The 142017-nt window shown below is 36.3% G+C and overlaps 16 protein-coding genes and 3 long non-coding RNA genes across 24 annotated transcripts; 12 read left to right on the top strand and 7 right to left on the bottom strand.

Annotated features, from left to right (window-relative positions):
* The first annotated feature begins 2415 nt into the window (after positions 1-2415).
* On the top strand, positions 2416-4772 carry LOC118432988. Its single transcript, XM_035844487.1, has 4 exons — positions 2416-2573; positions 2730-3713; positions 4047-4203; positions 4289-4772. The coding sequence occupies exons 1-4, from the start codon at positions 2440-2442 to the stop codon at positions 4577-4579; spliced, it is 1566 nt and encodes a 521-aa protein (XP_035700380.1). The 5' UTR covers positions 2416-2439; the 3' UTR covers positions 4580-4772.
* A 210-nt stretch (positions 4773-4982) lies between these two features.
* Positions 4983-6856, bottom strand: LOC110861148. Its single transcript, XM_022110256.2, has 5 exons — positions 6713-6856; positions 6411-6623; positions 5671-5964; positions 5227-5321; positions 4983-5130 (listed from the first exon to the last, which is right to left on the bottom strand). Exons 1-4 carry the CDS (start codon positions 6764-6766, stop codon positions 5295-5297), a joined length of 588 nt encoding a protein of 195 aa, XP_021965948.2. The 5' UTR covers positions 6767-6856; the 3' UTR covers positions 4983-5130; positions 5227-5294.
* Positions 6857-13861: 7005 nt separating this feature from the next.
* LOC118432995 lies at positions 13862-15515 on the bottom strand. 3 transcript variants are annotated; one of them, XR_004833129.1, is made up of 6 exons: positions 15373-15515; positions 15068-15280; positions 14945-14983; positions 14707-14864; positions 14210-14312; positions 13862-14118 (listed from the first exon to the last, which is right to left on the bottom strand). XR_004833129.1 is itself a non-coding variant. In XM_035844492.1 (4 exons), exons 1-4 carry the CDS (start codon positions 15424-15426, stop codon positions 14066-14068), a joined length of 423 nt encoding a protein of 140 aa, XP_035700385.1. In that variant the 5' UTR covers positions 15427-15515; the 3' UTR covers positions 13862-14065. The 3 variants fall into 3 exon arrangements, 1 of the variants encoding a protein (XP_035700385.1); XR_004833130.1 differs by having other exon boundaries at positions 14945-14980; XM_035844492.1 differs by lacking the exons at positions 14707-14864; positions 14945-14983.
* Positions 15516-32839: 17324 nt separating this feature from the next.
* On the top strand, positions 32840-33736 carry LOC118439540. Its single transcript, XM_035860934.1, has 2 exons — positions 32840-32976; positions 33166-33736. The coding sequence occupies exons 1-2, from the start codon at positions 32855-32857 to the stop codon at positions 33734-33736; spliced, it is 693 nt and encodes a 230-aa protein (XP_035716827.1). The 5' UTR covers positions 32840-32854.
* Positions 33737-34958: 1222 nt separating this feature from the next.
* LOC110861183 (SEC14-like protein 2) lies at positions 34959-36957 on the bottom strand. Its single transcript, XM_022110293.2, has 6 exons — positions 36687-36957; positions 36516-36594; positions 36254-36297; positions 35851-35965; positions 35421-35711; positions 34959-35245 (listed from the first exon to the last, which is right to left on the bottom strand). The coding sequence occupies exons 1-6, from the start codon at positions 36813-36815 to the stop codon at positions 35070-35072; spliced, it is 834 nt and encodes a 277-aa protein (XP_021965985.1). The 5' UTR covers positions 36816-36957; the 3' UTR covers positions 34959-35069.
* A 1297-nt stretch (positions 36958-38254) lies between these two features.
* Positions 38255-39485, bottom strand: LOC118433017. Its single transcript, XR_004833138.1, has 2 exons — positions 39159-39485; positions 38255-38843 (listed from the first exon to the last, which is right to left on the bottom strand). It is a non-coding gene; the product is annotated as an uncharacterized LOC118433017 (long non-coding RNA).
* Positions 39486-39897: 412 nt separating this feature from the next.
* LOC110861147 (squalene synthase LSS) lies at positions 39898-44623 on the bottom strand. The gene is made up of 4 exons (XM_035860922.1): positions 44275-44623; positions 43766-43864; positions 43413-43653; positions 39898-41628 (listed from the first exon to the last, which is right to left on the bottom strand). Exons 1-4 carry the CDS (start codon positions 44621-44623, stop codon positions 41028-41030), a joined length of 1290 nt encoding a protein of 429 aa, XP_035716815.1. The 3' UTR covers positions 39898-41027.
* Positions 44624-47794: 3171 nt separating this feature from the next.
* On the bottom strand, positions 47795-51215 carry LOC118439539. Its single transcript, XM_035860933.1, has 5 exons — positions 51140-51215; positions 50711-51058; positions 50405-50616; positions 50174-50333; positions 47795-50106 (listed from the first exon to the last, which is right to left on the bottom strand). Exons 1-5 carry the CDS (start codon positions 51213-51215, stop codon positions 50006-50008), a joined length of 897 nt encoding a protein of 298 aa, XP_035716826.1. The 3' UTR covers positions 47795-50005.
* A 4084-nt stretch (positions 51216-55299) lies between these two features.
* On the top strand, positions 55300-56376 carry LOC110861194 (spore cortex-lytic enzyme). The gene is made up of 2 exons (XM_022110306.2): positions 55300-55415; positions 55857-56376. Exon 2 carries the CDS (start codon positions 55863-55865, stop codon positions 56253-56255), a length of 393 nt encoding a protein of 130 aa, XP_021965998.1. The 5' UTR covers positions 55300-55415; positions 55857-55862; the 3' UTR covers positions 56256-56376.
* Positions 56377-71078: 14702 nt separating this feature from the next.
* LOC110861175 (flavastacin) lies at positions 71079-75123 on the top strand. 2 transcript variants are annotated; one of them, XM_035844538.1, is made up of 8 exons: positions 71079-71367; positions 71443-71601; positions 71679-71975; positions 72050-72303; positions 72372-72468; positions 72547-72662; positions 74288-74397; positions 74461-75123. In XM_035844538.1, the coding sequence occupies exons 1-8, from the start codon at positions 71181-71183 to the stop codon at positions 74954-74956; spliced, it is 1716 nt and encodes a 571-aa protein (XP_035700431.1). In that variant the 5' UTR covers positions 71079-71180; the 3' UTR covers positions 74957-75123. The 2 variants fall into 2 exon arrangements, with proteins under 2 accessions (XP_035700431.1, XP_021965978.1); XM_022110286.2 differs by having other exon boundaries at positions 71088-71367; positions 74470-75123.
* An 838-nt stretch (positions 75124-75961) lies between these two features.
* LOC118432994 lies at positions 75962-77253 on the top strand. The gene is made up of 2 exons (XR_004833128.1): positions 75962-76302; positions 76725-77253. It is a non-coding gene; the product is annotated as an uncharacterized LOC118432994 (long non-coding RNA).
* Positions 77254-84668: 7415 nt separating this feature from the next.
* On the top strand, positions 84669-85052 carry LOC110861146 (spore cortex-lytic enzyme). Its single transcript, XM_022110253.1, has one exon. It carries the CDS (start codon positions 84669-84671, stop codon positions 85050-85052), a length of 384 nt encoding a protein of 127 aa, XP_021965945.1.
* A 490-nt stretch (positions 85053-85542) lies between these two features.
* Positions 85543-87252, top strand: LOC110861219. Its single transcript, XM_035844539.1, has 2 exons — positions 85543-86308; positions 86796-87252. The coding sequence occupies exons 1-2, from the start codon at positions 85627-85629 to the stop codon at positions 87092-87094; spliced, it is 981 nt and encodes a 326-aa protein (XP_035700432.1). The 5' UTR covers positions 85543-85626; the 3' UTR covers positions 87095-87252.
* A 6590-nt stretch (positions 87253-93842) lies between these two features.
* LOC118432992 lies at positions 93843-95899 on the top strand. Its single transcript, XM_035844489.1, has 2 exons — positions 93843-94175; positions 94516-95899. The coding sequence occupies exons 1-2, from the start codon at positions 93863-93865 to the stop codon at positions 94644-94646; spliced, it is 444 nt and encodes a 147-aa protein (XP_035700382.1). The 5' UTR covers positions 93843-93862; the 3' UTR covers positions 94647-95899.
* A 998-nt stretch (positions 95900-96897) lies between these two features.
* LOC118432985 lies at positions 96898-100457 on the top strand. Its single transcript, XR_004833126.1, has 4 exons — positions 96898-97096; positions 98555-98615; positions 99702-99819; positions 100302-100457. It is a non-coding gene; the product is annotated as an uncharacterized LOC118432985 (long non-coding RNA).
* A 4738-nt stretch (positions 100458-105195) lies between these two features.
* LOC110861145 (laccase-4) lies at positions 105196-108445 on the top strand. The gene is made up of 3 exons (XM_022110252.2): positions 105196-106207; positions 106908-107367; positions 107890-108445. The coding sequence occupies exons 1-3, from the start codon at positions 105339-105341 to the stop codon at positions 108253-108255; spliced, it is 1695 nt and encodes a 564-aa protein (XP_021965944.1). The 5' UTR covers positions 105196-105338; the 3' UTR covers positions 108256-108445.
* Positions 108446-120903: 12458 nt separating this feature from the next.
* Positions 120904-122410, top strand: LOC110861169 (protein PELPK1). Its single transcript, XM_022110281.2, has 4 exons — positions 120904-121056; positions 121124-121303; positions 121376-121543; positions 121825-122410. Exons 1-4 carry the CDS (start codon positions 121048-121050, stop codon positions 122206-122208), a joined length of 741 nt encoding a protein of 246 aa, XP_021965973.1. The 5' UTR covers positions 120904-121047; the 3' UTR covers positions 122209-122410.
* An 85-nt stretch (positions 122411-122495) lies between these two features.
* LOC110861213 lies at positions 122496-126790 on the bottom strand. 2 transcript variants are annotated; one of them, XM_035860942.1, is made up of 6 exons: positions 125380-126790; positions 123961-124018; positions 123798-123887; positions 123591-123698; positions 123483-123503; positions 122496-123358 (listed from the first exon to the last, which is right to left on the bottom strand). In XM_035860942.1, the coding sequence occupies exons 1-6, from the start codon at positions 125470-125472 to the stop codon at positions 123186-123188; spliced, it is 543 nt and encodes a 180-aa protein (XP_035716835.1). In that variant the 5' UTR covers positions 125473-126790; the 3' UTR covers positions 122496-123185. The 2 variants fall into 2 exon arrangements, with proteins under 2 accessions (XP_035716835.1, XP_021966016.1); XM_022110324.2 differs by having other exon boundaries at positions 125392-126787.
* A 373-nt stretch (positions 126791-127163) lies between these two features.
* On the top strand, positions 127164-128980 carry LOC110861203. 2 transcript variants are annotated; one of them, XM_035860920.1, is made up of 3 exons: positions 127164-127886; positions 128103-128255; positions 128639-128980. In XM_035860920.1, the coding sequence occupies exons 1-3, from the start codon at positions 127343-127345 to the stop codon at positions 128935-128937; spliced, it is 996 nt and encodes a 331-aa protein (XP_035716813.1). In that variant the 5' UTR covers positions 127164-127342; the 3' UTR covers positions 128938-128980. The 2 variants fall into 2 exon arrangements, with proteins under 2 accessions (XP_035716813.1, XP_021966009.1); XM_022110317.2 differs by lacking the exon at positions 128103-128255 and having other exon boundaries at positions 127178-127886.
* The last annotated feature ends 13037 nt before the right edge of the window (positions 128981-142017 follow it).

The raw sequence follows: 142017 nt of genomic DNA, 5'->3' as shown, positions 1-142017 counted from the left end.
AATTTATTTATGTAACTGTTGGGTAATTAGATAATCTAAATATTTGATTCAAAACGTCAATTTTGAGATACATAGACTGCACAATATGCATTATGAAAATTTAAATACTAAATACATACATATTGATTATGTATGTAGTAAGAAATTTGTTATTATAATGGTTGATCTTCAGTCTTTGGAGTATGTATGTATGTACATAGATTAGATTAAAGTAAAAAGTGAGTATATAAAATATTTATTTGATAGTTTAGTTCATATTTAATTCATCAAATTCAAAATTTACTTTACTTTGGGAATAATTTACTTATTTATGACATAATGCTATGTGTACAAATATAAATATGTAAGAAACCGCCACACAGTTATTCATTACACTCAATACTTACAATTAGTCGATTCCAATGAAACGCATATTTTTAAGTATCTACTTGGAAAACTTAGCATGTAACCTAAAATTAATTTTCCTTGCCACTGTGGTCCATCTCATTTTCAGGGACGATTACTGGAAAGTATGTAGAGGATAATGTAAACTTTAAAATTTGTAATCAGTTACATACATAGCTTGAAATAAAAAAAATATCTGCGTAAACTTACTGCTGTGAATGGCGAGGTCACCTTTATCCCAACCGGCACTTATTGCAGGAAGGATCACTTTCAAAGTGCGGGTACAAGTGCAACATTGCAGAGATCTGGAACATACATATGTGGATAATTAAAACAACTACACTCTTATAAATCTGGTATAGTCAGGAAAGTATTGATTTCTCGGTATTAAAGTTCATACCGCTAGGTATTAAAATTATACCGGTCCGTAAGAATTTTCTACACTCAAAACAAAACGGTGTCAATATATGACTTAACCGCCTTGGTTACAATTGTGATTCCGAGTAGTAACGAAATTTTTCCGTCCGGTCATAACATTATAACTACCGGTATCAAAATCATCACAACTCGGATTCAACATTTTAACCAAGGCGGTTAAGTCCTATACTGACACCGGCGGTGTTGATTCGACAAATTTTTATTTTGAGTGTAGAGGTATTGTAAAACTTTAATACTGTGCTGTCACTACACGGTATGAGTTATCACTATCAATGCTAGAATTATTTATTTCATTTCTTGTTAATCTGTCACCGTCACGGGTGGAATCTTATCTCCCACATCTTTGTCTCATTGAAATATTTAAAAATAAATATAGCCATGAATTGTTCAAAAAGTCATTCCAATGAATATGTCGTCTATTACTAAGCACGTCGTGATACCGGATTGCAGACAGGATTCGAAATACTGCCGAATGACGTAAACTTTTTCCTCGTTTTTCCACTTAAACTTCCTTGTAATCCAATTAAATATCTATTTATTACATAAATGAAAAATAAATAAATAATAAAATCCAATTAAATATCTATTTATTACATAAATGATAATATGCATGTAGCTATAAACAGGCTCTAAAATAATTTCATGGGCATATAGATTACACGTCATTCCAAGTAAGTTCTTCAGGTACATATGCATGTAGTAATTAATTTTATGAGGAAATTTATTATTTGATATTTTATTTTATATTCTAATTTTATGAGCACATGAAGGCGTTAACGTTGACCAGACCCCCTGTCACGCGCACAATTTTTTTTAGTAACTTCTGGTTCACAATTTGAAGCTCCAAGTGTATCTGACCTCGAAATTTATAATAAATAAAGCTACAGCGTATTTCTAAGAACGATGTCAATTTGGTTATTTGTTGATCTTGTGATCTGAAATGTGGTCAAAATTTAAAAATTTGAAATTATATTGTTGTCTAGAGTCCAAAGTTTCGAAAACTCTTTTAATTTTTAAGATCGACCAAGAATTGGAAAAAAGCTCAGATTAATAACAATTTTCAGCATGTGTAACCCTTCATAAAAAAATTCTACCGCTAACCATATTTAGACCTGCTGTTTCAATCCATTTAGTTACAGCCAGGTTGGGCACACTATGTACATAGGTACATACTTATTCAACATGACAAACATGACAATAATGCTTCAAAAATTTATGTAACCATTAATTTTTTAAACAATTTTATCGTCGGTTTCTACGCACGTCTTGATAACGAATTGTAGACAGGATTCGAGATACCTATGTATGAATGTATAAAGTAAACTTTTTCCTCATTTTTCCCCTTAAACTTCCGTGTCATGCAATTAATAAATATGTCAATGTACCTGTTGACACTTGTATTTAAACGACCAAAAAGCAATTTCATGTATGCAGAGTACCCTACGTACGTCATTCTAAGTATATTACTCACAAAGATTCCCATACAACTTTGAGACTCAAAGTTTGAGTAAAAGGTTGCTGTGTACGACAGTCGATGACATATAAAATGTCCGAATTCAGTGCAAATAATATTAGTGTCTCAAGATTAGTCAACAAGCAATTCTCAAAGTGGGAAAGATGAAGCCAATCAAAGTTTTGGCAATTTTTTGCATCGTGTCATTTATATGCGGAGTGCTCCTGGTGACAATCCCACTTTTCAAGTCGTCATGCAGTCAAATACCGTTCCAGCCAGGGTGCACTCATAATTTGAGGTAAGTAATAAGTTTTTCAACGTAAAAAAATTGCGAAAAAATATTCAAATTTGACGAAATTTTCAAAATTTACCTTTAATTTTAGAATATTTTGGATATAAAATGTTGGAAATGGATACAACTATTGTGAAATTAATTGGGTAGTTATTTTTGTAGCCTCGTTACCCCCACGTTACCCGCATGTCCCCTACCCTTCGAAGAGTGGGCCATAGCTTCCCGCGCCGCCCCGGGAAACTCGCCTCGTCCTGACGGCGTCATCCCGTCCTGGTTCAACCGGCCTCTCGCTCTTCGAGGTCAACAGGTCACCTCGGAATACCGCTTTCCTTACTACTTCGTCATGTTTTTCGGCACCTTCATCCAACTCAACATGCCCGACATCCGGAACCCCCTCATGTTCAACAGAAAACACACGACCGCCCTGGGCAACGAAAAGAGGGACATGGCCACCCTTATGCAAAATTTGATCTGGACGAAGGACTACTTTTACGACATGCCCATCGAAGGCAACTCGTCCTACATCGAATCCATCGAGAACGTGCACGCCATCCATGACGAGGTCCAAATGCGCGCGAGCGCCAAACAAGAAACGGAAGGGTGCATCGTATCGCCTCACCGGTTTGATAATCAAACGACGAATGACGTTTTATGGGATGCTTTCGAAAGTGATATGAAGAACTCCAAAATTCCGCATTCTCAGCGTGCCCCATCTCCCACCACGTGGCCGACTTGCCCACCTGAAACGGAGTGCGATTCGTGCAAAAAGTGCAAAGTGTGCGAACCCTTTTACTCCTGCCAAGGAAAAGGCGGGTGCACCTTTAAGATGAAGTGCACCCATTGTTCGGGGTGCGAAGCGTCCAGTTGTACTGAGAATGCCGCCCCGACCTGTAAATATGTGCAGGTGGAAACGTACAAGTGCGGGAAATGTATTTGCGATGATAAAAAGCAGAATTGTGGGGAATGTGAGACCTGTACTAATACCAAGAAATGTTTGAATTTTACGCCGCCATTGTTCAATCAACAGGCCATGGTTTTCGTGATTTACACTGTGATCGCGTACCCCATCCTTTTTCCGGAGGGTATGGCAATCAATGCGTGCGATGCGGATTTCTGGGCGTACAATCACTTGTTTGCCGTACTTGCGTAAGTTATGGTGGAGAAAGTTTAATCATAATTTTCCTACACTCTTAGAAAACTGATATTGATTGTTTGGTATTAAAATTGTAATTAGTATGTAACAATGTGGTACAAATATGGTAAAAGTGGTAGTTGCCTAGTTGGTGGCAAAGTGCAGTGGTATAACTGCTACTACTGCACTTTGGTAGGAATAGGAACATCGCTTGGCAGTATTTTGAGACCAGAGTAGAGTGTACATAAATATGGAAATTTGCTACCAAATTATAAGTAGCTAAGGTTTAATTGGCTTTAGAAGTCTGTTCTGTAGATAATTAATTTACATATATGTAATTTACATAGATACGGCATAGGGATCGATGATAAGTACAACGTCTTTCTTCAACCGGATCTGGAATCAGCGAGGATTTACTATCGAAAAATGCATGAACAGATTATCATCCCGAGCTTATTCACTTTCGATAAGCAGACGAGGCTCATGATGGATAATGTTTTTAAGGTGGGGAATTACTTTTAAGTTCTGGAGGGAATAATTTTTAAGTCTCAAAATGCCCCAGATTAATTTAATTCCTTCTTAATTTCAGGGTCTGTCCACTGTCACGGGTGGAATCTTGTCCCCCACGCTTTTGGTGCATAGATTCGTCCACAACTTTCTGAACCAGCCCGCGCCTCGTCTTCAAGCCTTGATGAAACCCAGAGAGATCGCCCTTAACGGTGCGTTAGATTTTGCATATATTCCGCAATTTATGGAAAGCCCGGTGTATCGAAGTTTGGCAAATACGGCGTTGAGCGCTTTCATCTCCGGCGCATCGACCGCATTGTTCGGAGGAAATTGTAAAGATTATCAGACAGTTGCACGGAAATGTTTTGTTTAGTATGAGTTGGTTTTAGTAATATTTTGTTTAGCATTTGTTTAATATTTATTATAGATTACAGGAGAAAAATAAAATGCTTACTAACTGTATATACAAAATATTTAAGTGCATATGCAATTTTGAAATATTTCGCAATAAAGGTGTAAATTTTAATCGGAACAAATTTTCTAACGGAAAGGTGTAAATAAATAAATGGTAGGCCTGCGTTTTTAGTTAAAACCGCATATTTAAATCGTTAAATTTATGTAACTGGCCTGTCTTTGCATGTCAATTTTGAGGTAAGCAAGCTTCATAATTACACATAAATGTACATATGCATTTAAGTTTATGGCAAATTTCATTAATGATTTTAAATTTTTGGAGTATGTGTAAAACATAATTGATAATATAAACGTTTGTTTATAGATAAGTTCATATTTAATCGCAAAGTGTTAAAGCGGATCTTACATTTGGAATTAATTTATGGTATAGTGTTTATGGTATATAGCCACCCAGTTTGTGAAGTCAATTGTCCTTGCCGCTGTGGTCCATCTCATTTTCCGGAAAGATTACTGGAAAATAAAGGATAAGGAAAATTTGAAAACTTGTATATTTTGATCGGTTTGTTATAATAAATAAGTGACAAATACGTATCTGTACAAACTTACTATTGTGGATGGTGAGGTCACCTTTGTCCCAACGGGCTCTCATTGCCGGAAGGCTAATGTCTTCATTTTCAAAGTGCGGGTACACTATTAGAAATCTGGAAGGTATTGAATTCTCGGTATTAAAGTTGCTACTGTTTGGTATTAAAATTATCGTGGTTCGTAAAAATATGCTATCGATAACCTTGATACCGAGCTATTACTAGACGGTATTAATTATCAATCCCGTTTGGTAGAGTCATACGAGTACATATTTATATCTCTTGGTATTGTTTTAATACTGGATTTCGAAAAGTGTAGTTTTACTTTCCATTAATTTATGCAGGAAATCTGGATGAATTAATTAGGTAATTAAAGGGGTATTAACTACTAATTAACTTTAATTAGTACCGTCGTAGCTAGTTCTAACTAATGAATTTACAGAAATATGTAATACAAAACACTCACGATATGGTCAAGATCTGGAAAGTCCAATCTTCTTAACTCGAGGGATTTCCTCCACTTTCCATACAAAAGTCGGCCCTTGAAGATTCTGTCTTGTCTTAAAATTCGCGCAATGTCGTCCTTATAGTTTTCACTTTTGGATGACCCATGCAAAGCTCGGAAGATTTCCATTTCCAATCTGGCCAGCTCGTCCGTGGTTGGCTTGAACCGGATGAGTAAAATTTTGAAGAATGACACCACGGCTTCAGTAACCCTTCGCTCGACTGGCACGTCGTTTACGAGTTGAATCACGGCTTTCTGTAAGAAATGGTAAATATTCAGGTTTAAATATTACATATTAACGTGGAACTTGATGACTCATAGCCAAAATCAGAACATTTTTAATCATTTCTCGGCTCGGGAAATTTGCTTCTAAAGAATGGATGACAAATGTAAAAGTAGGCCGTTATCAATTTGCCAAAATCATACACTCCTAAATTTGGAAATTTTTGAAGGAAGAGATTTCAAGATTAAGAAGCTTTCAGAAAAATGGGAACCTATCGAAACTGGCTGACTATAATTTTAAAAAATAGCCGCCATTCCATTAAAAACTTATTGACTACAAATTAATCGTTCAGTATTGCTAAATGAATTCCAAGAGCGGAGAAATGATTAGAAATGTGTTGATCTTGAAGATTTTGGTGATGAGTCATCGGGTCTACGTTAAACCAGTGACAGCCACATTGTAATAAAAACTTACATACGGTAGCTTCCCAGGGATACATGATGTGTGGAGTTGCTGAGGGCGCAGTGGTCATCGGGGAGGCCTCAAAATTGCGAATGACCCTTATGCAGGATCGATATTCTGCCACAGTGGCATTGATCCCTTGCACAAAGGTCGATATCCAGTTGACAATTCTCATCCTCCTTCCATTTTCGTCGAGGGGACCATTCTCACAAAAGTGGATGATGGTGGTCTGCAAAGTGAAATATTTTAATAATTTTTTTTAATTAATTGCACCAAATCACAAATCACATGGTAACATCATTAAATCACGCGAATTACCATGTGCTGCAACATCTTTGGATACTCTGGAGTGGTAGTTAAGCTCGAAGCCATTTTTAAAGAAATGTAATTTTAGAATTTTTAATCAAAACAATTAATTGAGGATTTATGTATAATGCAGAGAAAGTCGAAAACTCAACCGATTCAGTCACCAATCAGCATGCCAATGTATTTGACAGTGGCGCTGTATCACGTGGCCTCATACATTGTCTCACCTTGCCCCATAATGCTGGACTTTTTCATGCCACTGTGGCGTTGGGTACCTGAAATAAAGTTTTGCGCCGCTACCTACATAAATCCTTCAATTAGTCGGTGAGTTTAAGTCACCAACTATTTTTACCAACGGTCCGCGAAATTTCTTCTCCTCTAAAGTTGATTTAGCTACTATACTGCACATATTTAAGGTTGAACTTTTACAGAAATTGAGAATTCTGAGAAACTACGCAACTGCAAGTCTCAATTTGCCTCAAATCATTCGGACGGGAGACTTTAGTTTCTCAGAATTCTCAGTTTCTGTAAAAGTTCAACTGTGCGCGAATGGAGAGTACGTGGTGCAGGGGGGAGAAAGAAGAACCCACATGTGTATGTATCTGTAAATGGCATGTACTTTCAATCTGGACCCCATAATTATCCCAACCATCCCAAACAAGGTGTAAATTGTTATCTAAATTATTAGTTACCTGTTTAGATGTGTACAAGTCTCTACAAACATTTCCAAGAAATCGATGCAAGTTTCCTTATCGACAATGAAAATAGGTCTGGACTTATTACATTTGTCTTGGCTTTACAAAAAAACAATGAGGCCGAGTGGTGAACCTGTTGGTGCAGACAAGCCCCTTATATAATATGGGAGACAATTTTTTTGTGCATACATAATGCAAAACAGGCAGAGGTGAGAAATATACATGAAAATGTATGTCAAATGTAATTATGTAGATAGCCAATATACTAAAATATTATTCTAAATATGCTATACTGTACCAATTTAAAATAAATGAAAAAATTGAAATTCAAAGTCCCCCAAAAAGTGAAGATTCCTTCACTTTTTGGGGAACTTTGATAAGTGGGAGGACACCACGACCCGACATTGCACCCACCACCACAAACTGTTTAAAAAAGTTCTCCTCACTGAAAAGTACAAAATTTCGTGAATTTTTTTTCGGCATTTGTCGTGTAGTAAGCTCTTCGAACCCAATTAGTAACTTGTAGGGAAAATAGTGCTTCGTCGATTGTCACCAATAACTCACTCCTATTCCTCCGCAGAAAATTCAAATAAAATTTTTTGCAAAGACGTTAAAGATTTTTTCTGGAACAAGTTGAAATGACTGTTTCAACTTCTGGGGGCCGTGGGGGAGGCAATTTTGACAGTAGAGGGTTGGTTTTTTGCACAAAATTTGTTGAGGACAACATGCTCGTCTGTTCAAAATTTTGACCCTCTACAACAAACCGTTCACGGGTTATCTAAGGTCAAATTCGTATCCAGCGGGGCGAGCTCCCCATCTGTATATTCAATATGTAATTCCAAACTTGGAGAAACAAGGAGAAAGTTTAATTTAATGTTTGCTCTTCAAAATTTTTCGTTGAACATTAAAATGGTTATGAAAATGCGAAAGTCGCAAACGTAAAATTGAATTGAACTTTTACTTTATTCTTAAACAGACCAAAATGATTTGTCGTTTAAAAATTACACACAATTTAGATTCTAAGATGCCCTGAAGTCTGCTTGCGAATTATGTTCCAAGTTTGAAAGCATATGTATACAATATACTTTTTTAAACACCTTTTTAAGCACAATATACCAAAAGTATATTATATACGGTTGGTAATATATGTGTAGATTCAATATATGTACACGTACATATATTGCCCACCTCTGAAAATAGGTGTCTATGCAATTAAACGACTACGTATTTACATGTCTTAACCAACATAAATAAAATTATGTTGAGTACGTAGCTCTTAAATAGTGCAAACCCGGCTTCATTGGAACTGGAAAAAGTATAAAAGCTTAAATGTTACCAGCCACATAGCCACATATCATATCGAGTTAACGGTGTCCACCAAACAGAGGCAGGTAAATATTCAGACTTTTGGTCAACAAATTATGGTCCGTATTAGATCAAATTCTTCATAAACAATTAATAGAAAATTGGGTATATTCCCATTCTTGAAAAAAATCCTTAAAATTATTGCCGGTCAAATTCCTACATACCGTAAAAACTCAAATAGTAGCCGCTGCTCTAATAGTAGCCGTGTTCAAATAGTAGCCCTGTCTATTTTCAAAATTTTGTAAATAGTGACCGTGCTCAAATAGTAGCCCTGCCCAAATAGTTGCCCTGCTCAAATAGTAGCCTTATTCGAATAGACGCGTCTCTCTTTCCATACAACCACACTTCTGGCCAGTTAATTAAGATAATTAAATTATAATTCAATATAATCGCAGTTACACACCATCGAAGCTATGTATGAGTCGATGGCAAAACACCACTTTATCTCATCGAAGGAATCATTGAAGAGCAGGTCGAGCAGAATAATATTCTAATAGACTACGACTCTAAAGGCAAAATTGGTCTTGTCCTTAAAATTTAATTTGAGCTTGATTCAGGAAATAAAAATCATAGTAGTATGCAAATAGTAGCCGTGTCTATCTTCATAATTTTAGAAATAGTGACCTTGCCCAAATAGTAGCCTTGCTCAAATTGTAGCCGGGTCTCAGCCACTGATTTTATAAATAGTAGCCCCCGGCTATTGAGTTTTTACGGTAATTATTTTTGGCTTAATTTTTTCCAAATACTAGTCGACGAAAAATTATCAAAATTCCAAACTATTAACAAAATTTTTTGTTGGTTACAAAATTCAGAATTGACAGATTTTATCTAACGAAGCCGTTCTGAATATATTACTTATTTATGTAGTGAGCCCATAAGTTCTAACTTATGTAAAATGCTGACCAAATTTCCACATTTTGATGGTGGAAAAAGTAAAACAGAAAATATGAGATTATTTTACAAAATTGAACAGATTGCAAAAATTTGAGTCAGAAATTAAGGGAGCGGCCAAATTATCTTGCAAAATAATTTTATGGAATTGTTTTATCAATCTGTGCAGTAGGCATGTAAATGGGTTGAGTTGAGCTGAGGAGAGTGATACGAGGGGGGTAGATAAGTAATTGGCCTCGCCTTGAAGGGGAGTTATTTTGCTTTACATTTTTTGTGGGTGCGAGCGATAAATTCATATGTATCTCAGATCTCACAGCTTAAAAATTCACGGTCACGGCCGAGTCTAGGGGATCATCTGATGTGATCAAAAACCACGAAACAGGCAAAACTGATAAAATTTAGCCCAGGTTTGTTACGTAGATTTAGACCGTCAAAACGGAAACATGTACTTCCTTTTGCATTTAATCACTAACAATGGAGGCGCAAACCATGTTCAGCCCATATAATTTTTTGACCCTATTAGTTTGAAAGAGCAAGTCTTTACAAACAACATTTGGTTCGGCACTTGGGCAGATGCGCAAATTTCAGCACTTTATGGGCGCCGCAAGTTGGCAAAAACGCACGAAGTTGAGCTCGAGCTGGGCATTGCCCGAAAAATCGTGCGTTTTAGCGAACTTGCGCGCCCATAAAGTGCTGAAATTTGCGCATCTGCCCAAGTGCCGAACCAAATGTTGTTTGTAAAGACTTGCTCTTTCAAACTAATAGGGTCAAAAAATTATCTGGGCTGAACATGGTTTGCGCCTCCATTGTAAGCAATGAACCTAGGTTCATTATTATGACCTTGAAATTAAACAAAACAACAAGCAGTGGAAGCACCCACCCACAAAGGAGCAAACCGGGAACAGAAGTTGCTATGATGGCTTTGGCCACCTATTTTGGGACTCAGAAGTACTCCTGTACTGGATGTTGTGGCTCCGGAGACGGCCATACCTGTTGCGCATTACACCGCAGTTTTGAATGTTTAACCCAAGTCGATGTGGAGAAAAGACGAGAACAAAAATCACGTCGCTCACGAAAATGCTGACGGCGAATTTTCAGTAAAAAATCAAAAATTTCGGAGGGTGCCTTTTTACGCCAAAAAATGCCAAAATTATTTCATCCCCTTTACAGTCCACACATGGCCTCTAGTGACTACTTTATATTTCGATATTTTGAAAAAAAACCTCAGGGGGAAGAGATTTCGACGATTAATGAGGTGAAAACAGCGTTTTTGACCTTTTTTCGAAAACCATTTATAAAAGCGGGATAGAGTGTTTGAAATTTAGCGGACCAAGTGTGTTAACCTCTCTGTGGACGACATTTAAAAGTAGTAGGGCAAGTATTCCAAATTTGTTGCCGGATCATGGCGAGGCCGATTACTTATCTACCCCCCCCCCTCGTAACTACTTAAATCAACTCAATAAAAAAAATCCTCCACTCATTCATCTTAACTCAAACTCGATCCAACTCAAATGTCAACGACTCGAACTCAACTCATATCGTACATGTCGACTAACCTTTTTGGCGTAACGCATGTATCTATTTATTTCAATAAATACGTTCAAAAAAGGTTCAAAAGAAGTTAATTTTATCACAAACCACTGACTTGGGATTTAGCAGTTTACTTTGATAAAGTTGAAAATCTCAAAATCTCCAGACCAGCAATAAAAAAAATCTTTAATGAGGCAACTCAAACTCATTTTCCGTAACTAAACTCAAACTCATTATTTCTCAACTCATTTCAAAATGAGTCGAGTTATACTCCCGACTCAAACTCAACTTGAACTCAGGAATTCATATGGCAAATGAGTTGACTCGACTCATTGGCAGTTCTAACTTGTTAACTCCGCCTTGATGGTACATATAAAGTTCGGTAGTTGCTATTAGTTTATCCATGAATAAACATAAATAATATGGATATTACTTATGAAAGATAATTTCAGTAATATTCAAACCGACGGCAAAGATGAATGGAGTCACACTTCTTACCATTAGCCTTGCCGCGTTTACTTTCGGAGTTCAAATGGCCATCGCGTTCCTCAACCCACCCTGCAGCCAGATCCCGTTCCAACCGGGGTGCACTCATGATCCAAGGTATTTACTTAAAGTGGAAAAAAATTGAGAGAATAAAATGTTTCAAATTTGGTTTTGTTTTGTTAAAATTTCAAGTTTTGTTTTATTTAAAAACAATATTTAAAAAATTGGAGGGAGGAAGTAAGGAGGATCTAATTTCAGAACTAATAATTTTCATTTCGCCCTAATTCTTCGCAGTCTCGTAACCCCCACATTGCGCGCATGTCCCCTCCCCTACGAAGAATGGATCATAGCTGCCCGCGCCGCCTCGGGAAACTTACCCCGCCCAGACGGCGTCGTCCCACCCTGGTTCAACCGTCCTCTAGCCCTTCGAGGTCAGCAGGTCAACTCCGAATACCACTTCCCTTGGTATGCCGTCATGGTTTTCGCCATCCTCATCAAGCTCAACATTCCCGACATCCGGAACCCCCTCATGTTCAATAAGAAGAACATGAACGGCCCGGTCAACGCGAAACGAGACACGGCCACCCTCATGCAGGGCCTGGTTTTGGCGAAGGACTACTTTTACGACATGCCCATCGAAGGCAACTCGTCCTATATCGACTCCGTCCGCAACGTAGCCGCCATCCATGCCAATGTCGAGATGCGCGCCAATGCTAAACAAGCCTCGGAAGGGTGCATCGTTTCGCGGCATGACTACACCAACCAAACCACGAACGACGTTTCGTATGACGCATTCGAAAGTGATATGAAGAACTCTAAAATCCCGCAATCTCAACGTACCCCATCCCCCACTACGTGGCCGACTGGTCCGCCCGAAACGGAGTGCAAATCATGCAAAAAGTATGAGCCAGTAAATCTTTGTGAAGGACCGCAGTGCACCCGCCTTACTACCAAATGCATCGATTGTTCCGGGTGCAAGGCGACCAGCTGTAAGCATAATGCCGTTCCTGCCTGTAAATACGCCCAGGTAAAAACGTTCCAATGCGGGACGTGTGTTTGTGATGGGAAAAATGCGAATTGTGGGCAATGTGAGACTTGCACTAGTACCAAGAAGTATTTTAATTTCGTCCCGCCATTGTTCAACCAGCAAGCCATGGTTCTCGTGCTGTATCCTGTCGTCGCTTATCCCATCCTCTTTCCGAAGGATTTAGCCATGGATGCTTGCGACGAGGATTTTTGGGCGTTTAACCACTTCTTCGCAGCGGTTGGGTATTACAAATATGTTGATAATTAGCAAATTAAATTATTTGGTATAATTTGCATATAATTAATTTGTCTGTAATTTAGATACGGCTTAGGGATTGATGATAAGTACAACGTTTTTCTTCAACCGGATCTGGAATCGGCGAGGATTTACTATAAAAAAATTCACGAACAGATTATCATCCCGAGTTTGTTCACCTTCGATAAGCAGACGAGACTCATGATGGATAATTTTTTTAATGTATGTACTTATTGAATTTAAATTTTAGAGGGAATAATTTTTAAATGTTAATATGCCCCGGTTTTAATTTTAGGGTCTGTCCACCGTCTCAGGGGGAATCTTATCTCCCACGTTCTTGCTGCATCGCTTGCTCCACAACTTGTTGAACCAGCCCGCGCCTCGTCTTCGTGCTTTGATGCGACCGAGGGAGCTCGCTTTGGATCGCGCCTTAGATTTTGCCTACAAGCCGCAATTCATGAGCAACCCGACCTACCGAAATTTGGCGAATAGAGCGTTAAATGGTCTTATCTCCCGCGCATCGGCGGCAATGTTCCAAGAAAATTGCAAAGACTTCAAGACAACTTCACAGAAATGTTTTGTTTAGGGTTGATAAGTTTGTTACAGTAAAACCTAAATATTTACTAATTCTGTAAAATATAAAAACACAATTTTGAAGTGTTTTAAATGAATGTGCAAATGTTAAACAGAACGAATTCTCTAATGTATCTATGGAAAGGTGCAACAGATGATTTCATTGTTTTCTATGGTACATATATAATATGTAAATTCGTAGCTAAAACTGTAATTGAAAATGTCAAGTTTCTCATATACGTACGTAAACTTCACAATGTATGCAAATTTATAATGAAAGATCTTTGGTTTTTAGAGTATTAAGCAAAAATTGAGTATTTATTTTAATCTCATGTTTAATTCATACTTAAAGTAAGTTCCTAATGTGAAGTTCACATTAGGAACTTCTACATATGGTATTATATAATGTAATATTTATAAATATAAAAAAAACGCACCGGAAAGATATTCATTTTGTACACTAAACACAAAGTCGAAACGCTTATTATTAAGTACTTGCTTTGAAAGGGTTGATAGGGCTTGAAAGGAATTAAACAAAAAAAATTAATTTTCCTTGCCACTGTGGTCCATGTCATTTTCATTTTCAGGGTGGATTACTAAAAAGTAAAGGATAATCAAAATTTTAAGATTTGTATAGTTGAATCGGTTTGCTCTAATTAAATAACACACATATCTGCGTAAACTTACTGTTGTGGATGGTGAGGTCACCTGTGTCCCAACGGGCTCGCATTGCAGGAAGGCTAATGTCTTCATTTTCAAAGTGCGGGTACAAGTGCAACATAGCGGCGATCTAGAACAATTAAAAACAAGTACATCCTTAGAAATCTGGTATAGTCCGGAACGTATTGAATTCTCGGTGTTAAAGTTGCTACTGTTTGGTATTAAAATTATCCAGGTTCGTAAAAACCTTCTGCAGACATGCCATAACTTTGATACCGAGCTATTATTACACGGTATTAATTATCAATACCACTTTTGTACAGTCGAATATCTGCATCGTCTGGTATTGGTTTAATACTGGATTTCGAAAAATGTTGTATCACTTTCCATTAATTTATGCACGCTCAATAAAGTAGCTAATTTAATTAAATATTTGAACTATTATCTATTACTAGTTAACTTTAATTAGTACCATCCCGGCAAATTCTAACCAATGTATTTATAGAGACATACAAAACACTCACGATATGGTTCAGATCCGGAAAATCCAATCTCAATTCCAGAGATTTTCTCCACTTTCCATACAAAAGTCGGCCCTTGAAAGTTCTGTCCTGTCTTAAAATTCGTGCAATATCGCCCTTATACTTTTCACTTTTGGATGATTAGCCCAAGTTTTATTAGCCTTCAGAAAAATTGGATCTTATTAAAACTGACGTATTTGAATTAAAAAAAAATTAACTGCCAATCTACTAATTAACTTACTGAGTACTAATGGATCGTCCAGAACTTTAAAATAAACTTCTAGAGCGGAGAAATGACTTTAAATGTGCTGATTTTGGCGACGTTACACCGGTGACAACCACATTAGAATTAATATGTACTTACGGTAGCTTCCCAGGGATACATGATGTGTGAAGTCGATGAGGTAGCTGGGGTCATTGGGGAGGCCTCAAAATTGCGGATGACCCTTATGCAGGATCGAGATTCTGCCACAGTGACATTGATTCCCCGCATAAAGGTCAATATCCAGCTAACAATTCTCATTCTCCTCCCATTTTCGTCGATGGGGCCATGCTCACAAAAGTGGATAATGGTCGTCTGCAAAGCAGAATATTATCATTAATTTTTTTGAATTAATGTCACATTAAGTCACAAATCAGACGGATACTTAATTAAATCATGCCAATTACCATGTGCTGCAACACCTTTGCATATTCAGAACTTGAGATGATACTCAAAGCCATTTTATAATTACTTGTAGTCGAAACAATCAATTGTGAAATTATATAATGTACGGAAAAGCGAAAACTTGACCGATTAAGTCAGTAACCAACGTGTTTATGTATTTGGCAGTTGCGCGTGTCACAAAGCCCCAAAATTTGTCTCACGCTTTCCCCTTAACACTTAACTTTTTAATGCCACTGTGGCGTTTCCTTTACTTTTAATGCCACTGTGGCGTTGCCTTTACTTTTTAATGCCACTGTGACGTTGCCTTTACTTTTTAATGCCACTGTGGCGTTGCCTTTACTTTTTAATGCCACTGTGACGTTGCCTTTACTTTTTAATGCCACTGTGGCGTTGTTTACCTAAATTAATGTTGCACAACTACTTATTTAAAAAATCTTTGACCTTATTTTATCGTATTTCACGAGTCGTGAATCACGACCAACATCTTAACAACAAATTGCAGAGAGGATTTGAATTATGGACAAATAAAGAAAGCTTTTTCCTTGATTTTCCTCATACACTTCAGTGCCATCACATTAATGTGTAAATGTCAGTATGTACATAACTACATACATACACATATATAAACTCATAAGCAATTTCATTTGGATTAAATGCACGTCATTCTAAATACGCTAGGCAGGGTAAGGAAAACCCCGGGGTTTTGCTATTGAAAACCCATACCCCGGGGTTTTACCTGGGTTTTGCGGGTAGTCGGGGTAGTCGGGGTAGTCGGGGTTTTGGGGGTAAACTGAGTCAGTGTCTCATGTATTAAGTTTAGAAATTAATAAAAAAATCAGTTTTTCAATAATTTCGCAACAAAACTGCTTATTAATTATATTTTAATAAGTAAATAATTTGTTGAATTGCTAGTAATGCCCTGTTATCATATTTTGTAAAATTTGAAAACCCCGACTACCCCGACTACCCGTGGGTATTTCTCAAATTTGCTACCCCAAAACCCACCAAAACCCGCAATACCCCAATACCCCAAAAACCCGGGGTAGCATACCCTGACGCTAGGTAATAAGTTTGCTGTAAAGCTTTACAGATGAGTAACAGGTTGTTTTCATATGCAAATGAAGTTGTTCCTGATAAAAAATTTCCAGACTTATGTAATGGAATGATCCATTTCCAAATAATAAGCTCGTTGGTTTCGCACAATGTTACCTCAATTTTTCCCTGTTACATAACTTTTCTGTTAATTAGATACATTTCATTAAACATGCTGTTAAACTAGGCATAAATATGTGCATATGCATGCAGGCCCCGATTTAGGGGCGGGCAACCCGGGCAGTTGCCCGGGGCGCCAGATTCTGGAGGGGTGCCGCAAGGCGCCCCGACTTACACTAGATATAATTGAATTTTCCTGTATTGTGATTGGAAAATTTGTTTCTTGGTTTTCTATTTTTATAAAGTTGGGACAACTCATCGCAAGTACTCCGATGTGCGGAAGACCACTGCAATTTTTTAAAATTTCTGTTTTATTGATTTTTGCGCCCCCACTCTAAAGAAATACTAAAAGTGCATATGTCAGACATTTTTCATACTGATGTTCTTCAATGTAGCACAAAAATATCAAGCAACCAAACACTAACAACAATTTGTGTGACAGTTGAGCATCTCTGCAAAATTCGCGAATTGGTGAAGGTTTTAAGCTGGCTAAAACGAGCATTTTCACCATGCTAAACTATATGGACTTCACCTCTCCCCTTGCCGATTATCTTATGCGCTTCACTTCACCAGGTCATCGGTTTTCACATTTCGCTCAAAATTGACTTTAATAATTTCTCGTCCGATTTTTCATCTGTGGCCCTTGACAATTTTTAATATTTTAAATGCATTCAATTAAATTCTTAAGTGGAAATTATTATTTTTTAATTGGTTCAGAATAGTTCACTCGGTTTTAGAATTTCTTTCACAATGCGTATTTTTATTTGTAAACCCATTTGAACATAAAAAATATACCAAGCTTCCTATGTATGCTAAGGGCCAAAACAACAAATTCATACGATTTTTGTCATCGAAATCATTTAAAAAACGCCACGTGAAAGAAATAACAAAATCGAATCCACTATTCTGAACCATCTTTTAAAATTCTCATTGGTAAGAAGGTAATCCAATCTAACAATGCGATGAAGCCAGCGGTCTCGCCGCGATTTTTACGAAACGACGATAATTATGTAGCCTTAGATAAATAATTAGACACTTGTTTCAGGTTTTTTCATAATGCTCAGTTCAAACGAAATTATGAAGAAATCCGTGAGCTAGAATTCCCATTTTCACCGTGACATTTTTCTCTCAAGGGAGAAAAACACAGATTCTCCGTTACGGAATCCATCATAAATTCGTTTAAACTTAAAATTGGTGGGCACGAAGTGATTTTCTACGATTTTGGTTTGTTGCATTTTTGAAAATTTTGAAAATTTTCAGAAATTTTCAGAAAATTTGTACGAGCAACATAAAATCGGAAAAACACTTCATGCCCACGCATTTTAAGCTTAAACAAAATTGTGATCGATTCCGTAATGGAGAATCTGTATTTCTCCCCCTTGCCAGGAAAATTTCACGGTGAAAATGGGAATTCTAGCTCACGGATTTCGTCATAATTTCGTTTGAACTGAACATTATGAAAAAACCTGAAACACGGGTCTAATTATTTATCTAAGGCTACATAATTATCGTCGTTTCGTCAAAATCGCGGCGAGACCGCTGGCGTCATCGCATTGTAAGTATTTAAAATATTAAACAGTATTACAAAATATGCATGGTAAGGGTTGAGTTAAATAAGGGATGACTCAACAATTGGGTTGTTCAACGGTTGTAAAAAAACTTATTCGGTCGTTGAATATATTTTTCTAGAGGGATAATAAATTAGGCGCCTTATCAAAACGGCATTATGATGCCGTTAATAATGTAATTTCTGTAAATTCGAAATTAAAAAATGGCTTGCCTGGTAATAGATTTCTTTATCGAATTTGCTGTGGGGAACAAAATTAATCGTGCGACATAAAAACTGTCGTTTTGCATATTTGGTGCTATTGGATCTTGAAAATCTTCATGCTGGTAACCCATATAAACTGTGGTTGTACCTTTTTCCTGTTTTTTAGAAATGTCAAGACCGTCTCATTTTTACCTCAAATCCCATTTTTCAGCTGCAATAAGTATTTCTTCCTTTGTGTTTTTAAGTTCGCGTTGATATCTAAATTGCTTTGTGCATATTTGAATCAGGCGAATTTTAGCAAGTTTAAAAAAATGCTTCTATAACTGCAATATTAAACTTTTAAATTTCTAATTGAAATTTTCAATTGATTCAAAAGTGCACAACTTCAATCAAATATATATGTAGTGCTTGATGTACTTTCCGATTCTAAGATGTTCAGGATGTGTTAGGGTTCTCAACCAACCCTGAATTAAAAGGTTTTTTATAATGTATTTTTATAATTTCAAATAATTCTGAGCAAAAATTGTTTAATTTTTTAAATCGGCTTAAGATCCGAAAAGTTACAGCGTTTTTAAAACCCGAATTTTGACAGATTTTTGTTTAAATTGCGCCACCGGCATGAACATGCTATAAGTATTCATATTTAGTTATAAAAAACTTAAAGTGCGAGCGCCGTAGGCGCGAGCGGCTTGGGGCGCCTATTTTTTTTTTCCCAGGTAAGATTTTTGGCAAGATCGGGGCCTGTATGCATGTAAATACCTATGTAAGACCGCACAGGCCTGGATATTATTGTGTCACGGTAAATCATATGCCCATGTACATATGTATGTAATTATTGATTTCTGAGAATGTGGGAAATTCCTTTGGGATTATAAAAAACGCGACTGCCCTGTGCAAAAATAAAATGACACAAAAATTAAGTAAACATTAATGTACATATCCTATACTCCTAGAAAATTGGTACTCAATTATTACTATCCGAAGAACATATGCATACGTACATATCTATAATGTAATAAGTGTTACTGTGTGGTAATGAAAATTTTACCACCCATAAATATCCTACCACATGTTCATCCTGCTACCAACCCGGGAAGAAGTTACTACCAAATAAATACCAGTCAGCAAATTACTCCACAGATTTTTAACAGTGTAAATAAGTCATCCTATAAGGGTAGGAAACCCCCTGAATACGTGAACTCCTTTATGAACGGCCCCTTTACAAAATGTTCGACATTTGCATGTACCATTTACTTAAGTATCTATCTTGTTCACAGTTTTTTGACTGGTACCCAAAACTTATTAGTTTGGCACCTTATAATTATGTAATGTCCTGAACATAAAGTAGTTTATTCATTGTATATTGTATTTGAGAGATGTGAATGTATACATTAGAAAAAAGGCAAAACGACCAGTGCCTGTCAAAAGTATTATGTAATGTTTATTAGTGCCAGGGCCGGTGAGAGGGGCGGGCAAGCCGGGCAGTTGCCCGGGGCGCTGAGGCGCCGAGGGGCGCCGGGGGGCGCCAACGATTATATGATAAGTTAAGTAATTTATTGGCATAATTGTAGCAAATAAATTACAATGAAACTGATTAAAGTAAAATTTATCTCTTGAATATTCAACAGCAATGAGTGGTATTTTTCAGTTGTCTCTGAGTAGGGTCTGCCACTCCTGGCTTAAGTTTTTGTGGTTGTTGTTTTAATCGAATCCTTGAAAACCCTACATAATGCTATCATGTTTTGCGTCGGATTTTTGTAAGACTTTGAAGCAAGTTGAAATAACTTCTCTGAACCATACGTAACTTCACTATCAGCCAATACTAATTAAGTTATCGGTTTCAGCATGTAATTTTGTGGCTTTTCACATGTGAATTGAATTTTGAGTATCACTAGCATGTACATAAATATTTGCGACACAAAAATGAACCCTTGTGTAGAAAATCATAGGTGAAAAATTATTTTTCCCATTCACAATGTGACTACATAAAACAGATGTACCATGTAAAATTCACATTTAAATGAGGATAATTGTATTTTGTCGAGGTGCGAATCTTAAACCTTTTCCCAGTCAAAACCTCTGGTTTTCCAAAATCTTAAACTTTTCGAAGTTGACAGTGACTTATAAAATTCAAAAACATGTTTGTTCAGAAGAAATATCTGATTTATTAAAATCTAATTTTCGCGTCATTTTAAGTTTAAGATTTTTTGTTACTTTCTGAAATTCCTGAAAGCAAATTCTGGTTAACCTCTTTCGGACTACTAATTTTTAAATAAAATTTCCCTTCGGTACAATTTTGATTTCATAATTATACCTAAAAGCAACCAATTAAAATTTCCTACAAGTTTGCAATACTCGAGTTTTCGAAGAAAAACACGAAAAATCCACTTTTTAACATTTTTCGGTATAGGGAAAATTCCAAAATTTTAGGAGAAAAATATCGAAAAAATTCCACTTTTCACCATCGAGTTTTCCACAAAATACCGAAGAAATATTCTTTTTTAAAGAAATTTTGGTGTCAAGGAAATTTCTGCAGTACACACATTTGTGTATTTCGTCGTCAAGGGAAAAATAAAATACTACATAAATGTGTGTACTTCGCCGGGAACGGAAAATAAAGTAACTACACAAATGTGTGTACTTCGTTGTTAAGAGGTTAACCTCTTAACTTTAAATTACATTTAATATTGCCGATGAATTTTTATTAGCCAAGTAATTCCTGCTAATCAATATGTTTTCGAATTTTTCGAATTTTAAAAGTTCCAGAATTTAAAAAATCAGAGGTTTTGGCTGTAATAAAAATTAAGATGGAAGTATCGGGTTCGAATTAGAGCATTCTAGAAAAAATTATGGGTGTTATTTTTTTGGTCGAAATAGTCAAAATGAATAGCCGAAATGGTCAAAATAAAATTGGTCCATAGTGCATCAGAATTTTAAATGCGAAAGACCAACGTTTTAAGCCCATTAATTTCTTTCTATATTTTTCATTACAATATCGAATAACTAATTTTTAGGCAAGTTGAAGATATTATTATGGACTTTTTTTACCCCTCGAAAAAATCATTTGTGTAGATTTAGAAATAAGAAGGGGAAAGTAGGGGCGCTCAAATATGTTTTGCCCGTGTAAATTTTTGGGGTCGCACGGGCACTGATTAGTGCATACATACATATGTACGCGTGAATATTTATAATGGTCGTACATACTACATAAACATTGGGTTTACCCTACTCAATCTCAATTTTTCCTGGTACATGGATTAATTGCTTCTGGAATTTAAATTCTAGTAGGGCATGCAATACCGGCGCTAGATATTTTTCAAAACAGATATTGGGAATCCTCGGTATTTGGACCTATTTGTATACATACATAATACCAAGAAGCAGTAACATACCGAACATTAAATAAATAGAACATTGAATAATTGGAATGTTTAGCTAAAAGGTAACATGGTTGCACATGAACCAAATCATGGTTGTACATTAAATTTTAAATTTACAAAAAAGTACAGAGTTTTTATTAAAAATTTTTGTGGGGTGACCTCTGGTGAAACGGTAAGGTAATTTTTCCCCCGGTCAGTTCAAAATTTTGCTCCGCTAAACCCACTATGTACTCCGCATTTTATAGCTATGGTGAAACTCTGTTCTCTCCAAATTTGCAAGATTTTGCAGAGTCACTGTGAAGTGGCCCCTTGGAATTTTCGGGCATTTGTACGAAATTATCTATGATTTTTCGGAAATTTTGAGTTTATTTTCCCCGGAGTGGGAATTTTCCAAGATTTTCTTCCAACCGTTTTCCTCATAACAGCCAATAAACCCATGCTTTGAACCATTTGCAATTTTGAAGAAGTTAAAAAAAATGTGTCCTGATTTACTGTATTATCGTGTCAAAATTTGTGTTTCCGTAAGCCCTAATAACCCATTATATCCATTGCATGTGGGGCATATGTAGAGGCGCCAACTTATTTACCGGTGGCTCCCCGGCCAATTATCCTGCTTGCCCACCCCTTTGTTGAAAAGTTCACTACAGGTATTCGGAAATTCCCGTTAATACCGGTCTTGCATACCCGAATGTTTAGTGAGGGCGTTTCTTGGAAATACTGATCTGAATTATAATGAGACTAGTTCTACCGATACGTAAATATGTATGTATCGGCGTTTTGCTCGAAACGAGAACTTGAGTCACCTATGCTATGGCAGAACTATTTCTTACCTTCGCCGATCTTTGTATTCCAGTTGATGAATATAAATAGGTGTAAAATCAGCAACTAATATTAGTTTGTCCAGACTATTCAACCGAGATAATTTCAGTATTTTTAAAAATCGGAGAGATGAAGGGAATCACACTTTGGGTAAGCCTTAGCCTGGTAAGGTTTACTTTCGTAGTTCAAGTGGCAATCGCGTTCCTGTCCCCGCCCTGCAGTCAGATCCCATTCCAACCAGGGTGCACCAATGATGAAAGGTATATTTACTAAATTGGGTAAAATCGGTGGAGATAATTACAAAAAATGGCTCAAGCTTTGGAAAATTTTAATTGTAGTTATTAACGTAGGATTAGATGACTCATCGTCACAGGTCAAAAAATCTGAACATTTTTACGCATTTCTCCGTTCTGGGAATTTATTTTCAAATTCCGTCAGATCCATTTGTAGACCAGGTGAGTACCAATTTATTAAAAATATGCACTCTAGATTTTGACTAGTTTTGAAGGAGGAGACCCAATTTTTCTGAAGGTGTGCACTCTATTTGGGTCTCCTCCTTCAAAACTTGTCAAAATCTAGAGTGCATATGTTTAATAAATTGGTACTGACCTTGTCTAAAATTGGATATGACGGAATTTAAAAATAAATTCCCAGAACGGAGAAATGCGTAAAAATGTTGAGATTTTTTGACATGTGACGATGAGTCACATAATCCTACGTTAACTAACCTCAGCAACGTATTGCAAAGACTTTGTAGGTCTGTCTGTCTGTCCGTTCGTCAGGAGGACAATGAATCGAGATAATAAAAATTGGTATATACGTAACCCCAGGGGGAGGATCCTATCAACTTTTAGGGTCGATTAGACCACTGCCCTTTTCGCCAGGGGGTGTGGTCGGGGAAAAATGAAATTTTCGTTTAATTCGAATATATAGATAAACCACAGTGGAATTGAGTGTTCTTGACTTAGACCACACCCCTTCGCACCAAGGGAAAATTCTCAGGGATAAAAACGATTTTCAGTCAAACTGAATTTATAGACGAAATACAATAACATTAAGTGTTCCCACACTATCATATGGTATGGTATGGTTGGGCAATAAGCTACTTCCGCACACGTGTTTGCCACGGTTTATTTATTTTATTGTAAATAAATAATTTGACAAATTTTCATTACAAAATGTCACAAATACATTCAATAACACATACAAGAAGAAATGTGAAATGTGACATTCCTGATTTGCATTTCTTCCCAATTTTTTTGCAGCCTCGTATCCCCAACGTTACCCGCATGTCCAGTCGCCTTCGAAGAATGGGCCATAGCTGCCCGCGCCGCCCCGGGAAACTCGCCCGCCCTGATGGCATCATTCCACCCTGGTTCAACCGTCCGCTAGCACTTCGAGGTCAGCAGATCAACTACGAATACCTCTTCCCTTGGTATGCCGTCATGGTTTTCGCCATTCTCATCAAGCTCAACATGCCCGACATCCGGAACCCCCTTATGTTCAACAAGAAGCACACGAACGGCCCGGACAACGCGAAACGAGACATGGCCACCCTCATGCAGGGCATACTTTGGACTAAGGACCACTTTTACGACATGCCCATCGAAGGCAACTCGTCCTACGTCAACTCCATCCGCAATGTGGCCGCCATCCATGCGAACGTGGAGATGCGCGCAAGGGCTAAACAAACCTTGGAAGGGTGCATCGTTTCGCGGAACGAGTATGCAAATCAAACCACGAATGACGTTTTGTGGGACGCATTCGAAAGTGATATGAAGAACTCAAGAATTCCGCAGTCTCAACGTGCCCCCTCTCCCACCACGTGGCCAACTTGCCCGCTAGAAACGGAGTGCAAAGCGTGCAAAAAATGTGAACCCTGTAAAGGACCGCGATGTACCCGTAAGTGCACCAATTGCTCGGGTTGCAAGGCGTCCATGGGTAGAAATAATGCTATCCCAACCTGTATGGACGCCCAGGTGAAAACGTACCGATGCGGGACGTGCATTTGTAACGGGAATAAGAAGAATTGTGGGGAATGTGAGAATTGTACTAATACCAAGAAATGTTTGAATTTCGTCCCACCATTGTTCAATCAGCAAGCCATGGTTCTCGTGCTTTATCCCGTGGTCGCGTACCCCATCCTATTCCCCAAGGATTTAGCGATCAATGCATGTGACGGGGATTTGTGGGCGTTTAATCATTTCTTTTCAATGGTTGGGTATGTCAGTAATATGCTAATTTAATTAAATGATATAATTTGCATACATATCTATGTAATTAATTGCTAATAATTTAGCTACGGCTTGGGGATTGATGACAAGTGCAACGTATTTCTTCAACCGGACCTGGAATCGGCGAGGAATTACTATCGAAAGATGAACAGATTATCATTCCAAGTTTGTTCAATTTTGATAAGCAGACGAGACTCATGATAGATAATTTTTTTAAGGTGGCTTATTACATTTAAGTTTTGGAGGGAATAATTGTTCAATCTCCAAATCTCTCATCTTTAATTTCAGGGTCTGTCCACCGTTACGGGTGGAGTCTTATCCCCCACGTTTCTGTTGCATCGTTTCGTCCACAACTTTTTGAACCAGCCCGCGCCCCGTCTACAGGCTTTGATGAGACCGAAGGAGCTCGCTTTCGATCGTGCCTTAGATTTTGCCTACATGCCGCAATTCATGAACAATCCGACGTATCGAAATTTGGCGAACAGGGCGTTAAATGGTATTGTTTCCCGCGCATCGGCTGCAATGTTCCAAGGAAATTGTAAAGATTTGAAGACAACTGCACAGAAATGTTTTGTTTAATGTATTATGTAAAAGTCAAAAAATAAAATGGTTCATAAGTACTTGTATAGATAAATATTAGACAGAGTATTTGTAGATAGACTGAGTATTTGTCGCTTCGCTATACATTTTCGGAACTTTGTGCTGTTTGCGAATTGGTGTCGTGAATGGCTTTTTTTTAAATGAAAATACATGTGTAGATGAACCGAAAATGAGATAAGGAAGAAAAATTCACTAGACGACAAGTTTAAGAAAAATAGTTTAGGACGGAAATATGTATGCAGAATAATGCAGATGTCCCTATATTTCTCTTGTATATCTATGTTGCAAAAATAATACAGGAATCTTATTAGTTGTTGCAACTCTTAGAAATTTGGGAGGATATTTAGCAAAGAGATGTTTACAAAGCTGACGTGATTATCCATAATATTCACGTTTATTTAGCTAAAGTGTTTAAACAATCGAATGCACCGCAAATTGCATAATATTTGGGTGCAGCTTCATTCGACCCGAAGCCATTACGTATTTTGTGTAATTTAAGTAATTCAGCACAATTAAGTATTTAAATATGAACTTTAACTTGCTTCAATTATTTGATACATTTGAAAGCGTGTATGTAGTTTAGTACATAAGTAAATATTTTTAATGTCCCGTCGAAATAATTTCATATTTTACTTTAAGTAATTCAACGTAATTAAACAATTCTTGATTTAAACGCGAACTTTACCTTGTAGCAAATTATGCATAAACAAGTAATTAAGTATTTTTAGCGTATACATTATTAAAAGCAATCAAAGTTCTAAATGTGCCTCTAACAATGGCCTTGCCAAATTTTAGAACGCTCAACCGCCTAATCACGTGGTACCCTTCGTGCCCAATGAACAGCGGGCGGACACTCCTTCGCCATTTAGCGATCCACCTGATATTCCCAAAATTGCGCCATGACCTCTTATTTTCGACCGCCTGACGCCAAAATTGCCCTCCAATTTGCAGTACTCCCGCCCAAAAGCCGATGAAACACAATTCACCAATACAAATTCCATATCCAAGTAGTCCCAATTCACCCCAATGAGTAAGTATCATCCAGTTAGCGAAAAAACAGAATTTCAGCGCCAAGGTTTGCAATGGAATAATGGCCGGTGAAAAAGCGGGCATTATGCGACGATGTAATATTTCGAAGGTGCGGTATTCCATCGGTAAGACGTCGGGGGATCGAAATTTGTTAACATTAATGTATTTTCCGGATTTGCGATTTAGGTTAAATTCCACGGCGTGAAAGGGTAGTGCAAAGGCTGAAACATAATTGCACGGTTTACAACGTCACTTCTAGAATTTTTAAATTTTGTGAAGTAATTTTTATAAACATTTACAAAATAAATATGATCTGAGCAACTTTACAACACCTTTTAGGTTAAATTTCCTTACAACTCTGTTATTTTTAGGAAAAGTTTGTAAGTTTGGACTGCGTAAATTGCCTCATTATTTCTCTGTTGTAAACTTGTCACAAGAATTGCAAAAATAGTCAAAAATTAGTATTATTCCGTACATAAATATGCTAACTGTTGGCGAGAATTCTCTTTATTAAATCTTAGTATAAGGTGTATCGCAGAGTATGTGTAAAAAAAATATGTATCACAAAAAGTATCGAAAAATCTGACTACTCAGCAGTCGCACAAATAAGTCCCTAAACTTAAAAAAACGCAGAAAATCGCAGAAAAAGTCCGTAAGAATGGGAGAGAGAGAGCGGACTACAAATAGTACACTTCCTCCAGTTCCTTTGCTGGAGGAAGAGTAGTTTGCGAGAAAGTAACTCACATGAAAACTTTTTCGTCCGACGGTTTCCGAATTATTTTATACTGGGACAAATTTCGCATCCTTACCTAGATAACCGCTAGTCAGCCCAACCGCTATCGCCGTTATGACCACACTCACCAACGTGGCGTAGGTATAGAAGCACACATGCACCCAGCACAGGGCACGACTTCGATACCCCATGGGGACCACGTAGAGCCAATGAACCGGCAATACATCGAGGTAGTACATTACGATGCCACCCAGAAAATAGTACCCGCTCGCGGTTAGCACCACTAACCCAAGGAAAGCTTCTAGTAGTATTCCTGTCGTGGGGTAAGATGACGCTAACTGTGTGTCACTTAAGGGCACCCACCTTTCCCGGATGTACACCGTATAGTGCAGCACTTGATTTAAGCAGTTGATAAGGTTATCCACATTTCCGTTAAGCAGATATGAACAGATTAGTGGAATTATCCCGCTTAACATGAGAATGTAGGAAACGTTCGAGTTGTACAGGGTCATGGGGTTGCTATCTTTCTGAGAGAAGCGGGAGATTTGAAAAATTGTAAATGACATTTGAACCAATAATACCGTCGTGATGAGTATGGCGTAGAAACGGGATGATTTTGTTGAGTAGATAGTATTGGTTTTGGAATTGTATAAGATTGGACACGCCCCCATGTGGGAGGCCAGTTTGAAGGCGACCTCGGCCAAGAGGAGGACGCGTCTCGAGAACATCGCTACTTTTTGGGAAGACAAGCAAGAAATGTGGAAAGCTTTTTTGTGTGTCTGAGACGAAATAATTATAATGGCGGGTTAAGCAATTATTGAAATTATAGCGTCATTTATTTGAGTTTTTTAATTTTAGGAAAGGAAAATTTTTACAATTGGAATAATCTCAGGAGCATTGGCTGGCTTCGGTAGTAATTGAGTAATAATTGTATAATTATATAGTTTCAGTAAAAATAAACTTCAGAAAATTACTAAAAATGCATTATTCGGATAAATCATCGATGCATCCATACGTTAACAAGAGAATTAAAACATCAAAATTGCTTCATAACTTTACATATGGAATTATTTGCATAATTTAACGTTGCCATTAAGCCCAATTGAGTGAGCCGTATCCAGTAATTTTAACAATAGGGTAGTAAAGCATTTAGAAATTGTAGGGGAAACCAAATTTTACAAATTTATTTCTCATAAGTATTTACTTATATTGACCTTAAACACGACAAAATCGATATAGTGTACCGTCGCTTATGGTATTTTGATTAATAATCGTAATGTCTTGTGCCCCCATAAGCTTCGGGGAGTTGATCGGGATCAATTTTAGCCAAAAGATTTGCTAAATATGTCTCCTTACTCGAGCTAAACACGACCTCAAACAAATCATAACTAGCCCAGACGCACAACTTATACTCACTAAACAGTGATCGGTAATTGTGAACACAATTCAATTCCATCGTGTCAACGTGAACACCGGAAGGCTAGTCAGTACAACACGAATTCCGCACTACGCCGCCATGATGGCGCACACCCTTACAGAGCACTACCTAAACGCCAAACTACCATTCGCCTAATTGCGCAGCCAAGAATTGGACTCTATTCAATCAAACTTGGTGATAAAAGAATCCAGATAACTGAGTGTTGCCCATTATGTAAAGCTCAATCAGACGCCTCAATTGATCATCTCACATTTGTCTGCCGTATTCTGCAACCTAGGGCGCACCAAACACCCCCAACAATTTATTGACCCCATCCACAGCTTCCAACAACTTTATAATAGCAACTCGAACAATAGAACCTTTTATATGTCTGAATTTTGCTTTTGGGTAGACGCTTTTAAGTTTTATGACCTACTTCTTTGAAACAATTCAGCCAAACCATTTTAATTTGAACTTCTTGTTTTGACCTAAGTAAATTAGACTATTTTTTTAGATTATTACTACTTAGAAAGCTACAATTTAGTTATATTCCGTTATATGTATATGAATTGATGAGGACCACCGGCCATACATCACTACTCATAAAGAGCCAGCGTATTCCCTGCCTGCCTGCCTGGCTGTGGAGAATTATGCAAATGAGGAGAGGAGTAGAGGAGACAAAGAAAAAAGCGGAGCCACCACCACCACAATGCATGAATGAATGCATGCATGAAAATGTACACTGAGTGAGCAGCATACATACATACATACATACATACATCACTCATCAATAGTGGTTATCATGATAAGTGATCGTGATAATCACTATTAATTAATTATTTTAGTTTGAGAAACTCCACCCACAGCGAGTGGCATATCAATTCGAATGTATTTTTGACGCTGAATCCAACTCCGCCAATGGTTTTGACCTGCGAGGCCCCCGTGACCTTCCCGTGACCGTGGGGTTCAAATATGGCTTATTCGTGATGTCGCATATCAATTCGAATGTATTTTTGCCGCTGAATCCAACGTCGCCAATAGCTTGGCGTTAATTGTAGAAGTTAACGGAGTTTATGGAACTTAACGGGAGCGTGAAGCGTGGGAATTTAAATTGTTAGCTATGCAGTTACTCCCACGCGACGGGAATTTAAGTAATTAGCTATTCAACTACTCACACAGGGGGAAATCAAATTGTCATGTGACCAGATTAATTAAAATGCAGTATGACTTGGGCAAACCCTCACTCTGATGTATGTATGTAGTATGACAAACTCTCCACTGGGAATTATTTAAAGTATAGTATGACGGATTTTTCGCTTTGGGCACACCCCCCACTGGAACTCTAGAACACGGCCTTGGCCGGGCTATACGCTAGTATATCAATAAAGTATTTATTCATTCATTCATTTAAATATATTTAAGTATTTAAATATTCAACAAATACTACATAGTGTAGGATAGAACCAAGTATGATTTCAGAACATTTTTTTTAACGAACACTTTCCGGATAAGAGAATTTATTGTTCAACTTGAACAATGCAATTAGAAGAAGGGAACAAAATTAGAGTAGGAAATAATTTAATCGTATACATACATAATTTTATTCGCCCAGAGCAACCTTCAACCCAAAATCTTAGCGAGACATTTTTTTTTCGTCCTTTGACAACAACTTTTAATACAATTATACCAAGGTTCCTGTATACCTGTTGAATTACAAAAATTGTTGTTATGTGGATAAGCTACCGGCACGAAGCATGGCATAATTACAATTCTTCAAAGCAACCCTTATGTAATTTAATAAATTTGTCACCCTTTCCTAAGCCTGTTTTCCAGACAGCATTCGAAATATGAACAAATGGTTCCTTGTTTTTCCTCTAAAACTTCCTTGTCATCAAATTAACATACTGAATGCATAGAGAGACTCAAAATCAATTTCATACGTCATTCTTGTCCAGTTTCATGCGCAAATTTACAGATAAATACGTAAAAGGTTGTTCGAATATGGAAATTAAGTTGTTTCTTAGATAAGACATACATGAACGACCTCATAAAATTGAGCTTGATCGATGTCGATTGACGGGTTTTGTTTAAAAAGTTGTCATGCTTTATTGCGCTCCTAATAAGTAAATAAGGTGAAGTAAGACGTCACTGACTTAATGAAATAGTCGCTTTACTTAATTTATGACATTGTTGGTTTCGAAAAATTTAGCTTTGCATTTACAAGATGTTTGTGGCCGGACTCCGGACGGGTGGACAGACAGACGGACGGACAAAGTCTTCCTTTGATATGGTTTCACCCTACATACAAATAATAGACGTACTGTATCTTGTCTACCCCCAACCTCGACATGGAAAATATATTCAAATAAATCCAGACTTTGGAGGGGGTGTAACCCCCTTAAATCAGCCACATGTCTCAAGAATAGTCTATTAACAAATTGTTCAGCATTTTTTCTTATGCACTTTTCAAGTAGCTTGTCCTCATTTTTATGATTGGTAGCCCAAACTAGTTGTCACTCTTGTAAATACGTCATATGTATTTTAGGGGCCGTTCATTAATTATGTAACGCATAAATCGCTTTTGTTTAGATGTCCCCCATCCTTTAACAGGTTTCAGGTGACAAGGTATCATTGAAACCTTAGACCCCCCTGCGTCTCGTGTTACATAATTTCTGAACGTCCCCTTATGTTAGTAATAAAGTTTTATGCTTCTCCAGCTGATGGCCTATTTAGTGTTGCATGGATTAATGGTTTAATTATAAATACCTAATTAAATTTGATATTTGACGTCTAGTAGGGCATGCAATACCGGTGCTAGGCCAGGTACTTCGGCATTAGGATCTTCGATAATGCCGGTATTACGGAGATTACAAGTTAAGGTTGGGATTCAAATTTATAATTTGAATACCTAGAGTTAAAGTTCAATACCCGTGACGCGGGTGCACAGTGTAATATAATGCCAGGGCAGGTCCCAAAAGTCCCTAGGGGTGTAACCCGAACTGTATATGCATATGTGTAATCAGGGGGACTCAATAGACGCATGCCAAAATTTTTAGTGACCACACCCCCTGTGGGAGGAGTTAGCCCCCAGGGGGTGTGGTTCCTGAAATTTGTATATTTTCGGAATCAGTAACTCATACTGACTCCAAATCCAAAATTTTTTGAATTAAAACAATTTTTTGGCCAAGATAAAGCCGTAAATATAACCAAAAACATGCGTATTTTGGAAACTTTGAAGGGGTGTAACTTTTTTTTAGAGCAGCTACCCTGCCGAGTTACTGACGTTCTCTAATACATATGGGGTAGTACTACAGGCCGCAATAAAAAGGTCCGTCGGGAACCTGCTCACTTGGAGGTTATCCAATTTCAAAATTCCTTGAAAAACGTCCATCTGCGCCTTTTTGTAAATGTCCGATTTTAAAAGTTTTTCTGAGTTTAGCGGACCTAAACTATAAAACCAGACTCGATCAAACATTCTACGTTCGCTAAACTCAGAAAAACTTTTAAAATCAGACATTTACAAAAAGGCGCAGATGGACGTTTTTCAAGGAATTTTAAAATTGGATAACCTCCAAGTGAGCAGGTTCCCGACGGACCTTTTTATTGCGGCCTGTAGTACTACCCCATATGTATTAGAGAACGTCAGTAACTCGGCAGGGTAGCTGCTCTAAAAAAAAGTTACACCCCTTCAAAGTTTCCAAAATACGCATGTTTTTGGTTATATTTACGGCTTTATCTTGGCCAAAAAATTGTTTTAATTCAAAAAATTTTGGATTTGGAGTCAGTATGAGTTACTGATTCCGAAAATATACAAATTTCAGGAACCACACCCCCTGGGGGCTAACTCCTCCCACAGGGGGTGTGGTCACTAAAAATTTTGGCATGCGTCTATTGAGTCCCCCTGATTACACATATGCATATACAGTTCGGGTTATACCCCTAGGGACTTTTGGGACCTGCCCTGGCATTATATTACACTGTAGGGTGGTCTGATAGCAGTATTCGGTAATACCGGTAGTCTGATACCGGTATTTGGTAATTGTATACCCTAACGTGAACTGCACGCGTTTTTTGACCAGCTTAAATACGGAATCATCATTATACTGGTTGAGCAAATACTTGTCGGCGTTATAGCTCCGAATGAGATCTGGAGTCACCTGTGGTAGGACTGTAACCTCCGCCGAGCTATGTGATCGAGACGATGGTATATAAATCGGGCCATACTCAGGATCAGTCCAGTACTAGTTTCTCTAGATCCATCAAGAAACATTTTTTTAAAAATCTGAAACATGAAATCAACCACAGCATTCGCATGCTTGAGCTGGACGACGTTTATTTTCAGGACGGGGGCGTACCTTACCCCGCCCTGCAGTAAGATCCCTTTCCAACCCGGATGCACTAATAATTTGAGGTATGTACTTATTAAATATGGCAAGATCTTTGACAAAAATGCTCACCAGATTTGATCAAACTTTTCAAAAATTATAATTGTATCTATTTCCCTTCTTGAACATAGTTTTGCACTTTTGTGCTACAAAATGTGACAAATTGGAAGTATGTATGGCCGGTAAAGTTATTTATTTATTTGCACTTATTGCAGCCTTGTAACCCCCACTCTACCCGCGTGCCCTTTCCCCTTCGAAGAATGGGTCATAGCTGCCCGCGCCGCCCCGGGAAACTCTACCCGCCCAGATGGCGTCATTCCGCCCTGGTTCAACCGTCCCCTCGCCCTAAGAGGGCAGCAAGTCGCATCCGAATACCGCTTTCCTTGGTATGTCGCCACAATTTTCGGCGCCCTCACCGAACTCAACATGCCCGACATCCGGGACCCCATCATGTTCAACAAGAAGCATACGAACGGCCCGGACAACGCGAAACGAGACATGGCCACCCTCATGCAGGGCCTGGTTTGGGCGAAGGACTACTTTTACGACATGCCCATCGAGGGCAACTCGTCCTACATCGACTCCATCCGCAACGTGGCCGCCATCCATGCGAACGTCGAGATGCGCGCAAGGGCTAGACAAGCCTCGGATGGGTGCATCGTCTCGCGGAACGAGTATGCGTACCCCATCCTGTTTCCGAAGGAGATGGCGATCAACGCGTGCGACGCGGATTTTTGGGCGATCAATCATTTCTTTGCAGCGATTGGGTACGTTATTGATAAGTAGATATGTATTTACTTATATAAATTTACATTTACATATTTGATTGCATAAAACTCAAGTATAATTTGCATACGTACATATGTATGTAAAATTACTAAATTTATGTACAAGGTGGTTTCAATGTCAGCTTACAATGGAAAATTTTTAAATGGGAAAAATTCGCAAATCTCCATTAGTTCCCGAAATTTTGCCTCTGAAACTCAATATTTTAAGAATTTTGTCATCAGTGTTCCATAAGTTTTGATAAAAATTAATAAAAATTGCAATCCCAAATCCGTAGCTAACGGAAATTTACGAATTTTTCCGATTGAAAAATTTTCCATTGTAATCTGACATTTAAATCGCCCTGTATAACTTATGTAGATACGGTTTGGGGATCGATGAGAAGTATAACATTTTTCTTCAACCGGACCTGAAATCGGCGAGGATTTACTATCGAAAGATCCATGAACAAGTTATCATTCCGAGCTTATTCAATTTTGATAAGCAGACGAAGCTAATGATGGACAACATTCTTAAGGTGTGAATAATTTTGAAATCTCAAGATACATACCACAGATATAATTATCTCATTCTTAATTGCAGGGTCTGTCCACCTTGACGAGTGGAATTTTATCGCCACCCTTTATGATGCATCGTTTCCTCCACAATTTTTTGAACCAGCCCGCGCCTCGTCTTCAAGCTTTGATGAGCCCGAGAGAACTCGCGTTCGACCGCGCGTTAGATTTTGCCTACAAGCCCTAATTCATGAACAACCCGACGTATCGAAATTTGGCGAACAATGCGTTGAATACCATTACCTCCCGCGTATCGGCGGCAATGTTCCAAGGAAATTGTAAAGATTTCAAGACAATTGCACAGAAGTGTTTTGTTTAATATGGGTTAAAAGTAGAAAAATAAAATGGTTCCTATTTACTGGTATGAGTAAATATTGGACAGATTATTTATAAATGTTTCTGCAAATAATGTGGGTATTCGTATATATCACTCAAAAACATCGCTTCGCTACCCATCTTCGCAACTGAAAATCGGGGTCGTGAATGATTTTTATAAATAAAAATATATGCATTGGGAAACCGAAAATGAATTAAGAAATTAAGGAAATAATACTGCTACGTAAATTTATTTATGAATTTTTTTTACATTATTTGACGTTGCCATTTAATCAAATTGAGTGAGCCCGTACCCAGTAATTTTAACAATAGAGTAATAAAGTATTTAAAAATTGTAGGGGAAATTTAAGAAATTTATTTCTCATAAGTATTGATCTAGATTGACCTTAAACACGATAAAATCGATACAAATGTACCCTCGCTTATGGTACATATTTTGATTCCTAATCGTAATGTCTTGTGCCTCCATAAGCTTCGGGGAGTTGATCGGGATCAATTTTAGCCAAAAGATATGCCAAACATGTCTCCTTATTCGAGCTAAACACCTTAAGCGCCTTCCTTGACGAGGGGGTGAATAATGGCCGAAAAATGTTTAAAGCTGCATCGAACGAGTCCAAAGCTGAAAGAAGATACATAAATATTTGAATAAGAAAATTTGAACGATTCGAAATAAATATTTAGAAACTCAGAAATGTAAAAATATAAATTTCCAAGGAATGCATACACTCTTAGAAACCCAGTATGAAAATAATACCAATCAATTTTCATAACAGTATATTTACAACATTAATTACCATTTATAAGAAGGATTTCTTCAATTGCTCCAGGAAAATGTGATTCATAAATATAGGCAAAATCTGTGAAAAGAGGGATGCATTTGGCACAAAGGTGTTGCTGGGAGTTAAACTTGTCAATATTGGCAATCAAGCTCCACTGGGTGCCATTAATTTTTCCCTGTTTGAATAAATCTCTGGTTTTGCGATGAATCTCGTCCGTTCCTTTGATCACCCAGCGCACCAAGGTTTTCAGCCGGCCTTGAATCGCCGCCTGGCGAAGGTCCCATTCTCCAAGGGCGTAAAGCATAACTATGATGAGGAGAATCATTAATTTAAATATTTAGCGTAGATATTTTAAAAAAATATCAAATATTTCCAGAAATTTTGAACTTTATGACGTAAAGTTCCCGCAAATAAACGAAAAATTTAAGAAATCTGAAGATCTCACTAGGTTTTCCCTCTTTGTCCACGCCGTCGATCTGGTACGGATCACTTCTTTCGTACTGTGACCAGTCCTCGTTGTGTATGTTATCCATGCCGTAATCCTTCCACCATTTCACCGTCTATATTAACATTTTTCATGGATTATTCATCAAAATTATGTTGCCATTAATTTCACAATGAGGCAATTAAGCAGTCATTTGTAACTTCTGTGCATCTTGTAAAATAGTCTGACCAACTGTTACAAAATAAAAAGTCGTCCTCGATCTTAGCTGGTTTGCAAAAATTTGGAAGCTAATTTTCCTTATAAATATATTTAAAATTTTGCAAAAGTTTGTTAATTTACATAATTTGCAGTTTTAGCAATGATACCATGGACTGCATGAATTGCTTCAATGATTATGTATTACCTCTTGTATCATATCTTTGGCTCGTTGCACATCCCAGCCTCTGGCTAAATAAAATATGTAAAAGCGCATATCAAAAAATATTCAAATGTGTTCAGGAATCCATCGAAAAATTGAAAAATTTTAAAAAAGCAGAAATTTTTCATGAAGTGAAGTTCTATTTTAAGATTTATGCTCATAAGAAGTGTCTTCTTTGCTGACAAGTATTTACGTAAGCTAATCTTGCATACATACAAAGGCCAATTAAATATCTAATAATTGTTACCTTTTAAATATCGGAGAAGATTCAAATCATCTTTCATCCACTCTTGAGGAAACTTAATCGTTTCCACTGCTTCCTTGAACTGGATAAATCAAAATCAAAAGTTAAACATTACAAATTATAAAAATTATATAAATTCAAATTGTATTTATGTATGTATATGGTTATCAGTGCCTTATCTAATTTCTGCTTTTGTGATTTTGTCACGGTAAGACTTTCAGATTGAGATGAAAGACGAGTCATATATAAAATAAGTAAAATATGGAGCACAGCGAATGTAGAGTTAAATTTCTTAACCAACATTGTAGAAGTTCTATTACCCAGATTATTTCAAAATTGTTTAAAGGTTTCTACTAAACTATTTTATCCAGGACGCAGACTATAATTTATAGGTGTGGAGATAAGGAAAATCACTAATTATAATTTATCTACTTAATTAATCGTAGTTTTCCTACAACATTTCAGTCAACTATGACTATGCAATATTTTACAGTTTAAAACGCTAAGAATTTATGTACGTATGGGAAATTTAATTTTTAAGTTTCGTACTTGACAACCTGATTGGCTAAATATAAGTTGATTATCTTAAATGCTGAGAACTACTTACATGTAAATGTATCCACCTTATAAACGTTTAAATGCACTCTTAGAAATCCTGGTTTAAAATAATAGCAAGCCGCATTCATATACCTATGTATGACTCATAAGTGCAGAGTTGGAATAATAAGTGGTATTGATAACCATCACCGTGTAGTAATAGCTCGGCATTAAAGTTTCACAATTTTAGTAGCAAATATTTATCGACCAGTATAATTTTAATACCAACTGATAGCAGCTTTAATACCCAGAAATCAATACCTACGTGACTGTACTAGATTTCTAAGGGTTAGGTTTCCTGGTATTTGGTGCCTAATTGTATAATCCAGTCTAATTTATCACACGGTACAAATCTTACGTAAACCTGCATTCTAGTTGGACTGGAAACATGGTTTCGGAAATTCCCACGTGAGGCGAGAATAAATACTATAAAATTGTTTATCATATGCATATTAGATATGTAGTTGCAGCGATTAAATAAAAATAAAATGTAAAATACGTATCATATAAAAATATAATATCGTATAAAAATACTTTGAAACCACTTGTAAAGTTCAGGTATGTAATCCTCCCGAGGAATATTTAATTACGTGAGGATAAAACATCCCAGTTCAAGGTGAACCAATCACTCGCCCATGAGCTGGAATGGCCTTGTAATTGGATAAATCTTGGTTAGCCACCAAGAAACACAGCGAGACGTAACCGACTAATCAAACTTTTGAGATAACAACCTCCGTCATTTCCTCTGAGCGAGACTCCCTCTAACCAGATTAGTTTGAATGAAGAGATTGTCTAGGTTAGATAAACTTTAGTTTAGTTCTTGGCTGGTACTTGACTCTCAAATCGCCAAATAATTCGCATATGTACATACATAAATACGCCTTATCATCCTTGTAAATATTCTAGCAACGGCAGTAATACATTAAATAAATTGTACAAAATTTAAGAGTTTTTAAGTCTAATAAGTAGTCATCAGATTCAAACGACAATAGTATTTTTTTACCTTCTTCTTAAAACCGATACACAATGTTACTGAATACTTTAAAAAAAGCATTTAATATGTATTTTGTATACGGAATAATTTTTGTGTAGGAATAACTTGCCAAAACCACATATGTTTCTGCATTATGCAGAATTGTCGATAATTTATTGAAAATATTCAATATTTTTATTATCAATCGATTTGTCCAAATCAAATTTGTACATATGTATTTTACTCATATTCGTTTGGTAATAAATAAATGTGGCAATTCACATCAGCCCTCGTACATAATTCCGCGTAAACTTTCGACGATACTGACAAACATCTCGGACTTACGAAAGTTGCCTGCCTCAATATTTACATAGAGTTCTTATTTATGTAGATACAGGTATTTATGATATACATAAGTTTATTAGATATAGCTATGTACAGGAAAAATATTTAAAATTTCTTAAAATTTTGCTTTATCAATTTTATCGCAGATTTGATATTTTTGAAATCATCTGACGTTCCATTCTTCATTAAATTTCACCTGAGAAAAAAATATGAGCTGAATATTTCTTAAAGTATTCGACACATGCATCTCCCCCATCGACAACTGCCATATGCTTGCCAATTCCCCGGCGCAATGATGCCATTAGCTTGACAACAATGGGCACACCCCAACGACGCTGCATATCCCCAACCAAACGCGCAATGCCCTTCACATTGATAAGTTCGCGCCCTTATCCAACCTGCCGTTGGCGAAATATCTGTAAAAGAAAACGTAAAATTTATTCCTGATAAGGACATGAATATCTGCCCTCTTAGAAATCTGGTATACTCATGAAGGTATTGATTTCTCTGTATTCTCGGTTGCTACCGCTTGGTGCTAAAATTCTACTGGTCCGTAAAAATTTGCTACGGATGTGGTAAAAGGAGCTAGATAGTGCTAAATACATAGTACCATGTATCAATACCACTTTGGTACCATAGTCATATGTGAATACCGCTTGGTAGTATTTTAATACTGGATTTCTACGAGTACATATATTCTGAGATAAAAATTACTTATGTATGCATTTTACCTGTTAACATAATTGCGAAGCTAAGGAGCAGAATGCTTGAGAATGACAACAATCTCATTTTCCTTACTAATTATGTACTCGGTTTCAGATAGGTTGAAATTTCTCGCTAGCGATGAGTATTTATCAAATAAACGAAAGGTTTACACACCAAAATGTATCAGATGTGTGTACAAAATTATTTAAGTTGATATAAAATAGTGTACTTCAGTTTCTTCTCTTCAGTTCTCGTGATATTCGTCCCCATGGAGTTATAATTAACGATACAGGTTATTAAAGAGGCACACCTTCCACCATCAGGTGAGTGAGCTGGACTAAATGTACAAAAATTCTTATTCAAGTACATATTTATATATCATGGAATTGATAAGCAAATCGTAATTGTGTTAATCCTTTAAATCTAACTCTTAATCTGTAGTTAGTATATAATTTTTACAGAATTAATTCGTCTCGAACTCTCTTTGTCCCATTTTCATTTGCTAAAACCAGGCATCTTCGTATTAACATTTAGTAAGTACTTAATAATTAAAGACTACCTTGAAATTTATTGGGTTATACCCCGGACTGGTTATACAATTATGAATTTTTATCCCATCCATTTCTGAGAAATGCTGAATAAGTTGTTAAATGTGATAAAGACTTTCGCAGGTATAGTAGTTGTAGAACAGATAAATTTGAGGAAGAAAACATACACAAATCGCACTCAAGAGTAAATTGGATGTTAAGTGGATATGAATAATTGTTAAATTTATGAGGCGTCATTTATTTGGATCATTAAATATGCCTAACTCCATAATTACATAGCTATTACTCAACACCAGGTAACCACGGTTTATAACTATATAAATACTTACTATAAGTGACTCACTTAAAGTTTAAGTGAGGTAACAAAGGTTTTCATTTGAACAAGAAAAATAAATCATATCACAACACCAAAGATTTATTAAGTATGATAGATAATTTCCACAAATATTTCCAGTAACCAATTCATCACATTTAAAAAGGGGATAAATTTGTTTCGTAAATCAGCAATTTGTGGGTGCAATCAATTTGTTTGGAATTGGGTGAATTTCTGTAGAATAATCCCTTCAATCCAAAAATTTTGGGCGCAAAGTTTGAAGACCAACCTGGTGTTTACCCGTGGAGGAAAAAGGGAGAAAAAGTTTACTCCAAAACAGAGTATGCAAAAAGGCGCCTTTTTGGGAAAAAATTCATGCCATTTTACAAATTTTTCTATGGACAAAAAAGTGTGACAACAATGTGATTGGCTTTACATTTCGGTTGTTCTAAATGTTATCAACCCTACAGTTCTGCACAATTAATCCACAACATTATTTCCTTATATAAGCAGTCATGGTCATGATAATTTAGAGTATTTGTGACTAATTGTACACCTCAAGATGTACATAATTTTATTAGTGGTGTCGACGATCATCCAAATCGGATTAATAGTGAATTATGAAAGTGAAAGTGAATTACGAATTGTGAAAGATTAAAACTACATAACTAATCATGGGACCGTATTATCACATTGCCCCGATTTTACCAAAAAGGCAAAAAGGCATTTCGGGCAATCGGGCATGGCCAAAATTCACGTGCCTAATAGGCAAAAAGGCATTTTAGGCACGGCATGCCTTTTTGCCCTTGCACACTCTGCTCCAAAATTGAACTCATCTAGTTCCAATATTTTTCTTCAAAGGGGCTATTCCATGGAAAGATGGTGTCACGTGATTCCTAATTTTTGGCTGGTCTGGCTTGAAAAATGGTTGCATTGCAAATAATTGAAAACAAGTTAGTATACGTAGAAACAAACTCCTGACAAGGACATTTAAAGCCCAGAAAAAATATTTCTAGTCAAATTTCCATATGCAATTAGACGCGTAGCTTACTTAATTCTATGTCACACTTCGCCATTATTTCATGTACCCGCTCAATCACAAGTTTCCCCGTCTCACCATCCCCGGCTTGCACTTTATTCACAAGTATCTCCCCGTAATACTTTAACCTTTTACAAAATCGTGCCTTGCTCGTACCCCCTTCAAACATTAACACGACTTCTAACCAACTTGGTGTGAGGCGTCGTCTAAACGAATCGTGGTTTCCGTAGAACATGGCGAGATTTCCGAACTGGAGGAGCATTATGAATCGATAAGCCCCCTGGATCATTTCCGTCTCCATTTCGTCCAGCCGGGCTACAGACGGCCACATGTAGGTCAAATGGTGTGCGACGAATTCGTTCAGACAGGCGACACCCTTCGTAATATTGGCCGGGTTTAAAAAATCGCGCTGATCCGGGGCATACTTTTGGACGAGGCATTTTGGCCAGTACAATCTTGGCGGGGTGGCTTGGGTGACGGAGTCTTCGAAGAAACTGGTGAGCATGTGGACTCCTTGGAACATCATGGATGCAGCCATAGGATTGTTGGTGAATGGGCCGCGTGGGTTTATCGGGGGAACGGTGGTGTTCTCCATTCTAAAGAAATATATAAATGTGGGAGATTTGAATTATCTAGTTGAATTTGTAGGATTTGTAGAGATAAGTAAACTAATTGTAAGAAGCTGTTTTAATAATTTTGGGTATGAGGGCAAAAAATCCAAGAAATAATTATTCGGCAGACAGGTCTTACAAATATGTGATTCTGTAAGGATCACGTATGTACGTGGGTGTTTTATTATTAATTTTCAAAAGGTATGTTCCGCACTGTTTCTCACCAAAATTTTGATGAAAGAACAAACTTCAAATACATTTAGGAGGATGTGATTTTTTCAGTTCTGTAGGTTAACATTAACACTAGCAATAACTCATTAAAATTTACCTCGAAAATATGCCAAAATTTTCGACTTCATATCAATATCATCCGAAAACCGTTTTCCCCTGATGTCTTTCTTTAAGTTTCGAAACGAATAATAATCACTAAGGGTCAAGTCTGGACTGCTCGGGGTGTGGTTTGTGCAGGTAAAGCGATTTTCGTCTGCACTAACCCTCGCAAAAAGCCAGGTATTAGGTGGCGCGTTGTCGTCTAAAAAAAGGCCAACTCTTTATTTTGACCCCACGTTTCTTTTCACCCGGAGGACGCAGCTCCTTCTGGGTACCTACATACGCGGCCCCATTTATTGTAGTATTTCCAGCAATAAATTTTATAAGGAGGGGACCTTTGATATCCTTGAAAATGGTCATCATCAATTTTTTGTCAGATTTTTGCACTTTGCAATTCTCGGGCGGTGGCAACCCCTCGTGCTTCCATTGAGGGAATTATTATTTGGTCACCGGGTCATAATAGTAAACTCAGGTACCATATTTAGCTAATAAAATATTGAGCAGGTTCAAGTCTTCATTTAATAGGTTAAAATTGGCATTGCAAAAGTCGGCTCGATCATGTTTTTGAGATGCCGAAAGCAATTTTCGTACCCAACGGACGGGGACCATTTTCATACCAAAATGTGAAGTTAACATGGGACAAATTGTTGGTTTTTGAGCACCCATCTCATCTGCTAAATAGGACAGTTTCAATCGCGGATCTCTCATTATTGGTTCCTCTAGTTTCCGGAGCCTTTCTGTGGAAGAAACGGATTTTGAGCGTCCTGGCGACTTTTTGCCCGAGACCTCGTTTCGCCATCATTTAAAATTATTAACCCAATTGAATTAGTGTTTTGTGTTGAGCAGTTTTCATCGTAAATTGTAAGCATTCAATCATAAATCTGCGACACGTATTGCCCATCCAGCATTAAAAATTAAATCACACTACGATATTTAATTTGCAAATCTAGCATTTTTTCCGTCGAGGTAAAGTTTGCCGATTTATTGCTAGTGTTTATGTTGACCTACAGAACTGAAAAAAATCACAGCCACCTAAATGTATTTGAAGCTTGTTATTTCATTAAAATTTTGGTCAGAAACAGTGCGGAACATACCTTTTGAAAATCAATAATAAAACACCTACGTAAATACAAAGGGTGAGCCGCATATTTCTTTCATTTCTTAGGGGGAAGGAAATCGCTGTCACGTGCAAGAAGCACATGCATGAAAATATGTAATAATACTTGTGTCACACACTTAAATAGATTTCAATTCTAGTCAGATCAGTTTGACATAAACATTCGTAAATTAAACCTTCATAAAACTATTAAAGAAGAATTCTAAAAATCTTTCAAAATTTGAACTTTGTTGATTTTTTATAGACACCGGGAAATTATAATTTCCAGAGGCATATCAATTTATGTAGGACTTGAAGTCGTGGTCAACACTGGTCAACTTACCCTTGAGAAATTCCATACTTCCAAAAACCCATCTGAATTACGGCACAAACGTAATAACAATATTCTTCGTAGTCTTGATAGTCGTAAATTTCCAATTTGCGTAAGTACTTAATCATCCCGGTCGCCATTTCAGTCGCCACCGTGGTGATAATTTCCCTCGTGGCTGGTTCCAAGGTGGAAAATACTTTGACAAGTTTGGGCAAATTGGACATGAGATCTCGCTCCTTGGCGTTCATACCATCTAAAAACATGCATTTTCATATTATGCAGATATAAATATTTATTTAAGAGCATAATTGAAAGTAAAGATTAATTGGATAAATTGTTAAATTTGTGTGTATGTGCATTCATACACAAACATGATAACTTGTTCTTGACAGGATCTTGTAAAATGAGGTGAAATTTCGACAAATCCGCGATCCTGCATTCGACACTTTTTGTGACGTCGTCCTCTGCAAAAAAAATTCAAGTAGGTGAAATTTCCGTGATGATATGGTACGTACGTTGGGGGAGATGCATGATGTATGTCATCGATTTTTAAAAAATATTAACGCAGCCTCTCGTTTAAGCCGTAAGAGACTTTTACCAATTCAAGGGAAGTCCTTGATCTGAGCAAGTTTATAAAAAAGTGTGAACAAATTTGTCCTTTGAAATATTTTCATAATTTTGATCAAGTTTCTTAAGTTCACAGAATTTATGGATTTCGTTCCTAATTTCCGGACCCTACTATAATAATCAAATATGTGTTTATATTAAATACATATATACATTTTCAAAACGATAAGACAATCTACATAAATAAATTTGAACATATCCTTCACGCAAGGCGCCCCCTCTAAATATCTACCGAATATTTGCATACCAATTGTGTCCAACGCTCTCAAAATCACATGTAACAACATCGCAAATTCGGCCACATTCCGGCTTAAAATCACCCGAAATATGGCCAACCACTGGAACGAGTCGGACATTTTTGTCACATATTTTATCGCCGCGACATACTCTGGATCAGATTCTTTATCGTTTCGCACCGACACTAAAACCTTGTCGTGACGATGGGTAAATAAAGCTTGGTAAATTGTGGTGATCCCCCAAATAAATATGTTTCCGAAGGCGAATAAAATTTCCCATGGTTTGAAATAACTGTAGGTGTGGATCGTTTTTGGTTTAAGCCTGACAGACAATTTATTGGAAGGGGTTTCCTTCGCCATTTTTGGTTGGCGTCGTTTCGTAGACTGGAATTGTTATGAATCCAATTATTACATAATTATCTGTACAAATGAGTTTGCAAATTACAGGGAAATTTGAGACGTATTTATTATGTTTAAGTACACTCTTAAAAATAATGTACGCGTTTGAAACGTAAATGTTTTCGAATTTTATATTAAGTAAACTATTTTGAATCCAGAGTAAACTTTAGTATTTATCAAGTTTAATATCAAACTGAAATTAGCATAGTTTACTTAATATGGAATTCAGAGTGTATTTACTTTTTAAATTGGTAACACTATTTGTAAGAGTGTAGGTATTACCTACTTTGTTTTTTTAGGATCGATCAAAATATGTATGAACTTATCCTTTGCCTCAAATCTATGAAGGAAGTCATAAAATATAATTGTGTATTCTGGATAAACATGAGAAAGGGAATTTTGTGCTCTTGTTCAAGGGCCGTGCAAGTATTCGGTGCGTTAGTAAATGGATACATTGGTGTCGGAAGAATAAGGAAATTGCTTGTCGAGGAAAATGCATGATGTTCTTACTGCTAATTAGTTAGTTGACTATTTAGTCAACTAAAACTTATTAGTAGGAAAATTCGTCGCGATATATGTAATCATGTTGATTTTATCGTTCTCAATATAATACATATTTACGTATAAAGAAATTACTTATTTACGTGTGAAAAGTGTTGTAGTTTTATGTTTGCATGGTCTCCTCGTAGGGAGAAAATTTTTTGTTACGTGTTATTCAAACTGGTGTTAAATTAGGTAATTACAAATTACATTCATAATGTTTTATGTATCTTGGTAGGTAATATTTAGCAATACATATATGTATAAGTTAGTTAGTGAGTGTAGTGCGTTTTGAGTAAGTTTATGAATAAGTAGAAGCTTGTTTTTTATATATTTTCAGGATTACATAAAACGGCAGTCGGTACATGTTTAAGTAGGTATGAGATTATGTTAATTGCAGTGCGGATGCGAACAATACGTATGTATATGGAGCAGCGTGTGAATAAACACATTATTAAACAGATAAATATGTATACTCGGCGTAGGTGAGTTCGATATTTACATGCTGGCTAGGACTTCATTAAGCCATACATAAAGTTACCAATTTTTTACACAGCTAGATTCGATAAAGCCATGTTTTCTGCGTGAAGACTGAAGAGTAAGCAAGAGAACGATGAATGCATGAATAGACGAACGTAACAAAGTTAGGAATGACAAAAATATTTGGAAACTAATTTAAATATGTCCTTCATAAATACATACATACTATTATGTTTTGACTGTAAGCATTGCCTTACAAATCTGCTAACATAGGGTAATAGCTACTAGTAAGTTACTAATTATTACATAAATAGTTAATTCACAAAACTAAACTGAACAGGAAATCTCAAAAATTGAGAAATAGGATTACATACGTAACTAGTCAAAAAACCCAATTCCATAATTTCCACGTACATATACTTCATCCCAAAGTTATATGGACGAAGAAGACGTCATAACCATGTTAATCGTATAATCCAACATCTCCGTCAAAACAAAAACTTTCCTCTCTTTATCCAAAATGAACAGCGTTATCTCTCCAATGCCCACAGCCAATGCGTACGGCTCCAAGCTTTTAATCCATCTCGCCAGCTCATTCCTTACCTTACTTTCTCCCACACTGGCCAACCCATTTGTATATTTGCCCAACAAGTTTTTCCCCTTTTCATTAATATACACGCCAAAATTACAAATTATCATTTGCACATAGAGCGTAACCAGGGCCCCAAATAAGCTCAGAAGCAAAAAAGGCGTCGGGATTTGTGAGTGCGATCTTATTCCGATATACGCAAAATAGACGAAACTTGCCCCAATGAAGGCGATTCCGATGAAAGCACTGAATTTATTTATTGCGACGGGAATTCGGTACAGGATTCCCACGTGCCGGTAGACCTTGAAGTGTTGCATGTCATTTTGTCTTCCGAGGGAGATGACGCGGTCGAAGTAGGCGTCAGCAAAATCGATAAGATTCTTGAATAATTGAATCCCCATCATGGACACGATCGAGAGGAGGATGAAGCAGCGGAAGAGATCCATCACGAATAGCAACTGGATGATGTACCTTGACAGAAATATGGTTGTGTTGAGAGAGGTCGTACTAATGAATGGGAGGGAAAGAGCGAATTGGTAGAGGGTGTTCCGGAAGTAATGCAACTTTGGTAAAATGCATATATGCAAGGGTATCAATTTGCCCCAAATTCTAAATTGGGTGAATATTGTAGTCCACACATTTATCTACTAGAATCCGAAAACCAGAAGTCGATATCTCTATCCGTTCCAAAATGAGGTCAAATACCACCAAGCAACTCGCAACCATCGTCTGCCACTACCTCGAAAAAGTGGTTACGCGCTCCAAGAAATTGAGCTGTGTTCACTTTAAAAAATAAGAAATTCCAAAAGTGACGATTTGTTGTGTTATACTAAGGTATGAGCTGCAAAAAACGACTAATCGCAAAAAATATCTGGTCGGTACATTCGTGTGGCAGCCCCGAAAGTAATAAACTTCGTGTAGATAGAAATTTGTTATGTCGGAGCGAAATTCGCTGAAGTACTTGAAGTTCTCACCGAACACCATACATTATTTGAAAGCTTAGAAGTTGGACATCAAATCCTAGAAGGTTCTAGAAGCTTATAAATATAGTCAAGAGTAAATAAAAGTAGCAAGCAGGAGGGCAGAAAAAATCCTTGACCTGAAGTAATTAAAATTAACCAAAATTGATCGTCCTGTACAAGACGATTTACTGCTCAGATTATCAAAATGCTTTTATTTGCACATAGTACAACTCTCCCACCTTCAAGAAAACCATTTATGCAAAACTGGAAATTAAATATAAGCCAAAGTATCACGCTCCGCCTTAAAACGGATCAAATGCAATTAACATGGGAGAGGTGAACGTTCCCAAATTTGCCAAATACAAGACCTATTGAAAAAATTTAGTTCCTATCCTAGAAAAAATATTGTAATCGAAAAACTTCAGTCAAAAATTTGAACTTATTTCAACACATGTGGTCAAAAATCTCAAAAAAGGTGACCAAAAACAGTGGCGAAGCACTAATTGTGAGCGCCCAACAAAAACGTCTCCAAATTTGGCGGAAGGGGTGTACGGACCATCCGCAAAATTGGTTGAAAGTGACGTCGAAACGACGCAGTCGGAAATTGGTCACATATGGCCGGCAGAACCTAGTCTAAACAACCATCCATATTCTCCTAAAATGCGACCGTTGATTCAACGTGGATTTGATCGTCGGAATCAACATAAAATCGACGGTCGAAATACCGTTGAAAGTATGGTCGCATTATGGTCATAATTCACCGTCGTTTATCCGTCGATTTAATAATGAATATACAACGATAATATTGGCAACGTGATTCTTTATTATACAAAAATCGATCATTCATTACAAAAGAATCAATTATTAGTGTTATGTAAAGGAATACAAATAATGCCACCTTCCAACTCCATTAACCAACATTTTTGCCTTAATGAACTTAAATTAATATGTACAGCGCTAGATAACTTTGAAACTAAATATACATCAACAATCGTACTTTTACATGGAACAACATACCAGTCATCAACTTTTGTAAATTTTTTAACTAGTAATGTATCGGAGCCAGGTACATAACTAATAATAATTACAATTTCACCAGTCTCTATTTTATAACAATTATTACCTTTAGAAAATTTACTCTGACATGATGGAGATATAGGCTTGGCTGACAATTTTAAATGTTCCTTTTCTTTTAATCTACTTATACATTGTTCGAACGGTTTATAAGGAGATCTTAATGTTCTTTTAATAAATTGCATATTATTCTCAAAGTCAAATGCACTAAAGTTATCCAGTCTCCCATAATTCATGGCATCAGCAGCAATGTGAATTAAACAGTGCACATTATATACTAGAAAATTTTCTGAATATAAGTCGCTAATTTTTGAAACGAAAAATCTAAACAATTTGTTAGCGTACTCATTCCATTCAACATTTTGCGCTTTCTCGCTTATCAAAATTGAAGTCGCTATACTCAATAATAAAAAATGATATTTACTCTTAGGCAAAACACTTTTAAGAACTGCAGGACCTGTGTAAAGTAAAAATGACCTAAACTCTGTCGCCACATATCTACACATATCTACATATCATATCCACATATCTACATCTTTAGCCGTTCTCGGCTTTCTACTAAAATTATTAGGACAGCTTGTTCGTAAATTAAATAATGATTCGTTTAATTTTAAAACGCTACTGGGCGGTAATTTATATGGGATTGGACCTTTTATCCAACAACGTAACAATTTTCTAACTACTCCTAAACAAATACAATGCATGTAATCAATAGGAACACAACTAACTAATGGAAAATCTATATGTGCAAATGGTGAATTACCAGAGTGATGATTTATATCTAATTGCTGTAAAAATTCGTCGTCTGTTCTAACAGGAGCAGATAAATCAGGAAATATAACTCTACCTGTCCATTTTCCTACAACTTTACATTTTTCACACCCATTATAAGAGTTGTGATTTTTGCATTGCTTAATGAAACTACGCGCAGGCGCATCAGCAATTATCCTATCAAATTTAACTTTGATTATACTATGATTAAGAATTAGACTAACCGTTTGCAAAACTTGGATTTCATCTACTAAATCCTTCAAAAAATTATCGACTAATTTTGGTTTCGTTTCCCCATAATATAACCCAGCTACAAAAACTCCAAATTTACTTTCAATGCATGAAACTTGGATCGGCCAAAATTGTTTCGAGTTACTTCTAGAAATTGGAAGACCATCGACACTAACTGCTACCCTAATACTTAGTAAGGGCTCAATAAAATCCTCGTTGAATTGAGCCTGCAATGAACTAGTTATACCAAAATAACTAAAGTATGACCCATCGTCATTTCTAGTTATCGTTTTAACTACTGGAATGTCGCCGCGTAATAAAGTTCTTTGGTCTATAGGAAGAGATTCGAAACAATTATGGCGTCTCAACAATTTCAAAAGTTCCTGTGTAGCAATACCTGTAATATTGTAATTAATTGCCCATTCCCTTAAACTAACTTTAAATTCACTAATATCAATATCATTAAAAGGACCATCACTACCCGTGTCACTTAAACTAAACTAAATCTGACTTCGCTCCTCTGACTCTGAGTGAATAAAATTATTTACTAATCTATCAGTATCTACCGTATTAATATCATTTAAATGATTATTATTATTTTCTGGAGTAGGAGTAATTTGTCGCTGAGTGTTTTCAATGTTCTGTTGGACTCGTTTTGCAATAATACGTCTTAAATTCCTGGGCGACCGACCTGTCCTATTGGTCTTCTCCATCTTTAGGGGCGTACTTGAACCAATTCTTTGCTGTCCCTAATATCTCGTCGTCATTGGCCACAGGATACCGAGTACGGACAGAATCTAAATGACATAATAATAATTATGAAAACCAGCTGCAACACTTATTTACTTCACACCATGCTCTCACCCTTTAAAATTTTCAAAATCTCCAGATTTTCCAGTGCGACTTTGTTACCTTTCCCGGTATAATTAATTTGACATCTCAAACTGCCACCAATTAATTTTAGCAATACCTGCCTAGTATTCCTGTCAGTATTTGAACCGCCAGTTGTACTCAAATATGAGATCTGCAGTTTCATAAATTCAGTTACCACACAATTTGGATCAACATTATTTAAGAAATATGTTTTTATTGTACCAGCAGTTTTTTATGGGAATCGGATGATTTCAGCCAATCCTCAAAAGCCACGAGTTCCAATCTCCCAGCGATCGGCAAAGGTGGTATAATAGAATAATCTGGGAGCAAATTGCCACCTTGTGAATTTGCACGCAACGTGTGAATGGCAGCTTTAATTTCCCTTATATCTTCTGCTTGTCTCTCTAATAACTCGAAACTTTTTTTCATGAATCCTAAACAGCATCAAATTAATAAAATAAGTTGTAATAAGTGTAATAGCCATAAATATAGAAATATAATATGTATAACATATTAACAAAAACATGCCTTCAATTAGAGACTTGATGTCAGCTGTATCCGCTGCCGTCGCCAAAAATAACTTAGGATCCTGTTCAACATCAAAATCCTCTTGAACGATAACAGGTTGAGGAATTTCTGGAACGACTGCTACCTGCTGATTATTCTCATCTGGAGGGTGGGGCTGGTCGCCGGTAGATTCTTGACAACAAAACAAGTTAAATATATAAATGTTAAGAAATATAAAAATACATACGACATCCTTCTTTTTCTGGACCCTACGTCCACGTCGGATTCCAATGTCGTCCTCCTGGCTACTTTCAATGTTTGAGGTATCCTCAGCTTGTTTTAGCTTCAAACAGGCGTCGTGAAATGAACCTAATAATAATAGTAAATTATCACAGGCCATACATTGAACCGACATTTTATTGTACAACAAAAGATGTTTCTAAATCTTACCATAACTTCCTAGAATTTTTTCAAATGTGTGAGAAGTCCAGGATGGCAGCGGAACAATTTCGCACTTTTTCACCATAGTCTTTAAGGCAGATCCTTTACAAGGTGGCCAAAATACTTCTTTCTGGTCTTCTTCGATCCATATTATTCGGACAATCTCAACTAACTTTGGAATATTTTTGAATATATTATTATTATAATATTATGGAATATTTTTTTGCCTTGTCAATTTGGGATGACATGAAGATTTATTTTTTAATTTGGAAGGACAAGAAATAAGTGTGACTCGATGAGCACAATGTGATGGTGTGGACTGACTTGAGAATCGCGGAAGCATGGCACTTGGATGGGGAAATGGTGGATTTTACGTTGAGAAATCTTAAATTATGCAACGGTCGCAAAGCCGTTGAAAAATTTTCAATTATGCGACGGTGGAAAAGGCGTTGAAAAATTTTCAATTATGCGACGGTGGAAAAGGCGTTGAAAAAGTAGTTAAACTGACCTAAAATAATATGGTCGTATTGTCTTATAATATGATCGAATCAACTGCTAAAAGTGGTCGCAAAATTTTCGTCGCATTAGTCGACGTCTCTCCGACGTCCTTTAGCCGTATGAAAACCCGACGGTCGGGTTGCTCATTTTTCGACCATTTGGCGACCAATTTTTGCGGATGGGGATCACGCTCCGCCTTAAAACGGATCAAATGCAATTAACATGGGAGAGGTGAACGTTCCCAAATTTGCCAAATACAAGACCTATTGAAAAATTTTAGTTCCTATCCTAGAAAAAATATTGTAATCGAAAAACTTCAGTCAAAAATTTGAACTTATTTCAACACATGTGGTCAAAAATCTCAAAAAAGGTGACCAAAAACAGTGGCGAAGCACTAATTGTGAGCGCCCAACAAAAACGTCTCCAAATTTGGCGGAAGGGGTGTACGGACCATTGGAAGCAAAACTTAATTAGCTTTAACCTTTGTCCCTTTCTGACCAAAATTTCGCTTTAAAAAATTCATTCGTTGAGTTTATATGTGCATTTGACCAAAGTTGCATTACTTCCGGAACACCCTCTATAGTTCTGGGAATTTTGAAGATACGAAGGACATGATAACCACCCCGGGGTCCCGTTTGAGTAGGACGACGATTAGAGCTGTGGGCGGTGGAAGAAAGATGCCAGCCCAGACGAAGAGTCGGATTATATAGTCGAGAAAGATGGGTTGATGGGTTTGTTTCAGTAGGGACGGGACAGCTAGAAAAAGCGCAATTGTCAGTAAATTCATACACTACGAATTAATTGTTCGCTCGGTTAGGCAGGCTTATAATCCCGAAAAGTGTAAACTTAATGATGCTCTTTGAAGTATAGATGTGGCTTTCTCTAACAATGGAACCTTTTTTCAAGCTACACGGGGATCAACTAGCGAGTTATGTCAAAAAATCAAGCCAAAAATTAGGAGTCACATGACACTTATATTTCCGTTGAATGGCTCCTTTGAAGAAAAATATTGAGGGTCAAAGTTCGAACTTTTCCCTGGTTTTTGTCCCGTGGAGGAAAAACCAAGGGTAAATCTGCTAAAAAATTGAACTTAACTGCCAATATTTTTCTTCAAAGGGGCCATTCAATGGAAAGAGAAGTGTCACGTGACTCATAATTTTTGGCTTGATTTTTTGATATAACTCGCTAGTCGATCCAGGTGTAGCTTGAAAAAAGGTTCCATTGTAAGTGAGTGAACTTGGAAAATCGCCGGACCCTTCTTACCCGGGCAATAAATTTGGGGTAACAATTATTAGGTAAACAAATTTGTAACAAGTTGACTATACAGTATGTAACACTACAGAATTATGATCACATATATGCTACCGAACTTCTTTTAAAAATCTCCTTGACGCTACTCTTAAAGTTTTTTGTAATGTTTAGTAATGTTTTTCAAAATCTTTGGAGTTACCTCTATCATCGAAATATTTAGAGTATTGGTAAGGGGAGCAAAATAAAAAAATACACAACAATTTACCTGTTCCCAATTGTTCGACATATTGGTCTGTCGAGTTAAAGGATTGAATCAGAATGTCGTCATATCCCACAAAAATCATCAGAAACAAGAAAAATCGAATCATTTCCATTGCAAAAAACCATTGCGAAGCTATTATAGTGAATCGGTCTAACTGAGTGACGATGGGATCTCGCATTCTCAACAGTATTCCAAACGAGACGAGTATTATACATGTGGATGATACAAGAAGGGGGGTTTTTGTACGAGTAAGTTTCCTCGATTTTCCGACATGGACACAATTTCCCTTAATGGAAAGCTGTATGGGGAGGGCGTACCAAAATAATGGTTTCAAATTAAATAAGTGGTTAAATAATTGGATTGTTTCTAACTCAAATGGTTTCATTTTTGATTAAAATTGGAAATCATGGAGGGCCGGAAATAATATGTGGGAAATTTTCTGCTTATTACAAATTTTGGATTAATTTCTATATCAAAAAATATTTTTGGTTTCCTACTTAAACCCTAATTTATTTATTGTCATTTTATGCATGGACCTGTCCGAGATCTGCATCCGACTGTAAAATGATAGATCTTAAACGCTCGTACGTCGACGTCTGTTTGCAAGGAATATTTTGTATATTTTTATGGCCGATATTCTCATGATTTGCATGTTGAACAATATTACTCGTTATGTCATGAAGGTCTGGATTTAATATTAAAGCTGCCTAAGAAAAATCAAATTAGAAAACTACGCAGTTAAGAAATTCTCAAATTTAATTAATTAGTTCTCAAGGTTTCAATAGGCGAATACAGGCAAAAATTTATATATGAATACTCGCAGAAGATGTATCTATAAATTGGAAAACAATATTTTAATTTAAACTTTATCTTAAATTATTTATAATTTGACTTGAAGGGATTAGATTGAATACACAAATTTGGCTACCAAACTTGATTGAGGATGAGTCTTTAATAAAGTTTAAATAAACGAAAATGAAATTTTTTCTGACAGATTATTACCTATTTAATTTCCTCGTAATAAACTTCATTAAAGAACAATCATTGTTTCCATTGGGGTCGAAAATTCGTTAATAAGTATTTTAATTCATTTTGTGTTTGAATAAGAAATAAAATTATATAAAAAACTTGTATTCATTACACTGTAGATTTATTCGTGATTTTTTAAGCAGCAGGAAAACAGTATTTTTGCAAAATGCATGCTTCCCATGTTAACATTTTCATACGTAAAAATGATTTTTTTACACTTTTCGTCAAAATGATGTAACTTCTGCCATCTGAACAGCACTTGAAGTTAGTAATTGTATCCGGACTCATCAAACCCATCGTCCATTAATCTTAACATTCGGTAAAACATATGCTAATCGCAACATTATTGACATACTTACATAATTATAATGTCTCAATACACAAATTTATCCAGTAACATGAACTCTATTTAATTACTCATGCATAAATTTGTGCTTGTAGCATGCATACGCAAAAGTTTGTACACTTTTTGCCTAACGTATACACACATTTCGGGATGACGTTTAAACTCATGATCATGAGAATTATTGCAAGATGAGATTAGAGAAAATCAAATTATTTCTTGGTTTAGTGAGCAAATCAATGAGACGGTTACGTAAAATGTATAAAGTAGTTTGTTTACCATGTGCGATAAGTGAAATGTACACTTTATTGATGATGATGCCAAATTCAGAGTGGCACATGCACGGAATTGATAGTCGTATGATAACGCAGAAGGATGACTCGTCTCCTCACTCCAAAACATATTAAACTCATTCAGAGATTTCTCATGAGATTCGTCCACTAACATTATTTCCATTGAGAAACGTTTCGCCCTGCAAATTGTAAATATGTGCATGCCTAAATGCATTTATAAAGACTTGTGTGAGGGGCCGAACATGCAGCATCTGATCGATTTTAGGAGAATTTTTTCCCTACTCCCACGGTGTTACATATGTACGTACATACATACACATATGCCCCATGTTAAAATCAACACGGGTACGATAAGACGCCTTAAAATATATGTACTTCCCCTAAAATTGATCACATACTTTTTGTGCAGTCCCACAGAAAACACAGAAAATCATCTCATGAAAATATATCTACTTGGCATGAATTTATGTATGTACTTTTACTATGACACAATGCAATGCTTTACCAAAACGTTTTCTCCTCCGTATATAAAGCAATCTTATTTTGTCTAGATAGTCATTTAAGAGACTTGCTTACACGCATCATTTCCCTGACCATCATTTTTAAACGGTAAGACACATATTTGTATAACGTCGAGTCCAGTTTAGAAAATGCATATTGCTTATAATAAAATTAAACTATATATTTCCTTTACATATTTTTTGCAATTCAGGATTATTATTTTTTATAACTCAATAATTACAAATTTTAGTACCTGAGCAGTTATTAAGAGGTTATTGGGTTACAAATAAGTCAATTACTGGTAACTCATAAAATCTATACGTTTTGTGAAATAATGTTACAAACTTTTACAAATCAAAGGACTTAAAAATTAAAAGAATTTTATAAACTCCCTTGAAGATTTTGTAAAAATTTGAAATCTTAAAAGAATGCGAAATTTTGTTTACAATGTAGCCAAGGATTGCGTGAATTACCTCAATGTCTGCATAACTCCCATCATAAGGTATAACTTCGTATTTTATTACTTTACAATATTTTTTCAATTTTCAGAAAAAAATGTCTCACTTGAGTGAACGAGATGTCTTGGCCAAGACCATTTACGCCGAGGCTAGAGGCGAACCCGACGAGGGACAGAGGGCCGTTGCTCACGTGATTAAAAACCGAGCCGCAAAAAATCGAGACTACTGGGGTGGCAGCAGCGTGAAGGGGGTGTGCCTCAAGGATAAACAATTCGAATGTTGGAACGGAAGAAGTGACATTGACATCAATGAACCCCACGCGTATCAAAAAGCGCAGCGAATTGCCGATGAAGTTCTGTCCTCGAGGGATCCCCGAAATGATCCCTCGCGGGGATCGACCCATTACAACAATCCCGACAAGGAAGACCCCGATTGGGGGAGAAAGATTCCGAAAACCACCAAGATTGGAAAACATCAGTTTTATGAGTAAATTTGATAAATGTACCATTACAATCAAATTATTGCAATATGAAAATAATTTACTTGTAAAAAGTTGTTATACGCAAAATTATGGTAGAATTTGAAATAAAGAGCTTTAAGCTATGAATGCATGTGTCAATCTTCCTCTGACTTCACACTTTCGGAGTCGAGCACACATTCCTAAGTAACAATGGTGACGCTTATCACCAGCTTGACACCTTGGTAAAATTGTTTCATGCTGAATCATCAAACTCATCCTTACGTAATCCAAACATCCTGTCAAACTTAATCTAATCGTGCAATTCAATTAATAAATGTTATAACTTATAGACAATAAGTTATTGACAAAATTACAAAATACAGAAATTAATCCAACAACATAAACTCCATTGAAGTAAATAATAACTCATGCATACTTGAGTACATAAATCTGTACATTCACGTATAAAAACATACGTATGCATATTATACAACACGGAAAATCAGCACATGATAACACATGGATATCTTCATGATGGAATCATCATCCAAACGTTTTCTCCTTTATTCACATTCTTATTAGAAAGTATATAAAGCGAGTTCATCCATGTTTTGTTGCATATGTAATTTGCATGTAAATACTCGTACATATTCCTCAGAACTTCATACTTTTTATTGTGAAACGGTAAGAACAATTGACACAAAATCGGATCTTGTAACGAACCTGATTCTTCTGAACTTGGGGTTATAGGAGATATCAAAGTCCGCCTCGTACATAATTTTGTTTCAAAATATGACCCAATATTTTACAAATTTTTAAAAGTTATTTACAATTTCCAGGAAACCATGTGCCGCGTGAGGGAAACAGAGGTCATCAAAAGGAAGATTTACCCGGCAAGAAGCGAACTCGACGAGAGACCGCAGGACGCTGGATTCAGGGCACAGAACGAAGAAGCAGAGAGAATTTCACAAAAAGGGGTTGGGGATTCGGCAGATCCTAAAGTTGATTCCACACAGGGATCCACCCATCCCACCAAAGAGGATTCAGAGTAGGCGAGAAGAAGATTCCGAAAAGATTGGAAATCATAAATTTTACAAGGAAACTTGATAATTTATGGAGTAGTTAAAGATTTTTTTACTTAAATGTAATGCAAAAATTCTGGTCTAATTTTAAGTAAAAACAAAACAAGTTAACTTTGCCTAAATCAAACTAGGCAAAGAGAAAAACCTGTTGAAATTAATGGGTTTTAAAAACTTTTCATCTCCCGAACAGTAAATTGGAGTTATGAAAACGACGCAAATGTCAAAAATTCGTACTATTTTAAAATAGTATGTACATATGTCTGTATATACTTAGTAAATATGTCCTTACTTATAAATGCGTATTGCTTACGGTAAAACAAATAATGCGAACTTATAGTTTAGTAAATACTAAACACATCATCGTAAATCGATTAAAATTTAAATAAAGTTTGTTTGAATTCGGATTATTACCGAATCGAAGGGAAAAATAATTGTGGAAGTATTTATGTATATGCACACAAAAGAATCATGTGAAACGATATATTTCAAGTTACTTAACTTGGGTAAGTTAACTTAGGTAAGTTATTTAACTTACCTAATTAAGCTTGACCGAGAGATGTGGGGATAATTTAGTTTTACTTGGAAATAGATTTAATCGTTCCAATTAGAAGACCTTTCCAAGGTTTGCGAACATAAAACAAATAATACATGTAAGTGCCTATATAGATCGGCATGAAACACTAATTTGCCATAATGGTTTATCTAGGCATTGTTTACAATTTCTTCATAAGAAAATATGTTATAAATTTTATTGTCGCAATTATTACAAAAGTTGATATGGATTTATAACTGAAGTTCTTTCTACCTATGTCTATTCAGTAAGGATTGCAATTGGGCAAGCTGTTAAACAAATGTCAAAGTAATTTTGCAATGGCAGCTTTCTTTATTTACCTTAAGCAAACATATGTAGCTACTTACATTTTGATACTACTTCAATATGTATATTTGTACAGATATAATTGTTTCTTTTAGGATGCTAACTTATACACGATCATTGGGGCCGAGAGCTGAAGACCGAGAGGGGCTAAAGCATGAAAATGTTGATGGCATAATTAAATATTATTTAATTTATTTTCTAAAATCATTTAAGGGGAGAGAAACGACTCCCAGTGGGGAAAAATATTAATTAACTTTTTGACCCATACAATACAAAAAATGCCTTTTTCAGGGTAAAAAAATAATAATTTTGCGTGGTGAAACATTGGACCGTATTCGCCTTAAGTGATTTTATAAAATACTTAAAAATTTTCAATAATAACATTTTCATGCTTAACCCCCACTATATTTTGACCCAACTCACTAGGTGCCAATGATTCTACATAAATTAGTATCCTAAAAGAAATTATTTTATCTGTACAAATATGCGTATTGAAATAGTAAATGTATTTCTGAGAAAGTATTTACTTCTGTTTGTTTGAGGTACATAAAGAACGTTGTAATTACAAAATTACTTTGGCATTTGTTTAGCCAAGCTTGGCGAATTTAAACCCTTCAAATTATACTGAATAAACATAGGCACAAAGAACTTCAATTATAAATCCATATTAACTTTTGTAATAACTTCGACAAGACAATTTATTTCATATTCTCTTAGGAAGAAATTGTAAATAATGCGTAGATAAACCTTGGCACAAGTCAACAACAGCTTTCAACAGCAAATATAAATTCCACGTATTCGCCTTACTTCTTCATTGAAGCATTGCTTCCCTTAAAGGTAACACTGTTGACCGTGAATTCAACAAATCTTCGAAATCTTCGAAATGCTGACTAGTCGAACACTAAACATCATCGGAATTTACTCCACCTTCATCAACAATCTATTCGTATGCACCCCCTTCTCATGGATCCCTGAAAAACAACTTCTCTACGTCAACACGGATGAATCCCTAACTAACTTGGGTGCGTACATGCTAAACTGTGCGCAAGGCGTGGGGTACATGGCGTACTCGTCCTGGCGGGCGTACAATGTCTTACTTAACCCCGTGGGAACATCCATCCTCGAAATATTATGGCTCGTCAACTGGATCAACTGCTACGTTTGGCAGATTGCGTCAAATCATTCCGCTTGGGTTAAGAGGCACGAGACCGTGTCCGCCTTCAACGGAACGATTAAACTGTTCCGCCAGCTGTCCTCGCAAAACAAAGGGAAGGCTCGAATGACCCCAATAATTTGCACTTTGAACATCATCGAACTCCATTTTCTCATCGCGACGTTCATGATTGGACAATTTGCTGTGGCGTCTGATCTCATGTTTTTCGTTGTACCGGGCATGATCCAATATTTGTATTCCGTGGTGGCTGAAAAGTATAAAGTTGGCTGGGTTTTTCTGTTCTTCGTTATTTTTGAGGGAGGCTCGAAATTGTCGATGGCATGTGCCAAGGGCACGGTGGCCTTTAATGTTTTAATGGGAACGCTTGGAACGGATTTTTGGCTGCGGTTTACGACAAGGTAAGTGCGTAACTACTTAGAGGTACAGATTTTATTTGAACATGTTTTAAAATTGACCTTAAGACTGTAGTTGACGTTGATGAATTGTGTAGTCCGCGTAACTACCTTGGAAAATATTATATACATGTATTCCGGTTATTTTGGTTGCTTTTAGGTCTCACAACTTACCCGTTTCCAAAAAAATCCGAACCTTTCGTGCTCTAGATATCCTGATGCGGAGTATAAATGATTCCTTCACCTACTTCCTCCTCTCGGTTATCCTACTTTGTTGGATCCCTTGCACAATGGCGTCGATAAATGGATTCGCCTCAATCAGGTTTCGCCCGCTGTTGACCTTCTTTCAATACTTGCCGTTCGTGGCACTATTCCTAAATGGGATTTTGCTCATTGCAATCATCCTACGACCCTGTGCAGGTGTTTATGAAGAGTCCAAGAGCCTAAAAGTTTCCCTAAGCAGGCACACTTGTCAAGGTTTGGGTAAACAGAGTACATTTTTTCGGAAGGAACTCTTGTCGCTGAAACCGTTCGGGGTGCGGTATGGAACTGTACGAGTAGCGAAAAGAATGGACATCTTGCTCTCGTACACATTCATTGCGGATTACATTTTCACCCTGCTGGTCAGTTTTCCAGAATAAGACGTGCTAATTCTGAAGGAGAACGAAGAAACAAAATTGTGGCTTTAAAATCAAGACAGAAATATGGGTTTCTATAATTTTACGTCATAAATATGCAGATACAACCTTGCATTGCTGAAATGTGAAGGTTTGAGCCCTTATTTTCTTAATTTATGCAGGTAGCGCTACTATCGTGGTGAATTATTCATTATAAAATATATCTTACAATTGTTAGTAATTATGATGGGATATTTAGGCTTAGTACATATATGTCCATACTAAATGCATCCAAAGTAAATGTCGGCAATTAGTCGGTCAGGAATTAGCTTTCAATGTGCTTTCGCACGTGATTGTGATTTCTCTAATTATGTTGATTTCGCCCACTCACAAACTAAATATGAAATATAAATGCATTTTAGAATTCACGCCATAGATTTGCCAACAACAATTGTGTGGGTAAAATTTAATCTCAATGGGAATAGTTTTGACTGAGTTGTCGGATAGACGGACACACGACTATGTACGGGCTCGGAATAGAAATTTGAACCACCCCAATACCGTACAAAAGGTTTCTTCATTTAAGAGTGATGGAAGTCCAAAAAATCCTCGTATAAATAATAAATTTTATCATGCATATATGTATAACCGACACCGTTCTAATTTCGATACTAGTTTTGCGAATATGTGTAAGGTATTTAGATAACACCGCTAATAAAGATAACCACTAGTTATGTATTTAGCATCCATTTGTCATCAAGGTATATGTACATACGTATGTAAATATGTTTGTATTGTTCACAGTTGACCCCTAAGGAGAGCACACGTACATTTTTTTATGGAAATCGCTACTAAGGTTAATATGAATTTACAATTGTTTTAATTTACCCACCTTAAACAAACAATTATACCAGCCTTCTTATAAATACAGGTACTAAATACTTCAGTATGTTGATTTGTACAAATATACTGCTTTCTCTTAGAATTAGTATTGACCTGCATAAATAAATTACTTCATGGAATAAACATAGCATTGCATTACTTACAATTTGTTTGTTGTACATCGTTCTTTCTACAAAGACTAATAATATTATCATCGGTCGTTATCACCAAAAAGCCTTGGAAATGTGGCTATATGGCTGCTTCTGCAAAAAAGCCATTAAAATTGAAACATTGATAATTTATAAATATAAATGCAGTCTTATGTAATTGTGTAAGTATATAATTGGAGCTAGGTATAAATACAATGACCTGATTCACATCCAATCCAAAAGCATTGCCAATTTTAAAATTGCACGTGCCAGCATTTGTAGCCCATTCTCGTACGAAATGGGTTTCGGAAATCCTGGTAAGAGAAACAATGTGTAAATTTTTGCGTACGACATGTGACAATATTTCATTCATCGTTTCATTGTCCTAACATAACATGATTACAATTGAACAATAAAATAGTAATTCCGTTCACAAAAACCTAACAGCAAAGCTTTGAGAAGCCTGAGCCAGGGTTTTTCTGTACAACCTCGTGATATTTGCATATTATAAATAGCCATTTCTGAGCTAAACAGTATTCTATTTCTGAGCTAAACAGTATTCTATATTGTATATTTCTTAGCTATACTACGATCAGTGTGGTATGCAAAATTTCAAAAAAAATTAGGGCGAAATTTTGGATTTACCTCAAATCGGCCACTATATTCTTTAGTTATCGCAACAACACAGACGGGCGGAGAGACAGCGCGGGTATATAAGCCCGGGGTCGCGCTAGCAAAATCATAAAATACTAAAACCTTCAAACTGTGACCAACATTTAGTATAAAATATTTCCCCATGAATGACTGCCTACTTTACATATGTAGTCAAAATTGAAAAATGTTTTCAAAGCTCATAATCTCGATTTTATTTCTGCTTCCAAGGAGTTCCGTCGAACTTCCGTCATACTGTTCCTCCAAAGATGACAGGTAACTATTTCCCCTGACCAAGCTAAACACTTGATTAAATCTAATAAATTAACCATTTACTCTCCTTCCATGCAAGTTTGAAGTTTTACAGAAATTGAGAGTTCTATCTGTGAGAAACTACGGCACTGCTAGTCTCAAAGTTCCCTGTCAGCATTATTTGAGGGTATTTGAGATTGGCAATGGCATATTTTCTCAGAATTCTCAATTTCTGTAAGAGTTCAAACGTTCGTGGAAAAAGAGTACATAACTTATTTTCTTACAAGGGAACCTCAACTACTGTCCCATCTCGATTTCCTTCGGAGTAGCCTTAATCGACAGATAATTTAATGAAACAAAAACTTTGTCATAGAACATGCGGTGCAAAATCGCGTTTTCGCGAAATATTTAGCAATAGCTGCACCAAAACCTGCCATTTTCCCAATGCTTTTGACATAGCCACCAGCATTTCGAATGATGAAATGAACTGAAGAATATTTAAAAATTATTTATGGATCCGTCCGCGTAATTTCCGCCCGATCGCGAATATGCAAAAAGTGATGCAGACATTTGCCAATTTTTTGCAAATTGCGAAAATCGGTAAAATTTCGCAAAATTTGAATTCTTCGTTGCTTTAAATTCAACAAAATTATTGCATGAATGCATATTTTGCAAAAAATGTGCAAAAATTTGCAAAAATTGAAGTTCGCAATTTTTCATGAAAATTACATAAAATAACTAATTCTAGTCTATTTTTACGTATTATTCGAAATTATTTGCGATATTTATTTTTGCAAGTTGCAAAAAATTGCAATGTGTGGCGTGAATTTTTAGTTGTTTAACAAATTAGCTTTTTCTCCATTCGTACATACATATGTATGTAAATGATAAATTTCTAGTTTCTATAATGAAATACGATAATGAAAAATTGAAAAATTGCGAACTTCAATTTTTGCAAATTTTTGCACATTTTTTGCAAAATATATATTCATGCAAAAATTTTGTTGAATTTAAACAAACGAAGAAATCAAATTTTGCGAAATTTTTCAGATTTTCGCAATTTGCAAAAAATTGGCAAATGTCTGCATCACTTTTTGCATATTCGCGATCGGGCTGAAATTACGCGGACGGGTACATAAATAATTTTTCAATATACTATAAAGTTCATTTCATCATTCGAAATGCTGGTGGCTATGTCAAAAGCATTGGGAAAATGGCAGGTTTTGGTGCAGCTATTGCTAAATATTTCGCGAAAACGCGATTTTGCACCGCATGTTCTATGACAAAGTTTTAGTTTCATTAAATTATCTGTCGATTAAGGCTATTCCGAAGGAAATCAAGATGGGACAGTAGTTGAGGTTCCCTTGTTAGCCAAAAACTCTCCCGTTGTGCAAATCCAACCCTGGACGATTTCAAGAATGCGAGACACTTCAAGGCAAACTCTGACCGACCCAATGGCCTTGTCCCAACCTGGATTAATATCGACATGGTTAAACAAGGCCAAAAATTTGCACTCAAATACATTACACAATTAGGAATGGGGCACTTCTTTGGCTTCGTAACATCCGGCTATCCCGACGGGGCTGCAATTCTCATGTTCACGGGTCAATCAGCCAATGCGGAAGAAACCAAAAACCGATATTTAGCCACCATGGCCCAAATTCTATTGTGGTACGAAGATTCCAACTTCCTCGGTGACATCAGCAGCAGTGACGTACTGGAAAGGTGACCAAATTTATGAGGGTTTCGTTTTGTCTGTCCACTATATTTTGCCACGGAAGGTGGGAAAAAAGTAGTAAAAAATGGTTTTTACTGTCCAAAATGGAATAATATGCTTGTACATATTTAATTATGGGAAGTGTTAACCTCCTGTTATTCGTCATGAATTTTTAAAAATTTGATATGTATGTAATACGGACACTTTCGAACAATTTTGATTGTTTTTCCAATTTTTTCATGTTAATTTTTGAGATAGTTCAAATTGAACCGTACCACCAACTTATTTTATCAAAATTTAACAGACAATACGAATTACAATTTGAAAAGTCTTAAGTTATAAAGAACTTGTTTCGGATTGCCCAAGCCAGAGTTTTTTCCGTTTCTTCGGTTTTTCCCATTTACCGCCCATTTTGGGTGAGTGGCACAAGTGCCCTTTTCCCACTTTTTCTGCTGGCCTGGTCAATTTGGTTTTTACCACACGAAACCCCGAAATTTATGCAGCCGAGACTCGACCCAGGAATCAAAATTATTTTACGTGTGAAATTATATTTTAGCCTCCGCAACGTTCGATCATTTCACATTGCGGCGGCAAAAGCTGCCCTGGAAGCGAGGGAGAAAAGCCCGTCAAAACATATCATAGATCCCGGGCTGCATGATAAGTACGAATTCAAGACTGCTCTGTCCGGACCTTTTTTTGATGACCTAAAAGCTTCAAATATTCCGGCTGAACAAAGAATCCCACCACCCTGCCATTGGAAAAACCAGACTATTATCCCCGGCAACCAGCAGATTTTTGCCCTCACACAGTTCTTCTTTGTCGGTTATCCAATCCTGTATCCGGAAAGGTTGCATATTACTGGTGCAAGTGACGAGGACCTTTGGGCCTTCAACCATCTCTGGGCCGTCCTGGGGTATGCCATCGGGATTGATGATAACTTCAACGTCGCACTTCAACCTGATTTAACAACCGCTAAGAAAGTTTATAAAGAAATGTTTGAAACTTTTAACATCCCAAATTTGTTTAACATGGATAGAAATACGATTGCATTGATTTAAATTACCCTGATGGTTTGTAAAATTTAATTTACAAGGGAACATTCCGAGGTGTCCAACGAGTTACGGGTTGACACCTATACCAAACTGACCACGAGACATGACTTATCTGAAAAACTAAAGGAATTTTGGTCTAAAATTCACTTTTCGTCAAGTTATGACGATATTTGTGAGTCACAAATATCTTGAATAGGTCACGCATTGTGGTCATCCTTCGACACCTCGCAATGTTCCCTTGTCGGACCATATTACTAAATTTCTCTAAGGTTCTTCAGAACTTTTCACTTCTCTCCTAGGGATTTCAAGAGCTTGCAGTTGTTCCGATATCGGCAAACTTCCTGCTCTACCGACTGCTCACGGATTTACTGCAGATTCCCGCTGCAAGGACCTACGAGTTATTGTCGTACTACGACAAAATGACGATTGCTAGTTTTCAAATGATGGAAAGTCCATTTGCTAATAAGGAAATTGCCAATTCTATTTTATGGGGAGGTGTTCAACTCGCTGGAACGAATAAGTTTGGGGATAATTATACCTCAAGGTCTTTTAGAGCGAGGAATGTCTTCTTTGTAAAATATACGGGATGACGTGGTACCCGCCTTTAAGATCAAATATTCCAGTTAAATCCACACTACGAAATTTTATGACAATTTGTCATTATCGTAGTAATATATAAGAGTTATTCTTATTAATTATTTAAAATAGTGTAAACCTAGTTTTCTGTAAATTGGCCCAAATAATAAAATAAAGTTGGCCATAAATTGTGAACGGTTTGCACGAAAGTTCAAAAAGGTTGTGTAAAAATGCGTAACAAATAATATACAATTCTGATGTAGATTAAAATTTTATTAGGCAATCCTAAATGCTAATATGCCTTATTAGATAAGAGAGAAATCTTGATGAAGATGGGAATTATTCATGTTAAAATATTAAATATGTAAGATATTATTAAACATATCGTTTAGTTTGACTTTCCGACGCTGTTAATTGACCAATCATGACCTTTTTACCACTTTCTACCAGATTGTACAATTTTTACCATTTTACCATTACACCATTTTCTACAACCTTTAATAACCTAAAATTTAATACATTTATGTATTAAATTTTACCACTTGGTTTGATTTTTACCATTACAGATCTGTACCTATAGGTACAGATCTGTGGTTACATAGCTCTACAATTAAATTCATGATTAATGAAGCAATGTGGTTTCAATTAAAAGTCTGGTGGATTAAAAATAACCCTTCAATTCATTAAATCTATTTAATTTTTGTAGCCGGTGCGCTAAGTAAGACATTCACTGTGTTATCAATCACTTGCTCAAAGTACTGCACCTTTGTCTCCTTGTTCAAGCAAAACATCCTGCTGCTACCCAACCCCGCCCATATTCGAATTGGTTTCACTCCCTTCAACCTTCTTCTCACACATTTCGCTTCGATCCCATCTTGTCCCACCAACGAAGCACCCCAAATCCGCTTCAATTCCGTACTAACCTCAATCAACCCGTGTGCCAGGGGCAAAGTGAGATTTACAATTAGCGCCACCACAAATGATAGCGAAACAAAAAAGGCGTACACCGGGAACGGCAGGGAATCGTATAATTTGATCGTGACAAAATTCGCAACGAGGAAAACCACGAGTCCGATCAACATCAAGAACAACGTGCCTAATTCTTGAAACGTTGCAAATTCCCGCAATGCCAACTGCGCCTCGAGATGGGTTTTTATCCAAACATTGATTTTTTTCGGCGTGGTTGCGAAGGGTCGTTCCGATTCTTGCAGAAGTGCCGCGTACACAGAGCGCAACATTGCGAGGAGCAGGAGCACAATTAGGGACAGCGTGGCTAAAATTTCGAACCCGTTAATCCACAAGTAGACGAATTGTATCGTGTAAATTACGAATAGCGTTAGTGAATGGAACTGAAATTTTTCATTCAATTCGCGTAAGGGGAAAGAGAAGGGATCTAGTTCCAGAAAGAACTGGATCAGAAGATAGACAAATCTGTACGTTGCAAAACTTCGGACAAGAACGACCAGTACGTTGGAGAGTAGTTTGGTATCATCTTGCTTTTTATCGACGTTTAAGGTTTTTGAGGTGCCTGGGCTGCCTAAAAGTGTACATTGTCGCATTTTATGTATCCATACCATTATGTCCTTTAATTAGTTTGATCTATTTACCAGGGTTATTCCAACGTGCCACATTGCCCCACACTTTTCCAATCTCGTTCCACCCGTTCACAGCGTCATTCCCATAGAACGTGATCATGACGTGGTTTACAGTCGCAAAGACGGTGATGACCCCCTCAAATGCCAAAATCAACGCTTTGGATAGATCCGTGTATGGTTTATTTGTCGCAAAATATCGAAATATTTGAATGAAATCGTACAAAAACGCGACATGTGTCAAAGTATCGATGGTCAGGAGCATGTTAAAGTGCCAAATTTTAACTTTAAAGTTTCCACTCGGATATTTATAGAGAAGATTTTCCTTCCGTGGATCCCATTGGATTGGACATTCGGAGAAAAATCGAAATTTTACGGCATATTCGCCAAAACTTGAGGTAACATATGGCGGTGCCATTGTTCCACATCGGTGAAATAAGTTCAATACCTTTGAAGAAATATGAAGAACTAACAGATAAATGTTAACAAACTGCGTTGTAGTATTTTATAGAGACATTTATAATTTTGAAAATTGATTAACTAATTTTCTATGTCCGGCCAACCTTGATGGTTTTAAATATTTAACATCTTTTTTTGCAAATTTATTTGCCTACGTCACTTTGTGCGTCTACATACGAATTACAATTTTATTCGACATTGAGTATAATGTATGTAGGTATATCATAGGAAATCGATTTAAATATAAAATATCAAGGGCATCTATTCCTGGAAATCGTGCCAAGCACAACACAACGTTTCAATTTCATGCTTATTCTTTAGTTGAATAAGATTAAGAACGCCAGCAAGAAAATTTCTAATCTTATTTGACGACCTTTTGAGAATAACAAGATAATAATCCTCTAAAATATTGCCAATAGTCTTAACATTAAATGCGAGCATGTTCAATATTGAATTTTATCCCCATTTTTAGAATGGACGAATTTAATCTAATCAGAAAGAATATTTGGTATTTAAAGAAGACGGTAGATATTTAATAAATTATTTCGGCAAACAAATACACGCTTACAAAGATAGGTGACTTGATGCGTGGCGAATAAAAAAAAAACAACAAATTTATTATTTTTTGAGCATGTCAAGAATTGGATGACACGTGGATAATTTACGTCTAGAATAATATTAATAATTGTGGTGTTTGCATTTGTCACAGTGGGCCTATCATTATTATTTATCAAAATTATTTATAAATAAAAGTACTTCTTCGATTCGATGCATACATACATACATAGGTCTTGTGAGCGATGTTAAAAATGCTGCATTTCAAAAATCCAATCATTCAATCCGTACTAAATATGTACAGTGTGTGATAATAACTGGATAATTTTCTTGCATAAAGAATATAAGAGTCTCATGTTTATTTCGCTAAATCACGAAATATTTCAATCATTTACACACGATCTGCAACCCGTTTCAAATTAGCTTCTACCTGAATGCAGCTTAACCTCGCATTTGGCTCATGACACAACAACTGATTAATTATTACTGCAAAATTTTGACAATTGCTTCTCACATTATTTTCAATAAGGCTTAATCTTTTTTCGGCATCCAGCTCTCCTCTTACCGAATTCAAGAAAGATGGCCTTATATTCGCATCTAAGCTCCAATTAGACTGCGCCATTTCCATAAAAATCAATCCCAAGCTGAACATGTCCGCTTTTGTGGAGTAACTCCGTCCCGCTCGCATTTCCGGGCAAGCGTAAATCATTGTCCCCACAATTCCCGAGGTTCTTACACTCGTCCACTCATCCACCATTTGTATGGTTAAGCCAAAATCCCCAATTTTCCAGACGTTGCGTCCCCTACGTGAATCTACCTTGCATAAAATGTTGCTGGGTTTCAAATCCCGGTGGATGTAACCCTTGGCATGAATGTAGCCTACCGGCCACTATATCCGGCTACTATATCTGTGGCTATGGCGGCAAATTCAAATCCGTCAGTGGACATTTTGCCCTCTTCCAACGAATCTTGCAAGGTAAAGGAACACAGCTCCATTTTGATGAATATGTAACCTGACGGACAATTTGATACGGACTGAGTTGAAGACATCAACTCTCTGTTGTCATTAACGAGTCGGTCGAGTCCAGACTTGTTTAAGAAGGGTTGGCTACATTCTTCCATTTCTGCCCAACAGTCGTAAAGTCGCACCACGTTTTCGCACGTTAGTTCGCGCAAAATTCGAATTTCGCTCGTTAAATGGGACGAAGTCTGAGGACTGCTGGATTCATCTTCGTTATTAAATTGCCCCAGTGCGAATCGAATATTGCAACATTTTACGGCATTTTACGGCATCATTTTACGGCTACAAAATCAAATCAGTTTACAAAATCAAATCCAATGACAAGAATACTAATATATAGTCGAATATCCGTATTTTGTTCTGTTCTGGGTACACGTTCAGGATTTATCTGAAGGTTCATGTTGATTTCTTATTTAAGCAACTATTTATTAGCTGACGTAATATCTTCATGACAGCAGTAGTAAAACTAAAATGATGCTCATGACAGCAGTAGTAAAACTAAAATGATGCTCATGACAGCAGTAGTAAAACTAAAATGATGCTGGTGTTGTGAATTGATTTCTAAATACTGGAATGCTTAAAATTTATTTGATTCATTTGTGCATACACAATCATACACATGCATACACAATTACATTTGTGCATACATAAATAATCGCTTGTTCCGTCTTCTCTGTTGTGAATATTGCACACCTGTGAACAGATAGACGAAAACCTTTTGAACCAAATAAATTTTAAGCATTCTAATATTTAGTAATTTATCATCGTAATTATCGTAATAATTTAGTAATTTAGTCGTTTTTTATTCATTAATTATTTACTTTAACGACTTTTTTAGACTTTAAAGTGTGTCATCAGGGACAAATTTTCATAAACGTTGTAAGCCAACTATAATCAGAAAAATTTCAAAGTTGGACTATGGGAGGAATCAGAAATGTGCTTAATACGGTGTTTGTGCATATGATACAGCCGTATAATCCTGAGAATTGAGAAATTAGCTTTCAATTAAGGAACTTACAGTATAATGATTTGCGCATGTCATCTCATTTGCATATTCTAACGCATTAGTGAGAGACTTTGAGTTTATTCAAGATGGACAGCCTGTATCGCTGAAAATGGACATAGTGAAATTTATGCAAATGAAGTGACATACACAAATAATTCCACTCAATTCCACTGTATTTACATACGTACATATGTATGTATGTGCACCAAGCATGTTCTAGATTTTCGAGAAATTATGCTTGACTAAAGTTGCTGAATTTTCGATTTTAAAATATTATAAAAGCATACATATTATGTAATCAACAAAATAAATTTTTAACATGACGTGCAAAACAATAAAATTGTGTAATCTACATAAATAAAATACGGAAAGACAGGTACTGCAAAAAAATGAGAGACAGATGCTTGACTTTAACAGGAGAAATAAAAATATCTGTAAAACATAAATTATATACGTGTGTATTTCCGTATTCCGTGTTGATGTTATAACATTCGAATCCAAGTGAAGATTCATGCAAAGGATAACTCAATAAATATTAACCATTTCTCTGTTTGAGTAAGATACATATATTTATATGCACACGTCTATTTTTCATAGGAAATCCGGGATTTGTATAAAATAAATGATTCACTTGTTTATCTTACTTACACTTTTTTGGAGTGGGATTATTTGATGGAATATTTATTATAAATGAGGAGGAAAATAATGTAGATATTGTACAACCAACTCATGCATATTTATCAGCATAAAAAAGTCAACAGTAAATCATACAGATATGTAATCCGACGGGATGACTTATACTGGGAATAAATCTTTCCGATTTTATACTGGCCGTCTGTCCATTCCGTTAGTTCAACTGGTCGCATGCAGTGACTAAAGTTTTAAAAACAAAAAAATCCAAATGGGGATCCCTGATGAAGATTACTTTAGTTATGAACCCATTCTTCGAACAGGTTTGAAGAAACACGGTTCCCCCAGAAAGTGTAAAACATGTACATTTGTATCAATTGTTGGACTTGTTTTGGTCCTTGTTTTGGGAGCCGGGTTTTATCTGTATCTTATGAGAGACAAATTTGTTGTTGAGGAAGGTATATAAATATTTTCTTAATATAAATTTGTCTTAATTAGTAAGGTTTATTAAGTGCGTACATATGTGTATATAGGCCCAAGCGGACAGCCATACCCGGAAGAGATGGGATCCCACTTTGAAGGTGATATAGTCGTCCTGAATGGTAGTAATTGGAGGCAAAGTAGTGGTCTTATGGATTCAGCGTATCGATGGCCGGATTCTACCATAATTTACGAATTTGATCCTAAATTTGGTATTAGTCTTTTTTTAAGTTTAGTTTTATTAATATATAAATTATTTTCTAATTTAACTTTTGATTATTGCAAATAGATTCCAATTTTAAGGAGAACTTTACCCGAGCTATGGCTCACATTATGGGTCGTACCTGTATCCGTTTTAAACCCCTAGACAAAGAAGACAATTATATTTACGTCACTGATCGTGGAGATTGTAGTTCCGCCGTCGGGATGCGATCAATGGGTAGACAAGAATTATCTCTGGGCAAATATTGTAACTGTTTTGGAACAATGGTGCACGAAATTGTGCATGCGCTGGGATTTTTCCATGAACAAAGTAGAACCGATAGGGACGATTATGTCACTATTTTCTGGGACAATATCAAACCTGGTGTGATACTTTGTAAAAATAATAAACATTAATTTCCGGGAATTTCTAATTAATTATTTATTTTCCGGTAACAGGGGAACAAAACAATTTTGAAAAGAAAGGAAAAGATATCGTGGATCCGTTTTTCGTTCCATATGACGCATACAGTATCATGCATTATGGTGCATACGCATTTAGTAAAAATGGTAACGCTACAATACTTAGTAACAATCCGGAAGTGGAAATTGGAAACAGGAAAGAGCTCAGTTTTGGTGATATCAATAAAATAAACAATATGTATTGTGATAAAGTTGGTGCCGTTAAGATTCTAAGTGGAGATCAGAACAGGGTAAAATCATAAAATTATTATCATCATTTTATAAGTATTTATAATTATTATTTTTTTAATTCTCGAAGTATCTCACTTTATGGGAAGGGTTATCTAAGCATGGTGACATTATAAATACGGACGTCGACATTTACGTAGAATACCAAAAGTGGACGGTTGACTGGGGTAGGTTTAATATATTTTTTAAAATTTATATATATTTACATATATTTTACGGATCAATGAACATACATATTTTTATAGATGGCCTACTTGATGAGGATGGTGACGGTGGTATGATTTGGAGTTGGACACAAGATGGAACGGAATTAATGGTTGTAACGGAGAGTCATATGAATGATGGAAGAGTACATATCTGGGTAGGTTAATTTGTTATTAGTGGATAATATGATTATTATTATTAGCTTGCGGCTACATGTACATATGTCGACGTATGTACATAGGTATGTACAGAGAGTCCAGCACGTTGCTGAAAACGTATTCGACCTTAAATAACCCCGGAACGGTTTGTCGTAGCGGGTCAAAATTTTGAACAGAGGAGCATGTTAACCTCAGGGTGGTGTGTGCAAAAATTCAACTCTCTACTTTCAAAAATGCCTCCCCCACAGCCCCCAGAAGTCGAGAGAGTCATAAAAACTCTTTCCAAACTAAAGTCCTCGTACAGCCGAATAACAAAATATCTTAAAAGTGAAGAGAAAACGTTTTCGAAATCTAGAATCAATAAGGTATTGAAAAATATAGGTGAAAAGCGAAAAATTTTGCGTGGAGTGCAACCACCACCAGAAGAAGGCAAACAAAATGCTAATTCCGACCGTGCTTAGGAAAAGTAACCTCTTGACCTCGAAAGACACTCCACCGACCCAAAGGGAAATTTTCCGTAAGGTTGTGGTGTCTAAGCGTTGAGTGAAAAGAGAAATTAAGATTTTGAAAAAACGACTTGGTCGGAAAAGTCGTGTGCATCAGCTGACCGAAAAGCAGGAAAAAAATCGCGCCCGTATTTACAAAAAAAATTATTCGAATTTTCTGTGAAGGAATCAGAGTGAGTTATTAGTGACATTTGACGAAGCACTAATTTCTCTACAAGTTACTAATTAGGTTCGAAGAGCTTACTACACGACAAATGCCGGAAACAATTCACGCAAGTTAGTGCTTCCGCGTGAGGAGAACTTTTGTAAACAGCTTGTGGTCGTGGGTGCAATGTTGGGTCGTGGTGTCCTCCCACTTATCAAAGTCCCGCAAAAAGTGAAGATATCTACGAAGTATTATGTGGACCGTGTATTACAACCACTTTTAGAATAACATTTTCCTCAATTATACGGTAAAAAAATAAATAAGGTGATTTTTCATCGTGACGCGGTGTCTTTCCAGACGCAAAGTTCACCTAAGGTTATGCAAAGGACCTTGAAGCTAGATTTGAGACAAAAATTATTTTGAATAGTGAAATACTTGTACAATCCGCCGATGTAAATCAAATGGACTTCTTGGAGTTTGGATACTTACAAGAAAATTTTTTCTGCGGTGACCGAATTTTTTAGACGGAGTTTGGAAAGAGTTGAAATGTCTGTTTCAACTTCTGGGGGCTGTGGGGGAGGCATTTTTGAAAGTAGAGAGTTGAATTTTTGCACACACCACCCTGAGGTTAACATGCTCCTCTGTTCAAAATTTTGACCCGCTGCGACAAACCGTTCCGGGGTTATTTAAGGTCGAATACGTTTTCAGCAACGTGCTGGACTCTCTGTATACTACATGAATGTCCATGAATTTACATGTACATATGTCCAAGTATGTATGTATGTACATGTATGTACATGTATTTCCATTTCTCCATGCATTTACATGTATGTCCATGTATGTACATATGTACATGTATTTCCATGCATTTACATGTTTGTCCATGTATGTATGTACATATGTATATGTCCATGCATTTACATGTATGTAGATGTATGTACAATAATGTACATGTGTAAATACATCCATTTAGCCGGAATATGACGATCGTTCTCAAAAATGGAGAGCTGTACGAAATGATGGTGACACTATTCGGTTTATGATCAAAAATCTGCAAAGTGGACGTTGCTTGACAGCGAATGGGTAAGGTATAAATATATTTATGTAAACCCCTTAAATTAAATCACGACATATTTAAATATTGAGACTATTTAGCCTGGATGCAGTCACTTTGGAGGAATGTAATCCTGCAAATTTAAGGCAAAACTGGTATATTCTTGGACTACTGACCAAACCACCGGAACCTCCTCGACGGGACGATAGAAGCCCTTGTGGAAAGAGTGTCACTGCCCCGTACGAATTTCCCATCGGCTACAATTGCTCCATGGGGAATTATATGCTAACCTTTCAAAGGGATGGCAATTTAGTTATTTATGATGAGTCGGGAGGAGTTAAATGGCATACGGGGTCAGCTACCGGACTTAAAAATCCAAACCAATTTAAATTACGGGGTCGTTCCCTCAAATTTGGTAGCGATGGAAATCTAGTTCTCTATAATGCAGCTAAGGGACAAATTTGGAGTTCAGACACTGCTAATAAAGGCCATCACATTAAATTTGGGGAAGATGGAAAATTAGTAATTTTTGATAAAAATAATAACACTGTTTCGCAGTTTGGCCGAAAAGAAGCGGCGGAGAGTTAGATATATTAGGACAATTTTCTAGCGCTTTTGTTTGCAAATTTGTTACCCATCGTGCTCGGATGTATGTAATTTGTTTTTATGTATAGCGGCATTATTAATAATAACATTCGTCAAAAATAAAAATGAATCAGGTCCTGTGATAATAACGTAGTAAAAGTCATCATTAATTTTAATACCTCCTTTTTCTTCTGTCCTTTCCTTTGGAAATTCAGTGAAACAATGAATAATATTTGCGTTGGATGACTCGAGTTAGGACAGGTTTTCAGGCATACTATATATAACAAAAACAGTATACATAATCTACTGTTTTTGGGCACGTAAAGAGATGAGTAATCTATTTTTCGAAATCGAAACGTAAATCTCATGAGATATTTGCACATCTGTCAAAAGTGTGTGCACTTTCTGGTACACTCTTAGAAATAATTTTACTTTTTTGAAAAGTAAGTGCACTTTTTACTCCATATGAAGCAAAGTTTACTAAATCCAGAGTAACGCTTACTTGATACAGAGTAAATCTTACTTCATATGGAGTAAAAAGTGCACTTACTTTTCAAAAAAGTAAAATTTTTTCTAAGAGTGTACTTACACGTATTTATGTACAAGTACCTACAAATTTTGGGAAATACGTTTGAGTGTCTGCTCCTGCAGAATTGTTACCAGCTGCATGTGATTTTCCATCTATGCACGTATTATTATACAATTTTGAACAATAATTGGTGTCTGAGTGCATGCAACGATTATCTAAGATGTCCAAAATTTGTTTAACATGGATAATGCCTCATTTAACTTTTAAGAGTGGTAAGTAAATGGAATACTCATATCATAACTCATCTTCAGTCAGACCTTCTCATTATAAAAATGCCCAAACTCAATTTTGTACAAATGAAAATTTCTCATCAGAATCATCCAGTAGCGTGAACTCTATCGAGAAAAATCTGGTACTGCTGATATCACACAGATATGTAAATATGTACATACATATTTAAACACATGTACCAACTTATGTAAGAGGCCTTTGCATAAAGCATGTCATCGATTTTTGGAGAATTTTGACCTCTCGTGTGATGCGTGCTCCATTTTATAATTAAAATAGGAAGGAGAGGACCCTTAGCACTTACCTTAGCTTCCCCCTAAATCGACCACATGCTTTGTGCATAGTCCCATTAAAAAGAAAATTAACTCATGAGCACAAATACATTTTTATATACTTCTGACATGAAACAATGAGTCACCCAAAATGTTTTCTCGACCATATATAAAGCAATGCCATTTCGTTTGGAAGATATAGTAAATTCACAGATACATACACAAACGTGCATCATTTCCTGAAGCATCGTGTCGAAAGGGTAAGAACAAGAATCACATATTTATACATATAAGAGTGTTAGAAACCGTCCATAAATTATGTCACGCGGGGGGATCGAGATTAGAAGTTCGCGATTTTTGTGTGAAATAATTCATGGATCTCCCCTTACTACAAGAAGTCATTGGTACCTTTCAAGATCTCCAAGTTTCGTAAAATAACTTTACAAAATTTTACAAAATATAAAGAAATCCTTGATCTGAGCCAGTTTACAAAAATTTGTTCAACAATTTTCCTTCGAAATATTTAAAAAATTTTGCAGACATCTGTAAGCTTACAAACAATATTTACGGATTTCATTTACACTATTGCCAAGGACTGCGTGCATTGCCTCAATGTTTGCATGAATTTCAGCGTAAAATACATTTCAAATTTTACTAATTAAGATTTTTTTTTAATTTTCAGGAAAAAATGTCTCACTTGAGTGAAAGAGAAGTCTTAGCGAAGACCATTTACGCCGAGGCTAGAGGTGAGTCCGATGAGGGACAGAGGGCCGTGGGTCACGTGGTCAAAAACCGAGCCGCAAAAAACCGCGACTACTGGGGCGGCAGTAGCATAAAAGAGGGTGCCTCAAGGCCCAACAATTTGCATGTTGGAACGGAAAGAGTGACATTGACATCCACGAGCCCCACGCGTATCAAAAAGCGCAGCGAATTGCGGATGAGGTTTTATCATCAAGGGATCCTCAAAATGACCCCACGCGAGGATCCACGCATTTCAACAATCCAGACAAAGAGGACCCAGAGTGGGCGAGAAAGATTCCGAAAACTGTTAAGATTGGGAATCATCAGTTTTATGAGTAAATTTGATCAATGCACTTATTGATCATCACAGTCAAAGTGTTATAATACGAAAATTATTTACTAAAAGTTGTACGCAAAATTCCTATTGGATTGGAAATAAAAATGTTTAAGGTGTCACTGCTTGGCAAATACATAATACTGTGTAATTAATTCTTAATTAAATTTATAATAACCCCAGTCAACGGTTTAATTTACTTACCTCATATGCTTATTTTCAAATTAGTACATCGTTCTTCTACATCGTATCATATCGATATCACGGGTTTAGTTAGGGTTGCCGATCCTATCCTATCCGATCGGATAATCCGAGATTATCCGACACTTGTTATAACATGTATCCTATCCTAACATGTGGCTCGGATAGGATAATTATCCTATCCGAGCCTCGGATAGGATCCATGTTATAACAAGTGTCGGATATCCGTCATCCTATCCTATCTGATCGGATAGGATAATGTCGGATAAAAATAGTGTTTCTCACGGGTTCGGGTTCTGACTTCGGGTTTCGGGTTCGGATCGGGTTCGGGTCCTGCTTCGGATACGAAATTTTAGAACCCGAAACTTTCGGGTTCGGGTTGGGGTCCGAAAAATCTGATCCCAAAATTTCGGGTTCGGGTCGGGTTCGGGTTCCGACTAACAACCCGAAACCCGAATCAACAAGAATTTTTTGCCACAACGAACACGAAACAGTTAAAAACGAAAATTAAAGTGTTAACCACAGTTGCTAAGACGGTTATGCTGCCGTGATTCAGTAAATAATTCAAATTTTTAATTGTCGTAACTTCTTTTCCAGGATGATTTGAAACAATTTACACTAGGGGTGAGGCCGTAACTGGGTCAACGAAAGAATTTTTAACTATTTTTTAATTGCTGGCTAATTTCTAGAATTGAGTGTGTTTAGCCCGAGTCATAGTTACCCAAAGTTGTGTTGCATATTTAAGGAGGACGCACCCTTCTTATGAGAACATCCCCCCCCGTGATATTTGCCCCAAATTTTGATATGTTGTACACCTCGAGGTGCTGATCAAAAAATGTATTGGTCCCTAAGCCCTAAGTGACCTGGTTCGACCGCAAACCGAGGTCAAAGGTCAGTGCACTTTTTCGCTCGAAACCACACAGCTACAAACCGTATGTTTTCGGAAAGCTACGGACCTCACGAGTTCGAATATACACCATAATAATGTCAAAGGTCAACCCTTGACCTTCCGAGGTCAAGTATGTTCTTGGGGAAAGGTGAGATTTTTGATTTGTTACATTTCTGATTAGAACAAAACACGATCGCCGGTCCCTTCGACGCCCGCATAGCCCACTGCCTGCCACCTCCGGAGAAATATTACTTTTTCCGGTTAGTAGCGCTTCAATTGTTGCCGATCTGTGGCTACGTAGAGTATAAATCTTATTCTGACTTCACCATTGCCGGAGTCGAATACACGCAACAACAGTGGTGATAAATTATTACCAGCCTGGTACACTGACAATTAGGTAAAATAATTTCATCGTCAATAATCAAACCCATCCCCAAGTAATCCAAACATCCTGTCAAACTTTATTTTATTGCAAAACGCAATCATAACTTAATGTTACATGGATCCATTCTCAACACGAACGGAGGAGGAGAACCTCACTAGTTGCCACTCACAGATCTATTGATGCCGTGGCCACATTTGCGCCCGCCACCCACTTAAACGCGCCAAAAACACGAAAATCCATCTTCAGACGCTCGCCAAAAATTCAAATTTGGCCGCAATTTCAAAATTTTGCACCATTATACTCCGAGATACATATGTGTTTTATAATATCCGACGCCAAATTTAATTTTGTTTTATTTTTTGAGTATTTTCGAAAATTTCCTGACCGTCGTACGTCTTCGCAAAAATTATAATTTCAAATAAGTTGAGTTTGACAATGGAGATGATAATGCAACTATGTATCTAGGAGTATAATGATTCAATATTTTCAAAATCCTGTAGAAATTTGATTTTTGGCTAGGGTTTTATTGAGTGAAAACAGGGCTTTGTTCGTGTTTTTAGCGCCTTTAAGTGGGTGTGGCGAGCGCAAATGTGGCTATTCCATCAAACCACTTGGGGTTTTTTGATCACTCAATGGATGCTCCAACATATCCAAAGGGCATCGAGATCTGTGGGTAGCAACTAGTAAGGTTCACCTCCTGAGAGCATTACACATATAGCAAAGCGGATAGAAATTTATCCGCTTTGCGTTCATTAGGTACATACAGCAATCGGGAATATATGTAAAATAAAAATGATTTGACTTAATCCAAGGAAATGTGCTGTTCCTACTTTTCCAAGGCTTATTAATATTTCAGCATTACATGTACACTATTCCTTAGCAACGACAAAAAATTTTATTTTGTTAATCTAGCGCGGGCGGATGTTTTCACAAAACATTTCAGTCAAAATCTAGATTTTTCTAAACCCTGTAATGTTTCGAATTTTGACCCAATTTCAAAAATTGTGCTTATAAACACAATTTTTCTAAGAACCACTTCCCTGAAATTATAAAAATTCGTTTTTAAACATTTTAAAAATGTCATGATTTAATTCTATTTCTTAAAAAAGATGCAAAAACGATAATTTTAAAGCCTTCTTTGCAGTTTGTGTCCTTCACAAAAAGTCTGCAAACACATATATAAATGACTGGATTTCCCGTACTATGCAGACACGTGAAAGGATGAGTAACCCATTTTTGCGTGACTAAACTTCTAATGTTTGCAATGAAGTCATTTCGCTGGACCAATTTCATGAGAATTTTGCACCTCTGGTAAAAATTTGCGCACTTTCTGGAACTTATACACACATAGATATGTATGTACAGGGATATACACATTTTTGGAAAGACGTTTCAGTTCCTGCTTCTGCATTGCTTCTGCAGAATTGTTCCAAGACGAGTTTACAGGATCATATCATAATGGATGTTTCAGTGCATGCAATGGTTACCTAAGATGTCCAAAGTTGTTTGACATGATATGTACATGAAGACTTCGTTACGATGTAGACTTAATTGGTGATGATGACTCATTTGATTGTAGTAAATACGCGGAATAGTTCCTTGGCAACTCTTTCCCAGTCATACATACGTTCTTACTTGGTCTCATCATAGAAATACCAAAACAAATTTACAGATATAAATTTCTCATGAGCTTCATCCAGTAACGTGAACTCCGTTGAGAGAAACCTCATCCTTCAGATGTATACACGACGTGTATTACACGTATGTACAGTTGGGTGGGCTATAACCTTTCTGCTCAAAAAGTCCTGTTTTGATAGGAATCGAGCGTGCACGCGCTCTTCCCAACTTTTGCACGAAATTTTAAACTTTGCCCTAGCGATGCGAAATTTGGCATGCACATGCACCAACATATGCTACATCATAATATAACATCAATTCCCGTTCCGTTCGCTATAAATTTTTCAGGAAAAATCAAAAACCAAATGTCACCCGTATTCAATTTGGTTTTTGATTTTTCCTGAAAAATTTATAGCGAACGGAACGGGAATTGATGTTATATTATGATGTAGCATATGTTGGTGCATATGCATGCCAAATTTCGCATCTCTAGGACAAAGTTTAAAATTTCTCATGACTCCGTGCAAAAGTAGGCGAGAGTGCGTGCACGCTCGATTCCTATCAAAACAGGACTTTTTGGGCAGAAAGGTTATAGCCCATACAACTGTACATACATATTTAAATACATGCACAAACTTATGCAACACGCCGTGCATAAAGCATGGCACCGATTTTCGGAGAATTTTGGCCCATTATGTTACGTATTTATATTCTCCGTTTTATCATTAAAATTGGAAGAATATGATGCCTCACCACATCCCTTCTCTCCAAGTCGATCACATGCTTTACGCACAGTCCCTAACACGGAAAATCAACTTATGAGCATATACATATAGTTCATTTTTACGTATCTACCTATGACATTGAAACAATGCTTCACCCAGAACGTTTTCTCCAACTTATATAAAGGACGCTCATTTTGTTTGGAAGATGGTTAGTTTGCAGAATTACATAGACGGGTCACTTCCTCAAGCATCGTGTCGAAACGGTAAGAACAAGAATCATATATGTATAACGCAAGTCTGGCTTGAAAAATGCAGATTTCTCTAAAATAGAAATTATTTCTTCATCTGTGCAAGCTTGCGATTAAGGTCTTGGTCAGAATCGTCCGTGGTAACACTATGCCATTTTTATACAACTTCGTCACAGGTTTGCGTGGGATGGGTTGTATGTAAAAAATTTGAATCTGGTGCATTAATTAGCAAAACTACTCAAGAAATTTATAAAATAATTAAAGCTATTGGTCCCATACCTCATGTGGTTGTGGACCAGCACAGCAACACATAATCCATACTGGATTTTTTAATTTAGATCAAGGGTCCTGACTAACCTTGTGCATGCATATGGGATATCTTAATTTTTAATAGCAGGGTAGACCTGAATCTAGACGAGGAGATCATTTGGATAATTTATGAGTTTGACGGAAAGTGTATATAGCCCTTTATTTATTTGCGACACTGGTTTTACCGTATATTTTGTTTCTTCAATAATCTCCTGGACCTTCATAAATTACCAGAAATAGTTAGTGCACTAACCAACATATTTGTCCAGCTTCTGCCAAAAACCGAATCTAATTTCTCTCACTAGTTTTCACATAAACGTTGATCTTAGTAAAAATGAGCATGTCCTGGTAAAACCATAATTACACGAGGCTGGTGTGGTTTAGGCTAGGGTTGCCGCGGGTAGCGAAAATGCTACCCGTTACCCGACCCGCTACCCGCAGCACAACTACCCGTACCCGCACGGGTACCCGTTACCCGCTACCCGTAATGAAAATTGACTTAAAACCTAACCAGCCTTAAGAATAAATTCCATTTAATTAATTGGCTCAATTGGGTTGATATGTAATTTCAGATAATGCTACGCAAGTAACGAATGCCGTAAATTGCTATGGGAATATCCGCAGTTGTTCTGAAACCAAACTTTTTGACTTGCAATGGAACGTTTTTCAAACTACATCGGGATTTCTTAACGAATGATATCAAAAAATCAAGTTAAAAATTAGGAATTATCACTAATCTTTCCCTTGAATAGCCCGTAGGAAACTATTTGGATCAGAGTTCAAAGTTTACCATGATTTTCGTCCAGTGGAGGAATAAGATGCTGAACATTTACTTAAAAATCGAACTTTGCCTCCAATATTTTTCTTTAAAGTGGACATTCAACGGAAAGTATCATGTGATTCCTAATTTTTGGCTTGACTTTTTAATATACTCTCTAGATAATCTTGGTGTAGCTTGAAGAAAGGTTCAACTTTTAGTTTGATTTTTTTTTGGAATTTTGATTTAAATTTAAGTTTTCATTTTAAAAATATCTACAAATAAAATTTTAGCCTTCAATCGGATTCAGGTTTTTCATCTTCAACGAACAAATTAAAATCTCGTAAGTCTTACACAAATAAATAAATACAAAATAAATACAAATAAATACATAAATAAATACAAGTCAAATTGTTACTCAGATTTTAGAGCAGGCAAATTTTACTTGAGAAACAATAATTTCATTTTAGGGACGTGAAAAGCATATCAGGCTGCCATAGGCTTCCGTGGCTTCCGAAAAGACACGCACGCTATAAACCCTAGTTGCTGGAAAATAGCAAATTTTGAAATAGATAAATAATAAATTGACGCTTTTGTTGATAAATGGACTAACTTGCTGCTAGCTTTCTTTGTGAACTGATATATGTCGAGAATTAAATAAAAACAGAACTACCCGTTACCCGTGCGGGTAGTTCTCGCTACCCGCAGAAAACGGGTACCCGCAAGAATCGTGCGGGTATGCGGGTAACGGGTACCCGACCCGTTACCCGCGGCAACCCTAGTTTAGGCCCAACAACTTTATCTTATAAATTTCACGAATGGTTTTGTCGGTTAATAAACCAGACTAAAAAATTTTGCATGCAACCCATCCTATGCAAACCTGGGGCAAAGTTGCACAAAAGTGACCTCTTGTTACCACGGAGGATTCTGAACCAAGTCCTTAATTTCTAACCTAGAAATAGATTAAATACAAAGTACACGTTGTCTTCACACTCTCTGTTCAGCAAATTATTTGAAAGGTTGTGCATTTAAAGAGATTACTGGGTCACTAAATAAATACACGGTGTCATTGATACTAGGGTTGCCGCGGGTAACGGGTCGGGTACCCGTTACCCGCATACCCGCTCGATTCTTGCGGGTAGCGAGGACTACCCGCACGGGTAACGGGTAGTTTAGTTTTTTATTTAATTTTCAACGTAAATCAGTTCACAAAGAAAGTTAGCAGCAAGTTAGTCCATTTACGCACAAAAGAGTCAATTTATTATTTTTCCATTTCAAAATTTGTCATTTGCCAGCAACAAGCGTTTATAACCAGCGTATCTTTAAGGAAACCACAGAAGCCTATGCCGGCCTCAAATACTTTTCACGTTCAGGAAATGCGGAATAATTACATATTGTTTTTCAAGCATAGTTTGCCTGCTCTAAGATATCAGTAATAATTTGACCTGTATTTGTGTGTATTTGTTTATGTAAGACTGCCGAGGTTTTAATTTGTTCTTTGAGGATGAAAAACTTGAATCCGATTGAAAGCAAAAAATGTATTTGTAGACAATTTTTTTGAATGAAAACTTCAGTTAAATCAAAATTTGAAAAAATCCAACAAAAAATTGAACCTTTTTCAAGCTAAACCAAAATTGCACAGCGAGTATATTTTTATCAAAAACTCAAGCCAAAAATTAGGAATCACGTGATACTTATCTTTCCTTTAAATGGCCTCTTCGAAGAATAACATTGGCTGTAAAGTTTAATTTTTAAGGAAATGTTCTGTATCGTTTTCCTGCAATGGACAAAAACCATGGTGGACTTTGAACTCTGCCCCCGCAATAGTTTCCTTTAAACTGTTCATTCAATGGACAAATTAGTGCAATGTAATTCCTATTTGTTGGTTTAATTTTTTGATATGCATAAATCGCTAAGAAATACCGACATAACTTGAAAAACGATCCAATTGTAAGCCAAAAGGCATGCGTTACTTGCATAGCACTATCTCAAAGTACATATCAACTCAAATGAACAAATAATTGATCAAATCCAACTTATTCTCAAGCGTGGCTAGTTTTTAACCTAATTCTCATAACGGGTAGCGGGTACCCGTGCGGGTACGGGTAGTTGTGCTGCGGGTAGCGGGTCGGGTAACGGGTAGCATTTTCGCTACCCGCGGCAACCCTAATTGATACCTCGCAAAATCTAGAAGTTTCGTAAAATCATTTTACAAACTTTTACAAAATACAAAGACATCCTTTATCTGAGCTTTTTGTAAGCTAATTTTCCTTTGAAATATTTATAACTTTATAAAAGTCTGCATGAATATCATGCACTACGTGAATTACACCAATGTCTGCATGAATTCCAAGGAAATTATTTCCTCGTAAATTCTGTCTCAAATTTTACTACTTTACATTTTTTAATTTTCAGAAAAAATGTCTCACTTGAGTGAAAGAGATGTCTTAGCCAAAACCATTTACGCCGAAGCTAGAGGCGAGCCCGACGAGGGACAGAGGGCCGTCGGTCACGTGATCAGGAATAGAGCAGAAAAAAACCGCGACTACTGGGGCGGTAGTACTATAGGGGTGTGCGTCAAACACCAACAATTCGAATGTTGGAACGGAAGGAGTGACATTGACATCCACGAACCACAAGCGTACCAAAAAGCGCAGAGAATTGCGGATGAGGTTTTGTCATCTGGGGACCATGACCCCTCGCGGGGATCCACCCATTACAACAATCCAGACAAAGAGGACCCAGAGTGGGCGAGAAAGATTCCGAAAACTGTTAAGATTGGGAATCATCAGTTTTATGAGTAAATTTGATCAATGCACTCACCAGAACGATTAAATTATTGCAATACGGACTAGAATTCCCCGGTTACATAAGTAAAGAAAGTTGTATGTACACATGTATGTATGTCCATAGCGGAACTCCCGTCCTAACCTTAGTTAACCTCCTGTTAACTTTACTAAGGTATGTTAAGTATGGTTTGGTACGAATGCAAAGTTCAAAATTAAATAATAGTGTAAAAATAGATTGGAAAATTTTATCGTATTCAATTGAGAATTAATGCATCATTTAAACGCCATCCCATGCGGACATACATCACCATTACATCTTGCATAAGTACAAACTTATGTAACCTTTAATTAAAAGCGAATCAAACGATTGTGTAAGCTATTTCCATTAAATTGTCCACTTATCGATCAAATCAAACATACACAAAACCCAAATTAGTCCAGCACGCTAATGGAACGGTGACTGATAAGATTATTAATTTAATTCACTTCAACTTCCTAAATAAAGTCCTTATATTCGACCACACTTCGCGAGAACGACACGCTTAATTAATCCATTCCTTCCTTCTTCTACACCAACTTTTTTAAAAAAATGTCCTTTAACCTCCTCCCTCTTTTTCCCCTCTTTTTCCTCCTCCCTTACTCCACCCCTCAACTCCTCACTACCGAATGTGGCGCCCGGCTTGCATCCGGGCGATACGCCACCACCGCCATCTATGACGAATCCGACTCCATCTACATAATCGGCGGGATACCGTACGGTGACTACGAAATTTCGAGGTACTCCATCACCTCGGACGAAATCTCCATCGTGGCACGCCTCCCCTCCAACCGGGCCGCCGGGACGATGTCGATTGACACGCAGGGGAGCATTTATTACCATGGCGGCGTCCAAAACGGGCAGTACGGAAGGAACGACATTTTCAAATATATCCCGGGAAACATTAACCCCGTCAGAGCGATTGGCGTCATCCCCTGGTATAACTTCAACTCGGTCGCCTTTCCGAGCTGGGAGGACCCCAATAATATCTTTATTCTGGGTGGATCCCTCTACAAAGAGGTGATTATCCTCTTCAACCAGACGAGCTCCACCTCGGCAAGGGTAGGCTTGCTACCGACGGAGTATAATTTGCAAGCAGGAGTGTCCGATGGGGCGGGGAGCGCGTATTTATTCGTAAATGTGGAGGGGGGCATTCCATCCGTGGTGAAGTTTAATATGACTTCATTCCAAGTTGAGGCAGAGGCTCCGATATTGGGGGGATTCTCTTTTAAAGGTTTACATTTTTATAATTTAAATAAAGCGTTGTAACTGTTGTTAAATAACCGTTGCACATAAGGAAGTAGCTTCAGACTCCCTTTACCCCAACCACTCCCACGACATCGCGGGAACACTGAATTTCGCTGTATAGATTCAATTTCAGTGAAAATCTCATTTTCCCCCGACCACACCCCCTGGTGCCCGGGGGGTGTGGCGCAATGGGGAACACACAAATTCACTCTATTTCATCCATAGAATCAATTGCGCAAAAAATCTCATTTTGCCCCGACCGCACCCCCTGGCGCCAAGGGGTGTGGTCCGGTTGCCCTCAAAAGTTAATAGGATCCTCCCCCTAGGGTCATATGCATGATGCCGGAAACCTATTTCGATTTTCTCGATCTGTTCTCCCGTAAACCTGCTGACGGACAGACGGACAAAGTCTTCGCATAAAGTAGCTGAAGCTACCTATTAAAATTTTAATTTATATTTCCCCGTTTTTTTAGGCACCCCTCACTCTGTCTGGGACGGAAGGAATGCATGGATAGTTGGGGGCTATGGCAACTGGACGACGGGTCCACGGCCCAATTCGATCCTTAAATTCGATCCGGAATCGATGCAAAGTGAAATTGTTCTGGTGGAGAATTTTCCAGTGAGTGCGGAAAATGTGACGTATCTCTCGGAGACGAATCCTGTTTGGGTCGAGGCGAATAATAGGATCTACTTTTTTGGAGGATACACCCGCAATACGCCGGGAAGTAATCAGATAATTCATGATAAAATTTGGTATATTCAATTACCTTAATGTATTCCTGGTTTGAGATGGATATAAATTGATGACATAATGTCATCTTTCTGCATATCCAACAAATTTAATTGGTTTAATTAAAATATTATATGTATGTATTACATCGACTTTTTTCCAGTGAATAAACAGATATTAATCACGAGATCCTTATATAATCCGCAATGTTAATCCGTAATGATTAATTATTTATTTATTTATTTATTTATTAATACAATGAGATACCCTACCAAGTAGGCTATTACATCTCAAGGTTAAGTACACTTCAATTTATACATTCTTCAAATTCAAAATCATCGATCATTTCAAAAATTTCACACATTCCTTCAGTCCTTTGTTTGTCTATTAGGAAAGTTTTTACAGAATTTTTAAAAAGATTAAAATTAACCTTTATAATGTCATTAGCATAGGAATCAGGCAAGTTAAATAAAGCTTTATGTGCTCTGTACCGAAATGACTTTTTTGCGACATTGCGTATTGGTTCCGAGTAAGTCTTATTTCTAGTACACTTCCTCTCAGTTCCCAAAGTTAAGTAATTTCTAAAATACACAGGTTCAACTTCATTCAACATTTTGTAAGCCATTTTTACAAGCCCTGGGTTTACAACATTTCGAGATAATAGCCAGGGATAATCACTTATATCATCAATTATCGACTCATATTTAGATTTACCCGATATAAATCGAGCACAAGCTCTAATTATTTTATCAATACAGAGTATATTTTTCTTACCAATTAACCAAATAGGACATGCATATGTATAAATCGAATTTACAAGCGCTTGTATCACTATTAATTTCTGTTGCTGATTTAATACATATTTTACAGGACGGAGAGACCATAAAGCTGCATAACATTTTTTAGCAACATTTTTACCGTGATTAATAAAATTAAGATCTTCGTCAATAGTTACACCTAATATTTTCATAGAATTTACTTTACACAGCGGAGCATTATTCAATGAGATACTTATATCGGCTAATCTTGATTTGTCCCTTTTATTACAAATAAACATTACAGCGCATTTATTAACGTTTAGTTCCTGCCAATTGTGTTTCATCCATACGCTAATTATATTTAGGTCATGTTCTAATTTTTCTTTAATAATTTCTATATCCTCAATTTTTCCTGCAATGGTAACCCCAGTATCATCTGCAAACATGATGGACAGACTATGCTTTAAATGATACGGAAGATCATTCATAATGATGAGGAATAATAAACAACTAATGCATAAACCTTGTGGAAAACCTAAATTAGTTGGCAAAGTCTTGGAATTTTTGACAGTTTCCTTACACGAAATACATACATATTGCGTTCTTTCACTTAACAAGGAGTAAATGATATCAGATTCGACTCCATACCATCGCAATTTATGAGAAAGCACCTCTTTTGAGGCCATATCGTATGCCTTTCTAATGTCTAACGATATCAATATACATACAAAATTGTTATTTAGGGCCTCATATGCAAAGTCCGTTATTGCAATAAGTGCATGAGTTGTAGAATGTAGTTTTCTAAAACCAAACTGATATTGAGATACTATTAGATTCGAGGTATACATATAACTGGTTAAATAAACACTTTGCAAAAAAATTAGATAAAATAGGTTGAATTGATATCGGGCGCAAATCATTTGGTGAGTTGACAACCTTAGTTTTTGGAATGGGGACTACTTTTGAACTCTTCAGTTCTTCAGGCAGTTGATTTGAGGAGATATATAGATTAAATAAATTTCTAAGCTGAACCTTAAAATTATATGATTCCATACAAATATTAATCATATTGTTACAAATACCCAGTGTATCATAAGCAATGGATGATCGGTTCTTCATTTGTTTCCACGTCTTGTTCATGTCATCAATAGTCAATTCAACAAATTTGAAGGTTTTCTCAGAATTATCCCAAGGTAGTGTAGGCTTTACAGGTAGTGTTGGTACCGGGGTCGACGGGCTTGTTGTGGAAATAGCAGCAAAGAAGGCATTTATCTCGTCCAGGCAAATATTTATTAAAGGTGGAGGGTTCAGCAGTGGGTATAGTTTGTTGAGAGCTCCCCATAAATGCAAAGACTGTACTTTGTTAGAGAATTCCAATTTAGTGTCACGATATATTGCTGCACTGACCCTCTTTTTTAATTGTAAAAATTGAGTTCTATTCACTTGATCCCTACTACCCCTATACTTATTGTAAGCAATATCTCTAATCTTTATTAAGTCTTTAGTTTGTTGTGAGATAAATTTCTTGGAAGGGTATTGGTATATGGTTTTATTTTTAAATGGGGCGTATTTATTGAATACTGTGAGAATTGTAGACAGAGTAGTATTGGTGGCGTTGTACGTAGAAACTATATTATCGAGTTGAAGAGAGTCCATTGACTTTAATACATTTTCTTTATTAAGTGAATTAAACTTACGATAACTAATGGTTATTTTAGGTACTTTTGGCCTAATGAGATTTAGATTACATTCAGTGTAAGAATGGTCAGATAATTGTGGATTATAAATATATTTACTTATCACTGTGTTAATATTGTTTGTCACGATTAAGTCTAAAATATTATCTCCACGGGTGGGCGTATCAATAATTTGATACAATGAATGGCGAGACAAAATTTCATTAAATGGGGTAAATGTCCTTTCATCACGTAGATTAAAATCGCCTAATATGTACATATTTTTGCTTAACATACATATATTCGTAAAAAATTCATTAAAATAATCATAATCACTTGTCAGAGTTTCACCAGAGTAGTCAGGGTGTCTGTATAAACATCCCACAATGAAGGACTTATTAAAACCGTCCTGAACCACTATGCATAACTGTTCAGTATTTTTCGTTTCGTCAATATAATTACATATATTAAGAATTTTTATTTTTAGCTGAGATTTAGTAAAAATTGCTACACCTCTGTCCCCTGACTAGAGATGCCAGCAAGCCGGCTTATTGAGTTGTGAGTCAAAACAAGCCGGCTTATTGAGTTGTGAGTCGAAGCAAGCCGAGTCAGAAGCAAGCCGGCTTGCTTCGACTCACAACTCAATAAGCCGGCTTGGCTTGACTCGACTCAATAAGCCGAGTCAGCTTATGGACATGCATTCTGGTTTAAGTAAATGGACATTAAATAATTATAGAAATCAAAATAACATTCAGAAAAATTAAAGTTGACTTTTGAAATGTTAAGCATCCAATTGAAATCATTAATAAACTTATACTAATATCATAAACTACATAACTACATACATATGTACATATGTACGTAAATAAAGTAATTTGTGTGATTAAATGCAAAACTGAAATTGGATCCATTGTTACAGTTAAAAATAAATATTTTCTCCTTCAATTACTATACAGTAGTTTAACAAAATAAATTTAATAAATTTGCACATTTAAAAACCCTACGAATTTTTAGACATTTAAGATTTATGAAGATAAAACAGCTGATTATATTAGCAGTTATATTATTTGAATATCAATATTCGTCTCAATTTTAAATTTTTGATATTGTGAAGCACAAAATACAATAATAATTTAGGATTAGTTTATAATTGCAACAAAAATAACATGTCAATACAAGTGGAGCGGAGTAAATATGTTTGTGTACGTATGTATGTATGTACATACGTGTGTAAGCACGAGGAGGCGGAGTCAGCGGCTTATTGAGTCAAGCCGAGTCAAGCCAAGTCCAACTCATTTCAACTCACAACTCAATAAGCCGGCTTATTGAGTCAGCGGCTTACTCAACTCAACTCAGCTTGACTCAACTCAACTCAATAAGCCGATTCAAGCCAAGCCGAGTTGGCAACTCTACCCCTGACTTAACGGCGTCTTTTCTATGTACATGGTATCCAGGAAAGCAACGTAATTGAGTATTTGGTCTGAGTCTGGATTCACTTATGCATAAAATGTCAATATTTTGCAGAGATAAAAATGCGGCTAGCTCATGGAACTTTTTTTGAATCAAGTTAATGTTTATATGAGCCAATTTTAGATTCCGTTCTTTGTCGTTTTTCACATGGTTGGGTCTAAAAAATGTCTCGAATTGTTTGTTGGGGTTTGGAAATTTTGTGAGTCGTCCAACGGAGATTCATTGATGGGGGAGAAATTATTCGTATTCATAGTTGATAATGTCTTTGAAGAACCAGTCTCAGGTCGTAGATTTTGAAGGTATCCACCAGGATGAGATTGAGACCTTAGGGAATCGAGACTTGAGTCGTAGATCATTATAGTGGGATCTTGTGCTCCAACTCCAGGGGCTTGCGACCCCCTCGGCTGGGTACTTGATCTTGTATTACCGAATGATAAGTTACTTGTTCTTTGCTTCTCACGATGTAATGCCGGCGTAGTAGATGTTTTATAAATCTTCTCAATAAGATTTCCATTTAATAGATAAAAAGACGACTCACCACTGTTTATCGTTCTCTTTGACCAATCAACGTGAATTTGTTTCGCATCATATCCCAGATTGCGTAATTGAGAACGTTTCTGTCGTAGAATCCTATGATCGTTTCTTAGCGATGCGGGTAAATCTTCGTTTATAAATGTCGGCTTATTCACTTTGAATCTATTTCCATAAACTTCATTTCTTTCAAACAGTGATAAGAACCTTACTTTTATTGGTCTAGTCGAGTTTTTTGATGGTTCCCCAATTCTATATGCGGTGTCAAAGTTGTACGTGTGTCCTGTTGCTTTAATAACATTTGCCACTTGATCAAATAAGTCTTTTTGGGATTCATTGATTCTTTCAGGGATTCCTGAGAATATTAGATTAATTTTCGATAACTCGCACCAAAGTCGCTCATTTTCACCTGTAATTTCGGATACTTTAATCTTTAGACTTTTTACTTCACTTTCAAGCTCATCAAGCTTCTCTTTGTGGAGGGCGACTGAGGTATCAAGATTATCAAATCTGCTGGTGAGAATTTTCGTGTTATCATTAAGTAGTTGGGTTAGTATACCAATTGTAATCGGAGAGTTATCACTATTTTCACTACTATTGGGACCAATATTCAGACCCATGTCGAAAGCCTGGTCAGGAATGGTACAAAGCTTTAACTTTTTGGGCGCAGAGACTTTACGGGGTTTAGTAATTCTCTTATTAATTGGCGTTTTTACTAGCACAACAGCCTTCCGTTTTCCAGCCATTAATTAATTAATCAATCCGATCCAACCCACACCTGGAGAATCACAGGCTGATTCAGGATCTCCGATTGAGTGGGCGAGACCAATACACTTTACTTATGTTTTATTTTATGGACAACTAAAAAGTTGATGCTGTTGCTCTGACTTACTGGACTGGACTTAATCACAAAATGTACGCAGATGGATATATGTAAATACTATTAAATTTTTGTGTTAATGATTAGCGACATTTTATGAACTTTTAAAAGTACCATAAGTTATTAGTAATCAGATAATGTACATGCATGTATGGCCATGTTACAATTTATTTTAATTTATCATCGTAACGTTGTGGACATTAACTACATATTTTACTAATTTAATTAACTTGCGAATATTCCAAACATCTGTATTTTCTGTTTTTTGATCAATTTTTTAAACAAACCGTTGTGTTCATGATCCATGAAAAGTGAGTCAGCACATCTATTACAATTTATTACAATTGTGTCTGGTGTCAACAATGCAACATGGTCTTATCACGTTGCTCACGAAGTCGAACGTATACAATTCAACCGATAAGTCTGTATATATGAGTATGTTGCATAAATTGGAGATATACACTATGAAACAAATTTAGTCAGACGGTAAGTTATTTCTGTCGGAGTGAAATATACAAATCTGAAATTTTAAAGAGAGAGACATGAAACCTGTTGTAGTTGAACCAGGATTGGATTTTAAAGAATCTGACCAAAAAGACGCATTTTTTTTAACCTCAACCTTATGTACATAGACATGCTTGGACTTTTTTTATATTTCTTTAGTTGGGACAATTTGTGCTTACAGCTCTTATGCGCGGATAGGCATACATATTTTTTTGAGATCTTTTTTTCATGACCGCAGTGATTTCTTGAACAGTGCTGCTTCCGAAATTTTTGAGCCAAAAGCGCACAGAGGTGTATCGCACATCAAAATTACGTTGGATGATGTTTAAAAATATGCAAGTAAGATTAAAATTTTCTAACGATAGCTAAGGTATTCTTGAGTTCCTTGTTAAAAAAATTGTGACCTTTGACCAGTGTGATATTCTTTCAAAATTGAATCGCTGTAGTTCAACTTAACCACAACAGTTGTCTAAACGTCAGGGCAGTATATAAGTATGTATCGCCCATTCTACCGAGAGACTGGAAAGTTGCATACCCTATAGTTAAATTTTTTACATACTGTAGTTACATAAATATACATATATGTGAGTATCATCTGTACGATGGTATTAGTCGATCGTATAAATACGTAGATAGTATAGGCAATGAGGCTTCTCATTGTTCAAACAAAGTATTCCTTTACTACCTAGTACATATAAACACATCGTATACTCTGATATATATTTATACGGCTTTCAGCCCACATTTAAATATGCTCAATGATCATTACATAAATAGTAATATATGTACATACGTCAATTAGTCAAAACAAGTAACTACCTTAATTCATTTACGATTACTCAAAAGCAATTCCCCTCAACAAATATTTGGTAAATATTATGTTGCCACCACTCTGTCTCAGGCATCCATATATTACTCGTTGAGCCAATGTGTGCAAACGTTGCTGAACTTATTTAGTGGCAATATATCCCTAATTTTTTAAAACTTCAACATGTCACTATGTTGTCAGGGTTGGTTAATAGTGCCAGTGCAAGCTCCGGCGGCGGCGGAAATGTGGGTTACACATCCTAAAATTTTAAACGTACTGCTAAACCACTATTATCCTACGGAAAGCTTGCAGATACTTTCCGATACGCTGGGCACTCCGGCATGGAAATACTATTCACTCACGTGGTTGAATTACCACGACCCGTACTCTCTTATTAGAGAGATAATGCACTCTTGGAAAAGTAGGGTGGGAATTGGAGCAACTGTCGCAGCGTTAGAAGTAATTTTGAGTGACCTTAACGCCCAGGACTGCGCTGGTAAGTATTGTTTTTATAACTTACCTACTAGAGAACCTTCTTCGGTGTCCGGGGACGTTTATAAATTAAGTAATGCAGAAATGAGATTTTTTTCTACCCCCACGTCCGTGTTGTAACTCTCATATTACACTTTCTCATTAGTCCCCCACCCTATTTGAGCCAGTAGCCCTCTAATTTTTGAAATTTAAAAAATTCCAATACCAAAATTGCATAGTTTTTCTACCCCACGCTCCCCCCACACTACGCTTCCTCATAGCCTCGCCCTATTTGAGATATATGTAAAGTATCCAGTAGTCATCTAATTTTTGAAATTTAGAAAATTCCTATACCCAAATCGTAGAGCGCATTCATCCCTTTGTAAATTTGATGGAAGAACCTCAATCTGATGAACCTCATCCCGCAATACTTCCACCGGTGGAAATTATGAAGGCATGGTGGATATTATTGGTCGCAGCGTTGCTGATTATTTAGCTTGCCGTAATTAGCTTAGTAATACCCAGGCGGTCGTCATTTCGTGAGGAAAAGGTCACCTTCGGCCTACAACTCGGCACATCTTCGGCCATTGTTCACAACATGGAAATAATTTGTTCCAACGCGAACGGTGGAGTTTTACTGAATGGGGATCGGAACAGGCAGGGTGGACCAAGTGAACTTCGTCGGTTGTAATGTTGCCGTTGCGGTGAAAGGAAATCATAACGCGGTCGAGTCCGTCGCCATAGGAAAATCTCGGGTGGGCATCTTACTCTCTGGGGAGGGCAATACGGTGCGGAGTGTAGCTGTCAGGAGGGTGTGCAAGTATGGGGTGTATGTGGAAGGTGAGAGAAACCTGGTGGATGGCGTGGTTATATGGAATGTTCCTTTGGGCGTGGTCATCGTGGGGAATGAGAATAAGGTTTGTGGTTAGATATTTTCATATGGAAGTTATGGAATAGTGATTCATAAGAATCCCAGTCAGATTCGAATCCAACTTCGGCCTAGTCTATTATAGTCTAATGTGCGAAATTTGAGTACGAATCAAATCCGGGATCAGAATGGTGAGTACGAATCTGACTCATGTTTTTTTTATGGAGGCCTCCATGTCGATTTCGACGCCGATTTTAATGACGTAATATATTTCCGTTCCATTTACATAGGTCCGGAATCTCAACTATGCCAAAGACAACAAAGCCGGGATTGGGTTTGGTGCCATCTCTGTGATTAACGGGACAGGGACAGAACTCCAGAACGTGACGTGTCAAGAACTACAAGAAGACAAGGGGGATTAAGGCATCCTAATCAACCCTGAATGGTCCGAGGGGGACTTAATCGATATCAAAAACTGTCCCGTTTGGATGAACGGAACAGGGCATGATGTTCCTCACGGGGTTAACATTGCGGGAGTAAATGAATTTTCTTGGGCATGCGCAACTCGCTTAGAACCTGTTTTAGTGAGTAATTCCGACGAGCTCAACAAAGCCCTGGCGAACATGGCTTCCCTAAAAAAGGTCAATTGTCCACGTGCCAATCGAATAATTTTGGGGGAGGGGGACTTTACACTAGAAAAACCATTCTTAGCGTCGATGGAGTATTTTATATTGGAAGGGCAGGGTCCGAGGGGAACGATTTTGAGGGTTTGATATGCAATATTTTAAAATGTTACATCTTTTTTTTTGAAAATTATTTTGTAACTAATTATTGGTCAGGATATGTCTATGCATAAATATCGAAGTACCTAGGAAAATTTATGTAAATAAAGTACCGAAAACAGTATTCAAGAAGTACATATTTAAATGATAATCCGGCATAAAATCCAGCAAATAATTAGCTGGATTTGACTACTTTTGTAGTTTAATTTGCTTTACTAGTAGGAATTTGTGGTTCTGACTATATTCCGATGTTGGTGAAGTTTGGTAAGCATTAAGTACGTGATACAACAGTTCGATATTACATGTACATACATGACTGATACATTTAATCAGTGATAAGTGACTCATCATGAGTCATGTATTCATGTACATATGTATTTAATACTCAACTGCGTAAGAGCAATTATGCACTTGGGCTGACCAATATGCATACATAAATAGTAATAAGCCGTCTCAAACGAACATAAAAAAGTGGCGACATATATATGTAAAATGCAAAATGACATTCAACTTGAAAATTCTGCATTTTTTACCTTTCACTTCGTCCTATGGTTATGGATTGGTTGGAGGCCAAAAATAAATATTTGCGACAAAATTTCCATCAAAATGTCAACCCATATTAAAATTACGGCTAAATTTAATTTTACACCCCATCGCGCGGGGGGTGGTCCGATTGTCCACAGTATCGAACTTGACCGATAATTACAAATTAGAAGCACGATGATGAAACGTCTTTTCGATATGTTGAGAAGTTCTTCATTTATCCTACTTACGAACGAACAGACGGACAAAATCGATCACAGTAAGCGGCTTGCTGCACCAATCTAATACATATGTAACAACTTTGCGAGAAGAAATTAAGCTAGTGTATGAATGTACATACATACTTTCTCACATATATTTTTTGCGGACATTATATCCCTTTTGTGGTCAGTTGTTTTACTGCGTAACTATGAGGATATGACATCATTAGTATGTAGTATTTTAAAAAGTCAATGTCGAGTATAGACTTAATCCATGAGTTATGAAATTTATTAGAATTAACCTAACCCTCATGCTCAATTACTTCCTCATTCAGCGACGAATTGCCGGACTAATCAGTCTATGCAGAATTACCAACTGTGTACTTGCTTGCATGCCAAATAATTTACACGGTGAATGTGTTGCAGAGTCAAATTCAAGAGTTGTGCATACATATATTTATGTGCATACATACTGCTTGACATTTGGTATAATCACAGAGCTAGTGATTTCTCGGTAATAAATTGTGTACCGCTTGGTATAAAAATTAAATCGGTAAGTACAAATTTACTTCATTCATACATACATATGCATAATCCAATCACATTAATACTGATCTATGTAATATTGGCATTAACCGCTTGCCGGGTTACATTAATACTGGATTTATAAGAATGTATTTATGTATACTGCTAGAAATCTGGTACAGTCAGACCAGTATTTAAATATTTCTCGGCATTAGAGTAGCTTCCAGTTGGTAGTAATATTATGTATGTATTCCAGTCTGTAAAAACTTGATTGTACCGATATGGTAAAATGTTAATACCATGCTACTAACTAACAATCGAGGTCTCCCAACGTATTTTCACAGATTTGAACTAGTCTCAATCGATCACAAGTACTAATACCTAGGTAGTTGTATTACTTATCAATACATCTACATATTCATACATATTTATTACATGAATACCTTTTGGTATTACTTTAATACTAGTTTTCTAAAAATGCCTAGTTCCTCGTGGTGACGAATTCAACTACGGAGGAAAACCAAATGAACAGGAGTCGAAATTTGATTTCCATTTGTGGCGAGAGAGAGAGGCAGAGTGAGACAAAAACTCGGATTCTGGTGCATGTCCACCACCATTGCTGATCGTCTTTACCACAGTGCCGTATTTGTCTCACTGTCTTTCGATTTGGATGAACTAAATATTGCTTATCTGAAAAATTGATTAATAAAATGATAAGCCCCGTAGCGTAACTTTTGGAGAAGAATACTTATTACTTTAAGTATGCTGTATGCCACGCCACTTGCCTTATGAGGCCCCTCCCCCGGAAACTTTGATCCCAAAAAACTCGGGTGTGCACAACTTTGCAGGCGGACAACAAACGCTTAAAATGTAGCTTATCCCTAGGAGAAAAATCTGGCATCAGGTTGTCAGACTGCAAAGTTGTGCACACCCGAGTTTTATAGGGATTTATGTATACGCAGAAAAACCGCGAATTTTCGAATTTTGAAACTTTGAATGCATCAAAATATTCGCATTCGTAAGGGAATTCACATGTCAAATGCAACTTGGGGTCTAATGCTTACTTCACCGAGTGTACATTGACATTCGCAATTTTACAAATTTGTTTCCCATATTTTCATAGTGGGGGTGGTTGCATATAATTTAAAAATAGATATGCTAAATTGATCGTCACACCCGGAATTCAAATAACAATTTTTTAAATTATAATCGATGACATCGATGCGAAAAGGAACGACAACCTTTTGTTTGGTTTTCCTCTACGTCAGAAATTACCAAACACTCAATTTCCACTTCAAACATGACCCAAAATAATGTATCATCCGCCCAAAAGGATACTTTACGCGAAATCAAGATAGTTCTTGTCGGCGATAGCACCGTGGGCAAGAAAGCAATAATAATTTCAAAGATTTGTAAATTTTGCTGATTTTTAAAATTATATATTTGGTTGTAATTTGTAATACATACGTCCTCTCATAAAATGCAGGAAAAAGGTCCCTCCTTACCAGATATGCGTGTGATTGGTTTCCTGGCGATTTTATTCCGGCGTAAGAATTAAGATACTAAAACAATTTATGCCATCATTAGTAACCTGTAAAATTCGTAGATTTTGTAAACTAATTTTACAAATTCTTACATACTTACGTACAAAATAAAAATACCGTAAAAACTCAAATAGTAGCCGTTGCTCAAATAGTAGCCGTGCTCAAATAGTAGCCCTGCATTTTTTCATAATTTTATAAATAGTGACCTTGCCCAAATAGTAGCCCTGCTCAAATAGTAGCCCTGCCCAAATAGTAGCCTTATTCGAATTATAGCCGTGCATCAACTTAACCACACATCTCCTACCCAGGTCATTTAAGCAATTCAATTATAATTCTATTTAATCGCAATTACATACAAAAAATCGAGGTGAACACGAAATTCAACTCATCGAATAAATTGATTAAGCAGGTTTAAACAATAGAATTGTCATAGACTGTGATTCCAGGGGAGAAATTGGTGCTGTTATTAAAATTTAATTTGAGCTTGATTCTGGAAACAAAATTCAATAGCTGTGTGCGAATAGTAGCCGTGCATCTTTCCGAAATTTTGTAAATAGTGACCCTGCCCAAATAGTAGCCTTGCTCAAATAGTAGCCGGGTCCCAGACACCGATTTTGTAAATAGTAGCCCCCGGCTACTATTTGAGTTTTTACGGTAAGTATGTCTTTGATCTGAACAAGTTTACAAAAAAATTTGAGCAAGTATTCTTTAGAAATACTTATAAAATTTTGTTAAAATTTGAAAAGATTGTAAAGGATTCAAAAAAGTATGATTTCTTGAACTCAAGTATTTATGTATAACGAGGCATAGTCGGTTGTAACTTTGTGAAATCCGTTAATTTTGTAAAATGATATTACAATCCTTTACAAAATAAAAAGATCTGACCAAGTTTAAAAAAATTTGTGAGCTAAATAGATAAATAATTGTCCTTACAAATATTTGCAAAATTACGTACAAGTGTGTATGTACATAAGTTTACAGAATTTTTTTACGAGTTTTACAATGTTCCCAAGGTCTGCGTCGATAACAGTTATTATCCTTCACCCTCGGTAAATACATAAATAATTTTGCGTCAATGTTCATATGTAGATGTGAAGATAACTACAATAAAAAAGTTGTGATCGACGGGATGCAATACCTTTTAACCTCATGGAACACTTGTGGTCTGGATGGCTATTCACGGTTGCGACCGCTCGCTTATCCCGGGGTACGATTAGTCTTTGGAGAAATGAATCCTACATGTACTGTTAAAACTCTGATAGATTCGCAAAAATACCACGTACTGACTGGCATTCATTTAGTGATAACTTCCTACATATCCGATTGGTACCGCGTGCTGTGCATATGTGGCTTCACCAAAATGGTGATGATATTTTTCACCACATGGTGATAAATTGTTACTCGTAATTTATCACTACTTGGTGAGTGATATTATCACCGAGAGGCGAAGTCACATACTTATGCTGCATAAGTTACACATGCACAGTTCAGTGACGATTAACATCGGGTTTTTAAAAGTGTAGTGTTCGTGAGTATTTGTTGGTAATTTTATTATTATTACAACATTACTGAGCGGTTACCCCCATTATGTATTACTTTACTGCTATGTATGTAGAGTCATACATATTTTCATCTGCACATGTACTCCGGTATTTAATACTACTTTTTTAAGAGTGTGCTTCTAATAAGTTCCAGACTGAGTGCTTCATAACTTCATAATCTGCTACGCTATCGATAATCGGGCATCTTTCGACAACGTGGAACTCAAATGGGTTCCCGAGCTGAGCCAGTACTGTCCCGACACGCCGTATCTGCTCGTCGGGACGAAGAGTGACCTCCGCAGCAGTCCACCGAATGCCGATCCCTTATCCGCCACCGACCTTATCTCCGACCGTGAAGGGAAGAGGTTGAAGGACAAGATAAAGGCGGCCGCGTTTTTGACCTGCTCCGCTAAGGAATTTGGGGAGGATTTGGATGAAATATTTATCGAAGCGGTGAGATTGATTGTAAAGAAGAAAAGTATGAGAGGGCGTTCCAAGTTGAAGAAACGTAACTGTAGTCTTGTATAAATATGTACACAAATTTTGAAGGTAAAAAAAGCACAATAGCGTCCGTTGGACAAGTTTACACGGGTGATTTGATTATGCAAAATTACAAATCTAAAAATAACTTCAACAATTTAGAAGAAAGTGAGATTCAAGACAAGATTCCCTATCTCACCAAATTCGTACCCGATATTCAACCTACATAGATACATATTTGTCCTTAGAGAATTTCATTGTGCTTTGTGGAACTGCAATTAGCGGAATTTTACTCACCTTTGACAACCACTATCTGTTTTCCAAATACATACATATGCAACATATGTACATGTAGACACTTATTTTATCACTTTCTTCTACTCTACACAATGTTAACTGTCAAGAAATATGTATGACACTAAATTTCTAACGAAAAAATGTACTTGAACATGTCACTTATAAACAATATTATTACCTATGCAAGACTTCGACCTACTAAAAATCTTTTACCTTTTATACGAAATACAAAATATTTCTAATACATACAAAACAGAATTGAAGTTATCAAGTGACACATGTCATTTAATTGTAATATCTGCATACTTAACAATTTGATCATAACTATGCTATTGAAATTTTAGATGAAACAAAGTTTAAATTGCGACTCAAACTTACAAAACTTAAAGCTGTAAGAATGAACGGCATCACTTTCCCCGTCATACTAACCCTCCTTATTTTTCCGACTAATTCACATCCAACGAAAAAACAAAATCCTCCAAAGTCTTTAAATCTACCCTATTTTCTAAAAACATTTGCCAATTGCACCGTCACATTTATCCACTTTGCCAATTTTACGAACCCCTACTTCCCCAGGATTCATAGAGATTTGCCCATCTCAAAATCCCCAAATCATCTCATCTTGACTTATTCCGCCTCCGAAAAAATGTTCCTACCGCCACCGGTAGAATATCAAAGTCGCTTATCAAACGTAAAAAAATCCAGACACACAACTTCCTGCCGAGTCACGCTCCTTCTCCAACCCGAACGTGCCCCCGCAATTCACCTATTTCTAAACCTAGTCGATCTCATTGTAACGAACGGAATAGAAAATTCCCACATCTATGTCGACGACATTTACAATTTGTTCACCTCCGAACCCGTAATCGCGGAGGAGGGTGACCCCCACCACATAATCTGGATAATCGACCGAACCACGGAATTATATTCCTTGATAAAACCCGCCATTTCCTACCTGCTCAAAAGGAAGAACGCACTCCTTTCAGTTAACATTTATCTCTTTGACGTAGAATCCTTAGAATTCGAGCAAATAAATAATTACTACTTTTCGATCCCCCTCCACTTAAATGTGGAATCCGAGTGGAGTGGAAACTTACCCTGTCTTACGGATCAGATTGCCCCAACCGAATGCCGCGACCTGCTAGATTTAAACGAGGAGCATATTTCCCGCTACAACGAATGGATGTGGGTGCCTGGCTCGCTACCTACTAGTCGATACACTTCGTACGAAAGGCTCGAGATTTTACGGGAATTCTATTACAGCGGGTTTTTCGATCGTATGCACGATTTTTCTGCGGTGATAACCTTACTTAGAAAAATATCTTTTGAAGAATTTCTCGGAGTTCTGCTGCTACCAAATGTCACCCAGCATTTTTCTGTAACAATTTTGATAAATCCCCGGGCGGCGTTCGACACTGCAAAAAACACGCTCGAACTTGATCTCTGGCACCCGGTCATAATTTTGTCGGGGAGTCAAAGCTACAACTTTTTGTCGTGTTTTGGTCTTCAAAGAGACAGATGGGCGGTGTACGTGATGCCGTTCGATAAGTTGACATGGATATTAATTGCTGTTTGCGTTATCGTGATTTGTATCTTGATTGAATTTTCCCCGGATGCATGCTTATCGTTGTCATTGACGAATATGATAAACCTTGCTGCTGCTTCGATGGAAATATCAGTGTTTATTCGCAGAACACCCCATTGGTTTGCAACCTATCTAATCTGGTTGTGGGTGGGGAACGCGATCATTTTGACAAACTGGTATAAAACCGTATTCACGTCGGATGTCGTAATGCCATATGCGACGTATGCTAATTGGTAGACGTTAAGTGATCTGTAAGAACATTCATTCATTCATTTATTTATTTAATAGAGAATGAATACATTATTCATTCATTATTCTACAAATTTAAGAATAATTAGTGAATATTGTTTTCAAAATTTTTGAATCTTGAGTAAATATTTATTCATTTCATATTCATGAAAAGTGAGCGAGTGACTTTGTTCATTGTTCACGGTATGCTTAATACTCGGAGTATATTAAGATATCTCTTTAAGAATGGAAATTTGAGATAAAATAAATAAAAAAATGAATAATTAATAAGTATTTATTTTCTAATTTTGAATAAATGAATAAGGAATGAATGATTAATTTTTTCCGATTTAAAATTGAATAATTCTTTACAAAAGAAATATTTTTATTCAAATTTACGATAATTGGATAGTGAGCGAATAATTGTTTCCTATTTCCAAAGTGAATGCTTTTGAATGAAGAAATATTTTTTGATCAGATATCACGACGGATTCCATCTGTACTTTCCCATCCAGGACTGAATGCTGAATGCTGAATATTCCTACCTACACGACCCAGCATCCTGGCATAGCGCCGAAATTCGGCACGATTTATGGAAACTGCTAGGATTTAAGACGCAAGAAGAGATGGATTCAATTGGAAAATATTCGTCCGAATTGCAATATATTTTTGCAGGAATTAGTAACGGGAGGAATCTGACTCCAAAGTTTCATTACTTGCATTACCGGTATCCTAACCATTTTCGCGCCAATTTTTCCCGCTGTAATGAAAAAGGGCGTATCTAGACAGGAGTAAGAATACGGAGGCACTCCTACCATTTTTGAACGATAATCATCAAGGGTTAAAATTTCTGAGTGGAGAATAAGAAGGGTTTCTTAGGAAGTGGGAAGGTTGGAATTTCCCGCGGGTGAGAAATCACTATGCTGCGGGAATATTGAAGAAATTGATTTATTCTGGGATTTGTTCCCGGTGGGAGAAACTGTATGAGAAATTCAATCCAGAGAAATTGTTTGATTTTTATGAAAATTGGAGGCCGACGAGGAGAAATGAGTTTCTTAAGCTGGGAATGACCTCGCAAATTTTTCCGGCTTTTTATATGTTCGGAGTTGGAGTTGGGGTAGCAAGTCTTATGGTGGGGGTGGAAATTATGTCTGGGTTTAGGCTTGGTCGAGTTAAGTAGCTTGCAGGTAAGTTAATTAGTCGAACTTTCCAGTGTTACTTAACATAACTGTTTCCGGAGATAATTATCTTCTGGAATAAAAATCGATACCAAACTAAATGCATATCTGTATTTGGTACATAAATTATGTATCTCATACTAACAATGCGACGGTGTGAGGTGGTTATCGCCGATATCCACCGGACTAATTTTAAATTGTTCACGTTCAAAAATAAGTGGACCCGTATTTTTTCGTTTTCCTGAATGGGCATGTTTACGCCCTTGGCGGAATTTTCAAAAAAAAATTTCAGCCAAAATGCGGATTTTTAAAAACGCTGTAACTTTTAGAATTTTAACCCGATTTAAAAAAATAAACCCATTTTTTGTTCAGAATTACATCCCTGAAAATATAAAAATTCATTTTTTTAAGTTTAAAAATTTGATATTTTCATGCTATTTTTGAATTTTATAAACCCAAAAAACGACAATTTTTTGAAAATTAAAAGTTTTTTAAAAATGAATTTTTATATTTTCAGGGATGTAATTCTGAACAAAAAATGGGTTTATTTTTTGAAATCGGGTTAAAATTCGAAAAGTTACAGCGTTTTTAAAAATCCGCATTTTGGCTGAAATTTTTTTTTTGAAAATTCCGCCAAGGGCGTAAACATGCCCATTCAGGAAAACGAAAAAATACGGGTCCACTTATTTTTGAACATGAACAATTTAAAATTAGTCCGGTGGATATCGGCGATAACCACCTCACACCTCCTCATTGTAAGAGTGTGACGGATGTTTAAATTAAAACAATAGGAAACTTTTTATTCCAGCTTCATGGTCATGAAGCATGTTTCGTTTTTTTACATATGTATATTTATGTGAATTACATAGTGATGAATTGAATAAAAGTAGGTCTTCATCCTCAAATTAATTGCAGATCCGGTTATCATCACTGTCATCGTAAAACACTTATTTTCCAGTAATTTGCAGATTTTGGCAAATTAATTTAACAAAGATAAAATTATGTAATGAGCGTGCAAAAAGGATATGCTAGATTTTTGCAGGAATTCTATAAGTCTCGTATTAAGTAATTGTGTCACAAGAGAAACATATTTTTGTTACCTACGGTGTGCACCACCCTTATTAAACATACATAATTCATCAATTTAATTATTACCTGACACAAGTGAACAACTGGTACCGTATTCGACCAATTATTTTAATCACCTTCATTTAAACGGGATCATTACCAAATTGGTTTAACCAAACCACAAAACATTTGTCTTCCACAGTTTTACTTCACAAGATGATCTGAAACCTTGTGTAAAATTAGTAGTGTAAAATTCCACAAGTTTTATGAAGTTGTGCAAATTTAGTAAAATATCCAGACACAAGTTGGAATTATTTATGTAATTCTGAATTTCTTAAAATTAAATAAAATGCGACTATTTGCATACTTCTGTTTCCTTCTAATCACCATCGTATCTTCGGAAACGGCCACATATTCCCTCACCGTCTCCCCCACTACGACCTATCCCGACGGGGTGAAGAAAGACTCCACCCTAACTTTTAATTCTCAATTTCCCGGGCCACTCCTCTCCGCAAAGGTTGGGGACAGATTCGTCATCACTTTAAAAAACGAGTTTTCCCGCCCCACAGCCGTCCACTGGCATGGGCTGTACCAAAAAGGAAGCCAATTTCACGACGGTCCCGCCATGGTGACACAATGCCCCTTGAAACCCGGGAAATCTCAGACTTTCAATTTTTCCACGGCCGGACAGGCTGGCACGTTCTGGTATCATGGCCACTACCGAAGTCAATACACGGATGGCTTAATCGGCCCCATGATTATCTATGATCCCGCCGAACCCGCCTATTTCGGCTATGACGCCGAACTAATTTTAATCCTTAGCGATTGGTATCACACTAATTATACGGAGAATGAAGACTTTTATCTTGCCACGGGAATCCCGCCATTTCCTAATTCGCCCCTTATCAATGGGAAAGGAATTTATCCTTGTGCTGTTTTCCCTGGTGGGTTTGGAACGTTACTACGAACACCGAATTGTTACCCGGAGAGACAGCAGAGACACATTTTTAGTGTCCAACCCGGTAGAACGTATCGAATTCGGGTCATTAATGCGAGTGCGCTGAGTACGTTTACATTTTCGATTGATGGACATAAACTGGTGGCGATTGAGGTGGATGGCGTCGCTTTGAAGGAGCCGTCAAAAAAGGCAGATTTTGCGTATATCGCGGCTGGACAGAGATACTCGTTCCTGATGAGGATGGACAAGCCAGCAAAAAAGTAAGTTCAGGGTGGTTTAAATGTCAGCTTACAATGGAAAATTTTTCAATGGGAAAAATTCGCAAATCTCCATTAGTTACCGAAATTTTGCCTCTGAAACTCAATATTTTAAGAATTTTGTCATCAGTATTCCAAAAGTTTTCATAAAAATTAATAAAAATCTCAATCCCACATCCGTAACTAATGGAAATTTACGAATTTTTCCCATTGAAAAATTTTCCATTGTAACCTGACATTTAAACCACCCTGCACATATAGATATGATTTTACTTCAGTATTAATTCATCCTCAGATCAATGGGATCTCTTTATTTTATAAAAGTTTGTAAAATTATTTTACAAAATTTATACGGATTTTACAAAGTTACCAAAGACAGCGTGAATGGTTTTGTACAAATTGAAACTTTCCATTCCGATTTTGTTTTCGGTAATTTGTAGTTTACTTATATAAATGTGAAAAGTTGTTAGATTTTTAATTTGAAAAATAACTTCCAACGTAAACTGGACTACATATGTAAACAAAGCTCTTGGGTATATTTAAATTTAAATAAAATATTTGAATTTACGAGCAAATTATAAAAATTTAGCCTACTTGAAAATTCAAGTTTACACCATGAAACAATTTAACTAATTATTTTTTTAATTAGTTGACATGACGAAAATTTAATTAATTCTTCTAAATCCTATGTATGTACCTCTAGATATTTAATCCGGTCCATCATGAAGGACGATTTTGTCAACCTTTTCCCCCGGACCGTGCCTAACATTAACCGTTTCGTGGAGGACACCCTACTCCAAAAAGCGACCGCTATCCTCTCGTATGACTCCGAAATGACCTCACCAACGCCAATCGCTTCGACGGAACCATTCTCGTACTTCAAGTACGCCACGATTCCACCTGACAGCCGGAAAAGTTTCGATTTACTGGACGACCAAGAACTCTCCCTAATTCCGAAGGATGACGACACCGCTCCGTGCCACGTGGATATCGAATTCGTGCTTAACATCGAGCTGAACTTATCAACGGAAAGGTCGCCTAGGTCACTATTTAATAGGAGTCGATACGTCGGAAATCATACGGCTGATCCGTTGCTGATCCAGGTCGTTAAAGGGGTAAAATTAAAGGAGACGACAAACCCGTTGTACGTGGATACAAATAAGGTGAGTAGATTTTTTTCGGGAAATTATCTTTATTTTCAGAATTATTGGTTTACACTTTCATAAAAAAGTGACGTGGAAATTGATTGATTTTCAATGGCTATCAGCGTCCTCATGACAACGTTGTATCAAACATTGCAAATCATCTTAAGAAATTGTGAATCTAAAAAAATATGTGGAAAAAAATTGTGAAACAGGGGATTCGTAAAATAAGATTTCGCAATATCTGTGCAAACAATTTGGCTGTCCTATGTTAATTAGGTTTTAATTAATTATTTCGAATTTCCAAAGCATTTCCTATATAAACAGCTTGCGTAATAAATTCAACTTTTCGAAACATGTGAACCATGTCCAATTGCTTGGTTAACTTTCCACCAAATATTTCATGGTTTTCCCAGCACAATTTTTTAGAAATCTTGCAAATTTCGCAAAAATTCGCAACGGTAAATTTTCGGAATAGGCGAAATAAATTTGCTCAGGTTGACGTGAGTACGCCCAATAATACATGAATAAATATTTTTTCAGAGTGTGCAAATAGTCATAAACAACTTCGAACCCTGGGCCCATCCCATTCACCTACACGGCCACCACTTTTGGGTCGTCGCCAAAGGTTCCGGCGTCTTCATAGCGAACATTTCCACCATTTCGGAAACCACGGTGAAACGCGATACTGTAATGCTGGACAAGAACTCGTATGTCGTGCTCCGTTTCGTGGCTGACAATCCGGGCGTGTGGCCGCTCCATTGTCACATCGATTGGCACAATACGGGCGGCATGAGCATGACCCTTGTCGAAGGGAGGGATGACCTCGTCGGAATAGAGATTCCTGAGCAGATCCAGAAAATGTGCGCAGACTGGAAAGAAAATTTATCTTATTCGGAAAATGATTGAAATTCATATATATTTCGAGCAATTTATATATCACCGAAGTGGTAATAAATGCATAGGTAAGTAATAATTACCTCTAAATTGTAATCAGTCATTAGAAATTGATTCCAGTATTAGAAGAAATTGGGGTTACATTGTTATTGGTATGCATGAGAAAATATGTCATAATAATAAATATTTAATAGTATTTGAACTCGTTTTTAAGTGTTTTGCCAAATTATTTATGCGAAGATATGGTAAACTAAATACCTAAGTTTAACCTAAGTTTACCATATCTTCGATATCAGTAATAAAGGTTACTAAAGTTTATAATTGATGGTTTAATGTTAAAGGTGCATTTTGTGCTATTTTGTGAGATCAAATGCGACAACAAAATGCATATTCACCAACTATGCATACAGGTGTATATGTTAACCAGTGTTTCTTTTTGTGACAACAATAATATTTTATGCTCGCACAGTAATAATGAAAATGCATAAAAACGCATCAAATGCACAAAAATGCATAAAAACGAATGAACCAGTCGAATCAGAATTATGGACTGGTCGGTGAAGTTAAGTGTCAAGCTATTTTAGCCTACAAAAAATGAATGCATGCATCTAATCTAACGAAACATTTGTGGAATGTTAACGATGACCAGACCGAAGTTTTTCAGTCCTTCAGTTGCCCAAACACCCCTTTCTTACTGGTGGAGAGAAGACTTTGTCGAGGACCTCTCATAAGCGCTTTGCCACTCGTTTCACCAACTCCTATGATGGTTTTCTCTATAACGCGCAGAAATTTTTTGAAATTTCTTTGTATCAATTTTTCTAGGTATATTGTTTCTCAATTAATGCCCAAAATCTTTCAATGGGTCGACACTGAGGTAAGTTTGGAACGTTGTCCCTTTTCTTGAAGAAATCAGCTTTTTTCCCTCCATGGTACCCGGTCACTATTTTGGTATTCTAGGACGTAGTCATGTCAGACCAGAATAAAACGTGTTTATTTTTGATAGAGGGGGTCAATCTTTTGATGATGCACTCTTTCAAATAAAGTTCAAAGTTCATATTCATCGTAGATACGAATGGCTTTGAGACGTTCCCATTTTTGTAGATTTCCGGCCATTTTATGTGTCTCATTGGAAATTTTGCTTGACTTTGGATTTATAATTCGACCGAGTGTCATTTTTATTTCTACGTGAGTAGAACTTCACGCGATTGACGCTTAGAGGTCAACGGGGCAGTAGTTTTCAGCATCCATGACGTCAAACTTCTGGGAGTCGATTTTAACATTTTCTCGACAAGTTTTCTACAAATTGTTTTAGCTCCGGCTTTTTTATCTGCATTGTCTTTTGGCGCGGTTCTAGTGTTGCAAGTTTTGAAGCCCATCTTATTGGCTTTGATCTTGCTAAGATCGGTTTTTGAAATTTTTAGTTGTCTGGGTGCAGCCCTCACGGATCTGTTGGGGTTGCCTCCAATAGATTTTTTCACGTTTCGCGTCAGTATATTGGTCTCCTAGCGGACAGGTTGACAATGCCAAATTTTACATTTTGCATTTTTACGATCCTTATATCTGTATATTGTATGGTGAATTTTGTCCGGTGCATCCCTGGAAAACTGGGGTAGTCACGAGCCTTTTCCCGATCCGAGAAAATCACTTTTTTGCACGAGTGGCAAACTAATTTTTCCACCTGCTCTACATTTTGTGCTGTCATTTTCTAACGAAAAGAGATAATCAAATTCTGTTTTCGGTTTTCCAAAGCTTATCCAATTTACCAATTTTTATGATTTTTTCATATACAAAATTAACTGCTAACTGGTTGAACCAATAGGGGGAACCCTGACACTTAACTTCGGAAGTAATTTAATGTCTCTCCAAAACAATGGGAATCACCCTCCAAATATTTAAGAAGTTACCTAAGTGGTAAGCAACCTCTTAATGCTCAAAATTTTCCCTCCTGTTAAATGGAAGGAGCTTCTCATTTTGCATATCGTAATTCTATGTAAATTTCTTAACGGTGATGGGTCTTATTATATTTTTGACTCAATAACTTTGGAAGCTTCAGTCCTGACTCTAAGTTTGATAGCATATTCTCCTCTTCTGCTTCGTTGCAATTAAAAAATCGCTAACATTACTAGAAAATTAAATTTTGATAACGTATATAAATATGCGTAATTATATTTTGATAAAATTAAATTTACCTAAATTTAATAAGTAAGGTCACCTTCTACGGTCACTGCACTGTTAGAAATCCGGTATAGTCATGCAGGTATTGATTTCTAGGTATTAAAGTTGCTTGGTATTAAAATTATACCGGTCCGTAAAAATTTGATACCGATATTGTAAACTTTAATACCGGGTTATTACTAAACGGTATTAATTATCAATACCACGTTGGTAGAGTCTTATACGAATACCACCTGGTATTATTTTAATACTGGATTTCTAAGAGTGTGGTTGCACTTTGCTCACTTTTCACTTCATACTCATTTCTGAGAAGCGATAAAAAATTTAAGATTACAAATTCGGCATTATCACGTACCGAATTTCACATTTTTAAGGTGATTTCTGAAAATCGTAACCCTTTAGTTCGATTTTACTGCACTGTTTGGAATGGTCGACATGCACGAGTGCCAGTTTTTTTTAAGAACTGGTACTGTATATTTGTAAAGATGTACTTCGGAAACTTAAAAACAATCTTTTATGTTGTCCTGAAGCCAAAACTGTACCACTTTGTATTGAGAGAAAGCGTGGGTGGAGGACCTTTTAAGTCCACAAAAGCCTTGATTGCCATGTAGTTTTTAAAAATGTTTGTTTTTATGGAAGCGTTAACTCTAATTGTAAATTTATGATACGCTTTTTACATAAAATTCCAAAATTATACGTTGCAGATACGTCTATTATTTTAAGAGGTAGTTTGCCACCAAAATCCTAATTCAAAAATAACATTAGGAGGTAGGGTTCAATGGTGGGTACTTCTGAAATATTGGGAGGGTACTTCCCATTTTTTTGGAGAGGCATTAAATGCATGCCCTTAACTTCACCGACCAGTCCATAGCACCAGTCGATAATAAAATTATTTCCATCTATACTGTAACTTATTACAACGTAATTAATCTTCACTGAGAAGTATAAGGTTATACATACGTAGATAAATGTTTGCGAAAACAAATTACTACTCCAACTTTTTTTTGCGTACAATCAGCGGCGTAGCCAAGGGGGGGCCAGGGGGGCTTGAGCCCCCCAGAGCCCGAGAAATAAAAAAAAATACTTAAAAAATTGCAAAAAAATTGCAAAAAATTAAAAAATCAAAAAGTAAGTTGCGTATGAAGTTATATGCTACACATTAGGGGAATTCGTTATTACTTCGTAGCCTTAGTATTTTTGTATCTAAAAATCAGTTACGACAGCTAATAGATTTTGTAAACGTCGTAAAGCTGTACTAAAAAATCATGCTACTATGTATGTAAACACCAAATGGGTTTCTCCCATTTTAATCGGACGAATTTTAAATTGTTGCCGGACAGAAATTAAAACATCCACAGTTTTGTATTTTTGTAGATACACGTATTTGCCCTTGTAGCGTAATCCTTAACAAAATCAGAATCATTCAAAATTTTATAACTTTTTCAATTTTAAACTGATTTCAGAAATTAAAGAACATTAATAAACAAAATTACGTTTCAAAAATTTGTAATGTTAAATACAATGATATTTTATGCATTTTTCAAACTTCGAAAGCACCAATTCGAAAGCACAAATGCAAATTTCAAAATTTAAAGTTTATAATAAACTATTTTTTAGTTCTTTAATGTCTGTAATCGGGTTCAAATTGGAAAAGTTATAGCGTGTTGAAAAATCCTGGTTTTGGTTAAAAATTCTGGCAAACGGAAAACTACGCGCATTCAAGAAAATTCAAAAACATTGTCCCACTTGTTTCTGCGCACTAACTGTTTAAATTTTTTCTGGTCGCAATCGAAGAAAACCACTTGAGGTCTCCGCATTGGAATCTCGCCGTTTAATACGTCGTTTAATTTTTCAGTCAAATGTTTGAGACTTTTTTTAGTCAACTGTATTGTAAGCTTCGCCGCCAAGCTTTTTATTAGAGATATTTAAAGGATATAAATTTCATCCGGTAATATTTTTCACTGCAAAGAAAATGTTTCTTTTTCGAAACTATAGGTGTTACAAAACTATTTTTTAAAGAAAGGTCCAGGCATTATTCACGTGATAAAATTCTCACTTTTTCAAAGCCTTGACGCAAATGGAACACGGCTGTTAATATTTTATAGGGGACTTGATTGTTTTCGATTAGGTTGTAAGTTCTGCTGCCATAAAATGCAGATTATTCCCAGATAACAATTCGAGATTTCGCTGTGGATTCCCTAGCGAATTCGCAGCGAAATGTCCGCCGATCCGCTAGCGAATTCGTGGAGAAATCGTGGAGCCGCTACGACTTCGCTACGAATTCTTGGAGTCGAGTACGCTTCGAATTCGCCAGCGAATCGGCGGACATTTCGCTGCGAATTCGATAGGGAATTCACAGCGAAATCTCAAATTTTTATCTGGGTTGGGCGCTAGTTTTCATCAGAATGGGCTACTTCGATATGATTTTCATTTAGCCCGATTTATGTTGTTATCTCCCTTGCATAATTTGGAAAAGAAGAAGTTATCTTGAAATTTGAAAATAGTCATTCTTTTTCTGGTAGGTGCGACTATTTTGGATTAGAGGTAAACCAAATGCTCAGTTGAACCGAGCTCGGCTCGGTTCGACTGAGCTTGAGCGAGCCGAAATTTTTCTGAACAGATCTTTAGCAAGACGAGCTTTTTGAGCATTGTGTGAGTCGAACTTTTTTCGAGAGTTTTGCGAACTGTCCGAAAAACCGGACGATCCGGACGATTTTGGAAAGCGCTGCTCGATTTACCTCTATTTTAAATTGTTCAGGTCATTTTACATCCTTGGAGGATTTGTTATTAACCTAACCGAACAAACCTAACCTAACCTAACAAAATTGCTACGAAATCTTTTCGGCACATCCGAATTTTCTACGATTTTAATTTTTGATTAGAATGTCCTGCTTCTAAGACCTGCATTTCAAACCTATGGTGCTTTTAATTAGAATTTACCTAGTAGGGCCAATTGTTATGACCAATACATATTTAAATTCACATAGCGATCCTAGGTTATGGAATTTAAAAAAAATAACGATATCACGAGAAAGTCCATAAAATTCTCTTCAAGCTAGACCAACCAGCTTTCAAAAATTATCTCCTTGTGAAGCGACACCAGATCTAACAAGGGAACCTTAAGTACTGTCACCTCTCGATTTCCTTCGGAATAGCCTTAATCGACAGATAATTTAGTGAAACAAAAACTTTGTCATAGAACATGCGGTGCAAAATCGCATTTTCGCGAAATATTTGGCGAGAGCTGCACCAAAACCTGCCATTTGCCCAAAGCTTTTAACATAGCCACCAGCCTTTCGAATGATGAAGTGAACTTTATAGAATCTCAATAAATTATATTTGTACCCGTCCGCGTAATTTCAGCCAGATCACGAATATGCAAAAAATGATGCAAAGATTCGCAAATGTTTTGCAAATTGCGAAAATATAAAAATATCCGCAAATTTGAATTTCTTCGTTTTTTTAATTCAACAAATTGATCAGTTTAACTGATATAAAATATACTTTTGTCATTGCAAAAAATTTGCACACATTTTCAAAAAATTGAACTTCGCAATTTTTCATGAAAATAAATTAAATAATCTATTTTTACGTGGTTTTCGTAATTATTTGTGGTATTTATTTTTAAAAGTTGCAAAAACTTGGTGCAATTTTATAGTTCAATATGTAGAATTTTTTGCAATGTTAGCATGTTTTAATTGTTCAACAAATTAGCTTTTTTTATTCGCTCATACCAGCATATATGATAATTCTTAAGTTTCTATAAAAAGCAGAATTTAAAAATTGTAAACTTCAATCTTTTGCAAATTTTTGTAATTTTTTGGCAATCAGAAAAGTATACTTTATATCAGTTAAACTGATAAATTTGTTGAATTTAAAAAAAACGAAGAAATTCAAATTTGCGGATATTTGCATTTTTGCAATGTGCAAAAAATTTGCGAATCTTTGCATCATTTTTTGCATATTCGTGATCGGGCTAAAATTACGCGGACAGGTACAAATATAATTTATTGAGATTCTATAAAGTTCATTTCATCATTCGAAAGGATGGTGGCTATGTTAAAAGCATTGGGCAAATGGCAGGTTTTGGTGCAGCTCTCGCCAAATATTTCGCGAAAACGCGATTTTGCACCGCATGTTCTATGACAAAGTTTTTGTTTCACTAAATTATCTGTCGAATAAGGCTATTCCGAAGGAAATCGAGAGGTGACAGTACTTAAGGTTCCCTTGTAAGTCTTGGTATCGTCATCTCACTCGCGGTACGCACCCATTCTAAGGGATATTGGTCTCCGTTATAGGTTACAGATTTTTTTTAGGATTCCAAACTTATGTTTGATTTAGCACATGTATCAAGCTTCAGTTTGGACCATATACTGTATCCCAGAAGGTTGAAGTTCGGCAATGGTGAATTTTTTTCCCGGTCCGAAATGGAGTCAAGAATTGTGGACTTCAACCACCAATTTACTATTTTGGTCTCATGAGTAGGACCTGAGCCCTCCTTGAATGTCTAGTGGCTATTTTTGAGTTAGGAGTGGTTCTGGGATTTCACAGTCCTCCCGATAACTTCAAAAACTATTTTTTTGACACGAAATTTCACCCTGAAATGAAGAAAAATCGAGTTTTCGACCAAATCCAACTTACACCCAAGAAAAAAATCACACAAGCAGAATGGAGGGTCCGATTAACATTTTTGAAATTTTTATGGATAGTTTGGACTGATGGGCCGTGGATACGGTCTTTTTGCTATTTTATTTAACTTCAATTGTAAAAATTTTCTCGTCTTTTCAAAATATGTTTTTCATTTTTCAAGAGCGTACCACATGATCAGTGCGGGCTTCTCAGTGGTATGTATATCTTTAGTTGGCATGAATTTACAAAATTTTTCTCCTCCAATCTTACAGACATAAGTCCAATGTTTAGTCTCCGGGGTATGGTTTTACCTGGCACCTTAGGTCACTAAAAATTTCGGATCATGGTTTTTAATAGACAATTGGATGGGCATTTCAATAAAAAAAGTACAAATGTCTAACATACCTAAGTCCTACTAATTTGTTTGGCTCGCAGAAGACGTTGGTCATTACAATTGGCCCTACTAGGTATCTTCATTACACCCATGGTAAACATTTCAACGAAAAACATTGAAGGGATTAATGGTTATATTATAGCTGATTTTGTATCGAGCGGGACCAAAAAATGAATGTTACCGGAATAAATTAACATCCTTTATATTAGTCTTTATTCTTTGGACCAATTATGCCGATCATGCCCTAAGCTCTTTGTTAATGACTTTTGGAAAATTTTTCTCAAGTAAAAACTGGTTTGAAATTTGAGTAATCGTAAAAATTTTGTTATCAAACCCTTCATTTTACCGGGATTTTTTCGTACAACTTTTCTTTGAATGTACAAGAGACTATCTAAGGGATACAAGGTTGATTTTTTAACTGGCCACTATCATTTGAGGTGTCACGCCTTGCACTAGAGCCGCTTGGTACCTTCAAACTTTAACCCAAGTTTGCAGACCCTCGTTAATGTGTGATCTGATTTTGTTTGTCATAAAAAACCACTGGGATGAATTAGATAAACACAATTTACTACAGATAATAAATGTTTGAGGCGCTATTATGTCAGCCATAGAATATCGCGTGCTATTTAATAGTTAGTGGTTTCTGACGCTTAAAGCTAGGATATGTGTACCCATGTATCTGTACCCTGTGTTAAAGCGATTGAAGTGAGTGGACGTAGAAATTTTAAGCCTAAAAAGGGTAATCTAAATATTTTTTTGGCTGGGCCCCCCCCCCCCAAGGCCCAATCCTGGCTACGCCGCTGCGTACAATACATACAATTTACAAAATCACAATATTGTTTGAAAATCTTGAACTTGTTCATTTTTAGCGATATTGAATGATGAAGATGCAAAAAATTTAATGTGATGACGTTGCGTTGTTTAATCGTTAGAGTCAATTTAATATTCAACTATATTCACTTCTCAATGTCTTCTACTTATAAGTACAGATATTTATCGTCTAAAAGGATTTAAATTATGCGGAATTAAGTGTTTATGCCATTTTACAAAATAATGGATACACTCTAACAAGAAATTAAGTTACATTAATGATGACATTACCACACGCATAGTTCAGTTAGATAACACGAACATATTTACATACATATGTACTCGATTTCTCACAAACTTTGTAATAATCATTGAATTTTGCTTCGTTTCAAATTCAAGTTCAAGTCGTTTGGCAATAATTCCAACTTGTTTTTATTATCATTTCATTAAATAACTTTCCGAAAAGTAATGAGGCAAGTTCAAGGCTCTGGTTTGCGTGGGGTACTTATTACGCAGCATATTTTTCTTTGCCAATTAATTAAAATATTTGCATTTATACGTGTATACTTACTTATGTACTATTACATAAGTTAGTTACATATATGAAAAGCTGAAAAAAACATATATTTGGATTTTGTGCATTCGCAATAAAAATCTGTTTTTACACGATATTTTCACGTCCATGTGGCTTGGGCACAATCAAAAAATTAATACCTCGGCCAGTAATTTACAAATATGTATGTTCATATTTATATCATATGTATAAATCCTGATAAATATGTATGCAAATACTTAACTTTTGTTCAGAGGCATGTAAATGTACGTGTGCCAAAGGTCACTTACATCTTCACAAAATTCTCTTCTTCTCTTCCTCTTAAACATATGAAATACCACTAAATTTGTGTGTAAGTAGATAGATTAGAAATGTTTAGCTCCAATTACTTACAACTTTTTACTTGACTTTACCAGAAACTCTGTTATGACGATCATGGGAACTACCTATGTGTGTTCACGAACTTACTAGATATTCACACGGCCGACAATTATCTGAAGATTGTAGATTTCCTTAATTTGTAAGTTGTTTTGTTACTCATCTGACTACATTAATAATTTTAATTTACACTAGGTATAACATGGACCAAGCCACGCATACATTCATACATATGCACATAATTATCAATTTGTTAAGATAAATTATTTAGTTTATGTAACTTTTCATGTCTTAGTACATACATTAGCTAAGACAATGCTAAAACATGCCAATATGCCAATATCGAGGAAACTATTTAGAAATTACAGATTTGTGTAATTTATTATTGCAAGTTTAAGTATACAAGCAACAAACAAACTTAAACAAATTATTAACAATTAGTGTATCCACTAATTGTTAACAGGTAACATGCAACACATGCTTGAGTGTATGACCGACTTCTGTACATTTATAAAACCGAATCTATAATTACCATTAAACCATAATTTTTCTCAAAATTATGAATTCTTAACGTAATTACTAATTGCCAATGTAATTTAAATTCTATTCATACCGTATTTTAAACCAGTTTCAGCATTTCACAAATAATAATTTCGATATTTATATATAAATCCTAATCTTTACATTAATCTCCACACTTTACGGTCACAAATCCAGTCCAATCCCAATTACCTGTAATACCTACTCAATTGCACATAAAAAACGACATATAACACACCTATTTCATTAAGCAAGAACCAGCCTGACCTTACATTACCTTACAATTACCTTTTTTCTGCCTTTCATACCTAATGACACCTTATTCAATTCCAAGTAAAACAAAGTTACCAGCTAATAAGTAATGCCACATGTGAGCACACAGAATGAATGACATACGACAAATAAATCATTATTGACACGTTTAGCAGAGTGAGTTTTATGTATTTCATTAGATTTTAAAGGTTAGCATAAAATTTGCATAGAGACATTAACCTTTATATTATCATTTGTTGTTTATTTATTTATTATTGGCACTGGTCATCCAATCAAGAGTGACCATTTCATTAATTTCATCATTAATTTCATCGATTCATACACAGCCTCACAATAAATTATCTCGGTCGGCATAACGATGCGTAACAATGAAGCAAAACCTGTCAAAATAAAGAAAAAATCAAGAAAACTAATAAAGTTGTGTTGGATGGAAGCGAAATGTCAGGGTTTCCAAGACTTTGTTTTTTAGCATAAGTATTCTTAAGATTGATTGACTAATAGACGTATGAATGTACTTTTTGCACACACCTCAGACTAAATATTAAGACGTATCATTTTTGATGAATTTTTACGTATGTAAATGTTAACTAAAAAATGAATATTAAACGTCTTATACACCCTGGCATTTCTTTACACACAGAAATACAAGTGAAGTCATTGAGTTCCCTTGGTCAGTATCGCAACGAATCCGCAATTTTTTTGAAACAATATAAAGTTTACCCTAAGTGAATGTCAATTATTATTGGTAGAACTTTTTGACAATCTTTTGTTGTTTCAGAAGTAAATACATATGTCTTGAATATCCCCAAATGTATGTATGTGAGTCAGCCCAATGCACATGGACTTATTTTTTGTATGTATGTACATATTTCCAAAATTATATACAGCCCTTTAAGAAACCCTTACGTACAGTTTTTGAGGGTATTCACAATTGTCTTATAGTAAAATTATTTAGAAGGAAGGGTCAAGCTTCGTAAAAATCGTAACCTTCTAACGCAATTTTCTATGACAAAATCTTACAACGCTTAAAAAATCTCGTAACCGTCGTAACTTATTTTACGAGGCGAAAAGGATCTACAAGTGATACTAAGGAATCATGAATACCTTCAACGTTATAATTTCTAAGTGTCCAATGTTCTAACTCTATAAGCGTCTTCATGATTTCCAAAATTCGCAAATTCTGGCCACAATGTCCTATGTATGCAACTGCCTCATCTCAAATAAGTAGCAACCCTGTCTTGTATTCTATTCGCCTTAAAGTGCTGGCTGTAAAAAAGATAAACTTGAACAAGCAACGTTTTCCTTGCCTCCATATCGAAACTGATGAAGAGATGACCATCACACTTGCACAGATTTACTCACCACTAACAAGCTAACCAAACCAAGCAATACAGGTGATCTAGTAGGTTAATTGCCTTCCTCAACACGGCCAACTGCAACCTTGCCAGTAAACACTTTACCTGCATTATTATTACATCTTTCTCACATCACCACCACCACTCTCTTCTCCTCTTATCCCATCTCGAATCACGACGACGAGCAAATTGCATGTCGTGCCTGCATCTTAATAATGATAGGATCACTTCGCTTCTCAAAAAATATCATGCATACGATGCGTTTCCAATCAAAATGTTGATACAACATTAATGAAATTACTGCACTGTTAGAAATCTGGCATATTTAGTCAGGCAGATATTGACTTCTGGGTATTAGTGGGTATTAAAGTTATTACACCTTGGTATTAACATTATACCGGTCCGTAAAAATTTCCTACCGATATGGTAATAATTTTACACCGAGTTATTACTACACCGTATCAATACCACTTTGGTAGAGTCATATATGCACGAATACCACGTGGTATTATTTCAATACTGGATTTCTAAGAGTGGATATAAATACTTATGTATGAAATTAACCCCCTCGCAAAATGCATGGATGCACTACCACCCATGTGACACGTTACTTATTTATTTCATCCCTACTAAATTACACATGTAAATAAATCGATACTTATTTTCTGCACGCACACATAAATTCCTGATTGATTGATTCACCAATTAAAATCGAGTATGCCCAATTCTCTCCTGGACAACTTTATCTTCCTGCTAAGACGAATTTCATGTCTCCAAAATATTACATACGGACAAAAAATAGCATATTACCACCTTAAGGACATTACATACATGCAGACAGACATAAACATTTATATAAGTACATACTCACAATCTGACGAAATAATTGGTAAGCTTGCAATTTTATGATTTACTGCTTGCCAATGATTTGCATAAAAGTGGCCAACGCCGCCACAGCTTTATTTTTTTCTTCTTCTCTTCATTGAAATGTAATTAGCAGAATGAATGAATAAATAAAATCCAGCAGCACCACAAGAATTGAGAAGGATTTCCTCACATGGAATTAAGTACATACATCGAATCGCCTCGCCAATTAAGGAATTTGATTCAATCTCCACAATTTCCACCATCACATCGCCTTGACGCGAAGGAAGGGTGACAAGAAGATTATTTTTTTCTGAGGAAGTTCAATACCAGAACTAAATAATGACCACTTCTTTGCCGAACTGATTGATTGATTGATACATTCATCCATGCATGACGGCGATGATGATGACGATCATTTCGTAAATTTATTCTTTAAGGGATTCACCATCCACCATTATGCGGCTGACCGTCAATTACTCGTCCAATAAATAACGCTGCGAGGATGAGGGTGAGGGTGAGCTTCGATCTGAATCATTAATTAAGAAACAAATAGTGCTCCTTTTGTGTGCGAATTTGTATGTATGCTATCTCGTCATGTGCAAAAGGGAGAGGAATGGATGTGCAAATATTTTTGCACAGGGGCGAATTATTGATGTATTATTTTTTCGCGTGCCCTTTAGATAATCTGGGTGGGGTGGGTTGGCTGGCCTGCCCCTTGACTGGAGAACGAGATTCACCTATAAATACAGTCTGCTCCACTTTAAATGGATCATTATCACTTCTCCTCTTCTAGTGAACGGTTTACCAGTTCCTAAACCAAAAATAGCAAAATGAAGGCTGTAAGTGAAACATATTTTGCAAAGTAAATTTTATTTTGCACGTGCTAATTTTTTGCGAATATTTTAGTGTATCGCCCTCCTCGCCCTTGTGGCTTCTGCCTCCGCCGGAAACTTGTACGGTGGTGGATTCGGTTACGCCGCTCCAGCCATCGCTGTTGCCCCAGCACCAGCCATCGTCAAGACCTACGCCGTCCCACAAGCCCCCCTCGTCAAGTCGGTCGCTTACCCACAAGCCCCACTTGTCAAGGTAGATAAGAAGTTAATCAATAGTTAGTTAATTAACTGTAATTAACTAATTTTTATCTATACGTGATTTTAGACCTACAACGTCCCACAAGCTCCCCTTGTCCGAACTGAGACCATCCCACAAGCTCCATTGGTCAAGACCGTCAACGTTCCACAAGCCCCACTCATCCGAACTGAGACCATCCCTCAACCACCCCTCTACAAGACCGTCAATGTTCCACAACCATCCATCTTCAAGCAGGTAAGAGCTCGAGGGACGGTTCCGTTTCAAAATTCCCATTGGGAAATAAGTGGCTAAATTTGGAATTTCGCATTGAGAATCCCAAAAATGTGCTAATTTAGTCATCGCATTTGCAAATTTCAAGTCTAAAAATTACAATTGGGAAATAATTGTTCTCGGGGCGAAAAATCCTGAATTTTCCATTGGGAATTTGACCACGGCATTTTTATTCCTATAGGAAATTTCTACCCCCAAAATGTCTGCTAATTACCCGACTAACAATTTTCTCCATCCATTTCCAGGTCGAGGTTCCCCAACCACCAATCTTCAAGACCATCGAAGTCCGTCAACCCGACCTTATCAAGACTGTCGCCGTCCCACAACCCGACCTTGTCCGACAAGTGACCGTCCCACAACCCGACCTCGTCAAGTCCATCACCGTCCCACAACCTGACCTCGTCCGACACGTGACCATCCCACAACCCGACCTTGTCAAATCTGTCGCCATCCCACAACCCGACATCGTCAAGTCCTTCGCCGTCCCACAGGCCCCACTCCTTAAGTCCGTCGCCGTCCAGGCTGCCCCCGTCTACGCCCACGCCGCCCCAGTATACGCCGCTGGCGCTTACGCCGCTGCCCCAGCTTTCGGTGGAGTCTACGCCGGAAACTTCAGACAATGGAAATAAATTTTTCCTTTCTTTTCCTGAAGGAAGAAGTCAATTAGGAAATATATTTTTTATATTGGAAAGATAAACTTATTCGGACTGAATTGGAAGATGGGAAATTCTAAAAAAAACGATGGGAATTTTAATTATTTTTGTATTGGGAATTAAATTCATTGAATAAATTCCGGATTTTTTATTCAAATAAAAAATTTACGAAAAATAATATTTATGTAGTTGGGACATTTTACGGCTTATTTAGTTTGGCATAAAAATATGGTTTTGGATTTTTGAAATTTCCGAAGAAAATTGAAAGAGCATGATCATTTGATTCCAATTTTGTGAGGAATTAAATCAATTCTACATAATTATCCTATACATGAGTTTTCATATTTACTCAAAAAATGAATACCATACTTGCAAAGTTTTCTTAAGTTTACCAAATCTCGCAAAAATTTTAGATCGAAAGCCACAAACGTTTCGGCCAAATACATATTTTCCAATTAAACAGGAATGTGTCTATTGGGAAAATTTTCTATGTTGTAAATTTTGTATTGTATTGTAATTTTATATCGTATTGTAAATTTAGTATTTGTTTGTTAAAAGAGTGACTATGCACAAATATGTGAGATGTTGAAGTGAGTACGCCCAGCAACTTCATAAGTAAGTCCACACTTGTCTCTGTACGAATTTAATTGTTTTGCTGGTTGGCATCCAATAATGAACGCATTGTAAATATGATGATGTAAATATCTGGTACTGATACTGTGTGCATGAATTTAATGAGCAAATACATAGGACCTTCATTCCAACAGAGACCTATGTTCAAGTCATGCAATATAAATTTTGTTGCCCATGTATATGTATTTTGGTACCAAAACATATTTGCATGAAAATATTTTGCTGTTTACATACAGTTACATAAATGTGAAAACATGTACAGAAATATTTGTGCCAAATTTTACAGAAGTTAATAAAATATATTTAGGTAAAGAATGATTTTAAACCGGAGAATGGCTTGGTTCAAATTCAAATTCTGGTTCCAGCTCTGGTGGTTGATACGTATCGACGGCAAGCGACGCTCCCGAATCCAAGAGAATTTGTCTTTGTTTCTCAACCATTTTATGGGCATGCAAGACGATTTTCTTGGTGTTGTTAAGCGCCCATCTGGCAGCTGTTAAGCAATAAAAGCTTTACTTCGTATAAAATTTACTATAATTATGATACATAATGCGATTATGCGTATTTATGTAATGCTTGTACATATATATGTAGATAATATTAAAATTCACGCTTACCCACATATGCGTTGATGCAAGCTGGAAAATAGTGGAATAAAATTTATCAATGATTTTATCAGAATAAATTAAAATTTCATATGCAGGAGAAATAACAAATCCGCTCACCTAATTCCAAACCATGGTATCGTTGACTGTTAAAATAGTCGCGTTGTAATTCCAGAAGGGTTGAAGATTTAAGTTTATCTGCAAGTTCTGTTCCGGTTTCACTATGCACTAGACAGCACAAATTACGGGTACGTATATACGCATATTTTTAGATGCAGATGTAAATAATTGTGTATAAATAATAATGCAAAATATTAGTAGAAAAACCTGCCACTTTCTCCAAAGCTGATGAACACTCCTTTTCAATACAAGCAATTGCAAGTTCAACTTGTGAATCCATCAAGTTACGAATTCGTTCTAAAGTCAAGAGAGTACTTAAGTTTATTCATTTTTTAGGTAAAGTTTATACAGTATGTAAATTCACACTTACCCAAAGTTAATAGCGTCTCGTGCAAACCCTCCTGGGGAGGGTTCCGTGGAGGGTTCCCCTATGGAAACATTTACAGTGTTTAAAATTTGTATTAGACCGCCGGTAAGTGCTAAATGATGAATCATGGCTAGAAATTTGAAGGTATTTGCAAGTATTGACAAATTGTTCAAATAATTTCGAGGTTAAGATCCAGGTTTTCTAGGTATGTATAAACCCATTTATCATAGATAAATATGTACGGCATGTACCCTACGAACTACGCACCCCTTACATAAATGAGCAATCCGGTACATTGCGTCATGTTTTCATGTGAACAAGCCGAATTCTGAATGTATGAAGGAATGGATAATTGCAAGAAGTGTAATTCTACTCCAACTTTCATATTTTTAACATTGCGTTACGAAATTTGCGTACCATATGTACCATTGCATCGGTACACAGAGCTGGGAAATTAATGAGTTTCGAGATTAAAAATTAAGATTTGAGATTAAAAATCCCCGAATCAGAGATTAAGATTAAGATTAAAATTATTCTTCCGCTACTAAATTAAATTATTAAGATTAAATTAATCTATTTTTATGACACAGATTAAAGACTAAAGATTAATTAATCTAGATTAATAATAATAATTAAGAATTATTTTATTTTATCGCCGTTTTTTTATAGTTTACATCGATATTATATAATAAATTCTAAAATTTGATAAAAGTATGAAGCATCGGTGCTTCAAAATTGTTATTCAAAATTATTAAACTTTTATCAGCTAAATTTAAGGCGAATACAATAACTTGTAATACGAGTAAAAATTAGTCTCACCTCAAATGCAACGCGTTTTTAAATTTCAAAAAAATAATAACTCTTAATTTTTTAAATTAAATTAATTTTTTTAATGACAGCAAATTTCTTAATCTTTTTAAAGAATACAGTTTTAAATAACGTTCCTTTCAAAGAAGGGAACCTGTCAGAAATTTAGAATTGTTTTGATTTTTAAAAATGGTTCCAGTGTTGAAAGACGATCGTGCGTTGAAATTTAGAGATTTACAAGGAGTCGACAGTCGAGTAACAGATAGCGTGATGGTAATCATAATATTAATCGTGATTAAAATTAAAGTCGAAGATTCAAAGATTAAAGATTAAAAATTAAATTAATTAAATTGACTTGTGAGATTAAGATTAAAATTATTGATTAATACGATCAAATTTCTTGATTAAAATTATGGATTAAGATTAATTATTCTTAATCTTAATCTTAATCTTGATTATTTTAATCTAGATTTTCCCAGCTCTGTCGGTACATAAATACGTAAATACTTACTGGATTTACTTCTTTAACAAGGATCAGTTCAACTTTGAAGAAGAAATTTGTAAACACGTATCAAATACATACAATTCTTACAATTCTTAATTTGTTAGTCTTACATATAGTATTACCTGCTCCTCGATTAATCTCGGCATGAGTAAGTCTTCTTGCGCTGACACCTCCTCATTTGCCTCAGATTTTCTCCAGCACATTCTTTCTGCTTATTTGAATATTCGGAGTAGAGATAGCTGAATGGATAAAAACTATTACTTGAGACGATTTATGGATAAAGGAGTCTCTACTCAAACTTCAAGATAAAATAGGAAACAAATTAGTAAATATTGAGACTAATATTTTGGTTATTAGCCAGTCCCAGCTTTAATGTAAAAGTGGTAGAGTTCTGAACGAAATGAAGACTGGTTGATCACGGTTGCATGTTTTGTCAGCGTAAATTATTGCTATTTATAAGCAATTTAAGGGACATGCACACATACATATGTAAATATGTACCTAAATATATATGTATAGAGATATAAAGACATGCGTAATAACAGTGGGTACATATTTATATATACACACAAACGTTGTGTGCCTTAAATACGATTGTATCCAAGTGCACGTGTAGAAACCCATTCAGAGAACAATGTGCACATAAACGAAGTCGGTCAAAAATGGTTAAAACTGTTCTTAATTTAGAAAGAGATTTCTGAGAAATGTAAAATTGTACTCTGTCCTAAACTTGGTACAGAATTATTCCTTCCTGGTATTGCATCCACCATTTAACACATTTTCCTTCTTTGCATGCGTTATAGTTATATACAGATACACAGAATGTATAGATTTGAGCATGTAATACGTGTCAGCATTTCTGTACAACTACTGATTACTTAGCCTACTGATTACTAAACAAATCTGAGATTCCTAAATTCCTAAAACAAAATAAAAATTCTCCATGTATACTTTTCTCTATACGTATAATAATTGTACACAACCTTGGGTGTAACTATTTGAAATATAAATTTAACCTAAATTTTTACATAATTAATTTGAGCACTTTGCTGCATATAAATATTCATAATATGTACATATTTATGTATCAGTTATGCATAAATATCTGACCTACGCTACACAAGTTGATATTATTGACCAGATTAAAAATCCGGTGTAAATCGTCACCAACCGGTGTGCATATGTGACTTCACCGCGCGGTGGTAATGTTTTTCACGAAATGGTGATAAACCTTGCCCGCATGGTGACAAATTGTCGCTGGCTGGTGTCAAGTTTGTCACTATAAGGTGAGAAATATTATCGGCATACATACGTCATCGCGCTTATCTAAATATGTACCTAGAATACCTCACAGGTATCCAACATCGGATGTACGCATTCAAAGCGAACCGATCACGCTCATTTAATCTAATGTTTTCGCAATTAATGGAATCCTAATCAGGGACCGTGCATCAAGAATGAGAAAAATTCCTCTAGACTTTCAACTCTTATTCTGCCCTGTGATCCATACGTTTGGTACAATTCAATTGGAAACATCTCTGTTTATATTCATTTGTTGATTCGTTATTCAATAAATAAATATATGATTAATATACATATTTTTTATTTTTGAATCTTGAGTAAATATTCATTCGTTCTACATATATTCGTGAAGAATAAATGAATAATTGTATTCATTATTAATTTTTCACGCCATGTTTAATACATGGGCAGATCGAGAAATCCATTTAATAAGACTAATTTGAGATAACATGGATATAAAATGAATCATGAATAAATATAAATTTTAAAATTTTGAACAAATGAAAAACGAATGAATAATTTTTTCGAACTTTTAATTTGAATAAAACAAATATGATTTGATAGTATAAGACCCTAACTCACATAAAATTGATGACAGCCAATCCGCAAGGTCCTTTAACCATGAAAAGGTTATCTACTTTTATACAACTACATTACTCAGCACTTAAATATACACATACTCTCAATCATATTTAACCATTACCTCATTTACTTTATGATCTTTATTCCTTTTACAAACATCTGAAATTAGTAGTTTTTCTTTCCTTAATAATGGATCCTTTCTTGGTCGTTGCTCAACTAAAATTGGCCACCCGACAGGCTCAACTTGACCAAAATGTGGCAAGGTTACTCCCCTCGCGATATGCCGCGACCCCCCTAGAAATCCAGGTGCACAACGAAGTGCAAAACGTGGTCGTGAAAACTACCCAATTTAACGCCGGATTACACTGGCAACAAACCATAATTCCGGACCCGTCCTCAGTAAAGAAACTGTTCCAAGCTCAAGCAGAAGTAGGAGTAAGTCAGCTATATACGGCGCATGCGCACCTCCAAATTATTGAGGCGCGAAGACTGGAATATTTGAGTGAACCAGATAACGCCCCTGTGACGGTGGAGGTTTTTGAAGGCTTGAGAACCGAGGGGAATGGGATACTCGAGGAGGCAAAGTATCTCAAGGAGAGGTCATGCGGTCAAGCGGCTTTTTCAAATGTGCCGCCAAATGCGGGGCAGCAAGATACCCCAGTGTTTGACGAGAGATGGCTTGGAGTAGGAGTGTATGCACCGGAAGCAGATTTGCCGCCACCGTATCCTACCGGTAAGAAGGGATTTATAATGGGGGTTTTCACGACCTTCGTAAATTTTGATTCGTAATGAAATATTTTTTAATAAATTTACAAACGGTTGATGTGAAAAGGCTTCACAAATTATATGGCCGTAAAGTTTTTTTAAATCTAGTTTTAATTCTTCTAATTTTAATTAAAATTTTAATTATTCTAATTTTAAGTAATCCTAATTTTTCTTGACCAAACAGAATGTCAAATATGGTGTTCGAAATTTTCAAAATTTATAATCGTACTAAATCTTTTTACCGAAGAAAAAGACCCATCAGTTACGAAGCATGGAATCGTCGTAAATGTCGTACAGTTTACTCCATTTGTTTACAACGTTTCCCACGGTTGCGAAGGTGAACCCTTAATGAATAATAAATATGGAAAGTGTCTCAATTATTTTTGTCAAAAGTCTTCAATTTTTTTCAAAATTTTTAAAAAAAGTTCCAGGATTTTTTCTTAATCGTATGTAACGTACATACCTCTTACATCTTTTCGTATTTAGCTTATACAAATTTGTTTTTTAGCATTTAGTCATATTTAATTTTTTTAACTTTTTTTTGGAACGGCGAATTTGAAAAGTTAGTATTTTTTCAGTTTTCATTTACAATGATCACGTAACCCCTTACAATTAGAAACACAATTCCTAGTTTTATCTCGCATACAAATTTATTGTATGTATCCAAATTTATTAATTCAAAAATTCTCTGTTTTTACAAATTTTTGTACTTTTTTTTAGAAATACCACCTTACGCACCACAGGATGCCGAGAACAACAACATGGATGCATCGTGCCCACCCGGTGAATCAATTCCCATGAGGAGCATGAACAACGGACCAAACCCATTTTTTCAGCAGACAATTCAACCACCATTTCCCATCCAACAACACGACCAGCAACGAATCCAGGAAATGCAACGCCAGGCAAATGAAAATTTAGAGCGGAACGTGGGGCGAAGAAATGTCAAGATTTTTGCTGTCGGCATAATGATCTGCATCGTTGTGGCTGTGTCTATTACTATTCGATTTATTGCTTAATTTTTTCAAGTTTTAATAAATCTTTTTTAATTACGGCTCATAACACGTGGTTGATATCGGTGTGATTACTAATTATAAGGAATGTGTACACGCCAAGAAATTTTATCATCGGCAGTTACTCTACAGGAATGGTGATCATATATACGTCACCGATCAGTGACAGCTTGGTCACCGCGTGGAAATAAACCACCACCAGCTCCGTGGTACTCAATCACCACACAAAAGTTCACCACCACCAACACGGCAAAAACCTCCATCACCAAAGTCACGCTTATCAGCGGATTCCTAGAGTGCAAATGTGTGTATGTAAATATGTACACGCTCTAAATAAATTTGTGTGAAACAAAGGATGACACAAAAATTAGGCGAAATTTATCCAACTGGCGGATACATTTTAACTTAACAATGTTACACTCTTAAAAATCCGGTGTTAATCGTCACCTAACGGTGTGTATCTGTGACTTCACCGCAAGGTGATAAATTTCTACTGACTTGTGTTAAGTTTACCACCATCAAATGAAACATTATTACCGTGCGGTGAATGGCGAAGATTTCAGTGAAAGTTAACGCTTGGATGGCACAACAAGATACTGTACTAATCCTGAATATATCTTGTATACATATATCTAGTAAGTGGAGGCCAGCAAATAGAAAAATAAGGATTTTTCAAAGAAATCTGAGAGTCAAAGTACCTCGAAACTATATTTTTCATAGTATTGCATACGCATATTAATTTCTCGGTATTATGATATCAAGAAAAATGTAGGTAGATTTATATATAAATACATATTTCAGAATTATATAAGCGGTTGTTATGTATGTACAGTTGCACCAATCAAACGTATGCAAATTATGAGTTAATCAAATAAGTATGTATGTTGTGTAGAGTTAGAGTTAATTCATATACTTACATATGTATGTATGTATGCATGTATTGCGTGTAGCTGCTTATTGTATATGCCACTTGTGCAAAAGTACACTCTTAATAATCCGGTAAAGTCACGCAGGTAATGATTTCTCTGTAATAAATTTAGTAATAGTATTTTACCAGGTAGTAAAAATTCGTTACTATGATGGTAAAACTTTAGTACCAAGCCATTACCACAGGGTACAACTTATCATTACAACTTTGGTAGAGTTATACACTTGTGCTTTTCGGGAATATTTATTACCAGATTATTTACAGTGTATGTTTAATATTTTTGCTACTTGAATACAGCATCAATCAATCAATATGATGCGGAGTACGTGCTAATCTTTCCGAATTAATCCGTGGTACCGTAGCGTGTGCAAAAATTTGTTTACGTAAAACTTTCTGTGATGAAAAGTTTCGTAAATATGTACACTCTTAAAAATAAGCTTACCATTTTGAAAGATAAGTATGTGCACTCACTCTAAATTCTGGATTAAGCAATGTATAAGTATAATAAACTTTACTTTTTATCAAGGTAACGTTATTCTCAATTTAGTACAAATATGGTTGTCTAATTTAGAATGAATCGAAAATGCAATATAAAGGTAACTTTATTTTTAAGAGTGTGTACCCCTGACAGACAATTGCGTAACATGTCGCAGTTTTAAGTGGATAATTCAATTCCACGTAATCCTCATAATCGATCTGGGATTATGATGGAATTGATGACATTTCGTCGAAAAAGTACAAACTGAAGTGGAAATCATGCCATGTGTATAAATGGTGTCCTTACCGCATTTTCGATTAGTAGAGGATCAATCGTTCTCGAATACAAGTTTGGGTTCCAAAGATGGGTCTTAAATTTAGCCATCACTTGATTTCACTAACAGCGATATCAGTACTATTCCAATTAGGAAATCTCAGCGTGGTACGAAAAGTAAAATATTTTTGTACGAACGAAAAATTTGCCTCAACCTTGCGTATATTTATGAAGATTAGTAAAGCCTGGAATTTTCACAAGTGTCGTACATTTACGCCATTTACGACAGTTACGAAGTTGACGTGAAAACTTATTGTATTTCATATACAATAACATATTTCTTAATTTCCGTCATACAGGTAAATCCCTCTTCACTTAACCTCGATTCCAAATACGTACTTAACTGGGAAGTGAACGCGGCCAGGGATTTAATAAAGAGATTCGCTTCATCAAAAGTTTTCCCAATACTGCAAATTATTTTGTTCAGTCGTAAAAATGGTGTTACCGTTTTGTAAAGCAAATCGCTCTCAAATCCATACTGGCGTAACGCAACTATAGATCACGAGTAAACTTTGTTCATTATTACATTCATCAGTTAAGGTTACCTTGGATTTAGATTAATTTTTCTTAACCCTGAATAAGGAATAAGTAACATTACATTTTTTAACATTTACATATTCTTGGAAATATGCATAAACCCCGGGATAATTTGCTCCGGCAGTGAATTGCTGTGTTCAATAATGACTAATACGCCGAGGAAATGGACACTTATAGTCGTAACTGAAAAAATACTAATTACATATTACTGATCAATCCCTCTTCAGGACGTACATACGTAAATCGATACCCGCCACGCCACGAGGCATATGTACAATTTACCTTTACACTGATCCCTCTTAAGCACACGTGCATATAAGCATACGTACATATTTGCCTTCATGACAATTTTTAGCAAATACATAATTGTTAAACTTATTCTTCAAAACATGTTGAGCGACACTTACATACATTTTCTGTAACATTGGGTGACACTTAAAAAGTGGATACTTCAACCATAATATATTTCGATTCTGTTCAGTGAGACAGACTATCAGTTGGATACCATCTTTCGCTGTATTTTTTAGTACAAAACTCGACTATCAAGTTGTCGAGTGTTTCTTTTTAAACAAACCCGAAAATTGAGAGAAAACTTATAATGCATTTGCTTACCATATTTTTTGCAACGTTCCTTACACGAGAAAGTTTTTGCGTGATTGTGGAAGAAATCAAGCCTCATTTTTACTCAATTCCTATTCCATTCAACTGTGTTTTCCACATAAAGCTTTTCTCATCCAGTCAAACCATCATCGATACCTTGGAAACCTTACTACTCGTCAATTCGCACAACCGAATTCCATGGACGAGTCAATCATCATCCGCACCGGATCTAGCCCCTGTCCGAAACAGCATCCATTTCCGAGCCAAATGCGTATTACACATCCTTCTCCGCCCTTCTGACCAGGGTTGGCTCCGCATGGCGAATTACATGTCGGCAAATCACTACACCTACGAAAGTGAGTTACGATCGAATTATATCGTCATTCTTAATCGCTCCCCTACCGTGGCAGACATATTCTCAGGTCTGCTAAAATGGCCGGTTCGAGTTCTCTTTTGTCACATGGACAGATTCAAACATGCCGCCACATGGTTTTACTTTTGCGCGTACTGCATACCTCCTATTATCGAAGTTCCCGCTAACTCTGCAAGTCACATGTTTTCCCTCGGCCCACAAAGTTACTCTAGCTTGTGGCGACGTAATATTGAGATATATTCAAACTGGCCGCGCACATTGACCCATGCACACGCCAAAAGCTGTCCCACCGCGCGCGAAATGAAGGCACGATGCGCCCATAATGTTAACATGTTGCAAAGCGTCGCTTCCCACAATAACGTTAACGTTCTTCACACATCGAACGATATTTCGCGCAATTTGTTTGGGTACATTTATTCGGACGTGTATTTCGTACCGAATGACGTGTTTTCTTATGAAAACACGGATTCCGTCCATTTCATCGGGATTAAGGGGTGGTCCATAGTTTACTGTGATCTTACCCGGCGTGCTACATCGATACAGTTTTCCGCTTGGGTGGAAGCTTTCGAACCAGCTATTTTCTACGGGTTGTTAATTTCGGGAAGTTTTATCGTGCTCCTGTCACTAAAAGATGGTACAATGATTGGCGGGATTTTTAATGTAGTAAGCGCCATATTGAAGCAAAACGTTTCGAAGAATGGCGCCCTTCTTGTGATATTTTCCTTCATGATAATCTTCCTCTCGTCCCAATATGAGAACGATTTGACGAGTAAACTAATCGTAAAGGAGGAGTTGAAACCTCTCGAAACTTTGAAACAGCTGGTCGATTCGGGATTTCAGCTGGTGGATATCAAGCAACACGGTGGGGTCGATCAGTTGGATTCGTGGTCCAGTTATTATCAGGATTTTAAGCAGAGCAAAATTCTGGATAAGTTGAACACGAGTATTTTAGTGGTGGACATGGGGGAACCGGATGTCGTTGGGGAGAAATATTTGGGCAGAAATAAGAGGGCGCTGATTGTGCGGGTGTTGCGCGAATCGTATTCGGATTATGTCGCCAAGAGGTTGTCGATTCGTCTTGCGGGAAAGTGCTTTAGGATGGAAGGGAAGTTGAATTTGCAAGCCCATTTTTGCAAGTTTTTTGTCCATATTATGAAAAATATGAGGGAAAGTATGACTCATTTGATTGAAGGGGGCTTCGAGAGATACTGGCTTGGCTTGGATGTTTTAGCCGATTTGCAAATTTTGGCGCACTTAAAAAAAGCTGAGACCGTTGTTGGGGAAGAGTTTATTTCTCTTATTAATTTAATTCCCTTATTTGCTATGTATGGAGGATTGGTTGGATTCGGGATTTTGGGATTTATTGGGGAGATTGCGTTTCATAAATTCTGTTTATGTGCGTACGTACTATTTTTGAAATAATCGACAAAATGAAATTGTAAGTTAGTGTTCGAATAGTATTCCATAAATATTGGAAATATAAACACAACCGGGAATAAAAATTTATTTAACCAAGGTGAAATCGCCAAAAAAGGCTAATTTATCAAAACCACAAGTTTGTAGAATGATGAATAAAAAAAATGAAAATACCCTTCTGAAGTGCCCCCAAATAGTCACACTACAAATTGAACAACAAATTTTATATATGTAGGCGCCCCCAACAGGACCACATAGCAGGTGATAAATTACTTTAAATTAGTCGGACTTTTTTTATCATACTGTGTCCTGGAGGAAACATGATTTCATCTCAATGATTGTAATAAGATTCTGAAAACATGCTATACATATACACATAGGTATACACATGAGGCTAAGAAATTCATTTTTCTGAAGCTTGAAAAGTTTTCTGAGAAAATCAGGCTACCAGTGGTCGGTGTTTGAAAAAAATGTCCTTAAGAAAAAAACCGACTCGGTAGGGTTTTATTTAATATAAAACTTAACTAGTTCAAACAATCCATATTTTTAAATAGCCGAATACTATTTAAGTTAAATTTCGAATTAAGTTTATATTTTTCAAAAAAATATTTGTCTGAAAGGGGTACAATTATACAATCAAGTTTTCCACAGTCTAGTAAGCAATTTAAATCTTGCGGAGTTTACATGCAGTAAATATGTATATGTATACATATTGCTTGACATGTCTTGTTAAGTTTAAGTAGAAAACTCAATCCTATAGTTTAATTTTTTGAATTGGAGTTGCATTCACCACATAACTTGTAAATTTAGTTTACACAAATTTGAGGAGCTACATATTTCTGCTCTCAAATGCATGCATACATACATACACATTTCCGTATGTATGTACCTTTTAATCTACATATTTATATATGTGTACATATTCACATACGTAATTGCAAAATAATATGAGACGCAATTATGAACTGCAGTTGGTTTATGTCGCCATGCATTATTTACCGCATTACCCTGCAAACATACAAGCTCGATTTGCCGAGACTAAATGGTTCACTTTTCATGCCCCTCAAATAATTCTAAAAAATCCGAAGTGCACATAAAGCATCCATTGAACGTTCTATGTGAATCATAGCTGTTTTTTGCGAGGAATTTAGTCATACTTAAATGATTACATCGTTATTAGCTTTATGCCTGTACCTGTACTTAATCAGGATATATTATTTGAACCAATACTTAACTCATCTTATGCACAGTTAATTGTCACGTTAAACTGGGTCGCAGGGTTTTGACGGAAATATATACATATGTACGATTAAACCATTGTTTCTGGGTTAAAGTTACGTATTTTAGCAACAGTAATCTTCAAGTTTCCCACGTTAAATCAGTACTGATCATGGTAGTCACCCCATTAATGTGGCGGTCTTTAGATCGCTTTAATCATTTGTTCGGCTTCATGGTTACCAATCCGATCGAGTATGATGCAAAAAAGAGGAGATTTCAGTTTAATCAGGTCTCAATTAAAATGTGGCCGTACATTTGTTCAATTGCTATCTTGTTTCTATCCGTCTTCTTGCCTTGCATGGTTCTCGGCATTTTCAGGTTTCTCGACCTGATACAGATTTCGTTGACTAACGTCATGGTGCTTCTTATAGCCCTACTCGTTAGCGGGGGTTGCCTTATGGTAGAACTAATCACTGTGATAATGGGGTACAAGTTAGTGGGATTAGTAAACTGTGTCATTGAAACGGAGAAAAAACTAAAAAATCCAAGTAAGCTACATACATACTTACAATGCGATGGTGAAAAGTGTAACTCTTGGTAGTCGCTTCTACCAAGGGTTACACTATTTGGTAGTCGCTTCTTAAATTTATAGCAATTGTGTCATGAATTGGAAACCAGTTTATATTAACTGATATTTGTTGATATGTTAATAAAGGATTACTTGACTTGACTTGACTTACCCTCCGATTTGATTGAGATTTCGAAATTATGTGGTTTATGTCAATACAACCAACATTTCTGCAGGCAGATTGTGCGGTGGTCAGGATTTGTCAAAATATTTGAGGGTAAAGTTAAGAAACGGGCGATTTTTACCAGGCGGAGAAAGCAAACTCAAATTCCATTCTCTACCCGTGCTAAAAATTGCACATTTTTCAACTTTGTCCTCAAATATTTTGACAAATTCTGACCATCGTACAAACTGCTTGAAGAAACGTTGGTTGTATTGACCAGGACCACATAATTTCGAAATTTCAACCAAATCGGAGGGTTACACTTCACACCATCACATTGCTAGATACATATGCACATGCCCATTTCTATTATTCTCTGGTAATAAATCCACTTAAATACAAAATCACAGAGTGAAAGCAAACTACGTACTAGATTTACTTATTTTATTTAACGGTGTAAAGTTTTTAAATGAATGAATGGTAGGTCAAGGTTCCGTCGCCAACCAATTAAAGTCATTCAATATGTAGTAATACTTTGTTACCGAACTCGAAACCATGTACATAATTCACAACAAATGAAACTATTTTTGTAAAATATTTTTAGCACCGGGAAGTACTGATGTCCTTGGCGCCACTCTTATCGCTGTCGTTACAATACTCGGCTTCTACCCATATGTTACTTTCGTATTTGTCCATTATTCCCAACTGGACCCGCTGTTTCAATTTCAACAACTTATCACACACTACTGGCCATCGCCCGATAATTTTCCCATTTCAAAATTTGTTATGATGACCATCCTACGTCCATTATTAGCGCTTATCTCAATGTTTCAAGCTTGTCGCTTTATCGCAATATTGTTCTGCGGCGGGGCGGTAGCATCTATTTCACTTCTGGACAGCATCACACACATGGAACGCATTTCGAACAGGTTTTGGGTGCGCAGTTATGCCTGGGAAATCTTGCATAATCATGCCATAATTCAAATCTTGCTGCAATGGTCGTCCGACGTGTTACATTCGCTCGTCGCAATTTTTCAGTTTGGAGGATTTGTTTCTGTCCCGTTAAATTATATGGCGCTTAAAATGTATAGCGCCATGCCGTTCCGAATCTACCTCGCTTTAACGGTTGTGTGCATTTTGCTCCCGTTGAGTCATCAGGTCTTGCTACCGATATTGATTAGTGTGTATGAAGGCGAAGTAAATTTGCATAGGAAGTGGAGGCGGTCGTTATGTTTTTGTGGAGATACGAGGTACTTGGTGAGAAGGATTAAGGCTACCAGGATTTTAAGAGTGTATTGCAGTATTTTAAGCTACAACTTTTATTTTCTGAAAAAATCTACAAAATTGCGGTATCAGTATACAATTTTGAGCTATACGATATCAGCTCTGCTATCAGGAAACGAATGAACACATTATGTAAAAGATTAAGTGTAAATGTTTTATGTATAATTATTGTGAATTTGATATATAAAATTACTTAATTGAATTAATTTAGTCAGCAATTAAACACCGTAACAAATTTATTTATTAGTAGACATCTCTGCGGTTTCCGAGGATAATGTTTGATTTATTGAAAAATTTCAAGCTTTCAGTGACCCACAGTTATCTTCATCAGGCATATGCAGCGATTTTGGAAATCACAATTTCATAATCCTACAAATTTATTTGTTCAACTGCTAACATTTTCCTCCCCATTTGTGACATACCCTAAATAATTGTTTGCATGCACGGAAATTTTATCTTGCACAAAATAATCACAGCCGAATAAAGTAAATTTCACATTAAATATGCAGCACGAAAACAACTGATCCGCAATAAACTCACCACAAGAAATTTGTTACACACAATCATATTTGTGTCGTTATTTACCATAAATTATTTCGTAAAATCTATCTGAGACGACGACGACGATGTGGTCTGATTTAAAACCAGATCTTTAGAAAAACTGACTCGATGAAGTTTAAATAGTTTAAAATACATGTATTTTTAAAACAGCTGAATATGTACTACTTGAAAGGTTAGTTTCGAATTATGTTTATTTTTAAAAATATGTAATATGTATGTATGTATCTACATACCTGGCACAATTACGCAATCAAGGAATTGCCTGCAGCGTAATGACCAATTCAAATATCACGGAGTTTATGAAGAGCGAGTATGTATTTATGTATATTGAGTTGAGTAAATATGCATGCAGTAATTTGTGCATTGCTCAAAGTCGTTTTTCTAAATTTAAATTGAAACATGAACCCTGGAGTTTAATTTTGCCAATTGGAATAATATACAACAAATAATTATAAATCCAGGTTGCACAAAATTGATGAGCTATTTCAGGTATAAAACATACGCATACACATATATGTACATATGTATGTACCTATTAACCTACATATAGATGTACCTACTTACAAATTTGCATACGTAATAACAAAGTAATATGTACATACTTACATATGCATATGAACTACAGTTAGCTAATGTCGCCAGGAGTTACTTACTGACAATGCAAGTCTTTTACGTATACAACTCAGATCTGGTTGGGACCAATTTTATTTTGTTCACCACAAAAAATAAGCATACCCATATTTTTTCATTTTTCATAATGCGCTAATTTGAGCGCGAATTTTAAAACATTTTTCAGCCAAAACCTTGGTTTTTAAAAATTCCGTAAATTTTCGAATTTTTAGCGCGAATCCAAAAATTCGAAAACATGTGTCTTCAGAATGACTTACTTGACTGCTGAACCTGTAAACAACCCATCCCAGACTGGGTACTTTTCATGCCACTCAAATTTTTGGCTTAAATTTTCAAAAGTGCTAAAGCATCTTTGAACGGTTTGAAATATTTAGATGTTTCTTCACATCCTAAATAAAAGTATTTAAAAGCAAATCGTTGCATCTTTTTGAGAAATCTTTTTGAGAAAAATTAGTAATTCGTATAATTGTAATAAACTTTCGGTTCAAATACAAAGTTAAACAATGCCAATACAAATAATATAAAGACTGATACAAAGGGTAATCTCGATGGTGACTGGCCTTATTGCCTATGCTTAATCAGGTATTATTAATTGAATAAATATTATTACTCGCACTCGATTGTCGTGTCGAACTGTGTCACAGTATTTTCAAGGAAATATATGCATACGATTAAACCACGGTTTTGGGGGTACAATTCTTTCTGCCGAAACTATCTACATACAATTCCCCGTGTTAAATCAGGATTTATCATGGAGGTAACCCCGTTAAAGTGGAGGTGTTTAGATCGACTAACAACTCTGTTCGGTTTCATGGTTACCAATCCGATCGAGTATGATGCAAAAACGAGGAGACTTCAGTTTAATCAAGTGTCACTTAAAATGTGGCCTTACGTTTGTTCAATTGCAATCTTATTTCTATCCATATTCCTGCCTTCCCTGGTACTCGTCATGTTTAAGTTATTTGGCCTGCTGCACATTCCCTTAGCTAACTTCATGGTGGTGCTTGTTCTCACACCAATTAGCGGGGTTATCCTTCTGCTAGAAACAATCTCTACTGTACTAGGATATAAATTTGTGGGACTAATAAACAATGCAATCGAGTTGGGCAAAAAGCAGGAAAATTCAGGTAAGTAATATATTAAATTTATTTTTGCACAGTGTACGTTACACTCTGGAAATAAATCCACTTACACTATCTACAACAATAGAGTATACGTTTGCGTATTTTCAATTGAGATATGATCCCGTGCACTTAGAGATTCGGACCTTTGCAGGCAGTTTTATAAACTCATTGGCTGATAATTCCGCGTCGTCGATTTTTAAGTCACCGACAGGTCAAAAGTTCGAATTTTTTAAAACTTTCAAAATCAGTGGTCGAAAAAAAACTTCATGGATAATTTTTTGTAGACTTTCCAATATTTTTTATTGGATACTACAAGGCCTCGGAAGAAAAATAAGTACGACCGTTTGCGATTTTTTTACGCCCACAAGAATTTTTCGCCAAAAACGTTTTTGAGGCCTAAAATCGCGACCGCGGCGAAATTTGGGATATACGAAAGCATATACATAGATTGCGCATATATGCATATAAAAATAGCGTTCAATGTTCGAAGGCATCGTCAAAAAGTTCTTAAGTTTCGTAAGCTTATCTTTGTGGTTACACGCTTACGAAGGTAACGTTAAATGCCTCTAAAGTAAATTTGTTAAATTATTTTGTGTGGTAAGATATCGTCACCCGTAAATAAACTTCACTCTTTTGTACCATTTTACATATAACCATTGTGTCATCATTGTCACTGATCATTGTATGAATTAGTCCTGTTATATAAATATCTGTAGGTCCGAAACGCAGTGATGTCTTGGGATGCACGCTTACCGCCGCTGTTACAACGTTCGGCCTCTACCCGTACATTCTCACCGGGTTTCTCCTGCATTCTGAACTCGACCCGTTGTTCCAATTTCAACAACTGATCATACACTACTGGCCATCACCCGCTAATATCTCCATCCCAAAATTTGTTATGATGACAATCCTTCGACCATTATTAACGCTATGCTCTACCCTACAAATTTGCCGCCTCTTCGCAATATTTTTATGCGGTGGGGCGATAGGATCTGTTTCGCTGCTAGACAGCATAAAATATATGGAGCGAATTTCGTATAGATTTTGGATTCACAGCTACGCCCGCGTAATAATACATCATCATTCAATGACTCAAATATTGCTGCAATGGTCGTCCAACATGTTTCATTCATTGGTTGCAATTTTGAAGTTGTGCGGCCTTGTATCTATCCCGCTAAATTACGTAACGCTTAAAATGTATGGCCTAATGCCGTTTCGACTTTACATCGCATTTCCAATTGCATGTGTTCTGCTTCCGTTGAGCCATCAAATCTTGTTGCCGCTGTTAATTGGTGTGTATGAAGGGGAAGTAAATTTACACTGGAATTGGAAGCGGGCCTTACGTTTTTCTGGGTATATGAAATATTTGGTGAGGAGAATTAAGGCAACCAGAATTCTAAGGCTGTATTGTGGAGTGTCAGAGTTTAATTTTTATTTTCTTAAAAAATCTACAAAGTTGAAATATCAGTATGCAATTTTGAGCTATACGATATCCGCTTTGTTATCTGAGAAGGGATAAACAGCTAAGATATTTTATTAATATTTTATCAGTAAAATTATATTTAATTAGTGAATGGATTTGTAAATTAATTGATTAATTGGATAAATTTAGACACACATTAATTGTTCAGCTTCAAATATGTACATATGACAAATGTGCACTCAAAACAAAAATTTGTCAAATCAACACCGCCGGTGTCAATATATGACTTTACCGCCTTGGTTAGAATTGTGATTCCGAGTGGTAATGAAATTTTTCCGTCCGGAGATAACATTATAACTACCGGTATCAAAATCATCACAACTCGGAATCAACTTTTAACCAAGGCGGTTAAGTCATATATTGATACCGCGGTGTTTATCTGACTAATTTGTGTTCTGAGTGTAGCTCTAAAAATCTGACGCTTTTCTAGATCAGATTTAAGTAACATTTATTAAGTCTAAAATATATGTACCTCCTCATTTTTACCTGAATACTAAATTCATCCATAGATACACATCCAAGTATTTAAAATGTTATTTTTCAAAGCATAATTTAGCTATCTAATATAATCACGCAACCCAATTTCTTGCAACGTAGTGGTAAACAACTTTAATTTTTGGAGTTCATTTGAAGTAAATATTTTTACATAGATACATACGTGGTATCAAACGAGTTTTTTTAAACTTCAGAAGAAAACAAGAATATAGAGTTTAAAGTTTATAATTACAATCATTTCATAAACCACATAATTATATTTCCAGTTTGCTCAAGTTGTAGAGAGCTATCTAAATATGGTGTCAGGCATAGCAGAGAGATATATACAAATACATACATACATACATATACATAAATATATTTACAAAGGTTTTTATCTAACATGAACATAACAACATAATAAATATTCTAATCCTAAATACAAGTATGTAATTATGAAGTTACAACGGGGACTCATGCCATGTTCAGCCCGTATTATTTTGGACCATGTTAGTTGAAAAAATCAGCTCTTTAAAAACAATATCTAGTGCGACACTTGCGCAGATGGGAAGAATTTAGTAAAGTTTTAGGCTCTGCAAATTCGTGAAAGCGCTAGGTTTTCTAGCGGAAACTGGGCCTTGCGGCAGCAGTTGCACATTTTCGCGAACTTGAAGGATCTAAAACCTGGTGAATTTTTCGCATCTGCGTAAGTGTCGTACTAAATGTTGTTCTTAAAGAGTTGTTCTTTCCAACTAACATGGTCAAAAATAATCTGGGTTGAATATGGTTTGCGTCCCCATCATTGGTTAAATTGGTTAATGTCGCCAAAAATTATTTAAGTGGCCCTGCATAACCTAGATATATGATCGATTTCGCGAGAAAATCTACTTTTCATACCCGTCAAATTCTTAGTTCT

This window comes from Folsomia candida, unplaced genomic scaffold (genome assembly GCF_002217175.1).
Source record: "Folsomia candida strain VU population unplaced genomic scaffold, ASM221717v1 Fcan01_Sc038, whole genome shotgun sequence".
Classification (NCBI taxonomy): domain Eukaryota; kingdom Metazoa; phylum Arthropoda; class Collembola; order Entomobryomorpha; family Isotomidae; genus Folsomia; species Folsomia candida.
This window is presented reverse-complemented; position numbering and strand designations above follow the sequence as displayed.

What these genes read in the sequence shown, in the direction of transcription:
- LOC118432988 (XM_035844487.1), top strand. Translation starts at nt 2,440, where the DNA reads ATGAAGCCAATCAAAGTTTTGGCAATTTTTTGCATCGTGTCATTTATA. An exon ending in GGGTGCACTCATAATTTGAG is followed by an intron (nt 2,574 to 2,729) that starts GTAAGTAATAAG and finishes TTATTTTTGTAG; the next exon opens with CCTCGTTACCCCCACGTTAC. An exon ending in CACTTGTTTGCCGTACTTGC is followed by an intron (nt 3,714 to 4,046) that starts GTAAGTTATGGT and finishes TAATTTACATAG; the next exon opens with ATACGGCATAGGGATCGATG.
- LOC110861148 (XM_022110256.2), bottom strand. Translation starts at nt 6,766, where the DNA reads ATGGCTTCGAGCTTAACTACCACTCCAGAGTATCCAAAGATGTTGCAG. An exon ending in CAAAGATGTTGCAGCACATG is followed by an intron (nt 6,624 to 6,712) that starts GTAATTCGCGTG and finishes TTCACTTTGCAG; the next exon opens with ACCACCATCATCCACTTTTG. An exon ending in TTCCAGATCTTGACCATATC is followed by an intron (nt 5,322 to 5,670) that starts GTGAGTGTTTTG and finishes AATACCTTCCAG; the next exon opens with ATTTCTAATAGTGTACCCGC.
- LOC118432995 (XM_035844492.1), bottom strand. Translation starts at nt 15,426, where the DNA reads ATGGCTTTGAGTATCATCTCAAGTTCTGAATATGCAAAGGTGTTGCAG. An exon ending in TGTATCCCTGGGAAGCTACC is followed by an intron (nt 14,313 to 15,067) that starts GTAAGTACATAT and finishes TAATTGTTCTAG; the next exon opens with ATCGCCGCTATGTTGCACTT. An exon ending in TGACCTCACCATCCACAACA is followed by an intron (nt 14,119 to 14,209) that starts GTAAGTTTACGC and finishes TTTACTTTTTAG; the next exon opens with TAATCCACCCTGAAAATGAA.
- LOC118439540 (XM_035860934.1), top strand. Translation starts at nt 32,855, where the DNA reads ATGAAATCAACCACAGCATTCGCATGCTTGAGCTGGACGACGTTTATT. An exon ending in GGATGCACTAATAATTTGAG is followed by an intron (nt 32,977 to 33,165) that starts GTATGTACTTAT and finishes CACTTATTGCAG; the next exon opens with CCTTGTAACCCCCACTCTAC.
- LOC110861183 (XM_022110293.2), bottom strand. Translation starts at nt 36,815, where the DNA reads ATGTTGGTTAAGAAATTTAACTCTACATTCGCTGTGCTCCATATTTTA. An exon ending in AAAAGCAGAAATTAGATAAG is followed by an intron (nt 36,595 to 36,686) that starts GCACTGATAACC and finishes TGATTTATCCAG; the next exon opens with TTCAAGGAAGCAGTGGAAAC. An exon ending in GGACAAAGAGGGAAAACCTA is followed by an intron (nt 35,712 to 35,850) that starts GTGAGATCTTCA and finishes TCCTCATCATAG; the next exon opens with TTATGCTTTACGCCCTTGGA.
- LOC110861147 (XM_035860922.1), bottom strand. Translation starts at nt 44,623, where the DNA reads ATGGCGAAGGAAACCCCTTCCAATAAATTGTCTGTCAGGCTTAAACCA. An exon ending in GAGAGCGTTGGACACAATTG is followed by an intron (nt 43,865 to 44,274) that starts GTATGCAAATAT and finishes TTTTTTTTGCAG; the next exon opens with AGGACGACGTCACAAAAAGT. An exon ending in GAACAAGTTATCATGTTTGT is followed by an intron (nt 43,654 to 43,765) that starts GTATGAATGCAC and finishes GCATGTTTTTAG; the next exon opens with ATGGTATGAACGCCAAGGAG.
- LOC118439539 (XM_035860933.1), bottom strand. Translation starts at nt 51,215, where the DNA reads ATGGTGAAAAAGTGCGAAATTGTTCCGCTGCCATCCTGGACTTCTCAC. An exon ending in AAAAATTCTAGGAAGTTATG is followed by an intron (nt 51,059 to 51,139) that starts GTAAGATTTAGA and finishes TATTATTATTAG; the next exon opens with GTTCATTTCACGACGCCTGT. An exon ending in ATTCCCATAAAAAACTGCTG is followed by an intron (nt 50,334 to 50,404) that starts GTACAATAAAAA and finishes ATGAAACTGCAG; the next exon opens with ATCTCATATTTGAGTACAAC.
- LOC110861194 (XM_022110306.2), top strand. Translation starts at nt 55,863, where the DNA reads ATGTCTCACTTGAGTGAACGAGATGTCTTGGCCAAGACCATTTACGCC.
- LOC110861175 (XM_035844538.1), top strand. Translation starts at nt 71,181, where the DNA reads ATGGGGATCCCTGATGAAGATTACTTTAGTTATGAACCCATTCTTCGA. An exon ending in TAAGTGGAGATCAGAACAGG is followed by an intron (nt 72,304 to 72,371) that starts GTAAAATCATAA and finishes TAATTCTCGAAG; the next exon opens with TATCTCACTTTATGGGAAGG. An exon ending in CGTTGCTTGACAGCGAATGG is followed by an intron (nt 74,398 to 74,460) that starts GTAAGGTATAAA and finishes TTAAATATTGAG; the next exon opens with ACTATTTAGCCTGGATGCAG.
- LOC110861146 (XM_022110253.1), top strand. Translation starts at nt 84,669, where the DNA reads ATGTCTCACTTGAGTGAAAGAGATGTCTTAGCCAAAACCATTTACGCC.
- LOC110861219 (XM_035844539.1), top strand. Translation starts at nt 85,627, where the DNA reads ATGTCCTTTAACCTCCTCCCTCTTTTTCCCCTCTTTTTCCTCCTCCCT. An exon ending in GGGGGGATTCTCTTTTAAAG is followed by an intron (nt 86,309 to 86,795) that starts GTTTACATTTTT and finishes CCGTTTTTTTAG; the next exon opens with GCACCCCTCACTCTGTCTGG.
- LOC118432992 (XM_035844489.1), top strand. Translation starts at nt 93,863, where the DNA reads ATGTCACTATGTTGTCAGGGTTGGTTAATAGTGCCAGTGCAAGCTCCG. An exon ending in TAACGCCCAGGACTGCGCTG is followed by an intron (nt 94,176 to 94,515) that starts GTAAGTATTGTT and finishes CCCAAATCGTAG; the next exon opens with AGCGCATTCATCCCTTTGTA.
- LOC110861145 (XM_022110252.2), top strand. Translation starts at nt 105,339, where the DNA reads ATGCGACTATTTGCATACTTCTGTTTCCTTCTAATCACCATCGTATCT. An exon ending in ATGGACAAGCCAGCAAAAAA is followed by an intron (nt 106,208 to 106,907) that starts GTAAGTTCAGGG and finishes ATGTACCTCTAG; the next exon opens with ATATTTAATCCGGTCCATCA. An exon ending in TGTACGTGGATACAAATAAG is followed by an intron (nt 107,368 to 107,889) that starts GTGAGTAGATTT and finishes ATATTTTTTCAG; the next exon opens with AGTGTGCAAATAGTCATAAA.
- LOC110861169 (XM_022110281.2), top strand. An exon ending in CACAAGCCCCACTTGTCAAG is followed by an intron (nt 121,304 to 121,375) that starts GTAGATAAGAAG and finishes ACGTGATTTTAG; the next exon opens with ACCTACAACGTCCCACAAGC. An exon ending in AACCATCCATCTTCAAGCAG is followed by an intron (nt 121,544 to 121,824) that starts GTAAGAGCTCGA and finishes ATCCATTTCCAG; the next exon opens with GTCGAGGTTCCCCAACCACC.
- LOC110861213 (XM_035860942.1), bottom strand. Translation starts at nt 125,472, where the DNA reads ATGTGCTGGAGAAAATCTGAGGCAAATGAGGAGGTGTCAGCGCAAGAA. An exon ending in AGCTTTGGAGAAAGTGGCAG is followed by an intron (nt 123,699 to 123,797) that starts GTTTTTCTACTA and finishes TGTGCTGTCTAG; the next exon opens with TGCATAGTGAAACCGGAACA. An exon ending in TTGCATCAACGCATATGTGG is followed by an intron (nt 123,359 to 123,482) that starts GTAAGCGTGAAT and finishes ATTGCTTAACAG; the next exon opens with CTGCCAGATGGGCGCTTAAC.
- LOC110861203 (XM_035860920.1), top strand. Translation starts at nt 127,343, where the DNA reads ATGGATCCTTTCTTGGTCGTTGCTCAACTAAAATTGGCCACCCGACAG. An exon ending in GCCGCCACCGTATCCTACCG is followed by an intron (nt 127,887 to 128,102) that starts GTAAGAAGGGAT and finishes TTGACCAAACAG; the next exon opens with AATGTCAAATATGGTGTTCG. An exon ending in CGTTTCCCACGGTTGCGAAG is followed by an intron (nt 128,256 to 128,638) that starts GTGAACCCTTAA and finishes ACTTTTTTTTAG; the next exon opens with AAATACCACCTTACGCACCA.